The sequence below is a fragment of the Symphalangus syndactylus genome, chromosome 15 (genome assembly GCF_028878055.3).
Source record: "Symphalangus syndactylus isolate Jambi chromosome 15, NHGRI_mSymSyn1-v2.1_pri, whole genome shotgun sequence".
NCBI lineage: Eukaryota > Metazoa > Chordata > Mammalia > Primates > Hylobatidae > Symphalangus > Symphalangus syndactylus.
This window is the reverse complement of record NC_072437.2, coordinates 88617321-88740938: the sequence shown is the minus strand read 5'-3', so window position 1 is coordinate 88740938 and position 123618 is coordinate 88617321. Positions and strand designations below refer to the sequence as shown.

Sequence of the window (123618 nt, the reverse complement as noted above, 5' to 3'; positions counted from 1 at the left end):
TTTGCCTGAACAAGAGCCCCAGTGGCTGACACCCTGACTCTGGAGGTTCACCTTGTTTTAAAGGGTGGTGGGAAGGAGAAAGGGAAGAGGAGGGGAAGGGGGAGGGGGAGGGGGAGAAGGAGGGGGAGGGGGAAGGGGAGGGGGAGGGGGAAGGGAAGGGGGAGGAGGAGGGGAATGGGGAGGGGGAGGGGGAGGGGGAGGGGGGAGGAGGAGGAGGAGGAGGAGGAAAGAGACCCAGGCTCTGCAGTTTATAAATCACCCCGGAACACAGCCGGGCTGTGAAAGGCACTCAGCCAGAAGTTGTGAAAGCAAATAATTTTCATTCCCAGCCCTGGGAATTATGTGAAACAACAGAACAAAAGCTGCATTCCCCAGAGATTTTCTGAAAGTAAAATGAAAGGGAAAACATGAAAATCACCGGAAAGGCAGAGTTAGGAAAGCTAAGGGAAGAAGGCAGAGCACAGCCAAGACACCTTTGGCCGGTTCCTCTCCTGCTTCCAGCTGTAGGTGCAGAATACCTTCTGCAAAGAAGAGTGTTGGAAATGTTCTCAGAGGCCACCCCAGCTAGGAGAAGCGAGACATGAGATGGGGCTATGCATCTGCATTTCGTGATGATAAGAAAATAAGTATTTTTTTTTTACCTAGACATTAAAGAAAATCTTAAGGGCACATAGGAGCTTGTGATCCATTTAAGCTAGTACCTTACTTGTCCCAAGAAGCATTAACTGTCTTAGCAATTCCCAGGAGGGCACAGCCAGGACCTGGCTCGGTCTTCAGCCAATTCCAGGGCCTGGAGACAAAGGGAAAGTGACAAGAGTTGAAGTCCTTGCTCCAATCTTTCTAGACAGCAACTGTGTTTGGTGTCTAGAAATGGACAGGTGTGACGTGCAGTCCAGCAGGAAACAGCAAGCTCAGATTAGACAAAGTGCAGAGTCAAGAGATGGGAGTTCTTGCCCAAGCTTTACCACTTGATACACCAGCTATAAAATGGGGTTAGTGACAGCTGCCCCACTTACCTCATAGTTTTATGTGTGCATGTGTGTGTGTGTGTGAGAATTCAGTGAAATATAAGAGCACAAAGATAATGACAATGCTCACGGTAGTAATAACCACAGATGCTCCTCAACTTATGATGAGGGTTCTGTCCAGATAAACCCATTGTAAGCTGAAAATACAAAAATGCATCAGGTTTATATCCTGATAAAATGTTTATATCCTGAAAAACCTATGGTAAAGTTGAAACTGTAAATCAAACTATCTTAACTCAGATGCTCCTTGACACACGACAGGATTACTGCCCAACAAACCCACTGTAGAGTTGAAAAACTGTTAAATCAAACCATCAGGGGACCATCTGTACTAACATTTATGGAGCCTCAAACATGTGCTGGGCACTGGCCCTGCATGCATGTATGTTACACATTACTTCTGCTCCTGACAGCAACCCTATAAGACCACTATTCCAGTCCTTGCTTGACAGACAAGGAAATGGGAACTCAGGGAGACTTAGTAGCCCAAGATGGCACCACTGGTGAGCAGCCAAAATAGGGAGCCTAAAGTTCAGTTATTACACCATCAAAGCACTGCTTTGGTGGGTAGGAAAGTGTGGTGGTATGGACCTGGGACTGGCTGTGCAACTTTGGCAAAGTTGCTTAACATCTCTGGGACTTGGCATCCTATTTGTAAAATAAGGATAATCAGAGAACCTGCTGCATACGGTTGTCATGAAGATTACATGAAATGTACACAAAACACTTAGAGGCAGGGCCGACACTTTGGTAAAGTGCTAGGCTCTAACACCAGCATCTGGTGGTCTGTCTGATGTCCACCGGCCCCCACGTGTGGCTGTCACTCCAGACAACAGACTTGTTTAGCGCTTCTTAAATCCTAGCATTTTAAAATTTCCTTTAATGCTCCTATTGAGTGACTGATCTCCCTGCTTAAGTGGAGGCAAGGAACGATGATGGAGCTCACGCTCTTGTTACTTTAGTGATACGGTTTCCTTTGAAATCCTTAGCTCTGCTGTGAGTGAGAGAATCCCACACAGAACGAGGAACCATATTATGTGGTAGCACTACCTGGGAGATAAGAGCAAAACAGTTGGTGGGGTGGTGGCTTTCTGTTTCATTTTTAGAAAGAAGAAAAGCCAGAGCCTGTGGTTTTAGTCCCCAGCTGGCAGCTTGCTTTGCTTCCTTGGCCCTGATAGGATATGCCAGCTTAATGTTCAGTTGTACCAACAACTGCCAGGAATTGTGAAGCAGGTGCCCTCATCCTGGGCTGAAAATGAAGAGAATTTTGCTCAATATTTATTAGGAGTAAAATAATAGTTTCCAGCTTTAAATGAATGACTACATCTCCCCGCATTTGGTGTCACCCTGGAAACTATTTTCTTTTGAGTAAACACTGCTGGAGACAAGCTTCAGGTGCCCAGGCAACCTAGCCAGGCTGACGAAGTGCTCCGTGAGCCCCCAGCACTCACTCCCATGGGCACCTTCATTCTCTCTTGGTCTGTTTCTCTGGGTTGGAGGCCTCAAGGCGCCCTGGTACCAAGCTAGGTGTGTGAACACTCACTAAGAGGGCAGATTCGCTTGAAGGAGGCCTGTGCCTCTGCACACATCTGCAAGTGCTAGGCTCTAACACCAGCATCTGGTGGTCTGTCTGATGTCCACCGGCCCCCACGTGTGGCTGTCACTCCAGACAACAGACTTGTTTACGAGCAGTGAATGCTTTGCTCAGCAGGGCAGGCAGAATGACCCCAGACCAAGCCCCTCTCAGCCTCAGAATCTTCAAGGATAGGAGCCCTTCCACACCTACAACCTGTCAGTTTCATTTGACTGCCCCCTTACTCCAGCCGCCTCCACCTCAGCACCTGTCCAGGAGCATGGCAGACCAGGATCCCAGCAGATGGCTGGTCCTGCAGGCTGAGGACTGACAGACTCATTGGCCTGTGGCCCACAGAGACAGGCAGACATTGTCATTAGGAAGAATTGAAAACATTGTTCACTGCCCCTTTCCAGTGGGGCACAGAACTTAATCCCATGGCCTCTACAGCAGCCCGCGCCCCTCCTCCCAGCCTCTACACACCAAGCCTTCCAGGCAACATTGGATCGTGGAGGTGAAGTTCATGGATGTGTGTGGAGGAGCTAACAATGTGTCGGGTGTCCCCTCTGTCTCCCTGTCTTCTCCTTTGTGGACATCTGGAGACAGTTCTTGAACGCTCAGGGCTGGCCAGGGCCTGGAGTCTCTCTCTTCCTGTGGGCTACGAGGACTTGCTTGTTCTTTACAATCACCCGTTCTCCCCCGCCCTTTCCTTTTCACCCTTTCTCTCTTTTCCAACTTCCCTTCAGCTCGAGTTGTGTGTGAGAAAGAAGGCGGCTCACGTGCCCGGCTGAGGAATGAGATCATTTCTCTCCCCATGTAGCGGGCTTGCTGTCTGCTGGTTGGGGTTACTGGGAGAAAGCAGGACAGCTCGCTCTCCACAGAGAGCCATCTGGCTCCAACAGACTCACGCGGATGCTAATCTATTGGTTTCTTTTTCTTTTATTCTTCCATTCTTTCTTTTTGTTTGCTCCCAAGGAACACTTCATCTGCAGCTGTAAATTCAGACCTGGCCCCGTGAAGGCGAGCGTTCATTCGCACACTTATTTATTCCTGCATTATGCCCCCTCGCCCCCTCTCCTCTGGTAGGTGTCAGGAAGCCATTGTTATCATTGGTGGGTCTATGTCATTTTAATGTCAGGGCTATACTTTCAAATGGAAATCAGGCAATTATGCTCCACATGGAGAAATCTGACAGATGCAGAGGTTTTACACCACTGGCCGTGTGGCAGGGACAAAGGCGACCAGGGCTCCCAGGGGACGGTTAAATAAATAGAATATGTTTCAAGAGTGCAGAAAAATTCAAGAATAATTAACTGCCTGATGAGAGTTCATAGATCCTGTGGCTGTTTATCTTCAGAATGTGATAATGATATGTCAACGAACCACTTAACTCATCCTTGTAAAGGCAGCGTTAGAAAACCGATTACAATGTGCATTTACACAGAGGCAGACTGCTCTGTGCATCTGTTTTCCGGTTTCTAAATGCAAAGCTTTGCAGTATTTTAACTTGCTCTGTTTCCCCCTCGCAGGGGTTCTGGTTGGAGAAAGGAGATGGAGGCATGTTCGAAGTCTGATGTCTACCTGATGATGCACTGTCACGTCTACATTCACTGTTAGCTAACCACAGTGGTATCTACAGATACCAATGGTGTGTAATATCAGTGTTATCTAATATCAGTGGTATCCACCTGGGAACTCAAGCTGAAAAACATGGTGACAATATCACTGTGGCTATTGTTGGTCGATGCTTGTTTTGCGTCAAGCACCCAGCTAAGCATTCTCCACATGTGGCCCCTTATAGTCCTGTGAGTGTGACGTACATAGTATTATTATCCTTGTTTCACAGAGGTGAAACTGAGGCATGGGGCTAAGTGGAAGAAGAGGCCTTCAGACCTAGCTCTGCCCAACTCTGACCTTAGCTCTCAGCCACTACACGGAAGCTGATGCCAATTAGAACACAGAAAAAAGGGAGGGCGTTTTCTCTCTCAGGAAAAGTATGTTTTAAACTAAACAAATGATAAAATAAATACAACAGGTTTATGTACGAATCTCCAATGCTTTCTCCGATGAACGAGTGCCATCCTGAAAGTCCATTAGGCCCCTCTGTAGTGAGCAAACATGAATCAAAGCCAGAGGTATCAGGAGACAAAATGTCTACTAATTTGCTAGAGACTAATAAACATCAGTCACACCCACAACACCCTCCATTATAACTTGTTTTACCTTGTCCAAGGGTGAAGACACACGTAAGGAGACTCACAACCTTTCAGAGCATTAGCTTCGTCTTAGGTGAGGAAAAAAAAAATATGCTTATGGAGGAATTAGTTTTCTTTTTTCATCTTTATTGAACACATTGGTTTGAAAACATTAGCATAATAAACTTGCGTTACAAAAACAAAAAGTACTATTAAAGTATCCTTTCCAATAAACACCTTAATTAAAAGGATTCAAATACTAGGGAAAAGCACGAAAGAGACAAAGTCATAGCTCACTCAAGAACGGATCACTCGAGAGCTCAAGGAAACAACAGGAACATCATGCCGTGGGAGGGCTGATGCAAGGTCTGGGATAGTCAGAAAGAACAACTCGTGTTCCACAGAGACCGAACACTAAAGAATGAAGGGAATCAAAACACAGAGAAGAAAATGGGAAAACCAATTCAAGGCCAGCATTAAAAAATCTGAAGAGGATGGGTGCGGTGGCTCACACCTGTAATCCCAGCATTTTGGGAGGCCGAGGCAGGCAGATCACCTGAAGTTGGGAGTTTGAGACCAGCCTGACCAACATGGAGAAACCCCATCTCTACTAAAAATACAAAAAATTAGCTGGGCATGGTGGTGCATGCCTGTAATCCCAGCTACTCGGGAGTCTGAGGCAGGAGAATCACTTGAACCAAGGAGGTGGAGGTTGCGGTGAGCCGAGATCTCATCATTGTACTCCAGCCTGGGTGACAAGGGCAAAACTCCATCTCAAAAAAAAAAAAAAAATCTGAACAACAAAAATCGAGGTCAACAGTCCTCAAAATACATGTCATAGCTGATGTTATTCAATTGGTTAATGTCCATAATCAATTATTTTCACATAATAGCTTTCCACAAATAAATTTGGTTAACATCTTCATGACAAATTTTTTACATATCAAAAAGTATTTTAAATTAAACATTGAACAAAAAGTAAGATTCATTTACAGAGGAATCTTGAATACTTCCCCAGATTCAACAAGTGCTATTTTGAAGTTCAAGATGCACAATTGCAGAGATGATTTATTAATTAAACAGAACCTGAGGTGTCTACTAATTTATCTGTGATTAACGAACATCAGAAACAGACACACAATCATTAGTCAGCTTAACTTCCCAAGTAGAGAAAATCATTTAGAAAGCCATTCAAAAGCTTTTGGCCATCAACTTATTTTAGGAAATAAAATTTTAATAATTTTCTCTGATTAAAATAATCTTGTGATTATGACTTTTTAAAAAATGTTTGTGATTGGCAAAATAAAAATTGATTTTGACCCAGCTCTTCCAAAAAGAAAAAAATGTATATGTACGTGCATGTGTGTGTGTTTACGTGTGTGTGTATTTTAATATTAGCCCACATCTCAGCTGACATATGCACTGTGACAATACAGGTGACTATGTATGCCTATCACCATAATACCTCAGCATCTTAAGAAAAGTAAAGCAAGTGGCTGGCCAGAGAGGGTACAGGTAAATCGGTAGGGTTGCAACAGTATGGGAAGGCTTTCCATTAATAATAAATACAAATCAAACTTCTTCACACCTGATCATGGACAACATGAACTTTGAAAAACCATGTCATTTATTAGAAGGAGACTAAAACAGCACAATGGGCAGACCACATGAAAAACACGTGGAACTTTTCAGACGACACCTTCATACCCCTAAGAAAAATCATTTCAGAGTGAGCCCCAGTTCCTAAGGAAAAAAGAGTCACAGAACTCAGATGGACCAGGTTGGAGAAATGGTAGAAAGCTGCTGATTTAGATTAAAATATTAAGAGTAGTCATATTTAGGAATGAGAATTATGGGTGACTTTATTTTTCTTCTTCATTCTTTTCTGAGTTTTCCAAAGAATAGTGTGATGGCTTTTCAGCCTGATTCTGCAGCTCCTTGGCTTGTGCAAACCATTTCTCGCCTTTGGACCCTGGAGGTCCTTTCTGTGGGAGGGAAACTATCATAGTGCCTACTTCAAAAACTTGTTACAGTGATGAGTGACGTGGCACTGGCAAAGCATATAGTGCGTTGCAAATGTAACTCTGCAATAAATGTTAACTAAGAGAAAAATTCTCTCTGCAGATGAAGTCTGTAAGGGTTCTTACAGAATAAGTAGAAGTCCTAAATCTTACTGATGAAGTCAATATGCCTTCCTAATGCCACATTGCCTAGTCACCTGGTCTAAGCGAGAAGCCCCTCTAATTCTTTCTCTGTGCTTTGTTGTCTTTCAGGATTAAAGTTTCCTGATATATGTATGGAATATTTCTTAGATATATTTCTGGTTATTTTAGCTTTTTTGTTGGTCTTGAAAGTGTAAAATGGTCTTTTCTTCCATGACATCTTCTATCCAGCAGTTGCTTAAATGTATAAATCTTTTGATATTTATATATTAATTTCACATTAAGCTACGTTACTGAATTATAACTTTTATAATCTTTTTCAAATGATTCTCTTGGGTTATTCAATATAAAATCTGCAAATAATGATAATTTTACTTCTTTTCAATTTGTATATGTCTACTTTCTCTCTCTTATCTAACTGTTTAGAACATTCTTATCATACTCCTGACTTTAATGGTAACGCTACTGATATTTCTCCACCAAACATAATGTTGACTTTTATTTTGTATATATTAGGGAAGTACACATCTATTCCTATTTCACTGAATTATTTTGAGATCAATAATGGAAGCTGAATTTTACCAGGAATCTTTTTTTTAATATAGGAAGGGGTTTAATTGACTCACAGTTCCACAGGGCTAGGGAGGCCTCAGGAAACTTACAATCATGACGGAAGGGGAAGCAAACACGTCCTTCTTCACATGGTGACAAGAAGAAGTGCTACTAAGTATCTTTTAAGTCTCTAAGGAGATTAATATCTTATTTCTTTCTTAGATAACTAATATGGTAAGACTTCTTAATATTGAACCATCTTTATATTATGAATAAACCCCACTTTCTCACATTATATTATTCTTTTAATGAATTGTTTGAGTCTATTTGGTAATATTTTATTTAATATTTTTGCATTAATATTTACAAGTAAGCTCGTTTTTTGGAACTGTACAATCACCAGGTTTAAAAAAAATCAGTATTTTGCTCACTTTTTGTCCTGTTTAATAAATCCTTCCTGTATCCATATCAATTTCATTTTGCTTGGTTTTCTTATTTTTAACCTCTAAGCTCTTGTGCTATTATTATTGTCTATCTTCCTTCAAACACATCTTTGTTTCTTTGATGGTTTACTTTTTCCCCCATGCCTACCCTGTAGTGCACCAGCTCAAACAACATCACTTGTCTTTCTGTCACTTCCATGATACTTCCCTCTCTACTTTGTGCCCAAACTTCATAGAGGTAATTGTTTAAGTATTTTATGTTTGTAGTAAAATACTTTTTACTATTTTTATCTGCTCTTTGGCAACACTTTATCTGCCATTTACTTTTTCTGGTCTTTTTTTTTCTTGTTTTATGTTTTGTATCTTTGAAATAACTTGGGTTTGTTCTTTCTGATTTCTCATCTTTGAGGCACAAGAGTTTTCCTTGGGCCAAATATTTACAGGGCCTCATCCCAGCCTAGTAGGAATTTTCTTTATAAACCAGGGTTTTGCATGCAAGTTTTAGTTCTATTTCTCCCTTATCAATAAAGACAGGTAGCTATGGGTTTCTTTTTTTTTTTTAGTATTTGCATTTTATTTTATTTTATTTTATTTATTTATTTATTTATTTTTTTTTACTATTTTAATTTCTTTAATGATAATTGCTCTATTCAAATTCTCTAATTTTTCACTTACTAGTTGCTAGCATTTTTTTTTTTTTTGCTATGGGTTTTTTTTTTTTTAAAAAAAAAGCAACGTCTCTCTTCTTTCCCTCTGCCACCAAGATAGATAGTTCCTGCAAACATGATGTGGATGTGTGATTTTTTTTTTTTAACCCCATCACCTCTTCATTTCACAACTAAATTGGGCCTTGGAGAGTTCTTGCTGTTCTGGTGTGTGTACTGGTTCTTTCTGTCATAAACATGTGACTTTGACTTTATTCCTCACCTCTGCCCTCTCTGTTTACAAATGTATTTTTGCTGACTCAGTCTCATTTCCACAGCCATGAACTCTTCCTTCCTCTTTCTCCTGGAAGCTCCCCTGCTTTTGCAGCCCTTCCACCCATCTATTTGTTGTTCATAGTTTAAAATACCTCCTAGTTTTGCCGAAAATTGATTTTTTGGTTTCCATTTCTTATTTTCCTTTTGCTTTGGATGATTTCAAAGAAGAGATTAGGGGTGGGAGGTGGGGACAGAGGATGAACTTCCCACCTCCATCTTCAAATCAGAAACATTAGTATTTCAAAACTTTAGTGTGAGTAATCTAAAGGGTAAAAGGCAGCTATTTCTGAAAATCTTTTAAAGAAAAACAATATGGGATTCACTTTATAGAGCACATAGACATTGAAGCCTCAAGGTGGATTTAAAGCATTCGGGGTATTTTCTTAGCTTATCACTTGGGAAAGTCAGCTAATCTTTCTAGGCCCCATTTTTCCAATGAAGGGGTTTGACAAGGAGATTCCTAGAGCCTGAAGACAGAGCAGACTAGCCTTGAAGCCTAGTGTTCTCTCCTAGAGAAATATACAGAGTCACGCAAGCCTGTCCTGCCTGAGATTCATGGGCTGGTTACACTCCAGCCACCGCTGCCTCTGTCGCCCTGCCTTCTACCCTAGCTCCATGGCAAATATTTAAAAACCAGACCTTTTCATATGCATCATACTGATTTAGTCTCTGATCATGAATCCAACCAAAATATCTGGATCCCCTCTGCCATCAGTCCATGGTGACCAGATCTGGGCTGTGTTAGGGGTCATTGCATTCAGCCTGTACTCTGGAAATTACACTCCAAACAAGAGGGTATTCATTTACTAAAGCTTTAACAAAATTATTCAGGCAAGCTATCCATTTAAAAAGTAGACTGAGTAGGTATATTTGAAGACCCAAGGAATCTTTATCCAAGATTAATATGAAAAAACAAACCGAAAAAAAAATTGGTGATTTTGTTCACATTAAAAAAAAAATGCTGCATGTTGACCATCTGTCATGGTTTACTAATTAAATCACTGCAACTAATCTTGTATTAATATTTTTTAAAAGTTAAAAATGAGTTTCCTGAAAATGCTCAGAATTTCTGTGGAATTGCTTAGAAATTCTTTTTACTTTTTGAACTTCCTTGGCCTTATAAAAGTGTCAGCAGAGCAAAGTAAGGGCCAGTTTTCTGCAGCCATAACTCCCCTTCTCTTTTACAAGTCTTTATTCCTCGGAAATATGAAGGGTTGTGTTGAAAAGCATTAACTGGGAAAATAAGTGAGCAGCAAAATTATCAGTTTCCATTTAGTGATTAGTTGCCTCTGGTCTGCTTGTTAACAATGGAAAGCCTTTGAAGGCTGATGCCTTTCTTTGCACCTGGGTAAATGAAGTCACCTGACTTTGCCCTCACCTTGCCTGGGCCTGTCCAACCCTAGGGCCCCCAGATAGCTGCTGGCCCTCTAGGCTGTCCCCACTGGCCTGTTAGCCAGCCCTTATGGTTCTAAGAACAACTTATCTTGGAATTTCCACTGCCAGCTTTAGACTCTAGCACCAGGCAGAGAAAAAGTGAAATTATATCCCAAAGAGATTCTTCAAACCCAAAGACCTAAGAATTCCTTGCTGAATTCTCACTGATTCTGATTCTGAAGACAGGGAAGGTGGGACTATGACGTGTTGTCAATTCCTTTCTTTCCCTTGGGCCTTGCCTTGGGCTGCACCTGCCTGAATCCCATTCATTCCAGCTCAGTTCCACCTTCTCCACAGAACCTCCCATCTACACCTGGCAACTCTGTAGCTCCCTTTTTATGGCTGTTTATTCTGTTTGAGAACCTACATTTCCATCCCTTCAAAGCCAAACTCCTCTGTCTGACTTCAAGACATGAATAGCCTTACCTCACACTGCTTCTAGACACAGATCCCATTCCCTGAGCAATCCCCCTGGGTGTTACAAAGGAAAGATAAATCACAGCTCTGCCAATTAACAGCTCTTGCATCTCATGGTCTGCTAGCTTGCCTAGAGAAGGGTTAAAAAAATGGCAAATGGATGGATTTACATTTAGTGGAGGAAGGAGCTTCCCAATACAGGAAATAACATACACCTCCTCATCACTGATGATGAACTGTTAACAAATATTCAAAATAAAGTTAATTCACATCATCTTATATGTAAAGTGACACATGTATTTCTTAGTGGGCAACCGGTGGTGTAGACTACTGGTCATTATTAAAAACCATCTCCTGAACTCTGTTCTGCACCCCAGCCACGTCCTCAGGAGTGACCCAATCCGCCACAGTCCTGATTTGCATAGTTTCGAGTTCCACTTGCTTGTCTTAGTTGCTCCAATCTTCTCATGTGGTTGAGGCAAAAGGTCTTATTTCATCCTCTTATCAGTGTGCCTGCTAATTGGCTGTGAGTTCGAAAACCAGAAACCAGAAATTTTAAGAAGCATTTACAAAATGAGAATTCACTTCGGTGGAAGGATGGACCTTGTGAAATCTGATTGTCAAAGGGGATGTACGGAGGAGGAAGGAAAGGAGAGTGTGGTGTCAGAAGAGGCTTCACAGTAAAATCCCAGTGCCTGGACCACACCTCAGACTGATTATTTGCAGCATCTGTAGGAGTGGGGCCCAGCATCAGTATTTCTTAAAGCTTCCCAGGCGATTCCAATGTGCAGCCAATGTTGAGAAGCTCTTGCTCCCCTGACGCTGAGGCGTCACTCTCTGTGATGGGCTGGCCAACAATCTAAACACACAGTAAAGAGGGCAGAGATGGTGAAGCCAGCAGGACAACATCAGGGCCTGAGAGGAGATGCTGGCTCATCTCTGCCCTGCTGCCACTTCAGATACAGAAAATTCATCTTCATGAGAAAACAATTCTAACGGGCTTTGACCAGGCAAAATTTCTTGAATCATTTTTTATTCTGCCTTTTCCAGAAAGATGTGCCTTCTGTATTTGGGTCATTAGGATATAGTTGATAAATCATAAAATTCCTTAGTTCTTTTGAGAATTTCCACAGGATAGACTTAGTCCTAGTCCTCTGAGGTCATTTTCATTTTCATTAAAATATTATGTATTAAGCAATTCATTAAATGTCAAATACTGAGCAAGATTCTGGGGATACCATAGTGAGTTGAGAGTCCCCAAGACACCCCCATGTTTGAGTATTTGCAATGAAGACTCACAGGAGTTGGCATATAGCCATGTTCACAGCTAGGACTTATGACAGTGGTGTGGTGAGGATACACAGCCAAGCCAGGAAAAAAGACATGGGCAGAGTCTGCAGAAATCCACGTACAGGCTTCCTTCTGCTCTCTCCCTCCCATGTGGGGTCACATGGGGTGCACCTCAGCAATGGAAATGCAGCTCCACACTTGCAACAATTCTGCCTAGGGAAGTCCATTACCGATTCCATGACTAATGTTGTGGCTGGTCACATGGCTTCCTCTGCTTGGCATGTACTAAACTCCCAGACCCCCGGAAAGAAAGTTGCATGTTCAACATAAAGCACATGCTTCTACCCACAGTTTAGGCACGGCCAGCCCCTCTGATCCTATCAGCGTTTCATACCAGTGTAAGGAACCATTTACCACTCAAGCTCCCAAATGCCAGTCAAAGGCCAACCTTGCAAGCAGGCCATTCTAAGCATAGCAATCTCAGGCTTGCCATGTTAACTCTGCACGAGTGGTTAGTTAAATGGTCTCTGCCTTCACGAAGCTCTGTGTAATCCAAGAGATAAACATTAACGTGATTATCAGGCCTACAAACATAAAATTGTCTCTGTGATAGTTCCATGAAGGGGAGGTCAAGGGCACCGTGACAGCTGTGATGGGAAGATCTGACCTGCTCTGGGGGTCAGGGGAGCCTTCCTAAGGCTTCCCTGTGGCTGAGCATGGTAGATCAGATCTGAGGGAAGATCAGGACTTAGGTAACCAGAGGAAGCTGGCAGAGCATTTCAGGTGAGGAGACAGCACAGCTAAAGGCCACATAGCCAGAGTAAGCATGGCATGACTGAGGGTCTGCAGAGGAAGTGTGGCTGCAGACGGAAGGGCTTCAGCTCTGGCATGCAAGGTCTTGCAGGTCATGATGTGGGGCTTCATCCAAAGAGCAATGAAAACTTTAGAGTGGAGCTGGGTATGTGCAAGGGCATGGGAGAGGCAGGGATGATAGTAAAGTTTGTGTTTGAAAGGCATGGAGAGTACACAGAAGGGTTCTAGAGTTGGATGCTGGTACTCCAGGTAGGGAGGACACAGTTGTGCTCTGGGAGATGACAGTGGTTTGAACCAGCAGGAAGGTGATAGGAATGGAGCAAAGTATCTGGCTTGGTGAGATTTTTACAGGATAAACTGAAAGACCATGCATGGGGTGTCAAGGTTACAATAGCGACGGCGGGGTGGGGGGGGGTGTCAAGGATGACTCTAAGATTTGCAGCTTGTTATCAACAGGTAAAGCTAGGAAAAACTCCGTCCGCCATGTTTGGTTTTAAACACTTTCCTTATTTCCTTTTCTTTTTTTCTTTCTTATCGCCTTCCTTCCTTTCCTCTTTTCCTTTCTTTTTCATTTCTTCCCCTTCTTTCCTTCCTTAATTCCTTCCTTCCTTCTTTCCTTCCTTCCCTCCCTTTCCTTTCCTTCCTTCTCTTCCTCCTCTTCCTCCATCCCTCCCTTCCTTCCTCCCTACATCCCTCCCTCCTTTCTTTTTCCTGCCCCTTATTCCTTCTTCTTTTTCAATCAAGGAGAAGATCATGAGTTGAGATAGTCCTTAAGATACTCGAGTGTGACTGTGATGTCAAAGGACCACTAGACATTCAAGCATGGAGCTCAGATGGGAAGTCTGGATGGAGGTCTACATTTGTGGAGTAGTTAAGTCTTGAGACTTTGAAATAATAATGAAAAGGTGGTATTCAGCCTGGATAACCTTTCAGAAAAAATATTTAATACCTTCATAGATAACATTTAATCAAACAGAACTGGGTTTTCCAAAGGCTGGTGATATTAAGTTCTTAACAGCTGTATCGTGGTGGATTGAAATGATGTAAGCATGAACAAGTGAACAAACAAATGTAAAACAACACAAAACCCAAACAATAAACACACACCCAAGGGTTCGTAGATGGATAGAATTCCAGAACAGGATTCACCTGGAAGGCTTTCCTGCCTTAATTTTTAGGTTAAAGCTCGGGTGATATGCAGCTGGAGGGCGTCCGTACCACTAGACTGGCAATCTAGCTAGACTGTTCTACGGTCTGTGCTGTGCTATTTTATTTATGTTAAATATTGTGGATAACACTCTTGCTATAAAGTGACTAAAGAAGGTGTAAGGAAAAGTTCCAAAGGAGTTTTATGAAACAGCAGTTTATTGAGATGCTATATGGGAAAAATAGAGTGGTAAAATATATCTGGGAATACTGAAAACTGAATGCATCTCTAGTTTTACAAGGCACATGAAGATATGTGCTCCAAAATCGGTCAGGAGAGAAGTCTGTCAAATTAGGTATAACCTACTTATTTTGCCACAAAATGCTGTTCTCCTAGGTAATAAGTATCAATATCTAACCTCTTTTAGCAAAAATGATACAAAGAAAAGTGTACCTCAATTTTCTAAAAAGGCCTCAACAATATCAAATTTTTATACTTCCCTTCATTATATTATCAAATCACATAAAAACCGAGGGAGAAATGAAACATTAAGTTAGGATCATACAATTTTACATATTTCTAGAAGTGGCCTAAGTAACTTAAAAACCATTAAAAGTATAGTAGCAATTAATTTATCCCTATAAAGTTCTTTTGAAAAGCCAATTACTAGCATTCAGAAATTGAGTCTCTAAAGTTCTTTCTGTGAAGTTGAGCAATTTGGTTACAATCTGCTAGGGCAAAAAAACAGCAAAAACTGCAGGTCACCAAGTGTGAAACATTCACTGGCTTCTGTGCTCTGCTCATTCAGTAGTATGTTTTTCTCTCTCCCCTTAGTTTTGTAGACAGAAACAGTAATTATCAGTCCTAGTTGTGATATACTCCAGAGCATTTGCAATTATTTCTAGGGCTCCTAGGAAATCTTCAAAGCAAAATTAATTAATTTCAGCATGTGTGTACATGCCCCAAACACACAATTCCAAGCAAATCATATATCTTTGACTGGGTTGGGAAGTCAAGGAATCAGATAGCAGAGACCTGAAACTCTAAAGGTGTGGGGATAGAAGAAGGGCAATTATTTGATTACTGGTAGGATTTGCTATGATCTACTTGAATGCTAAGCAGAAAACGGTGAAACATATATAGTATGGTTCTTCCTCCAAGAAACTTACTAAATGAGACACAAAAATTTTAAAAGAGATTATAATCTGGAGAGGAAAATTATGAGGGACTAATAGTATAAAATAACCAACTGAGTAGTTTTATTTTTGTATTAGCATAATAGTAACATGTTTGTCTAGAAAATTTCTAAAAAAGGGAGACAAGGAGACAAGGAAAAAAAAGAATGAGAGAAAAGAAAGAAAGAGGAGAGAGAGAAAAAGAGATATTATTTATACTTGCAGTACAAATTTGTTTGTTGTTTTTTTTTTTTGAGGCAGAGTCTTGCTCTGTCACCCAGGCTGGAGTGCAGCGGTGTGATCAATAGCTCATTGCAGCCTCGACCTCCCAGACTCAAACCATTCTTCCATCTCAGCCTCCCGAGTACTTGACACTATAAGCACATGCCAGCATGACCAGCTAATTTTTAATTTTTATTTTTTCTAGAGATGGGGGTCTCATCATGTTGCCCGGGCTGGTCTCAAACTCCTAGGCACACGTGATCCTCTCACCTTGGCCTCCCAAAGTGCTAGGATTACAGGCAGGAGCCACCACACACAGCCCAGTAAAAAAGTTTAAAAAATAATTTCAGCCTTCTAATTTAGTTTTTTTCCCAATTACTTACTATTCAAACAGAACCACAGTGCATATTCTTGTAGCTAAATCTTTGCACACATTCATGATTATTTCCTAAGGCTGTATTTCTAACGATGGATATTGCTGAAACAAAGAAAATGCAACACATTCAGGCTTTTCATATTTATTTCCAAGTTAGCCTCCAAAAGTTGTACCATTTTCTATTCTTACCAGCAAGGCCCACTTCCCACCTCCTCTCTAGCTCTGAGCATGGCTGTTTTCTAAAAGTCCTTGACAACTTGATAGGGAAGGAGTATGTCACCTTGTGTGTCAGTGACTCACGCGCTCAGTGGGGGATACACGCGGCATGCTCAGTGCTATCTTAGTGTTTTTTTGCACCGCAGGTGTCTCTATTTGAGACATGGGCCATATGGTCTCTGCCCTCAAGAGAACAGCCTTATGCTTGGTGGCAGTGGGCATGAAGAGGAAAGGGCTAGCTGGGCACGGTGGCTCACACCTGTAATCCCAGCACTTTGGGAGACTGAGGCGGGTAGATCACTTGAGGTCAGGAGTTCGAGACCAGCCTGGCTAACATGGTAAAACCCCGTCTCTACTAAAAATAATTTTAAAAAAAATTAGCCAGGCGTGGTGGTGCGTGCCTGTAATCCCAGCTACTTGGGAGGCTGAGGCAGAAGAATCACTTGAACCTGGAGGCAGAGGCTGCAGTGAGCCAAGATTGCACCACTGCACTCCAATCTGGGCAACAGAGCAAGACTCTGTCTCAAAAAAAAAGAGAAAAGGGCTTATTCAAGTGCTGGAGTTTTCTATTTCCTGATTTGTCTTAATTTTAATTTTCCCATGAGGTATTTCTGAAGGAGAGCTCAATAGGATTGGATTCTTAGATGAAAGGATGAAATGGATTGCATGAGCAGTGACTGTAGGGCTGCACGGGCTGTGAGGAAAAAGATAGAAACTGGAAGTGGGAAACTGGATAACTAAGAAATGGACCTGATTCAGGGTCAAGGATGCAGTCACCCAGGCGAGCCTGAGTAGTGCTGGCAGTGGGGGGTGGGGATCACTTCTGCCTTCTCTTTTTGTGAGAATGTATCACGAATTACTTGTGAAAAGAAAAAACAAACCAATGAAATCTTGTAATGTTAAGTGTTTGAATTTAAAGTGTTGGCACAGAAACTTGGGGCACAGGTAAGAGAGCAGGGTTTCTAGCGACAAACTTGGACATTATCATTATCTAGTGGCTTTAGTTTTTGCAGAGGGAAGATTCACTTTTCCACTACAGAAGGGCAGGAATTTTTAAAGTCCTTTGAGGTTAATAAAAATTTCTACATGTGTAGGGAGTTGTGGAAAAATGGTAGACTACTTCCCAGAACTAGGGTCTAATTATTAATCTTTGTAGTCAGAGATTCGGAAACAAAATTATTTCCTGAAGCAGATTGGGGTCCTGTGTGAATGCGGGAAGATCAGCTGAGCAGCACCCACACATTCCTCTTGCATGTCAAGTGGACAAGCCAGCTCAAATCCACAGACATTTTTGCACAAAACCTCCCACTGCCTGCTAAAACATTCACTACGCACCAGATTCCCCACCAAATCGCTTTTTGGCATCTACTTCCAACCTTCCCTCATCTCCTAGGTCTTTACTCTGAAAAATAAAATAATACACATACTGGACAAATCTTTTAAAAAGGAAGAAATGTTTAATAACTCCTGGAGAGAGAAAATGCCAACGTTTAGGTATATTTATGAATTAGAAGCTTCCAAATTGATATGAAGTAAAGAAGTGTCAGATTTTTAAAGTAAGGGTTGAAACTTGGTTTGCCAAAGCTTTCAGGGTGAAATCAAGACAATCAAGCACTTTAAGTCACCACATCCATACCAAAAACATGCTGGCCTGACCCAAGCTTGAGGTCCTCAGACTGAACAGGTGCACCGCTGGGATGCTTTCAAGTTCCCGGATGGAGCCGCCTAGCTGAGTGCTCCAGGGAGGAATGCCACTGCCCGCATAGACTAGTGGTACTAATCAAAGAAATAAAGCATTTACAGTCAGCGCTTTAAAATACACCTTTTGGCACTTGGCGATTTTCCAAAAAGTGCAGAAGTAAAAGTCCGAGTCCTCTGGGAGTGTCTGAAGTTGCAGGGAAATCCGCCAAGCCTTGCGTGGAGCCACCACTGTCACTTGCCCCTTTTCTGTCTTTGTGCTGCCATCTAGAGAGGAAAGGAAAACATGTGTTGTGTCCTGGTGAGGAGAAACAGTCACCTGAAATCCCAAGCACCATCTGCAGCTCCTAGAACAGAACGCAGGGCTGGCGGGTTTAGTCCTGAGGGCAGCTGAGCATTTTCGCTTCTAAGAGATGACCTCAGACGCAGGAAGGGGTTCCCATCATGGCCAGCCTCCGAGATCTCATTCTAGAATTCATAGCAGGCTCCTCGAGAGCACACCAAGAAGTATGTTTTTCTTTGAATGTTCAAAAGGAGTGAAATATAATGTTGGGGTGGCCCAAACTTATGGGATGGGCACCATCTTATAGGAAAAAAAATAAAATACAAGAAATACATGAAAATAACGTTCTGAAATGAGTAATTCTTAAACCATTTTTCTTTTTTTTTGTAAAGAGGCAGTTCCTTTTATAAAAAGCAGGAAGCCTTATGTAGACTCCAATGTATAAAAAATAGATAAGCATATACTTGTTGCTGATAGAAGTAGTAGCACCTAATGTCCCTGTGAAGAATGTACTGAACAAGTTTAATTACTACAAGTTGATTTTTTATTGAGTGCAAAGTTAAAAATAACTTATTTTGGAGCTATATGTTACAAAAAAAACATGTACATGGAAATCAAATTTCTATGCCAGAATGTGGATGAGAAGGAAGCAAGGCCTTCTCTGACCACCCACTCCCCAGAACTCACTGCCCTGCCTGGTCAGCTTTTTCCATAGGCCCTGGCACTATCTGAGATGTCATCTGTCTACTCGCTCTAGAATGGAAGTTCTTGAGGGCAGGTATTTTTGCCTGCCATGTTGATATCCGCATTTCCTCTATCTAGAACATGTCTAGCACACAGCAGGTGCTCAGTACATGCTCTTAAAGGAACAAATAAATCTAAGTTGATTCCTTAGCTTCTTTTGCTTGTTTATGCAAGAACTAACAACATGTCTAACTTTAATTTTCCAAGTATTCTGATTCAAACACGTGTAAAGTAACAATTATTTTAAAGTCCATGAAGAAGCTCTGATTTCTCTGTAAATTTCATTTGGTGCCATCCCCCATTTCAAATAGTCTTGATTAGCCTGAGACCATCAAAATAACATTTATTAATGAAAGTACAGTAAATGCTAAAACACTGACAGCTGAATTAAAGATTTGACATGCAAATGTAATGTACCAGCTAAGTAGAAGTTTTACTTAAATTCTGGCTTGCCACCATTGAGGATAAATTGACCTGCAGAATTTATTATGAATAAAGCAAGAAGATGCAGCAGAATAAATGTGATTTTTTCCTTTCTTAAAATAAAATTTGCAATTAAAACAGATTATTTAAGTCTAAATGGTCATACAATGGTATGAATAGGAACCTTGGGTAAACAAAAGGAACGAGGCCTAGGCTTGGCATCTGGGCTTGGCCACCTACCATCTGTTATGACCTCACACAGACCAGCAATAAAATAAGGATACCACCTCTTTCTGGTCTACCTTGGAGGGTTGTTGTAAAGATTAATTTATTTTACTTTTTTAAGAGACAGGGTCTTGCTCTGTCACCCAAGCTGAAGTGGAATGTTATAATCATAGCCCACTGTAACCTTGAATTCCTGGCCTCAAGCAATTCTCCCTCCTCAGCCTCCCAAGTAGCTAGAATTACAGGTGTGTGCCACCACACCTGGCTAATTTTTTATTTCATTTTATTTTTTTGTAGAAACAGTCTTGCTATGCTGTCCAGGCTGGACTTAAACTTCTGGCCTCAGCTTCCCAAACTACTGGGATTACAGAAGTGAGTGACTGTGCCCAGCTAAGGTCAATTTAAATACTGATTTAAGTGATTGCTGTGAGAACTGTAAAAATACTATGAAACATAGGGAGGAACCCTTTTGGTCAGTCTAATGGCCCTGAGGAATATATAAACCTCAGGACTGTGTAATCTCCAAGTGTATACCAAGGTGTAAAAATCAAATCATCTTCTGAGTATTCAGATGAGGACAAAGCTCATAAACATTTTCTAAGCACACTTGGAAAACACCATCCCACTTGCTTCTCTAGACCTGGAGCTCTTTGTCTTCCAAGAGATCTGACTATGACATAGCTAACTCCCAAGATTGCCAAATTTTGGATTTGTCCTAGAGAAAGGAGTGTTTGGGAGAAAATATGTAATACAAGGCAGCTAGTCAAGTTAGATCAGCTTTAAGAACAGAGAAAGTCAACTCCTAAACTATGTGAAAAGGTTCTTTCATATCTGGTGAAGAGGTGATGTTCTAGGATGTAACAGAGTCAAAGTTAGAGCCACTGGGGTAAGGGAATTTGATGTGGTGGAGTCTGGATGTGAGAGGTCCCGAATTTAAGTTCTGGCTCAGTTACTCATTAGCTGTGTGATGTTGGGCAAATGAGCTGACCTTCCCTTGTTCAACTGCAAAACAAGAGAAATAATACCCTTTGTGCCATATGGCTCCTGGAAAGATTAAACACATAAATTCATGTCAAAGTTGCTTTAAAAATCACAATGCACTTGCCAGTCTTTGTTATTACTTTCCAACAATTGTGTTCTTTGTATTTCTTTCTATGGCAAAGTGAAATAATCTTTGAAAAATGAAGAAAAGAAATATACATATACACATATCATGGGCACCCCAAAACCCAGTATGAGCATTTTGTTGTATTTTCTTCCCAACTTTCTTCCAGGAAAACACATGAGCTAGTTCATCTAAAGAGTTTAGGGGAGTGCCTAGTGCATGGTAAGCACTGCATGAAAGATAATTCTAAAAGCACTTTCCTCCCAGGTATAAAGGAGACACGGCTCCCCAAGCACCAGCGGCTGGAGGGAAAGACATAAAAAATCTCGATGATGTAGTCCAATTTCATGCTGAGAAGTGACTGGGGGGGCCAGCGATGCCAATGACTTCCTCCATGGCTCACAGAATTAAGGCGGAACTGAGACTACAACCAAGAACAATCCTGCCATGTTGTATTAATTAGTCTGTTTAGTACTGAAACATGGTTGATGTGAAGTCCTTTTTTCACTTTATATTTTTAAAGATTAAGATATCTGCTCACTGTTGTCAGAAGTTTGCATACAATATAAACAACACTGTACATTTAGTAAGTAAACAGGTATACTTTAGGTTCTCACTTAGAGCTTTGTGTCTTGCTAAGGCCCCATATAAGAGAAATATGATTTTGGGAATGGACAGCAGCAAAATATGAAATAGATTCGAACAAACAAAAGACAATTCCTCCTGACATCCAATTTAAGCCTTACAGAGGAGAGTCTCTTTGGCAGTGCAGAACTGAGAAGCACAAACCTTGAAAGATGACAGGGTCTGAGAGTACAAGGAAAATTTAAATTGAAGATAAACTAGACATAAAAAAGAATGTTGGTAACCTGTGATCAGTTTCAGAAAAAAAAAATATGGCTTGATGAAAAAGATGGAGGCTCTTGTCTATGTACCCAAGTGGTTTTGCAGTTTGTGGAAATGTGGTGAAGCTTTCCCAAACTTGGCACATTAATCAAAAAGAAAAATGATGTAAGTAAGAGAAGTAAAGGGCCGAAGGATTCAAGTAGGCTAGCGTATCCTAATGTTTAGTACAAAAGAGTCTAAAAAGGCTCTAGTCTGAAATTCCTTAAAAAAGGACAGGCTATATGGATATAAGGCTGTATCTGTGCCATATGTGGGTATGCATTTATGTTTGTGTGTACTTATGTGTATATATGTTTGTTTATGTGTGTTATGTGTGTATATGAACATTTTATGTATAAATATAAACCCACATGGATTTATTCCTAATATTATTCCCCAAAAAAGCACTTGGTATGTGTAACACCTTTTGTTTTTCACTTTTCAATTATTATTAAGCTCAGTTATGTTGTACATTGCCAGTGAGATCTTCAACTTGGCATCAAAGTGAAATAGGCAAGAAAACAAAATTGCCAGTTTCCCAAATTCCCAAATAATTTGTAGCTAAATCATAACATGAGCTCCTATTCAAGCCTCCGTGAATACAAAGAGTTTATAAAGACCACATATATTCTCAAACTGCAATAATTTAGGTTGTGGGCTTAATATAAATAATCTCTAAATGCTACGTAAAATGACTCCAGTAAATGCAGTTCAATCAACTGACAGAAGAAAATTCACAGCCCTTTATCCAGAGAGATTAAAGACTGTATCTATTTCATTTATTACCAGTAACATTAACACACAAATTTAAGGCCCATACAAGTTTATGAGTGAGTTTATGTATAAGTCCTTGGACTTCAAATACTAATGCATCACAGAAAACTCATTCTCAGAATGACTCTTGAAGTTCAAGGTTTAGCCACAAGGCTGTCAAAGACTCCAACACTGTACTGCCGAACACCTGTCTGGGGTGTCCAGGATGGATTGATGGATTGGTTGGTTGGTTAATTCTCTCATGCAACAAACATCTGTTGAAGGTCTACTGTATGCAACCCCAAGTTAGGTGCTGTGTATGTACAGTCATGTGTTGCTTAATGATGGGATACGTTATGGGAAAAGTGTTGTTAAGCAATTTCGTTGTGTGAACATCACAGAGTGTACTTATACAACTTATACAGACCTATGGTGTAGTCTGCTACACACCTAGGCTATATGGTACAGCCTATTGCTCCTGGGCTACAAACCTGTATAGCATGTTAGTGTACTGAATACTGTAGGCAACTGTAAAACAATAGTAAGTACTTGTATATCTAAACTTATTTAAACATATAAAAGGTAATGCAATGTGCTACAACCTTACGTTATGATGGCTACAACTCATTAGGTGATAGGAATTTTTCAGCTCTGTTATAATCTCATGGGACCACCATCGCATATGCAGTCTGTCATCAACCAAAACATTGCTGTGCTGGGCATGACTATATGTGAAGCAGTCAGGCAAGGTCCTATGCAGAGAGTAAGGCAGGAAAATGGTATGGAGAGTACTGAGTAGGATGTGGGTGGGGGTAGGGCAGGAAGGTCAAGGACTGGGTCTCTGGAAAAGTGATTAAGTGATAATAACAAGATGGAGCCAGTCCTGTGAAGATTCAGAAAAAGGCACATAGAGACAAACCAGTCATACAAAGGCACCAGTGTGGAAACAGCTTGGCATATTCAAGTACCCAAAAGAAACCCAGAAAACAGCTTAGGCACTTTAAAGGTAGATAAAGATCTCGACTTTGCTGGAAAAAACAATCAAGTCTCAATTAGTGAGAATATTGCTGAGATTATTCAACCTGTCTGACTATCACGTACTCATCCTCTACCAATTGCATACTGTGTGCTCGGCACCGTGCAAGACACAAGCCTGAATGGTACAGAGTTCCTGTTGTTAAGAAGCTAACTTTCAACAGGGATAATAATGCAAGTGTTTAAGCAGCTCCTCCTCTCATCTTTTGCCCTTTGGATGGGTGTCACTATTCTGGCTCGTATGGCACTGTATGATTATAATTTTTGTAGGGATTAAATGAGTTATTATATGTAAAGTGCTTAGATCAATGCCAAGCACATAAATGCTATACAGTGTTTGTCAGTATTATTAGTTAGTGTAGTGAAATGATCGTAAGAGAAATAGGATATTAACATAGTTTCACAGTATCTCAAAAATTGAGGGGCATTTATAAAATAACTGGCTAGTATTCTCAAAAGTGTCAAGGTCATTGAAAGACAAAGGAATATTGAGGGACTCTTTTTTTTTTTTTTGAGATGGAGTTTCCTCTTATTGCCCAGGCTGGAGTGCAGTGGTGCGATCTTGGCTCACTGCAACCTCTGCCTCCCAGGTTCAAGTGATTCTCCTGCCTCAGCCTCCCGAGTAGCTGGGATTACAGGCATGCACCACAATGCCTGGATAATTTTTTGTATTTTTAGTAGAGATGGGGTTTCTCCATGTTGGTCAGGCTGATCTCAAACTCCTGACCTCAGGTGATCTGCACGCCTTGGCCTCCCAAAGTGCTGGGATTACAGGCATGAGCCAACACACCCGGCCGGGACTCTTACAAATTAGAAAACACGAAGAGAGGTGGCAGCTAAATGCAATGTAGCATCACAGACTGAATTCTGAAATTGAAAAAGTATTAGTGGAAAGATAAGTGAAAGTACAATAAGGTAAATTTTTCTGGTTTTGATCCTTGTAGTGTGGTTATGTATGCTAATACTGAGGGAAGCTGGGTGAACGTCATATCTAAACTCTACTATTTTTGTGACTTTTCTAGAAAAGTATAAAATTATTTCAAAATAAAGTAAAAGAGAGAGGAGAAAAATAGACCTAGAAGATAGAAAATAATAAAGATAATAGAACTAGCAAATGAGGACATTTAAGTAGCTATTTTAACTATACTGAAGTATTTAAAGAAAAATGAAAGCATAATAAGAAGAGGTACGGGAAGACATAAAGAAGAACCAAATGAAACATCTAGAACTAAAAATTACAATATTTAAGGCCGGACATGGTGGCTCAGGCCTGTAATCCCAGCATTTTGGGAGGCCGAGGTGGGCAGATCACCTGAGGTCCGGAGTTCAAGACCAGCCTGACCAACATGGAGAAACCCCATCTCTACTAAAAATACAAAATTAGCCAGGTTTGGTGGCGCATGACTGTAATGACTGTAATCCCAGCTACTCGGGAGGCTGTGGCAGGAGAATCACTTGAACCCGGGAGGCGGAAGTTGCAGTGAGCTGAGATCATGCCATTGCACTCCAGCCTGGGCAACAAGAGCAAAACTCCATCTCAAAAAAAAAAAAAAAAAAAAAAATTACAATATTTAAAGTAAAAATTAAATAACTAAGGTTAACAGAAGATGAAATGCTATAAATCAAAGTAAACTTGAAGATACACCTAGAAACTGTCTAAAAATGAAACATAAAAAAACAAACAAACAACCAAACAGAAACTCAGTGATAGGACCTGGAGGACAAAACCAAGTGTTCCAGCATACATGAAATTGGAGGCCCAGAAGCTGAGGGGATAGGGAGAAAAGGGAGGAAAGAATGGAAAAAAGTATTTAAAGAAATATTGGTCAGAAATTTTCCATATTTGATGAAAATTAAAAACTCAAAAGTTCAAGGAGCTTAATAAACTCTCAAATGAGATAAACAAAAAGAAAACCACATCAACACATCATAGTCAACTTGCTGAAAACTAGTAATAAAGAAGAAAATCTTAAAAGAAGCCATGAGGAGAAGGCACATTATGTAAAGGAGAAGAAATATAAGAAATATTACAGATGTCTCATTAGAGATTATGCAAACCAGAAGACAATGATTCTTTGAAAGGATCAATGAAATTGATAAACCTTTAGCTATACTAATAGAGAAAGCAAAAAGACACAGATGACCAACATCACGTATGAAAAAGGGAACATCACTACAGATCCACAGACATTAAAAGGATAATAAAAATGTGATGAACAACTTATGCCAATAATTTGACAACCTAGATCAAATGGATACATTTCTTGAAAGATATAAATTACCAAAACTGGCACAAGAAAAAAAAAAAGATAATTAGAATGGCTCTTCATCTATTATAGAAATTGAACTAGTAATTTAAAGGTTTCCCCCAAAGAAAATTCCATGTCCAAATGGCTTCACTGGTGAATTGTGTCCAACATATAAAGAAGGAAGCAACAACACCAACCTTACACAAACTCTTTCAGAAAATAAGTGATGAAAGAATACTTCCCAACTCATTTTATAAGCCCAGTTTTACTCTGACATCAAAATCAGACAAAATCATTACAAGTAAAGAAAACCACAGACCAATATCCCTCATGAACAGAGATACAAAAAAGTACTTAACAAAATATTAGGGAAAAAAAACCCATACTACATATAAAAAGTATAATAGACTGTAACCAAGTAGGGATTATCTCAAGAATGCAAAGTTAAACATTCAAAAATCAATCATTATAATTCACATATTAAAAGACATTCCTTTATTAAAAACTACTTGATCATCTCAGTAGATACAAATTATTTGACAACATCCACATATGATAAATACCTATATATTCAATACCCATATATGATAAAAACTCTTAGTGAACTAGGAATAGAAGGAAACTTTCTGAGCCTGATAAAGGGAATCTTCAAAAAACCACATACATAGATAAATACTGATAGATACATGGATAGATTTAGAAATGTTGATATGAGTATTTAGTGTATATATGTGTGTGTACATGTTGTACACACACACACATTTCCTAGCCTTGGCTCCTAAGCAATGACATACCAATAGCAATGAGCAAACCTACTGCCTAGATCTTGGTTTCTAAATACCATTCTTCACTGAAAGGAACCAGGGTTCTTTGAAAAAAAGGTGGATTCAGGGCTTGCACAGGACAAGAGGCTGAAACTCCAGTCGCAGAAGTAGGAACGTATTAAAAGAATGATAGAAACATAACCAAAAGATACACAAGTCAGCTTGAAGGGTCTCCCACTAGCTCTTCTGAAACAACATGAGTATTAAAATTAATAATAATAATGCAATATAGCCCACTGGATAAAATAAACATCTATAAGTCCATACTGTTAAGAATTCATAAATGAGGGAAGAAGCAAGGAAAAGGGAACGTTCTTCCTTACAGAAGAATGCCAACTGATAAATATAGAAGAAATGAAAGTTAGAAAATCGTCAGATCCTAAAACTAGTGGGCAAACATCTGATAAGAAATAGGACACTTACAAAGTCCCAGAATACTTACCCACAAATTACTTATTAATTACAAAAATAATCAACAATAATTCACAATGAAAAACTTGTAGGCAGCACCTTAACCAAGTGATCAAAGTCAACAACACTGACATTGGGATAGACTGTGATTCCTGCCATGGTGTACTGAGAAAGACATATTACTCCTGGAGGTGCCCTAAGAGTATGACTTGAATTTAATCAAAAAGAAACATTAGAATGAGAAATATTCCAGCAAATATTTACCCTGTACTCCTCAAAAATGTCAAGTAAGATAAAGAATAGATGAGAAATTCTTGCAGATTAAAGAAAACTGTAACAACAACAAAAAGGCTCCAGTGCTAGATAGTTTTACCTCTAAGATTCTTAAACATTTTCCAGCAATAGAATATCATAATGCAAAATGAATCCTTCCAGAACATTGCAAAAAATGGAAAGCTAGCCTAATTCTAACGCTAAAGCCTAACAGCAGCATTGCTTATGAATATGTCTGCAGAATTCCTTAATAAAAGTATAGAAAGTCTAATTGAAAACTATATTTGACAAAGGTTAAGAAAGATAGGATGTATCCATTATGCTATTGATCCTTTATCTACTGCCAGGATGAGTTTATTAGACATTTGGGTACAGTTTGATAGTAGTAAAAACTTTATAGACACCTCAATAGATGCCAAAAAGCTTTCTGATAACAACGGACACCAATTATTAATTTAAACCTTAAGGAATCTAAGTATAAAAGGATGGATATTCTTTATCATATTAGCAACAGCTAGTGTCAGAATTAATGGTAAAGCACATCAATAAAATCACCAATTAGACAAAAGACAGCTATTATTAGTCTTTAATACTGTTCTGGATATTCTAGCCCATGTAATATAATGTAAAATATATAATAAAAGAGGTGTAACTATTAGAAAGAATTGCATGCAATTTTTAAAAACTAAATTACATACTATATTATGTACTAAAACCCAAAATAAATAAAATGGAAAATTTTTCCATTAATAGTTTAGTAAACTGGTTATTTAAAAGATAAATATATAAAAATATACAACTTTACCACAAAATGACCAGTTGGTAGACCTAGCTGGAAAAAGACAGATTTCATTAATAGCAATGAAAATATCTACACATACTCCTACAAAGATATGTGTAGAACCTATTGAAGATGAAGAACCGAATGTTAAAGGTATTCTTAAGATTTGAGTAAATAAAAAGAAATACTATATTCCCAAATAAGAATATTTAAGTTTGTAAAGATGTTTGTTTTCCCAAAGTAAGTTATGCATCTAACAAAATCTCAATAAAAATCCCATTGGAACTTACTCTTAGAACTTGACAAAATAATCCTACAGATTAAATGAAAAACTAAACTGGTGAGAAAATAATTAAATTACAGCTTTACCTCACAGCATATTTAAACATAATTATCCATTCTCTAGATGATTTAAGTAATTAAATATAAAACAAAAGTAGGCCAGGTGTGGTGGCTCACGCCTGCAATCCCAGCACTTTGGGAGGCCAAGGTGGGTGGATCACCTGAGGTTGGGAGTTCAAGACCAGCCTGACCAACATGGAGAAACCCCATCTCTACTAAAAATACAAAATTAGCTGGGTGTGGTGGCACATGCCTGTAATCCCAGCTACTTGGGAGGCTGAGGCAGGAGAATCACTTGAACCCTGAAGGCGGAGGTTGTGATGAGCTGAGATTGAGCCATTGTACTCCAGCCTGGGCAACAAGAGCGAAACTCCATCTAAAAAAAAACCAAAAAAGAACCAAAAATATAACTATTAAAAAATCAGAAGAAAATAAAAGTGTCTGGTTAAATTTCCTGCAAAATGAAATATGTTTCTAATTACAATATCTGTGTAAAGGAAAGTTTACGTATATATGTCTACATAAAAACTAAAAACACCTGCATGTCAAAAATCATAAGCAAAATTAAAGGCAAAGTATAAACCAAGAAAGGAAATTTACACCAAACACAGTAGACATAATTAATGTCCTTAAGTTATAGAATACTTTTAGTCAATAAGAAAAATATTGATACTCTAATAATTTAGCAAAGAATATAAAAGACAATTCTCTATAAGATGACAATTGATTAGTAAGTATGAAAAAATGTTCAAAATCACTACTAATCAGGGAAATATGAATTAAAACCACAATAAAATGTTTTTACACTTATTTCCAAAGGTAACAACCAATGCTAACAAGGTGGCATTGAGCTTTCACACCCACTGTTTGTTAGAGTGCAAGACCCTTATAATAAGCCTAGAGTGCAAAAGCTTATAAGCTTTCCATGAAATAGATTCCCATAAATATATATTTGAAAATCCAATAAGCCCACATCCAAAAATCCATTATAAGGAAACAATAAAATATGTGGACAAATATTTACTTATAATCTGATTCTTCAAAGAGTGAACATTTGTGAATAATCCAAATGTCCAAACAGGATAATGGTTATTAAATAATCAAATATCCAAATAATCAAAAATTATACTATCATTAAAAAAACATATTTATGAAGAACAGTTAGTAGTCTGGGAAAATAGTAACAAAATAATGTTTATAAAATGGTAACTAATGTGATTTTTCACAGAATTAGAAAATAACTATTCTAAAATTCATATGGAACCAAAAAAGAGCTTGGATAGCCAAAGCAATCCTAAGCAAAAAGAACAAAGCCAGAGGTATCACATTACCCAACTGCAAACTATACTACAAGGCCACAGTAATCAAGACAATATAGTACTGATACAAAAACAGACACATAGGCCAAAGGAAGAGAATAGAGAACCGAGAAATAAAGCCACACACCTATAGCTATCTGATCTTCAACAAAGTCAACAAAAATAAGCAATGGGGAAAGGACTCCCTGTTCAATAAATGATGCTGGGATAACTGACCAGCCATATGCAGAGGAATAAAACTGGACTTCTACCCATCACCAAATACAACAATTAACTAAAGATGGATTAAAGAATTAACTGTAAGACCTCAAGCTATAAAAATCCTAGAAGAAAACCTAGGAAATACCCTTCTCAACATCAGCCTTGGCAAACAATTTATGACTAAGTGCTCAAAAGCAATTCCAACAAAAATAAAAATTGACAAGTGGGGGCCTTATTAAACTAAAGAGCTTCTGCACAGCAAAATAAAGTATCAACAGAGTAAACAGACAACCTACAGAGTGAGAGAAACTATGCATCTGACAAAAGACTAACATCCAGAATCTATAAGGAACTTACACAAATCAGTAAGATACAAATAACCCCATTAAAAAGTAGGCAAAAGACATAAACAGACACTTCTCAAAAGAAGACATACAAGTGATCACAAACATATTAAAAAACGCCCATCATCACTAATCATCAGAGCAGAGCAAAGCAAATGAAAACCACAATGAGATACCATCTCCCACCAGTCAGAGCAGGTATTATTTAAAAGTAAAAAAATAACAGATGTTGGCAGGGCTGCAGAGAAAAGGAACACGTTTGGTGAGAATGTAAATTAGTTCAGCCACAATGGAAAGCAGTTTGGAGAGTTCTCAAAGAACTAAAAACAGAACTACCATTCGACCCAGAAATCCCACTACTGGCCACTATTGGCATGTACTCAAAGGAAAATAAATTATTCTACCAAAAAGATACATGCACCTGTATGTTCATCACAGCACTCCTTACAATAGCAAAGATATGGGATCAACCCAGGAGCCCATCAACAGTGGAATGGATAAAGAAAACATGGCATATATACACCATGGAATACTACACAGCTATAAAAGAGAATGAAATCATGTCCTTTGCAGCAAAATGGATGCAGCTGGAGGCCATTATCCTGAGCGAATTAATGCAAAAAAAACAGAAAACCAAATACCACATGTTCTCACTTATAAGTAAGAGCTAAACATCGGGTACAAATGGACTTAAAGATGGCAATAATAGACACTGGGGACTTCAAGGGGAGGGAGAGTGGGACAGCAAGGCTTGAAAAATTACCCCTTGGGTACTACGCTCACTACCTGGGTGACAGGTTCAATTATATCCCAAACCTCAGCATCACACAGTATCCCTCTGTAACAAACCTGCATATGTACCCCCTGAGTCTAAAATAAAAGTTGAAAAAAAAAAAGGTTACAAAGTTACTGTAATTCCTTCCTAAAAATTATTATAAAATATATTATCTCTGGGTAATGAAGAAATGTGAGATTGAAATTCTTACTATTTTCTCTATTTTCTACAAAGAAAATGTACTCATAAAAACAGAAAAGCACCATCAAAAAAATTTACCAAAAAGTGAGCCGATATCGCGCCACTGCACTCCAGCCTGGGCAACAGCGAGACTCCGTCTCAAAAAAAAAAAAAAAAAATTTTTACCAAAACTAAAGCCTTTTTAAAAGTAGTAATTTACCTCACAGTTTTGTAATCCAGTTTCTCTCAGTATATTGAAAATATTACTACTATACCTACTGGATGCAAAGTTGCATTAAAAAACAGTCATACACTAACGTTGTTACACATCAGTTTATTGAGAAAATCATGATGCTATATGTTAATTCTCTTCAAGTGATTACTTTTCATTATGTCAGATGAGACTCCAAAAGGCCATAGCCATGAAGTTACACACTTTCTCATGTTTCATTCAGGAACACAAAAACCAAATGCAAAGAAATGTTTAAGAGAACATGAAATTGGCCACTTCCTTCCCCCCACCAAAGGTAGTCATTAACGGTCAGGAAGGACAAACTGAAACATGTAAAAAGCAAATATTTTTGCTAGATTTTATTTTCAAAGTTTCAAACCTTTCCAATTTTTTTTGTATTTTTTACACCAAAAAAGGTATCAATACTTTTCATTCCACTCTTGTCAACTTTAGCCAAAGCCTTCTGAGCTGCAGTCATTTTGCTATTTTTCTGTTAATGAAAATAAGAGAGAAAAATTGTTATGAATGTAACATTAATCATACATGCAAATCAAAGAAGACTGCATGTCTCAAGTTTCATTAAGGAAGGTAAGCGTCCCCCACTAACATGCTTCATAAGGCAGTGAAAAAGTTCTGATTTCTATTCAGAATTCAGACCTAAGAGACAGAGTATGTTAAAAGAGGCGGAAGACAAAACTGCCGCCTTCTAAGAAGCAGAATGTTCCAACCAATGGTTTACATTGGGGAGGGGGTAGATAATTCTGGAGGGTGCATAAAGCACAATAACACAAACAATGGAACTGACACAGGCCGCAATTGTCAGAGGTAGGAATTACAGCCTTGTATTACCACATGATGAATAATTCACACCAATTTACCATCTGATTTTATTCATTTGCTCCATGGGAAACCAAGGACAACCCTATGATATTCAAAAGATGACTTGTGTTGCAAAGCATCCCAGACCAGCAGGATAGCTGCCTTATTTTTCCTCCAACAAAGCAATACTTTCCAAAAAGCTGACTACAAATAATTCTGCCCTGTACATTTCTATCTCTCTCTGGTCACTGAATTTTTTTCTTCCATGTCTTATATAAAGCACTTGCAGAAGGTAAATAGCAGCTGATTTAACTTTGATGCAGATGCACCACAAATTGTTCAGAAGAAGCATAAATGATGGGAATCAAAAAACAAAAAATCACCTGTCTCCCTGGGAACTGTAAGACAAAGTCATTGACAAAGTATTTTTTAGAGGCACAGTATATGATTCCCACAATTCTGCTTTTCAGATTCTGTCACTTATAATTTAGTAGGCTTATTTTTGACTCAATGGTGCAAAGCAACAGTCTGCTTCAGACTTATCTTGTGCACTTAAGACATTCTCCATGCTGTGGCACTGTGGATACAATAAGTGGCACTCCCACAGAAGGGCGGGGCACAAAGATTTCTCTCAGAGAAACTGACAATGTCCCCGTTGACACAGCATCGAGATAACTAGCTATTTGGGCAGATCTTAAATCGAACTATCCCCAATATCATATGCCCAAATAAATTACATATTGATTCAAGAATAACAGTTCTAAAAAACATTACACTCAAAGGGCAGTTAGTATTTTTAAAATCTAAGTGACAGTTAACTTAAAATCTTGAGATGGGCAAGGCCTTTCTAAGCATAAAAACAATGAAAAAATCATAAAGGGAAACAATTTCTGTACTTAATCCTCAGAAAAATTTAACACTGTTAAAACATGAAATGAAAAGGTTAAAACAAGCTTGTATCCTATATTTCATGAAAAGTGTTAACGGCCTTAATTTAGAATAAGCTCATACAAAGCAACAGAGAAACATTACTATCTCAACATAAAAACAGGCAAGGCACAGGAACCAACAATTTGCAAAAATGCAAATGGGCCATAAGCATTTGGAAAAACAACCTTTCTAGTTAAAGAAATGTAGCCTAATTTGACAGGCAACAATGTTCAAGAATAAAAGCAATACTCAGTGTCGTCAAAAATGCAAGATAAATACTCATTGGCAATAATGTTTGGAAGCACAACTTTCTCCATTTTTGAAAGGCACTTTAGCTATATATATTTCAATTATGAAAGAGTTCATGTTCTCCAAGCTCTTACTCTCAGTACAAAATTGTGTCTAATGAAATGATTGGAGATACAGACTGTAAATAAGAATGTCTATCACTTCAATAAAAACAAAAAATAAAAAAATCAGAAGTAACCTGTATGTCCAAATATAGGGGAATGATTAAATTACATTCCATATGGTGAAACAAACACCCATGACTGAATATCATAAAAACATGAATATTTTTTCAAAGAATGTTTAATGATATGTGAACATTTTCACAATTTAATGCTAAATAAAAAGCGCAGAACTGAGTATTATAATGCCAATGTTAAAGGCCACATAGGTTATTTACTAAGCATGTATAAAACTCAGTAAGGAAGGTTACCAAAATGCCATTTGCCAGGGTGAATGCTGAATGGTGAAATTATTAATAATTTTTATCATCATCATAATTTCTGCTTCTGGGCAGCAGGGTTGACAAAAAATTACCTGTAGAGCTTCCTCCCTCCTTTCCCACCCTATCACTCTATGAATACATAGCAAAATTTAGGCACACTCTCGATAAGTAGTATATTGTTTTTCTCTGACTAATAATAAGTCTTGGTTGCTTAACATTTTCATTGTCATACACTATTCTTAATTATTAAGTCACAGAAATGCAAGTTAATAATTCTTCCTGGTCAAAACTGTAATCACAATCAAGCATGCAACTGTTCCGCATGTATTCATGCACATCACGCACTGAGTATGAACGATACACCACTACAACTGAACCCACATACCTTTTCAGTCTTCAAATCTTTAGTATTAAACTTAGTGTAATCTTCTTTTGCTTCTACAGGCTCATCTGATAACTTTATTTTCTGCAACATTAGAGCAGTGAAGTGGTGTCAAATGTCACCTTGACACAACATCAATCCATTAAAAAAAAAAACCCAACATGTATAATTTAGACCTCTACAGAGGCGAATGGAACAGCAGACCCAGCAAAGGGCTTACGTTTTACAGGCTCCTTTATATTTTGCCAATCATCTAGGGAATCGAGCCACACATCACATCTAAGAAGCAGCCTTGGTGATGGTGGATATGATTGGGTAGGTACATGGCTGAGCCCCTTAGCTGGTCTAGAAAACACAAGCTTCGTAGGTGCCAGGTATGGTGGCCATGAGGGGATTGCTAATTACCAGATGAATGCAAGGCACAGAAGTCAAAATGAGAATAGTCTCTTGAAGGGGGCCAGGTGTCCAGCCAGAATCCCTATTTCATTTACCTCCTGGGCTGGTTTAATGTCCACTTATGAACGAAGGGACAGTATTTATCTTACTTTATCCATGCAAGAACAACCTTGCACAAGCAAGCAGCCAGCAAGAGAGGGAAGCAGAGAGGCTAAATGAATAGCTTAAGGTCACCAAGTAGAGGACTTTGGCCAAGATTTCAATTTTGATACAGTGTTCTTTCCATTAGGCCCAATGCAACTAAGTCAGACCTTTACTTAATATTTTCTCCTTTCACATGAACATTTTACACCAGTGAATGTGAGAATCTTGTCAAGGCCTTAATGATCACAATATAGAAGAAATCATGCCACACATATTATGTAAAAGGTACAATAGCAGGGAAGACAAGTCTTGCTGTTGAACATGGAGAATTGACTGCATGGTGATCACAACCCAGATTTTTATAACTTTCAGGCTGTTTGTGGAGACACCAGGTTGACCAGACCCAACATGGATCTACCCTAGGAAACAGACTTCTTCCCAGCTTCATTCTTCATGCCCCTGCTTTGCTAAACAAAGAACTGGTAGAGTTGGTGCTAAAAGATTCCACAGCCCATGGTGTTTTATCCCATAACCCAAGAGGATAAAACACCATGTCTTAAAATCGTTTGCTGTAAAAAACAGAGGCTCATCCTGGGAATATACCACACACTATAGGAAAACCTTCTCTTGGCCACACAGCAACCTCTAGCAAATGAATCATTAAAAGAAAGACTAATCCATCACAAATGAACCACCTATCAGCACCAAGTGAATGCATATTTGCAACTTTGTTAAGAATATATGTTTCAGCTTGCTGCAGTGACTCATGCCTGTAATCCCAGCACTTTGGGAGGCCAAGGTGGGAGGTCACTTGAGGCCAGGAGTTCGAGATCAGCCTGGCCAACATGGCCAAAACCCCATCTCTAATAAAAATATAAAAATTAGCTGCGCATGGTGGCATGTGCCTGTAGTCCCAGCTACTCGGGAGACTGAGGCATGAGAATTGCTTGAACCTGAGAAGCAGAGACTGCAGTAAGTTGAGATTGTGCCACTGCACTCCAGCCTAGATGACACAGCAAGACTCTTTGTCTCAAAAAAGAAGAAAAGAATACATGTTTCTATTTAAATTAAGACAGCAAAGGGTGTTTAGGTGATGCACATTTTTTACTAGAAAGGTATCTTCAGCTAGGAGGGTGGAACTCACAGCTAATAATGCTGAAGGCCAAAATATTTTCAAAACACAAAAAGCTTGAAGTTATGCGGATGCTTGTGTTCCTTCTCTGTGGGAAAATGTTCCTAACATAGATGTCATTATAAACACTTAGACATTATTCTCTTTTTTTCTTTAGAGACAGGGTTTCACTGTGTTGCCCAGGCTGGAGGGCGGTAGCTATTCATAGTTGCGATCATCATATACTACAGCCTTGAACTCCTGGGCTCAAGCGACCTTCTGCCTTAGCCTCCTGAGTAGCTAAGACTACAAGTGTGTGCCACTGCACTGATGAGGTTCACTTTTCACTGATAATTCAAATAAAAAGTGTTCATTACAAGAACTTAAGATGAAAGGTACTTTTGTATGGACATAAAATGTTTAATTGGAGAAATGACTTGTTCAGGTGTTTTAACAGCTCACAACAAAACAAGATACCAGTTACAAGTGTTTAAAAAAAGAAAATGATTGTGGTAGCCTCTACATATAACTAGTTTTTATGTTATTCCCAGTGCACTGTTGAATATATTGGAAAAAAAGATGATTGAAGCATTTACTAAAATTTTTGTTATTTAAAAGACCAAATCACTATGGATTTGGGAGATTGTTTCAGCAGAAAAGTGGCTCAGAAAGACAGTAACAAAGGCTATGACTAAATGGATACAGTTCTGGAAAGAGAACAAACTGCAGAGTACCACAGGGATTAATGTTAGGCCTTCTTACAAATGATTTGCAAGAAGGAACTCGGGAACATCTCCAAACCCACTGGTTGCATTCAACTCTGCTTGCTGACAGTGACAAATTGAAAAGACTGGAGCGAGTGAGGGTTGGAAGCTGAGTTTCAACAAAGGCAGACATATGATAGTAAAGGAAAATAATATAAAACACATTAAAGATGACAGGCTCCATGCTATCGATTACAACATAGATACAAAGATACCTAACGGCTACTGGAATATATTTCCTGGAAACAGTCAACTATATTACTGTAAAAATCAATCAAATCCTGGATACAGACAGGAAACCTAGCAGAAGATATGTCCTACGCTTGTTTAAACGATGGTACATCATCTAGTATAGTTTGTCATGTGTACACTGGAACCCCAGAAAGACACAGAATAGAAGACCTCGAAAAGCAACTCAAATAATATAGAAGACAAGGCTGGGGTTTAGGAAGAGCAAGATGCCAAAATCAAAATCAGGGCTTGGCAAATGATGGCCCAGGGGCCAAATCCAGCTGGCTGCCTGCTTTTATAAATGAAGTTTTACTGGAACACAGCCATGCTCATTCGTTTATGTATTATCTGTGGCTGTTTTCACAATACAACAGCAGAGTTGAGTAGTTGCAACAGAGTCCATCTGCTTCATGGAGCCTAAAATATTTACTATCTGGCTTTAGAAGAAAAGGTTTGCTGATCCCTGATCTAAATCATAAATGATGAAGTCACAAACAACTTAAATTCTGAAAATTAAAATAAGAAAACAGAAATAAGGAGCAGAGAAGAATAAAGTTATGAAACATATTACCCCAAAAGGTATTCAAGGCTAAAGCTTTCAAGAATAGGTTTAGATCAATTCATGAATGATCTCTAAGTTACTAAGGAAGATAGATATTTGGGAGAAAAAAATCTGCTTAATTTTTGGATGAAGAAAAATAAGAAGCACTCTGAGAACCTACCCTCTTAGTTTCAGCAAGACAACTGTGCCTCTCTAGATCCTCTAGAGCTACTGTCAGAGATTAACTACTGGAATGAAAGAAGCATGGGTCTGGCCTAGAGCAGTCCTTAGATCTTACAGCAACAGACTTCTGCCCAGTGCTATTCTCCAAGAGAGTAAAATGAGCATTTTTTTTTTTTTTTTTGACAACATGCTGAACATAGCCCCAAACAAACACTGCTGTACTTTCAACTTTCTGTCCTTTTCTAAGGACAATGTTTTTGGAGCCACCACCACCTCTATACAGGGAATGACATAAAAAATTATGAGCATGTTAGCTACCTTGAAGGCCAAGAAACGAATGGAAGGGAGAAGGAAAGTTTGTAACATCCGCATTATGTCCATTTTACATTCTCAAGGCATCCGTTACTTTGCTGGCTGAAGAAATGACCTCACTGACAAGCTGGTGCACATGTTTATTTCCCTGTCTTGGAGCAGCGTTTAACTCATCTGAGATCTGGCCTGGGCTGAAGGAACGCTGCAATTTGCAGTCAGGTGTGGTTTATGACTGGCTTCTGCGTTCTCTGGATCTAGGAGCTGAACACACCAGCTGCAGAGAAGCTGTGGGTAGCAGCCTGAGAATGAATGAGGAAAAGATTTTCCACTAACAAAGATTACACGTAAATTCATCAATCATTTCAAATTCAGAAAAAAAGTGATCATCTTTGCTCAAAGGATTCTTTGTGTTATGGAAATCATTTTCTGTTCACCTTTGTGCCAGTGACAATTAGATTTGGCAAAATGAGTTTTAGTTATATATAGAGTATGCTTAGTGATTACTAAATTTAATTAAGTGATCTAACTAATGCAGGAAGATTTAATTTTAACTATATGTCTTTAATATTTTCACAGGGGTACTTTGCTAAAACCAACTCTTCTTGGGTTTTCATGGCACTTTATTTACCATTCAGGTGGAATCTACAAAAATAAAAAATAGTGATGGAGAGCCCAGCGCAATCTTTATTCCACATGGCATCACTCCATGCAAAATGGATTTAGTACGCTTTAAAATATATTAGAACCAACTAAACTCATGTGGTAAGAGTGTAATATTTTTCTAAGTTCCCCAAAGATATCTTCGTCACAGCTTCTTACCTTTGATGGAAGATTTGGCAATGAGGCTGAAGGTTCTGGAAGCCTAAGGAAGTTAAAAATAAGAATCAAAGTCATGGTTTTTCATAGACAGAAAGACAGGGCCAACTTAAGACTTAGTAAGTCCTACTTTTCAACTTACAGCTTTACCTCCATATATCTTCCCGTTCAACCAACTCAGTGTAAAGAATGAAAGTTTTCTCAATAAATGAGTCTTTATTTTGATATGTAAGTCCTTGTTTTGGTGTTGTGTGAACTAAAAAATAAAATTAGAACCCATCTGTTGGAACAGAGTTGCTTTTCTTTAGCCTCTATAAATTTGTGTTTGGGTGTTGGAGTATTTTTTCTTCATAATGAAGATGCTAACATATATTTAAAGGTGAAAATCATTTTAACTGTTCACAAAAAGACACATAAATTTCAACTTTTCTTCCATTAGAAAGCAGTTTAACTGGCATACCTTTCTTCTGAACTCTTCAACCAAAACTTAAAAATGTTAGTGGAAAGAAAGGAATCTATAGAAACAATGGAGTACAAAGACATGAGGTCTCTAACAAGACAAGCAGCATAGAAATCTGGGGATGTATTAAGCAGAAGGATATGATTATCAATTTGAAGCAGGCTTTCAACACACTTTAACTATTATAGAAACCAGTTTCCAATCATTGTTTTTTTAAAGTGCGACCTCTGGAATTTGCTGAAACCAGCAACTATATCTATTAAAAAGTCATTTTATCTTCATGACTCAGAAGATAAAAAGGATTTATAAGGATCAGGAAAAGCTATTAAATCATCACACACCTAAAATCTTAACAACAAAATTAAGTAACGATTTTGCAAAAATCTAGAAAATAAACACTTCTAACACTTCTTTTTCAACTTAAAGTCTAAATGTATAAGCTCTTTATAAAGAAAGGAACATACGTCAAACCATTCTTAAAACCCTTCTTCTGCCCCTCAAAGACACAGATTGTGTTTCATATTACTTTGACTTCCAAGTCTTGGGCATAAAGTCCCTTTAGTGAACATCTAGTGATAATAGTGAAAATGATACAAATATTTTGTAAATTAAAAAAAGGTCTATATTCCATCTACTCTTTCCATCCCTCCTTTCTTCCTCTTAAAACAATCACAAAGAACCAAATTAGTTAAGTATAATTGAGCATAAAATTTTAACATAGTTAATCCTCTAAAATCAGACCAAGCCATAATTCCAATCTTGACATTCACTAGTTCCTGCAATCTGTATTCATCAAATCAGTTCATTCCAATCATCCATTAAAAATCACCCCCAAAGCACAAAGTATATGACATAGCTCAAGAATAATCTTGTATCATAAACAGTGATATGATAAGCCATAAGGAAACCCCACTGCTGGGGAAACCAAGAAGCAAATGGTACTTCATTATGACTGAAGATAATCAATACTTACTTTAAGTATTTAGATAAGTCATCACTTAATTCTTTAGGGATGTAATCAGATATCAGACCATGGGCATAACGAATATAATCCTCTGAAAGAAACAGAAGGAGGAGTGAAAGCAAAAAAAAAAAAAAAAAATAGTAATTATGGTGGTTTTATAGTCAAATTGACCTGAGTTCAAATTCTGACCCTATCTGGATAAAGGGAACTCACTTAAGCTCTAGCTTCAGTTTTCTCATTTGTAAAATGGGGATAGTAATATCTATCTGTCAGACTAGTGGGAAGATATGATGGATGAGATGCGACATGGGATGATACCAAAGATATAAGAAAAAACAAGTATAATACAGTAGACGCTCCCTAAATGACACTAAAAACAAAAACTCAGGGTTGCTTTCTTAGCTGAAACCACTGAATACAAATAAAGTTTAAAAATCAGCTATAACAATATGAAATGGTCATGTCTTTTTTAAAAGGGTAATCTTTTCTAAGCCTGCTTCAATAAAGAATAAATTTAATTATTCAACAGTAATGAGTGTACTCATTTAAGAGAAATAAAATACCATGTCTCTACTACTAGGTATTTGCTTTATAAGAACCCTGAAATATATATATATATATAGTTCTATACATACATATTGTTCTATATATATAGTTCTACACACACACACACACTCCCAAACTAATAAAACACTTAAAAAAAACTTAAACAACTAACTCAGCAGAATTTATCATCATTAATTCTAAAGCATTTGGATTCTCAGTACTAAAATGCAGCTCTGGCAGCAATTAGAAATACAGTTACATAAGAAGACAATAAAATCTGTTTCAAAACTCTGTTCCTGAATTCAGTATTTTATGTAGAATATAAGCAGATAATCAAACTTAATCATAAGATGGGATAACCACGTGGGGATATAAAGCACCAAAAGCAGACCCCAGGTTTGCTGCTGGGATATTCATTCACTTCTTTTTTTCCATTCTCCTCTGCTCTCAAGTCAAAGTAACAATTTGCCTCAGTATTACATAGAAAATGACTGCTGTCTGGGGACCACCTGATGTCAAAAAGTCTTCAGTAAGAGACTTTCATTGTCAACGGAGAACTGAAAGTTATCATTTGACCCTTCTTAAAATTGCTCATGGATCTGGGATAGTCATTATCCAATGAGTCACGACTAGACAAAGAAAACTATTTTAAGAAAGTCAACATATAGTTCATTTGCTTCTTCTGGTACCAAACCAACCTAAATATCTAAAAAAGGAAATAATGTAAAATATGTAAAGCTACTTTATGGTCAGGACACTAAATGGCAATATAGCCAAGCCCAGAACCTTAATATGTAGAGTACCTGTAAAAGCACTAGACTTAGAACAGAAGATCTTGAGGATAAGTTACCTACCTCTCCATTTTAAAAATGAGATGATCTGTCTAAATAACCTCTAACATCCCTTCTCCTATTTTCAAAACAAAATCTATGGTTCCATCCATCCATCCATGGATGCATCTATCCACACACCCATCTATCCATTAATCATCTCAATCCCTCATCTTCTATTGTTAAAGCCAAGTAAAGACACTGACAGCTGGTAACTCAGTATGGCAAAGGTGCTGTCCACCACTCCCAGAATGGCAGTAGCCAACTACCTATACATGCAAGGTAGATTCCTGCAAATCAGATTGCCTGAATTACTATCAATCACAAACAGGCCACTATTCCTAGTTTTTATTTATGTAATGACTAAAGCCATATGTATACCCTGAAGAAGGGAACAATGAATTGGAGTTTAACGTCAGAATAATTTCTGTCTCACCATTTGAGATTGTTAACTGCATTATATAGCTGTTTTTATTCAAGTATACATATAAAAATAAGAGGACTCTACTTGGAAAAGAAAATAGTATACCATTTTTAGATTATAAAAGAATAACCTAAAAGAAAAATTGCCAAGTAAATCAATTTTCATCTAAAAACAAAATATATTGATCCCTGTTATCAGGAAACATGCATCTTGAGAAGAAAATGCAAACAGATGAGCCACTGGAACAGTACAACTATGCCACAGGAACAGTATCACAAAAACGTTACAAGTGTGGGCTTGAGAGATAAGCTCCATAAGTAGCTCAGCTTTGGCATTTACTAGTTGTGAGACTTTGGACAGGGCCTCAAGATGCTCATTATGAAATTTACTGGGAGGGTCGGATGAGATCATGTTTGTATAGTGGCAACTTAGCAAAGGGCCTGGCACACAATACACCCTCAACAAATGATAGCCAGGGTTGTTACTACTATCAGTGTAAAAGAAATATTTGCTGAATAAATAACTTAAGTATCAATGAATGACAGAAGTAACCTATGGTAGAAATATTCTTTGCTTCTGAAATAAGATGCATACCTGCCACAATGTATATGAGGCATTGGTAGGAATATGAGGCTTCTGTGATACTAAGATTTTTAAATCCTAAGATAGGCATTTACACATAAGCCACTTACTCCAGACAAAAATCTTTTCTGATAAAATGCTTTACTTACCTTCCTTGTCAGTGGAAACTTGGTCACCAGAGAAAAATGCAGTTGACTGTACCCGAGAACTGACATTCACATTATTGGTTTTTAATGCTGCCACAGTTTGATTAACCTATGAAGCAACCAAGAGGGGAAAAGCAGGGTATTTTCAACTTAACTTTGGAAATCTATGAATTCATAGGTGGCCTTCAGACCATTTAAGAGATCTGCAAAGAAGTATTTGAGAACCTAGAAGTATCTTCACCAGACACCAGAAGATGAGAAATGGTTGCCCATTTGAAGAAAGGCTGAGTGGCAGCAATATCTCTGGATGATCTCAATACCTGGACTTCCATGGCCTACACAATATGAGAAGGCAACATATTGTGATAACTGAGAGCTGACTCTGGAGTCAGGCTGCTGGGCTTGGCTCTGTAACCACGGCTAGTTACTTAACCTTTCTGTGGCTCTATCTGTGAAATGGGGGAAAAAAATAGCATCCATCTCATAAGACTACTGTGAAAATTAAATGAGGTAATATATATAAATAAAGCCCTTAGAATAGAACCTGGCACAAAATTCATATGTAATAACTTCCTAAATAGAATAATATAAATTTCCCACTTCCTAGGAAATATAATCAGTAAGTATAAACTCCTCTTCGTATTCATGTCATTTTCCTTGGCTAAGAGCAAAAGTAAACATCAAGGATTCTGCTCCGCATTTATTCTCATTCTTCGCCTACATGGAATACTACTACTACTATATCACAAATGAAAAGTGAAATATGGCACTCTAAATCTTTCCACTACTTTGCACATTAGGAGGCTGATTATTCTACTGGACTCATTTCCAGCTTCCCAGGCTTCCAATGAGCCTGGTAACATGGTATGACAAATAAACACAATTTATTTATTATTATTATTATTTTTTATTATACTTTAAGTTCTGGGATACATGCGCAGAACATGCAGGTTTGTTATACAGGTATGCATGTACCATGGTGGTTTGCTGCACCCATCAACCCATCAACTAGGTTTTAAGCCCCACATGTATTAGATATTTGTCCTAATGCTCTCCTTCCCGTTGCCCCTAACCTCCAAAACGGCCCGGTGTGTGACGTTCCCCTCCCTGTGTTCATGTGTTCTCACGGTTCAACTCCCACTTATGAGAGAGAACATGCAGACAAACACGATTTTTCACACAAAAGATGGAAGAGAATCTTAGGAAACAGTGCTACAACTTCTGGTATCCACTGATCTTGCAAAAACTTTATCATTATTTCTATCTGGTTTAGCGAGATTCTTAATCAATGTGAAAGTACATATTATCCTTACACCAGTGGCTTTCAAAGTTTTTTTTTTTAAAATCACAGCCCATAGTAAGAAATATACAGCAACCCACTACTTAAAACACATATAAATACATTTCATAGAGCCATACTTAATACTTGCCCTTCCTCTGCTATCCATCCCATCCCCTCCCATCCCCATCCCCATCCTGTCCCGTCCCGTCCCATCCCATTCCAACCTGTTTCATTCCAAGAGAAATACTGGTTGTTACCTACTAAATTGATTTGAAATTCACTGCCCCAGTCCATCCATTAGGTCAAGATTCTTAGAATCACTAAGATACAGAGTTTGCCTGTAAGATGACCCCTCATCAGCGTCCAGACCCTGAGAGCGGGACATACTTCCTCTAAACCCGAACACTTTTGCCTGGCTGTGTCCCTGGGTCCCTTTGCCTGGCTGTGTGTGAGCATCACCCTTGGAGACACCTGCAGGACTGACAGCGGCCAACAAGTGCCAAGCCTGGTATCCTCTTACTTGGAAGACTCAAATCTACACCAACAAATTATTTCATTCTGTAGTAGGATCAGGGAGAAACGAGAATGCAGGTCGTGAGAAAACATAAAGCTAACTTCAGAGATGCACAAGTTAGGGAGGATTAAAAAGTCAAAGCCTTCTTCTCATACTTGGTATCTCTACACAATTTTCCTCTTTTCACTGAATATACAGGATGGTCTCTGGATTCAGACTTACTGCCTTCTCTGAAAATTTCTTAGAGAACTGAATTTTTTCCTTTACCACAAGGCACTAGAGAGGAACTATACCTTTTTTTCCAGCCACTTTAATGTCTTCTCTTTGCTGTACTTGTAATATTTCTTGTTGTCTATTTCTGGATTACATTAAAAGAAAAAAAAAGACTCAGCACAATGAATTAAAAAGATAAACTCATAAGGTTGTATAATATACAAGTTAACCATTTAAAACATATTTTGTAAGTTTAAATTCTTGAAAAACTTAATTTACAAACCTGAGAACATACTTGAAATGTTTTTTTAAATGTTAGTAGTAATTTGGCTACCTCAGGAGTCATCAACCACTAAATGAGTAAGAATTTAAGAAAACCTTCAAATTATACAAACGACTCTTAGAAAAGGTAATTTTAAAACCTCAGCAAACTAATGTGAAAGGAAAATAAATCTTGGTGATAGGGACAGGAGGCAGGGAAATTCTGGGCAGAAGAGGGCCAGTCCCTAGCAATGGCCCCACCCTCAAGCCAGACTAAATTGTGTATTCAGTGGAAGGCTGATTAAAAGAATGCAACCTTTTGTCTCCTATCTATGTCTAATGTGGAAACCCCCACTTTGAGTTGTTGCTGCCTTACTGCACTAAACCAATGTACATCTTACACATATTGATTGATGTTTCATGTCTCCCTGAAATACATAAAAGCAAACTGTACCCCCAACCACCTTGGGGCACATGTCTCAGGACTTCCTGAGGCTGTATCATGGGTGCATCCTTAACCTTGGTAAAATAAACTTTCTAAATTGACTGAGACCTGTCTCAGATATTTTGTGTTCACATTAGCATACTAAGCTGTCGTAACTATTCTGAATAATTTTAAGCTCACCTCAATGTTTTCAGTGAAACACTTTTTTTCTTAAAATAAAAATGAAAATCCCAATAAAGAAAATTGAAATTAAATGCAGGTATCTATGAAGTTCACTACATACATTCAGGAAAAAAATCTTCTTAACTACTCAGTAGTGGCCTGGTGGGATTGGGGGAGCATTAAAAAAAGATCTATCTTTTAACATATTACCAACATAATCATAGCTGTTTCAGAAGATTTAGATTTATGGTAGGCTCAATCTGGCCCTTTATGGAGATAAAAGTTTCACCTCCTATAAATTACACTTACTCTCCTCACAATCCACCTAGCCTTATATACCATGCCATTAAACCATGATTTCCTCTGCAACCCTTTTCATTCACGGGATTTCCTCTTTCTGTGCAATTAGCAAGGGCAGCACTTCCACTCCAGCCTCCTCTGTCCATGCAGGATCTATCTTTATGACCACTAGTAACCCTTGGGCCTGATGTGAATTCACCACCTCTGAGTTATATAGAATGAGGCTCTTTCTCCCTTCCACCTTGTGATGGGGAATGGAAACTGCCCATTCAGGGTTCATTTTCTGCAGTCTGTTAAATTGTATGGGAGAGAGGTTGGGAGGTCCCTGGCCGTAGTTCCTGTGAAATTCCTCCCTGTTTCAGACTATGGTTGTCAATGCTGCAAGCAAGATGAGGCAGGATGGATTAGGGGCTGGACATCTGCAGCCATCTCCTCAGGACATGTCACTATAGTAACAAAAAAGAGGGACAGATGCAAAAGCATTGTCAGGAGTGTCAGAATTCCAAGGTGCAATGTCTGCTGTTTTGGAGCCAGGACAACCTGGGCAAACAGCCTACTGTAAGCCAAAGCCAATGAGACTGGACTCAATTTCCTTGGAGACCATGTCCCAACCTATGTACAAACCAGGGGAATTTTAAGAGCATACAGCAATCACTAAATAAATATATGATGTTGAATGGCTTTTAGAAGTTATGTTCATTGCCTGAGGAAAAAAAAAAACACTCCAAAAGAAGCTCACTGCTCAAGGTTCTCCTGAAAATCCTACCCTGATCTGGCATCTCACTTCTTTCTTGCCTCTACCTCCAAATTTTCTGAAAAAATTTCTACCATCTGCTGCTGTTTTCCTTCCTGTCTGCCACTCCTTGAGCCCCACCAGGCTTCTCCTCTACCTCTGGGAATTATTCTCTAAGAAGGGGCAGAGAGCACAGACTGAGCCATGCTACCAGGGCTCATGCATACCCCAGCATATGCTTTCTCCTTGGGAAGCCGCCCCATGCTCAAAGCCTGTTTCCCCATGTGTAAAGAGAGGTTTTTTTCTCACTGGGCTATTCTGAGCATGAAATGTGATAATCCATACAAATCCTAGAGCACAACACCTGCCACTTAGCAAATACATAATATTAGCTAAGATACCGTGATGAAAAAGATGATTTGTCAATAAAACATAAGAAACTAGTATTTATTCAGGTCTGTGCTAGGCACATTTTATGCATTTTCTTATTGAATGGTCAGAATGAATCTCAGAATCAATTAAAAAACCATGATTTGACCCCATCTTCGAAGACTGGCTCTGAGTGACATGAAGTAAACTCTCCTAAGTCACTGAGGAAGTAGGCAAGAGCACCCAACTCCCAACCACGCTGACATCAAAGCTGTGGATCTGATGTTCACTTACTTTCCTCAGTACCTCCTAACAACCTCTCCTCCATGGCATATATAAAATTGCTTTCTATTTTTTTATGTCTCTAATGACTTATCTGATTCTCTTCCCAGCTCTGCTTCACCCTCCTCCAAAGTCAACTGTACCCTTTCATCTGGTGTGATCTCATCCTAGATCAACAAGACTAAACAAACTAACTGGGAAGCCCAAAGCCCTGAACTGAGCCTCCATGTGTCTAAAACCCAGTGGTTCATCTTCCTCCCACACCACTCTCCTGGATATCGAGGCCTAAACCTCAGAGCCAGTGCTCACACCGACCTCCCAGCCTCCCAAATAGTTGGAACTACAGGTGCATACCACCACAGCTGGCTAATTTTTTTTTTTTCTTTTTTGAGACAGAGTCTCGCTCTGTCACCCAGGCTGGAGGGCAGTGGCACGATCTTGGCTCACTGCAAGCTCTGCCTCCTGGGTTCATGCCATTCTCCTACTTCAGACTCCCGAGTAGTTGGGACTACAGGTGCCCACCACCACACTTGGCTAATTTTTTTTTGTATTTTTAGTAGAGACGGGGTTTCACCGTGTTAGCCAGGATGGTTTCGATCTCCTGATGTCATGATCCACCTGTGCTGGCCTCCCAAAGTGCTGGGATTACAGGCGTGAGTCACTATGCCTGGCCTACAGCTGCCTAATTTTTAAACTTTCTGTAGAAATGGGGTTTTGCTATGTTGCTCAGGCTGTTCTCGAACTCTTAGCCTCAAGCAATCCTCCTGCCTCAGCCTCCCAAACTGCTAGGATTACAGGCATGAGTCATTGTGCCTGGCCCCCACATTTTCTTGATTATAGTAAGTCTTTAATTCAGTTTGTGTAAGTTCTCCAAATTTATTCTTCTTTTTCAAAATTGTTTTGACTATTATAGGTCCTTTACATCAGGGCTCCCCAATCCCCAAGCCATGGACTGGTATGAATCTGTGGCCTGTGAGGAACTGGGCCACACACCAGGAGTGAGTGTCAGGCAAGCGAGCATTACTGGCTGAGCTCTGCCTCCTGTCAGATCAGTGATGGCATTAGATTCTCATAGGAGTGCGAATCCTATTGTCAACTGCACATGCAAGGGATCTAGGTTGTGTGCTCCTTATGAGAATTGAATGCCTGATGATCTGAGGTGGAACAGTTTCACCCCAAAGCCATCCCCCTCCCCGCCCCATCCATGGAAAAATTGTCTTCCACAAAACCAGTTCCTGCTGCCAAAATTAGGTTGGAGACTGCTGCTTCTGCTGCTTTACATAGTCATATAAATTCTAGAATCAGTTTACCAATACTTACCAAAAAAAGAAAAAAAAATGGAGCTGGCTAAGTATTACACTGAATCTATAGAACAATTTGGGGAAAATAGATACCTTAAAAATATTAAGTCTTCCAACCCATGAACATGGCCTATTTCTCCATTGATTTAATTTTTCTTTATTTTCTCTCAGCAATATTTTGTAATGTTCAGCATATTGGTCTTGCACATATTGTGTTACATTTAGCACTAGAATGCTATTTTTAATGGTAGTATAAATGGTATGTTTTTATTCCATTATCCAATTGTTCAATGACAGTATATAGAAACACAACTAGTATTTGTATATTGAGCTTGTATCCTGAAACTTTGCTTATCAATTCTAGTAACTTCTTTTGTAGATTCTTTTGGATTTTTTCATACATGACAATATTGTCTATGAATAAAGACAGTTGTACTACTGACTTTCCAATCTGTATGCCTTTTTCTTGTCTTATTGCACATGCTAGGACATCCACCACATGGTGAACAGAAGTGGTAAGAGCAGGCATCCTTCTCTTGTATCCCGTCTTGGGGTAAGATTGTGTTCAGTCTTTTACAATGAAGATGATATTAGCCGTTTAAGTTTGCCATAGATGCCCCTGGAAGTTCCCTTTTATTCTTCATTTGCTGATAATTTATATCACGACTGAATTTTATCAAATACCTTTTCTGTGTCTTTTGAGATAACCATACAATTTTGTAACGCATAAATATGGTAAATTACACTAATTGATTTTCTAATGCTCAACCAATTGTGAATTCTTGCAATAGACCCCACTTAGGTTTTATATATTTAAGTTTTAGATATTTGATTTTCCAATATTTTCTTAAGGATTTTTCAGTCTATAATCATAAGGGATAATGGTCTATTTTTTTGGTAATAATTTTGATTTGGTACTGGGGCAATTCCAGTTGCATAAAAATAGTTGGGAAACATTCCTTCCTCATCTATTTCCTGAAAGAGTTTGAGCAAGTGTTATTTCTTTGACTATCATTTCTTCCATAAGGTATAGTAAAATTTATTAGTGAAGATAGCTTGGTCTGGAGGTTTTTTTCTAAGAAGTTTTTAAATTATAAATTTATTTCTAAGTTAACACTTAGATGGCAAGATGATTACTATATCCCAGAAGGCTACACATGGACCCTGTGTATAAATTACTGCTTATTTTTGAAATTTACAAATTTTGAAAAACAAGGTTTAAAATATTCATGAAGGCCACAGACTATCCATAATTATGAAAAATACCATAGCATATTCATCTGTGTCCAAAATTTAATATTTGTGAGAGTCAGTGAGTTTGATAATACATGCATATGCTGGAAAGGTTTTTTTCCCTTATGTGCCTGGTGCCTATAAAACTGATTTCAAACAACTGGAAAGACTGGGTTTACAAAATAAAGATGGAATAAAAGAGAATCCACAGTTAAGTAACATGTTCAGCAATTGGGTAATCGGTTCACAAACGTGAATTTCCCTGATGTATTGTTGAACTGCCTCGAGCACATTTTCACTTCTACTTTCTCAATGTTTTCTATAACTGAGAAACTCATATATGATCACTTTCTTCCCCTGCCTCCTAGGGAAAGAAACTTGGCAATTGTACTTGGGATATTTTAATCAGGTAAGTTTTCCTGGCTCTTCCTGTTAATCACCTCAGACAGTGCACTGCAGCTTGGGATGGCAATATGAAACAAAGGGTTACATTCAAGATAAGGTTCGTGACCCTTCATTAGTCCTTTCCCATGCCATCTCTCCACTGAATGTGCACTTCTTTGGCAAGAAACCTGCTCTGAGCCCCACAACTAGCAAACAGACACATCATTTCCTTCACTAATAAAGTAGGCAGGGCTAAGGTCACTGCCATCATCATTCAAGGTACAAACAACCGTGGCTAGGTTCATTCATCAGGGAGAAGGCAAAAGGGGAAGATTCTCACAGGCCTAGCAGCCTTTACCAGGTCTTTAATGCCATAGATGTTTAAGACAGCATCTGGAGTTTAATATCAAAACAGCCAGCTGGGGAATCTGAGTATTTCAGGCTTTACTCTATCTGCACAAGAGCCTATGGAGAGAATGGAAGTTAAAAAACATCGCTTTCTTCTTTACCTTTATTCCTCATCATGGATAGTAACTGACCACTCTTTAGTAGTCGTCTTTCTTATTTAGAAATCTAGAAATAAATTACAGAGAATGGAAGCAAACACTGATTTATAAATGGACAATAATCCACATTCAAATAAGTAGCCAGTACCCAACACAATCACTAGAATAAGGCCTGAGGGGTCATACAGTGCCTAGAAACTCTAGGAAGCTCCCTGGAGGGAGAAGAATGGACATTTCCTTAAGCTATGGAAGTTTTTTGTCTCCTTCCCTGTCTCTCTTTTTGCCACACAAAGGGAAATTATTAAGAGGAAATATATGAGATTAAAAAAGAAAAATCAAAGTGAGGCGTGGTGGCTCACGCCTGTAATTCCAGCACTTTGGGAGGCTGAGGTGTGAGGATTGCTTGAGCCCAGAAGTTGGAGACCAGGCTGGGCAACATAGTAAGACCTTGTTTCTGCTAAAGATAAAAAAACTTAGTTGGGCATGGTGGTGCATACCTATAGTCCCAGTTACTCTGGAGGCTGAAGTGAGAGGATCACTTGAGCCCAGGAGTTCAAAGATGCAGTGAGCCATGATGGCACCATTGCATTCCAGCCTCCTTGACTACCACCCAACCACCAGATACACTTGGGTCCATCTCTAAATGGCTACTTTCTTCTTGTTCTATCTCCTAAGATCAAGGCCACCATTATCTCCTGTCTGGATCACTGCAACAGCCTCGGTAGACCTGGCTTCTCCAATATACTCTCCACACTGCAGACTTCTATGCTTAAAACTTCACAGACACTCCACTACCATTAAGCAAAGTCCAAACACACACAGGGCCCTTTACCATCTGGACCCATGCCCAGCATTCCCGCCTCATTCCTTACCAACCTACATCCTTCCCCAGAATCCTATACTTTGAACTCCTTGGAACTTCCTGAACCTGATACTTTTCCATACATCTGAGCCTCTGTTACACTGCTTCTCTGACTATCCTTCAGGACTCCATAAAGAGGTCATTTCCCCCAGGAAAGCAACACAACATCTACCCACCTGCACTCCCCACCCAACCCCGCCAGATTAGAAACCTGTCCTGTGCATCCCCAGCAAATTCAGAGTTCACTTCCGTTACACTGTGCAGTCACTGCTCAGGTTGTCATTGACCCCAATCAGACTGGGTGCAAAGTGAAGAAAAGGACAATGTCTTATTCATAAGTATCTAGAGCTTAGCACTAATGTGCAACATATGCTTTTTGGTAGGTGCTCGATAAATGCTTCCATCTATTAAGGTACAGGTTTTACGTAATTTTACAATGAGAAATCTGAGGCAGAAGGCAGCTGAGTGACTTGCCTGATGTCACAGAACTAGTTCAAAGAAGAAGCAAGACTGAAGCCACACCTTGTGATTCCTGCCCTGTGGGACATAGGCACTAGACTGCCATGGTTGTAGTTCCAAAGACTAAACACTCCAAAGCAATAGAGGAACAGTGCTGGCAGTGTTAGCAAATCTGAATGAGTTTTCCCTATGATGGACACAGAAATAAGCCTTACATTCAGTGGGTCTGTAAGCAGCCACGTTCTTAGGCAAGGTCCATCCTTTCTACCAGCCATAAGCCTTTAAGTTATACCATACCTTTTTCCTCTGTCACATGGTGAAGTAACTTCTCAAGTCCAGGAAGTTTCAGCAACAAGATGCAGTTTGGAAACACGTTATCCACCACAACTTGATCAAGGGGCTGAAACTTCCCCTGAAAAAACACTTAGTTAGTTGGAAAGCAAGCATTTCATTCAATAAAGACGTTCAGAAAAAAAGAGAAAAAGACACATTAACTCATGTCTGGGCCTTTAAATTTAGTGCAGAGCCACCTATTCCATCTAAGGAATCCCTACAATGGGACAGGCTCTAGGATGGACCCCAGCTCCCTTCAGGAAGCTCCTGTGAGCACTGGGGTCCCACACAGCACACCATCTACCTTGGGTGTACAGTCCCCAAATGAAACGGGCAACAAAATCAATCTACAAAAGCACTGGAAGCCACAGAAGCTTGCAAAGATGGTGGAGACTGCCTGGGGAAGGTCCAACCCATTCAATTTGAAGAACCAGCTGTGGTCACAGAGCAAGAGTCCTGACTGTCACATTGGAAAAAGCCCAGACCAGGCCCAGACATACATCTGCCTCCCCATCATCACTCTAGGGATGATGAAAGAAGCACCCGCCACAAAAAGAAAATACAAAAGTGAATCTACCCCTGTCAGAGCTGCCTCACAATGCTTCCAAATTTAGACCAGAATAAAAGAAAAGACAGCCAGAGGGAGAAGTCATGGGAAGCTGCAGACGGGCTAAATCAGGCTCAGCCAGAGAAGTTTATATGGCCTGGTTGCCAGTGGGCCAGAAGTGCAGACCATATGGATTCACAACATCATTCTTTGGAATTAGGTCGTTTTTCTTAACTGTACTAGTAGCAAGTAGAGGCAAAGTTTGTCTAAATTAAGGTATTAGCCCCCTGATTTGGGGACACAAGGCTGTACCAGATGTATGGCCTTGCCCATGCCCCACTTCTAGCTTGCTCTACCTCTCGTGTACTGACAACTCCTCCTGAAGACACAAAAACTGCGTCTGATCAATTTCTGCAAATGCAGCTTTCTTGGGTTTTAAGGGTAAAATCTTCTCAATCATTCGAGAGCACGTGATAGCTTGTCATACTTTCTCTTAGGTTAACTAGTGCCATGAACTATCTCAATTTAAATGTTCTTTTTCCTTCAAATAGTAAGAATAATGCAGATTTTTCCCAAGTCTTACTGTCTTTAGATTTCTACCTTAAATCTATAGTCTTCCATGATCAATCAATATGTCAAATATTTGACTACTCTAAAACAATATTTATATGTAATGGACTACCATACAACCATGATATAAAATAATTTCATAATTAACTAGTGTTTCATTCTTATTTTTATTTACCATATATACATTGAAGGAAATGCAATAAGCAACCTGCCTTGACTATAAAGCTAGTAGCAGTGGGATACCTAGAAAAAAAGAGTTATTTTTACTGATGTTAAAATAAAGTTTAAAAGAACAGGTCACATTTCAAATGTGTGTATCAATAATTTTTAACTAAATAGGAAATGATCATGTCTAAAATGTAGAGAAGGAAATACCTAAACATCTCAAATGTTACTTTAAAGGGCATTTTTGGCACTTGGGAAGACGTGTTTGGGAAGTACGACAGTTTAAAATGAAAGCCAAGGCCACCCTGAACAGCATTTCTGCTTCATTCTGCACCTGTCAATGTGAGCTCACCATAGCACCCTGGAGGTGCCCAGAGTGCCAAGATAGGGTTAATCCCCCAGAGTCATGGTCCTAATGGGAGATGGAGAAATGCTATCAAAAGGGGGAGGGGGAGCCTTAAGTGCAGATCAATACATTTGCTGAGGCTGGTTGGTGTCTTTCTGCTCATTAATTTACCCTAGAAAATACCACACAGGTAAGCCACTGAGGTTTACAAATTCCTCCCTGAATATTCCCCAGGGCCTTTCTGGTGGTGATTAGGACCATTTCTGTTCCTTAAAGACACGAGGCTTACCAGCCTCACAGCTTGTGTGCCCTCGTTATACTGGCTATCACAGTAGCTTCCAGATAAAGGGACACATGATTAAACGAAGGGATAAAACTTCACTAATCCATAGTGAAGGGCAGAGGACAGGGAAGGAGGAGGCTAAAAGAGGCTAAGCTGCATCAAGAGAAAACATGCATTGATACTTTGTGACTTTCAGTATTTATAGCAACTTAAATTAATTTACCTACCAAATGGAGGTTTCAGGAATTTGGTCTAAGGATTAAGTAAGAAATTTATAAGTGTTCATACTTTATGCAAACATGAGAGTCCAAAAAAACCAGATTCTTCTAAGCAGTTTGAGTAACACTTACCACTTAAAGTTATTAATTAAGATTTTCCAACTATAGTTGACGGATCCCTGGGTCATGAAGTACCCAAACTCAAAGCTATTTTCCTAATACTGCTAAGATGCTATCTGTATTTTCACTGTGTGGACATCTGCACTGCTGATTCAAATGCAATGGTGGGTAAAACTGCTGGTTCTTTAGCAAGAGTCTGGTGGTGGCACCAGACTGTCCTAGTCATCATTTGGATCCTCACCGCCATTTACATGCAGTTTAAAAAATGCCAGTTTCACTTAAGAATATCCTTGAGCAAGTAGTAAAAGCAATTAATTTTACTTAAATCTTGGCCCTTGAACACAAGTCTTGTAAATTATCTGTGATGAAAGTGAGGTATGGCTAAAGGCCTTTGGCTGCTTAACCAAAGATAAGCTGATTACCAGGAAAAGCATGTTCTCCTGGGGCTGGCTGAGTTGCAAGCAGAACCAGCTGCTTTTTCATGGATACCATTTTTATTTGAAAAACCCACTATGATTATGGTGATTCAGACCCCCGTATTAGGCAGAATATGAACGAAGTGAGCCTGTCATTTCATGGGAAAGATTGACAGTATTTGCAGCCAATAATAAAATTTGAGCTTTCAAGCAAAAATTAGAATTGTAGAAAATTTCTATCTGCCACTACGACAGCTTCTCAATACCTAAAGAGCTTTCTGATGAGATCAGTGGTAATATTAACAAAAGGGAGTGTGTGTGTGTGTGTGTGTGTGTGTGTGTGTAAAATGAGATGTGTCAACATTTGGAAGATATGCATAACTCACCAAATCAATATTTTCCAAATGACCAAAGCATGATGTTACAAAGTCATACACTGGTAAAAAGATCCATTTTAAGTGCAAGATAGATCAATGGATTTTAATGTAACAGAGCATAGAAAGTTAACTGACAAAGTTTCACATTCCACATTGCAACTAAACTTTAAAAAACTACTCGTTGATTTTTTAGGTAGTATTAAAGAAGAATATCCACAGTAATCTAAAAAGGCTGTAACATTATTTCTTTCTTTTCTAACTACAAAGATGTATGAGGCCGCATATTTTTCATATAATCCCACCAAAAAAAATATGGAAACAGATTGAATGCACAATCAGATATAAGAATTCAGTTTCTTCTAGTTAAGCCAAACACTAAAGAGATTTGCAAAAATGTAAACAATGCCACATGCCTCATTAAATTTGGTTGTTTCAATAAAAATGTGTTATTTATGTTAACATGTAATGGCCTTATTATTTTTAATTTTTAAATAAATAATTTTTAAATTTCTCAGTTTTAATTTCTAAGAGTGAGTATTGCCAGAACCCACAGAAACATAAGCTCTTTGGAGCCCTTAATAATTTTAATTGTAAATGTATCCTGAGACCAAAATATTACAGAACTTCTGGCTAAAATTATTACTATTAGTAAGCTGAGTCTTTATTTCTAATCCAAAGGTAAATTTTATCTATCTGGGATTCCTTAAGTCTCAACTAGCACATCGCCATTAATGAGCTTCTATTGGACCTGCTCCAGTTTACCTATTCCACAGTCTGTCACTAAAGAAGAGACTCTTTAAGACATGTGGTCAATTTTTAAATACCTGTTTTGTATTTCAAGTGTAAGGAATACTTAATGATAAAGGAGTGTTAGCTGTCAGGCTTTGTCAAGCAGTAAGGTGCATAGCACAGTGAGTCAGGCAAGTCAGAGGTCACAAGCAAGCCAAGGTCAGACTAGATCAAGAGTAAGGTGCTGCTTCTCTGGCCTGTGCAATAGTGCTCTGTCCTGCACTGGCCCATATGACTCATGTTTTCTCCAGTCACTATATTAGATCTGAAGGTAGAATCCACCTTTGGATCATTAAAAAGAGAGAGAGGAGATCAAACAAAAATAGTTGATTCTGTTTCCTCACTGTGGATGCCCCAAGCTGGAAACTCACCTCCTTATCAGCCTTTATGAGGTAATGGAGAAGCAGAAATAGAGGATCCACAGGTGTGGCAAAATGGAGAAGACCTCCTGCAGATTACAAAAAGGACAAAGGGAATTAAACGTCTTGGAAAGACAATGTGGCTCTTTCACCTTAATCTCAAAGTGAAAAACAGTGTTGAAAAATATATGTGAAATCCGAAATTCAAATCTCTTCTTATACAGGCCTCAGAGTCTATGTGATTCTCTCAAAAGGCAGAATGTGCTCTATGAGATTTTACTCCAAAGAGCTTCAAATCCCTGTGTGGAGAGGAGAACCAAGACCCTGAAATTGATCTTTAACTTTCCATTTCTTCTTTAGAAATCATTTTTAACACAGCCTCCCAACCCCCTGAAAAAAGAGGGGTTAGGAGGAAGCACAGACAGAATGAGAACACGGCAATGTTAGGAAACCTGTATAGTCAGTCTATCTATAAAGCTGCAGTAAAATGTAATTTCCTGTGCTTTTGAGGACAAAGCCATGGGAAAGCAGTGCCATTCTCTCTATACACAGTCCCTTCTGTGGTCTGTGAGCAGAGGGATGTAGGATGCTTTGAATAGCCACTGACTGCCCCCACCCCAGAACATGAGGCAGATCAGTTCTGTTGGCCTACTCTTCCTTTAGTCAGCACTGCCCCCAAATTAAGGGAACACCGCAAGAAACAGAACTTTGGTGCTGGGGGGGGGTGTATGTGTGTATGGGGGTGGGGGAGCAGGTGGGCAGGCAGGTATATGACAAAGCATTTTAAAGAAACTTTGTTATGCTCTAGCCTATGTTAGAAGCCATATCAGTATCCAATTTCAAGGAAATAACATGTTAAGAACACAAAGATCCTCAAAAGAGTTTCTAATCAACACAATATGTGCCCCATGTACAAATCTAACTTCTAACTCAGGATGTGTCACTGTTTTAGGAGACAAATCAGAGTTGCTAGTTTAAAATTTCCTACTGTCTAAGACACACAGGAGATGACTTAACCTTAGTGCTCAAATGATCTTTCCTTTCTCCTTGATTAAACCTGCTCTGATGCCAAGGAAGGCTAAACCAGTGACCAGACTCCAAACCCGGTGACAGACCCACAACCCCAAGTGTGAAGAATGGAAAAGCTGGAGTATGTGTTTAGTTATTGGAAATGCTTACACTAGTCACCTACCTGATTGAACTGATTGATTTATAAACCAAGAATGGTGTTTTTCCTTGAAAACTTTTACTTCAAACAGCTGCTGTAGACACATATTGAACAAGTAAATGGCTCCTTCTCCTGTTAAGACAAATCTTTTATTTGTAAGTTTTCACACACACACACACACACAAACATACATACATACACACACACACACCCCAAAAGACTATCCAGTATCTCTGACGAATGTTCCTAATATGAACATAAACATACACAGGTCTATTCTAAAAAACTGATTCCAAGGAAAGCTTACAGCTATTATACATAGATGGTAGTTTTCCACCTCCATAATCCTCACTGGACTTAAACCAAAAAATTAGAAAGTGCAAGTCATTTATCTTAACTAATACAAAGCCTGTCCTTAAATCCTCCATCAGACCAAGAGGGAATACCCATTCCCAAACTATCAAAACACAACAGTTCAGCCATATGACATGAGCTGGCACGTGGGTCCCTGCCTCTGGGCAGTGTGTGGCTCTCCCCACACAGGGTCTGACAGGGACCAAGCCACAGGCCAACCCTAAGTGAGAAAGACAGACATGCTTGAAGCCATAGGGAGTGAGTAAAGCTTTATTTAACTGAATGAATTTTTTTTCCTTTCCTTTCTTAACCAAAAAAAAAAAAAAAAAGGGAGGAGGCAGAAGAGGGTGAAGACTGTGCACATCTGCATGTTTTATCACTTCAACTAATGAAAAACAATTTTTTTAAACATAGCACAATCTCTGGAGACAAGGATGCTGACTTTAACTCTATCTCCACCATATGCTGGGCACGTGCCCTTGGAGAGAAGTTACATAAACCTTCCTGTGACTGTTTCCACATCCGTAAAATGGGGACAATACTGAACCTCCTCATAGGGTTTTTATAAGAATTAAAAAAAAGAACACATGTAAATTTCCTAAACCAATACTTGGCACATGGTAAGAACTCAGCAAATGTTAGCCTTTACTTTCCCACTGCCAATGTAGCAAATAAAAACATTTGTTCCTCTGTTGTCTATGAGCATTTAGATAAAACAGAAATTTTAAAAGAAGGCTGGCTTTCTTCTGTACCTGTACTTTTCTTAAATGCTTTAGAACCTTTACTGCTACCTAAAACTTCTCTTGAAGAAATATTTCTCACCTCAACTTAGTCTGATATATAACTAAGAATTCTAAATATAGCTGACCAATTACAGTCAATTTCATTTTGAAGAAAAGAACACTGGAGAAAGTCAGGAATGTGTTTCTTCTCTTGTTGCTTCTATTTACATGTCTCTATAACAACAAGGCACTACTCATTGGCCCTCCCATACTTTTACTATTCAGTATTACTGTCACCAGGAGAAACCTCTAATATGGCAAGTATCAGGTGTCTATGCAAAACCTTATAAATTAATGGAAAAACAATTACACACAGAGATAAACACTATCACCCATATTACTCAATATTTAGAATACATTTTAATATTTTTGCCTAAAAAATGTGAAGACAAAACTGAAAATGCACTGAATATAAAGTTAAAATAAAATTTTTTCAATAAAATATGAATCCCTTCAATATACAATGCTTATCATTAAAAAAAAAAGTCCCCTGACAGAGAAAAAAAGTACTACTTTTTGGTCAGAAGAAAATAGGGAAGTATAGCTAAAACTGAAACTAATCAAAATCTTGGCATGTCAAGTAAAAGCCTTCTTTTTTTTTTTTTTAATTCTGGTTGTTTATCTTACTTTATAAGATAAAATGAATATAAATGGAGGCTAATGTTGAATAACTACTCTAAGAAAAGTTGGCTTAAGGAAGCCAAAGAAAATTAATCTGTTTTTAAAGAGAACTCAAACATGCTAGCTTTTGTTTTGCCAGTATTTCTATGAGAATAAATTTTTAAAATGTTTAAGTCAAATGAATTATCTGGGAAGACTAGTAATGTCATCAGCTTGTTTTCTTCTCCTCACGGTGCCATCTTAACTTTAAAAGCTATTCAGAAAGAGCAAGGACACAAAGACATAAAAGTGTATATACTCATTAGCCACAACATTTAAGAACATTCAAGTTATGAGAAGAGAACTTACCTGAACACGGGTTAACCAGTTTTACAAACATTAGCCCATTTTTCATCTTCTTTGAAGCATCTTTTAAATATTCTGAAAATAAACCGTGAATATCTAAAATTAAAACACACAGCTGCTTTGTTGCTCACCTTACTTTACCCTGTTTTCCTTTCTTCTACTTATATGACTTTTCTAAGATTTTTAACTCAATTTATCACTTACAAATGTTGTGATCTCGAGCAAATTACCAATTTCTCTGCAAGCTGCAGTTGAATTTCAGGTAGTTTAAATATATTCCTATGAGGAATGATGAGAAGCAGGCCTAGAATCAGAATGTCTAGAATCAGAAGGCCTGGGTGTTAATCTTGGTTTAGCCACTTGGATAGCTTTGTCACCTTGGGCAAGGGTCTTAATCTCCTGTCTCAAATGTCATTTACAAACTGACAATAATAGTATACTTGTTTTTCAAAGTATCAAATTAGCCAATCTACTGAAAACATTAACGTAATCAGGCAAATAGAAACATGAAATAAATGACAGCTATTATTATTAGTATTATCATTTGTAATTGTTACTATTATGAAGTAAAGCATTGTAAACATATTTACCTGAAACTTATATTTTTTACACAATTATCCTTTGCCTAATTTCCCAGTGGGATATTTGGCTTTTTTTTTTTTTACTACTTTGTGAGGTATCTTTATATACTAAGGACATCAACTATGTTTTTAATCCTGCTCATAATGATTTTTGCCATATAAAAGATATAAAATCTTCATGTAATCATATCGATCTTTTTCATTATGGTTGTATCCTTTGTATCACACTTAGACCTTTTCTTAAGATTATGTGAATTGCCTATATTTTCATTTATTTAGAAATTATATTTTTAATCTATCTGGACTATATCTGGGTATAAGATATCAAGAGGAAATCCAATTTAAATATTTTTTTCGAGGAGTTAACCAGTTGTACCAAAACCATCAAGTTTTTATCACACAGATTAAAACATAAAGACCATGACAATTTTATTGGTAACGCTCTTCATATATTTTGAGTGGCATATTCATAGAACTCTTAAAATGTCCCTATTACCAAAAAGAACAATGGGGCTCTGATTAGTAACGGAGCATAGCAACAATTTACCAAAAGAGCAAAAGAGAAAGAATGAAAGAAGGGAGATTTTACTCTCTTTTATTTTTCTATGGCCCCCACTCCCTTTACTCTACTTCAGATCTTCATAAGCTTAAATAGAGCAGACATATTTTAGAAGTTGGCTTACCCATGAATGGTTAAAATACGACCATTTTTTCTTAAACTAATAGTGACATTAAGTATCTACAGAAAAAAAAATTGAGATTTCTACTTTCCACCAAGATGGAACAACAGGAATTCAATTAACCCTCTGAAACAACAACAACAAAACCCAACAAAACACCAGACAAAACATATGAAACAACTATTCTCAAGGCACTGCACACAAGCCATGCAGGACCGTAGTCCCTGAGAGATGGTAAACAAATGAGATGAGCCCTATGATTGCCCAGCTTACTGCTTTAGAAGAGTTTCCAGGCCACAGTGCAGAAAGGGAGAACCCAGTAAAGCCTAGCTGACTCGCTGAATTGAAGAGATGATGCTAAGAATTCCAGAGACACCAAGGTGGTTAGGGTTCACAGGTCAGCACACAGGAAAGGAGAGGGCTAAAAAGAAACAAGACCCCAGAGATCTGCAGAGGGTCCTACTTAAGTAGGATCAGTGCATGCATGTGATGAAACTACCCAAAAGCCAGGAGAAAACCCATCTAAACAGATTCGAGGGAACAGTACCTCATACTTCCTCAGGGTCTTGAATTGTGCCTATTCCCAGACAGACTGTAAAACCTCACTCATGGAGCTTTAGGCATAGTACTCAAAAGGGTCCTCAGTAGTAGGCAACAGTCAGCCCTAACTATTTGCTGGTCTGGCTGGTCTCACCAAACTAATTATAAAAGCAAGACCTAAAAGTATCCAATTCTTTCAAAGTAACTGTGTCCAAGAATGAAGTTCAAGGATATTTATAGAAATACAAAAATACTCATCACCCAAAAGGACAAAATTTGCAATGTCTGCCATCTAATCAAATACTATGAGGCATTCAAAGAAGCAGAAAAATATGGCCCATAATGAGTAAACAAAATCAATTACTGAAAGAGGGGTATTAATATACAAGATAATAGAATTGATAAGACAATGGCTTTAAAAACAACATTCCTCATGGACAAGTTAGAGACATAGAAGATTGCAAAAAAAAAAAATACCTAAATTGAATTTCTAAAGATGAAAAATACACTGGATAAAATTAATAGCTGAAGAAAAGATTAATGAACTTGAAGACACAGTAATAGAAACTATCTAAAATGGGAACACAGAGAAAAAAACTTGAAGAAAAAAGAGTATTAGTAAACTAAGGGACAACTTTATGCATTTTAATATATGTATAACTGGAGTTTCCAAAAGGAGAAGAGGGAACAAAAAAAAATTTGAAGAAAGTAAGTCTGAAATGTTCCAAATTTAATGAAAACTACAAATCCAAGAAGCTCAATGAACCCAAAGCATAAAAAACAGGAATAAAACTATACATCACAATAATACTTTGAAATCAGTAATAAAAAGAAAATCTTGGCTGGGCATGGTGGTGCATGCCTGTACTCCAGCACTTTGGGAGGCCAAGGTGGACGGACTGCTTGAGCCCAGGAGTTCGAGACAAGCCTGGGCAACGGGGTGAAACCCTGTCTCTACAAAAAATACACGTGTGGTGGCATGTGCCCGTAGTCCCAGCTACTTGGGAGGCTAAGGTGGGAGGATCACTTGAGCCCAGGAGGTTAAAGCTGCAGTAAGCTGTGACTGCACCACTGTACTCCAGCCTGGGTGACAGACTGAGACTCTTTCCCAAAAAAAAACACTTATTGTTCAATTGTCTATATCTCCCTTCAGTTCTGTCAGTTTTTGGTTCATGTAATTTGGGGCTCTGTCATTGGGTGCACATAAGTTTATAATTGTGATATCTTCCCAATAGACTGTTATGTGTCTAGTAATTTTTATCATAAAGTTCATTTCATCTGATACTAGTATTGCCACTCCAGCTCTCCTTCAGTTACTGCTTGTATTGTATATCTTTTCCCATTCATTTATTTTCAACCTATTTTTGTTTTTAAATTTAAGGTGTGTAAGTGTGTCTAGTAGACAGGATATAATTGGGTCAAGAGTTTTCCTCCCTCCATTCTGCCAATTTCTGCCTTTTAATAGAAGTGCTTAGTGCATTTATATTTAATATAATTATGGATAAGGTAGGATAAGGTAGGATTTACATCTGCCATTTCGCTCTGTTTTCTGTATGTCATATTCCTTTGGATTCCTCTATTACTGTCTTATTTTGAGTTAAATAGATGTTTTGTAGGGTACCATTTTTGATACCTTGTTGTTTCTTTTATTTAAAGGGGTTATTTTCTTAGTAGTTATCCTGGGAATTACAATTAGTATCTTAACTCACAATGTAGTTCAGATTAATATTAACTGAGTTTCAAGAGTATTTAATAAGTTTTCTGCACATATTCCTTTTCCTCTCCTCTCCTTTGTGCTACTGTCATACAAATTACATCTTTATATATTATAAGCCTGTTAACACAGTTCATAATTATTGCTTTATGTAGTTATCTATCACCCAAAAGAGTTACAAAAATATATTTGTGCTTTTATGTCTATTTCTGTGTTTATCTTTACTAGTGCTCTTTATTCTTCTTGTGGATTCAAGTTACCATCTAGCACCTTATCCTTTCAATCTGAAGGACTCCCTTCATAATTTTTGTGGGACAGGTCTGCTAGTGACACATTCTTTTTCCCTTTATCTGAGAATGTCTTGGTTCCTTCCCTATTTTTGAAAGATAATTTTGACAGATACAGAATTCTTTGTTGAGACTCTATTTATTTCAGCACCTTAAATGTGTCATCCCACTCACTTCCAGCCACCATGGCTTCTAATGAGAAGTCAGCTGTTAATTTTATGGAGGATCCCTTTTATTTGATGAGTCATTTTTCTTTTACTGCTTTCAGATTCTCTTTGTCTTTTCAGTTTGACTATGACACACACAGGTATGGATCTCCTTGAGTTTATCCTATTTAGAGTTTCCTGCACTCATTAGTTGTGTAGACAAGTATTTTTTAAATCAAATTTGGGAAGTATCTGGCTATTATTTCTTCAAATATTCCTCTTCCACTCTTCTCTTCTCATCTGGGATTCCCATAATGCATATAATAGTAGGCTTGATGGTGTCCTACAGGTCTCTGGGACTAGGTTCAGGTTCAGTTTTCTTTATTCTTTTTCTTTCTGTTCCTCACCCTGGATAATCTCAATTGGCCTGTCTTTGAGTTTTCTAATTCTTTCCTCTGCCAGCTCAAATCTGCTGCTGAGCTCACGAGTGAATTTTTCATTTGTTATTATACTTTTCAAATCCAGACTTTAGATCCTTTTACAATTTCTCTGTCTATTGATACTCTCTATTTGGTGAAACTTCATTGTCATACTTTCCTTTCATTTTTTAGACATGGTGTTCTTTAGTTCTTTGACTATGTTGATAGTAGCTGAATAAAATCTTTGTAGAATAAATCCAACATCTCAGCCCCCTCAGAGACAGTTTCTATTGACTACTTTCCCTATTGTGTATGGGTCATACTGTCTTGTTTGTGTATGTATGTCTCATGCTTTTTGTTAAAAAAAAAAACAAAAACTGAGCACTTCAGATAATAATAAATGTGGCAATTCTGGAAATCAGACTCACCTCTCCCAACTCCCCAGGATTTGTTGTTGCTGTTTTTTGTAGTTATTGCAGTTGTTACTGTTTGTTTGTTTAGTGACTTTTCTGGACTAATTCTGTAAAGTCTGTATTTCTTGTGGTGTGCAGCCACTGATGTCTCTGTTTAGTTAGCTTAGTCGTTAGCTGATGCTGTGATCCAATAAGTGATCCAATCTTTGCTGAAGGGTCCTGTGTGTGTGTGTTGAGGCATACCTTCGACACTTGGGCACTTTAATCTTCTGCCTTAGCTTGTATTTATTGCCTTCTCCAGACCTCATGGTCAGTCAGAGGTGAGACACTGAGGCCCTCTCAGGTCCTTCTGAGCAGGCACATAGCCCTGCATATGTGTGTAGCCTTCTAATCCTCTAGGAATATGTCAAGAGTTTTTTAAAAGCCTCTTATGGACATCTTGTTCCTCATATCTTACCCGTAAGTTTTTGGCCAGGTTTTTATTTGCGCAACTGGTATTGACCCCTCAGAAGCTACAATGTTAAATGATTGTCACTGATTGTTTTTGACAAATACCCTGAAGATAGGGCTCTGTGGGAACAGAGCAAGCTCTGAGCTCCAAGGTAGGTCAAATAACAACTATGCCCTGCAAATGAGACTTTTCCAAGGAGCTGTGAGAAAAGTCAAATAGGGACAACGCTCTGGGAATGGGACTTCTTGAGGATCTTCCATCCAGGCCTATCCTAGCCAATGGTTGAAGGCTGTTGGTTTTTACAAGTACCGTGTTTGCAAGACTGCTGGTTTTCAAGGCTACTGCAGAGCTGAGGAGAGGAAATGGGAGTAGTTCAAGTTACAATTCCACAAACCCTGCTGTTCCTAATAAGATTCAGAAGATTTTCTTGAATAAACACTTCTCAAACTATTGGAAGCCTTTGGCTAATTTCAGGGGTTCTGAAAAAGTTGCTTTTTGCTATCTTTGCTAGTGTTTTCATTGCTTTTACGGGAGGGTGGATTTACCCTCACTGAACTTTGAAGACTTGGTATGAGAAAAAGAGCTCATTTACTATAATATTTCTGATAAATTCCTTAGTCTACACCTGGTATTAGGCACACAAAATTACTTGTAACTATAAATTAACTCAATCAAAGTTAAAGAGTTTCCATTTACTCTGAGAAAATCCTGGGTCATTTCATGGACCAGCTTCTCACCCAACAGGTTTGGAGGCTCCACCCTTTTTCTAATTTCTGCTGTCTTTTACTTGCATCTAGCACAGGTGAAGAATAGCTAAATTAATTAGAGAAGAAAACCCTGCTTTTAGAGTAACGGGAAAGAATTAGAAAAGAGAGAGAGAGTGTGAGGAAGGGTCATGATCTATAAACCTACTTTTAACTTATGTCTATTTCTTCAATGATGTTAGCATAGAAAGAACATTGGACCTAGAGTCAGATGGGTCCATACTCCAATCTCAGCTCCTCTCCTCACTCAGCAGTGTGACTCTGTGCAAGATATTCAACCTCTCTGTGGTTCGTTGTTTCATCTATAAAATGGGTATAATAATAATTATTTTACATGTTTGTTGGATTGAAATGAAATGTATGTGAAAGTGCCTAGAACACATAATAAATCATCAATTAACAATCAGTATCCCTTCCCTCAACTACGTGGAAAAAGTTGAGAACATGTAGGGAATAATAAGATCAAAATATAAAAGTCACGAAATCTAAGCACAGAGTTACATAACGGCTTAACAATTAGTCTTCCAAGAAAATATTAAATTAGAACCAGTGTATCTTGTTTAAAAGCCAGAACACAATGCATTTTATATGTAAAAATCAAGGTAATGTAAAGTACCCAGTAGTGTTTCTGGCACATGAGATATACTCAATAAACATAATTCACTTGTCTAGAAAATTGACTTATGTGAGACATCTTCTTCCAAAACTATGCTTCCAACTCTATGTTTAAAAGAGTAGCTATACACTTTGTCTTTTTTACTCTTTTCTCTCATCTAAGAGATAACATAAGTCATGCTGGCTAAAAATGTATTTTCACAAAAAAAGAAAAACTCAGACAACTGAGAAGCAGCTATCAGTCTTGCTGGCCATTTTAGGTTTAATAATATGTTAAACTTCCCAATTATCTCAAGCTCTGCCCCTCTGGTTCCTTAAAACTAACTGATTCCAGAGTAGTTATCTCATGGTCTCTATATTCTCTGTAAAGATTCAATTGTATGTCCCACTGGTCACCATTAACTCTGGCAGCAAATCTTCCATCTGCTGGGCTTCCACAGGCTGGGCATGGTGGCTCACACTTGTAATCCCAGTACTGTGAAATCAGGCTGAGGCGGGCAGATCACTTGAGGCCAGGAGTTAGAGAGTAGCCTGGCCAACATGGTGAAACCCTGTCTCTACTAAAAATACAAAAACTAGCCGGGTGCGGTGGCACATGCCTGTAATCCCAGCTACTTGGGAGGCTGAGGCATGAGAATCGCTTGATAAGAATTGCTTGAACCCAGGAGGCAGAAGTTACAGTGAGCCGAGATCACGCCACTGCACTCCAGCCTGGGCGACAGAGCGAGACTCTGTCAAAACAAAACAAAACAAAACAAAACAAAACACCCTCAACAAACAAGGAATCTCTGATTGCTACTTTCCTGACATCTCTACTTTAAAGAAAACACACCAGTGACAAAAAGACAATTGTGTCTAATGAATGTAAAATCAAAAATAACAGCTAATATGTATTGGCCATTTACCGTCTACCAGGCACTGTTTAAGTCCTCCATATTGGTCACATAATAGGTGCTATGTTAATTTCCACTTTTTTGGATGAAAAACCTGCCTGAAGGTCAGAGTGCAAGTCAACTATAGAGCCAGGATTTAAACTCAGTCAACTATTATCCAGAGCCAACGTTTTAAACTATAATACTGTAAAGAAACTCTTAATCTGAAGTCCCATACCTCAACTTAAAAAGGACAAACTGCAGCTTAGAAACACAATGATCCTGACATGACTATTCTCCTATGATATAAACATTTAAAACTTTCCCTCTCTTGTCCTGTCCTCCTCATCCTCAAAAACCAGCAGTCATCTAACCAGCTGCAATCCAGCTACTGCAATCCAGCCAGTAGACCACACAGCCACGGGGCAGAAGGAAGAGAAAGGAGGGAGAGCTGTGTATATTCTATACATAGCTGCATATATTTCTCCCCACCACCCCCAGATATCTGTGACATTATAATGCTGAAAAATTAGGTTACACAGCACGTATTAATGCATAGACTTAACCATTCCGTATTTTTCAAAGTTAGCCATAAAGTATTGTACAAGCCAAAATGGTACATGATTTTTCATCTACAGACTATATAGTACAGGTTGTTGTACAGTTGATATGAAGTTATTTATCAGCAGGTTTTTCAAACTTGGCAGCTCTTTCTTATCCCTCTCTTGGTTAAGACAAGTTTTTTCACTGCATTTAAAGTTCAAAGACACAAGACAAGTGATTTTTGCCAATTGTTCTTATGACTTGGAAGCAATGGACATTTGTTCCTGAGCCTCTCTGATTTTTGGCACATAGGAGATAAACTCTGAGAAACATACACCCACTGTTACATGGAGGAGAAAGTACAGACATCAAAGTACCATTTACTTTATTTTTAGATATCATATCAAAGCTATTCAGGTTTCTTAAGAAGATCCAATAGAAAAAAGAAAAAGAGAGATGAGATTATCACTCTCATGTTTATGCAATACGATGTCCTAAATAGGTTCCAGTTCATTTTCTTTAGACTTCAGCCATCAGAATATATTCAGACCCTCCCCCTCCCCCCGCCCTGGCACCCTCCTGCCTGTTTGCCAGATACTTCCTTGGAAACACTTTGGTAGGACACAAATACAATGCATGCAAGACAAATCAGCATAATTTTCAAGTAACTTGCAGCTTCCAGGAACACTAATTTCAGTAATAACTATATGCCTTCCCTTCCCAAAACATTAGCACTGCTGTCAAAGAGATCTGGGTCATTTTCCTGGCTTTGAAGCTCTTTGTTTCTTCAAAGATTACAAGAGGCAAACCATGAAAGCAAGAGAGACATGCACCAGGAAAATTATGTGATTACTGAAGTAATAGGTTCCTCTAAGTGTAACTTTCTTTTCAAGCTTTGGAGAAAAAAATAAAAATTAGAGGCCGGGTGTGGTGGCTCACGCCTGTAATCCCAGCACTTTGGGAGGCCGAGGCGGGCAGATCACGAGGTCAGGAGATCGAGACCATCCTGGTTAACACAGTGAAACCCCATCTCTACTAAAAATACAAAAAGCTAGCTGGGCGTGGTGGCGGGTGCCTGTAGTCCCAGCTACTCAGGAGGCTGAGGCAGGAGAATGGTGTGAACCTGGGAGGCGGAGCTTGCAGTGAGCCGAGATCACGCCACTGCACTCCAGCCTGGGTGACAGAGCGAGACTCCGTCTCTAAATAAATAAATAAATAAATATAAAAATGAGAAACTAGCCTTCAGCAGGACCACAGAAGACAAAATCTCCATTCTTTAGGGTTGTCCCTATCAACAACCATGTTTCTAGGAACAGCCTGCGCAATGGAGAAGAAGCTAGTAAAAAAATTCAGGTTCACAGCCAACTCAGAGCCACAAAGACCAGCAAACATACTGAGATGGAGCATGGATGGAGCATGAACTATGTGGGAAGCAGGAAAAATTCTGGAGTGCTAGAAAAGACAGACCTGATTGGGGTGACTGAGAGCAACCAGGTTTGGTTCCAGGGAAGGACGTATGTCTGGTCCCCAGTCATCAAACTGAGAGCAGTTTGAGACCAGCCTTTCCTGGTCCTCTGGCCTCTCCCACAGTGGTGAGGTATCATTATTCGGTCAGCAGAGTGGCCTCTGGCACATGCAGGAGTCCTGGAAAAGGACTTGAGAGAGCTGACAGTCTCTGCCACTGGATTTCTATTGTATATTGACAGATTATTTGACTTCTCTGAGTCTTGGTTTCCTGATGTGCAAAATGGTGATAATAAAGCTTGCCTTAATTGCTTCCCAAGGTCATCAAGAGGGTCAAATACAATTATATGAAAGTGTTTTGCAAAGTTATAACAGCTAGAAGTTGCAGGCCTAGAAGCTGGGCTTCCTAAAAATTATACAAACTTTGACTAAATGAAGGCAAGTATAAGTTACAACTAGAACCCAATTCTCCATACAACTAAACCTCTGCTATACCTATATACAAGCCAGTCAAACAGACTACCAGCAACTGAGAAACCCCTAATGTTGGCTGTAGGCAAGACAGCTCACGAGTGGCTGAGGTTTCTGGCCAGAGCTCAGAGTCCCACTGGTGAAATGACGTGGTAGCTAGTTCCTCTGCTGTCTATCCTGTACCCTTTCCTTCTTCCAGAAAAGCACTCTTTAGCCTCAAGTGCCCACTTTGTCCTCCTCCTCTCCCACCTTGTGCTTACAGCCTGCCCCTCCCTGGCTACAATAGGTGGTGGAGGGTGGGACTGTATGTGACCACAGCAGGACCAGTCAGAAGGCTGTTTTGAAAGGTTTCAAACTGGAACTAAGAGGAGAGACCCCACCCAGCAGACACCGGGGGATCTGCAGCTTGGGAATCACGTGAAACCAGTTTTCCACTAAATGGATGAAGTCAGTTTGAGAAGAGGAAGTTAACGCTCAGAGAGGCAGAAACCCTGGACTCTTGCTGCTGCAACACCCTAGGGCCAGATGTCCTATGCTCTCCACCACGCCACCACCCCTGCTCCTTCCTGGGAAGATGTGAACCTGCTAAGGAACTCCCAAAGAAGTTCATGTCTAGTTTTGTAACACACAACCCAGGTGCACTGACCCCACATTAAAAAATGGCAATTTCCATACTAAGGCAGACTCACAGGCTATTCAAACCAGTATTCGGTTTCAGGAAAGCAAAGCAAGGGATGTTTGCAGGAGGCTATGGTTGTCCTCAAAAATGTAACCTGCTTTGAATGACTTTTGAAACATCCTAGTTTGCCATTGGGTCCAATATAGCTCTGTAAATGTATCTTTATATATATATATATATCTTACTGGAGAAGAAGCTAGTAAAAAAGTTCAGGTTCACAGCCAACTCAGAGCCACAAAGACCAGCAAACATACTGAGATGGAGCATGGATGGAGCATGAACTACTTGGGAAGCAGGAAAAATTCTGGAGTGCTAGAAAAGACAGACCTGATTGGGGTGACTGAGAGCAACCAGGTTTGGTTCCAGGGAAGGATGTATGTCTGGTCCCCAGTCATCTTTTTGTATTTGTATTTGTATTTTGCATGTATTTGTATTTTCAATCTTTATCCACTTTCAAAGATAACCCATTCCAAATATGTACTGTCTACTGTCTGAAGCAATAAGTAATACACCTCTTCAATGTTCAAAGCCTAAAATACAAATTATCTTTGTCAATTTGGTTCATATCACTGTGTGAGTTTCTGTCCTTATCAAAATTAAGAGGAAAAAAACAGCCCCTACCTCTATTAAATCAACTGAATTTTCTCCAATTTTATGTAGAACAGCACCATATAAACTTTTATGTAACTCCAATCTCCCTGAGTGTTTTAGTGTTACATTAAATAAGTAGTAAGAGTAAACAATGAAATAAAGGCAAAAATAGAAAAATAAGAAAAAAAATTTAAGAACATTGGAATTCATTTTGTAATGTAAACATGAAAAAACTGGAAAGAAATATCTCCAAAATTTTTATTTTGGGTGAGGATGATGGACAAATTATTTTATTCTTTATTTTTTTTTCTTGTATTATTACAATTTCTATACTGGGTAAGTATTATTATTCTAATTACTTAAAGTTATCAAAAAAAAAAAAGAAAACACTGAGAAAAACGTCTAAATGTAGAGTTAACTGGTCAAAAGGTTAAAAGGGCAACGACAATAACAAAAAGCCTTTAAAAACAATCAGGCAAAGGTAGCCGATCACGCAGGAGAGCCTTACCAAATGTTGAGACCTAGGCCCTCGGAGGAGTCAGCCAGCCTCCAGCTTAGTTGTTTCGGGGACAGATAATGAAACAGGGACCAGAACATGCAGCCCCAAATCCCTTACATCCCCTTGCCACGGGGTGGCCCATTCTGCTTTAGCAAACAGTCATCCTTAGACAAGGAAGTCATAAAGGTAGCTCTGAACAAAGGCCTGGAAATCCTACGTGACATGCTCTACTGTTTGGAGGTTGTGATCTGAAGCTGAAGGCTGAGGTGCCCACACTGAGAAGCGAAATGGCCACTCAGGGAAAACACACTTGGACTCTCTCTAGCTCCTGTCATGTATTAGGTGTTCGATACATATTTATATAAAAATGGCACTTAAATGAATAATCATGATGAAATATGTAGGTGGTCAAAGAGGTATCACAAACCTGGGAAGTAACAAGAGGAGAGACCCATGGGAAGGCTTCCTGGTAGAGGTGATACTTGAGCTGGATTTAAAGGATAAGTAGGAATTTGCCAGGTAGATAAAGTGAAGAGCAGGCAGGATTCCAGGCAGACACAAAGTCAACATGGAGAAGCTGAGCTGGAGCAAATGGCTTAGCTTTGTGGAAAATAAAGTTGAACGGAACCTTAAGGAAAGCGTAGAATTTGGATAGAAGTAGAAGGGGAGGAAAAAGCAGAATAAGCAAAGATATTGCAGGAAGAAATGGAATGTGAGACTTTTATTCATTCAGTAAATATTTATTGAAATATCTACTCTGTCCCAGGCCCAGGGCTAAAAGCTTGAGGTGTAAGAAAGCTTATGAGTAACTCAAACCACAGATAACAACCCCATGAGACTGGTACTGTTCTCCCCACTGTGGAGATGACAAAAGTGAGGCTGTATAGTGAGGAGGTAAACCACCCAAGGACACAGGGCTAATAAATAGCATAAATCCAGCTTTTAAGTGTGTGTTACTATAGCCAGATTTTGGAGCACACTGACTGAGTTGTTTGTTTTTTAACATCACAGTTTAAGCTCAAAGGATGTGGGAGAATCCATGCAGTCCCTATTCTGTTATTCAAATAAAAAATCATCAACACTGCTTGCTTTCCTTTTATGAATTTTTTTCTGACCTGGAGGATAAATATGTGGGAGTCATGAGTTCTTACTTATAAATGTCCCAAGTATTTTGGAACAGTTACTAAAGGGACAAGATCAGACTCTGGAAACAGCCTGATTACACCAACTGGCAACTGAAGTCCATCCACTTCAGAACGTGCTCAGATAGATAGCAAGGGGAGCGGATCCAGTGGCCATCTGAGAAAGGTCAGTCGGGTCCCACCAAAACACACTTTGCAAAAACAAAGCCAGACTGAGATTCGTGTGGAAAATGTTAAACATGCTGGAAAACTCTGAGACTCCTACATTGCTGACTGCCTGCAGTAGACTATTCGGTAAGTGACACATCTTCCAAAAAGCTGAGCTTAATTATTCCAAGGTTGTCTAAAATCAGCACTTGAATTGGCCAGGTTCTCTATCATTTGCCAAGTGAAGTTCATCTCTTCTGAAAATAAGGAAGCTTTCGGCCCTCACGTATATTTCTCAACACAAATATATACATACATACATACCGTTTTGACAAAGAATAAAAATCCTGCTTAACTTTTTCTTCTGAGATTAACCATGAGCCATTAGGTAAAGAAGGGAAAAGAGTGTTTTTTAGTGTCACTGAAAAGTCAATTAAATCTATAGTAGTTCTTCCTTTGCCATACACTTTAAACCTTTACTTTTTTTCCTCCCCCAAAACAAGAGGCATTTCTTTGGACTTATAAAAAGCTACAATTATGCCAGTTGGCGGACCAAAAAAAAAAAAATGCTTCAAGACTATAATCAGAAATAACATTAATATAAATTTTCTCTATCATTAAATAAGAAAATTAGTTTTTCCTTTTAAATTTAGTTTATTTTTTAAATCCTTTAATTAGAACTTAGTTCTAATGCATGAATTTATACAATCCTTCCACATCTATTTTTGCATTCCAAATGGAGAGACAGCTCTGGTATAATCATTTGTGATTATCATGATGCCTCACATAAAAAGCTGTTATTGTATTTGAAATGTCTAAGGTAGACAGGGATTCTTATCTCCCAAAAAGCAACCCATCCTCTACCTCCATGAAACTGCTTTCTGCGGAGAAATAAATAATAAGTGCAATCTTTCCTAAAATACTTAACATGTATATTCATGAAATAAAGGGGGATAACTTTATTGCAAAACTTGTCTCTAACTGAAAATTCGAGTTGAGGTCCAGTTTCACCTCAGGACTGTTTAATCAGGGGGCTGATTAAGGAATATTTTAATCAGCCTAAGTGAACCCAAATGAGTTTTGTTTTAATAGGCCTGAAATGATTTTTCTTCTTTTTTTTTTTTTGATACACAATGTTAGGGTTTCCCAATTAACATTTCCTTGGAGATGAACCCAATTAACTGTTCAGCCCCCAAAAGCAATAAATGCAGTCTTCTAAATGCAATGAATCAGGTGACCTCTCACACCTGGGTACATCCCAATTTAGTAGCACTAACAAGAAAAATGGACTTAAGAAAAATATTAAAAATATGATTCAAACATTTACTTTTAGGATAGAAAAAGAGGGATGGAAACTTATACTACTTTCCAAAAAGTAAAGATGTTAATGGCCTCTTATAGATATTAAAACTGCAAACAGGCTAGTATTCCCAGGCCATTTTACAGAAACATTTAAGACCATCCCAAACTAAAAGAAATGCTTGCCTTGCTGAAATGGGAAACGGTTCTGTCTTCACCAGCCTATGAAAACCAACGTCCCAAGTCTGAATATCTCAGAAGTATCTCTTCCAAGTTCCAGATTTGTTTATCTGAGACAGCCAGCTTCTCCAAACAAATTGAAAACTAGAGGCAAAGATACCTAAATCAAACATTTAAATATATCCTTCAAGATATAACACAGTGCTGTGGCAGGCAACTCGATGAACAGCATGAATTAAATCTTGGAAAAAAGTATCGTTGCAAGGTTAGACATCTTTACCCTTGTCTCATGCATAAATCCCTTTAAAGTTCTGTTGGCCTGTGGGTTCATGTGCTCACTTTTCAGTACACAGAGTAAGTTCTTCAGATTCCAAGTTTTCTAAAACCGAATACAGGCCGCCTCCACCAAATACTTTTGAAAAATGTTTAATAATGTTTGTTTTCTTTATTAAGAGCCCAGCTTTACTGGAGTATGGTGCTCCCTCAGCCGAGGGCGTATCGTTTCCAACTCCCGAATGTGTAACTAAGCAGGCTGATTTCTCATCTTCTGGAAAAGACGACAACTACATCTGGGAAGACGAGCCTCACACTCTGCACTTACATGCACTTCCTTGACCATATAAATTCTGGCCCACCACAAAGAGGGCCAAACATGAGGCTTGTCATTCCTATATCCCAATCTAGTTCCCAAAGTCTTTACTGCGGTGGTTCCTGGGGTGGGGGCAGAGGTTTCCGGAGCAGCAGCATCAGCATCTCTTGGGAACTTGTTACCAATGCACATTCTCTGGCCCCAGCCCAGGACCTACTGAACCAGAACCTCTGGGGCTGAGGCCCAACTCCCCAGGTAAATGATGCCCTCAAGTTTGAGAACTACTGTTGCACTGCAGTCGCTATCAAACCTTGTTGTACCCTCAGAGCCTGCAGGTGGCAGTAAAGGCCAGAAGGAAGAATTGCAGGAGCTGGTAGCTCAAGTTTTTAACTGTTAAAGAGTTCCTGCCCGCCTGACCACACAGCTCTTTCTAGCAGTTCCAACAGCTGCTCAGCCTCCCCGAATGCCTTAAAAGGTCACAGTAGATCTCAGCTCTGAACAGAAACTCTTCTCACAACCCAGCAGTAGATATATTAAAACCTACAATTTTCAGGGATACAATCAATATTTAATTCTTTTGAGGGTTTTGTGTTTAATACAAGGACACAAACACACTTTTAAAATGACGATGTCAATACTGATTAAACAGAACAACAAAATAAGAAGCTCAAATTATCATCAGCTATTGTGTATATCTGAAATAACAATAATGCACTTGATTCTGAAAGAATGATTAGAGTTCCTACCCTGAAAATCTAATTGTCTTGATGTGACGAAGTGAGAAGAAAGGATGATTTTTCTAATGAAAAGCATGTATATGGGTAGCCCTTTGCGAGATTCTGTCAAAACCCTGAATTTTGCATTAGCTGTTTTACCACCCAAACGTTTTTACTGAGGATGTGCAGCAATGGGAACTCTCATACACTGCTTGTGGGAATATAAATCAGTATAACCACTTTGGAAAACCATTTAACATTGTCAACTACAGCTCTACACACAAGTACTAGAACCAGCCATTCCACTCCAGGGTATACACCCTAGAGATATGAGTGCCCATGTCTATCAAAAGCCGCCTAAAGGAATGCTCTGAGAAGTGTAACTTGTAATAGTTGCAACTGGAAACAACCCAAATGTCCATCCACAGTACAGGAGATAAATAGTATGGATACTCATACAATTAAACAGAAGCAGCAATGAAAAAACTAACCAACCAACCAAACAACTGCTACAACATGAATGAATTTCACAAACCATGGATGAATCTTTCAGAGTGAAAGAAGCCAGACACAAAGGGGTACACTCTTAACCAAACAGGCAAAACTAATCTCTGGTGACAGAGGTCAGCACAGAGGTTCCTGAGGCTATCTAGGAACAGGCATGAGGCGTTATTGGAAACAGTCTACATCTCGAACTGAGGGATGGTTTCTAGGGTGGTGTATACGTATGAAAAGTTCAGTGAATTGCATACTTAAAATTCGTACATTTTATGTATGTTATTTTTTAGAGGCAAAAAATATTATTGACAGCCTGTCATGTAAACATTTTCAATAACCATCATAAAACTCTAAATTCCTGGGAAAGAATATTGTTATCAGAGTATATTTACAGCAACAAACACTCTGCATTTGCTGAGCTAAACTCAAAATTTAATACACGGAGATGTTCCTTTTTTCCAATGTTATACATATATAAAAAGACCAAAACTTTCTGGCTTGCACTCCCTAGGCCAAATTCCTTTAACTGTGTCATTTAATCGGTCCTTCCTTGTGTGGCACTGGCTGTCCATTTTCCCAAGCCCTCGCATGTCCTGGATGGCCGATCATCATCCACACGGGGGCTGAAAGGCCCGGCTCCAGCACTCCTGTGGTCACTATCCTGCTGAATCGCTTTGAACCACCATTGGCCTAACCGCGACTCCCATCCCGCTTCCCTCCTGCCTCGCCACCGCAGGCCTGTCCCTTTGCGTTCTTGTTAAAACCGCGCACCGTCTAAGGCCGCTTCGAGCCTACTGGATCCCTGGTTCCAACCCAGCAGGATCACAGAAGCAGGGCCAGCTGCCAGGTGGGAGACACCAAGGGCAGAAACCTCCGGGGCCCACAGCGCACCGGTGACCCCGAACCCGCGTGGCTCCCCTCAGGCTGAGTCTGTTCCACCCGCCCACCCAAGCCACCAGGGATCAGGGCCCGGGAAACACGCTCGGTCCTTTTCGGCGCTTCCGGGTTTGAAAACCGCGGCTTGCTATGACGTGTGACCAAGATGCGGGGCCAGCTGTCCCAGAGAGAATCCCATCCCGCGCCAGGCCGGGTAGTGGGAGCCACCAGGGTCGGGGGCGGCGCGCCCGGGGTCGCGGGCCGCTCCGCCAGTTTTTGGGCCGCCCCGCCGCCCGGGCGCGCGTGTTTACCTGGAACCAGGAACACGTGCTGCCGGGCGCCAACCCCGTCCCCGCAGTCCACGCCGGTGGCCATGCCGCCCGCCTCTTCCGGGGCGCCGCAGGCCCAGCGCCGCGGGCCTCAGTCTCCCAGCCCCGCCGAAAATGGCGGGAGAAGGGTCTGTTCCGGGTGGCGCGGCGCGCTGAGGGACCGGCAGCGCCCGGGAGGAGCACTGGGGGCAGAGTTTCGTTTCGTTTCCGAGACCAGCCTGCTGCTCGTGTTACGTTTTTAAATTTAGCGCCAGGCGAGGGGCTCTGAATGCCGGCGCGTGGCCGCAGGCAACGGGAAGGGGCCGCGGCCTCTCCCTCGCAGCTCCGCTTGTGGTAGGTGCTTACAGCGCGCCGCAGGGCGCCGAGTGACGCGGCGCGGGGCGGGGTCGCCGGGGCCCCGCGCTCTGTCGCTGCACCCAGCGGCCCTTCGTGGTCTAGCTAGCGAGCTAGGACTGGGTCTGCGGGGTGTGGGCCCGGACAACGGGTGACGCCCGCCACACCCCCGGGGCCGAGGGACTCACCTGGAGCTTGTCGGTGTTAAGGACTATAGCAGTCACATCGGAATCCGAATGCAACTCTTAGCCATGGTCCTCAATTCTTTGTGAATATATATTGGTCATCAGTTGCATTCTATGTTGCTACTGATGTGAGAATATGTGTGCATTGTGAGTTATAAGGGATGTCCTCAATTTGGACTCCGTCCTCATCACTAAAAGAGGTGCACAGTTTTTGGCTCAGAATATGAATTTGTTGTTTTGGAGAAAGCTGTAATGAGTTAAAAATTTAGACATTTATTTAAAAAGTGATGTTTAAAAAGAGCCATGAAATTTGGGGATTTAAACTTTTAAAAATAACATTTTAATTGAAAAGTGCTGTTTGGTACATGGTTTTTAAGAAGAAAGTACATATTCCTTTCATACTTTAGAGAAAAGCATGGGCCAGGCGCAGTGGCTCAGGCCTGTAATCCCAGCACTTTGGGAGGCCGAGGGGGGCGGATCGCCTGAGGTCAGGAGCTGGAGACCAGCCTGACCAACAAGGTGAAACTCCGTCTCTACTGAAAATACAAAAATTAGCTGGGTGTGGTGGTGCACATCTGTAATCCCACCTACTACGGAGGCCGAGGCACAAGAATCACTTGAACCCAGGAGATGGAGGTTGCAGTGAACCGAGATCCCACCACTGCACTCTGGCCTGGGCTACAGAGCTAGACTCTGTCAAAAAAAAAAAAAAAAAAAAATCCACAAAAACCTAATTTTTTTTTTAAAAGAAAAGCATGATGTCTCTCTTTTATCCCAGATCCCAGGGGTAACTGTTAACATTTCTTCTCTATTCTTGCAGAATTTTTCCTTGCAAAAAACAAGTTAATGTCTTATTTTTGCACAATTGAAAGAATAATATACATAACTCATGCACTTTGCTTTTCAGGTTTAATCTTGAAGATAGGTAAATTTAGCAGCACTAAATTTATCTCGGCCCTCTGAAAAGGTTTTTAACTTAAAACCTGTTTCCCATGGGGTGAGACAAATACAGCTGCAGTTGATTGCAGGACACAGCTGGTGGAGAAGAGGCCTTTCTGGCTGAGGAAAGGCGCCCCTTGGCAGTTTTGGGGCAAGGAGCAGCAGATTGGTACTGCTCTGATCTTCCTTCTCCCCCAAAACGACTGTGGAAGATGCTGTGGTGTATAGCGCAAATCCCCAGGCACACCATCGTCTTACTAACAGCTACAGAAGCACCCATTATTTCCGTAGGATGGGATCCAAAACCCCCAATGAAGGCCTAAAACCACAGATAGTACCAAACGCTATATATACTGTTTTTTCCTTTGCATGTATATCTGTGATAAAGTTTAATTTGTAAATTAGGCCCAGTAGGAGATTAACAACAATAATAATAAAATAGAACAATTCTCACAGTGTGCTAGCATCACTACTCTTGCAGCTACTAAGTGACTCATAAGGAGGGGACCTTCTGCAGTGTGGATCCGCTGGACCAAGGGAGAATTTAGGTCCTTTGCAGGATGAAGCTGGATGGTGCAAGATTTCTTCACACCACTCAGAACACTGCACAATTTAAAACTTACGAATTGTTTCTGGGATTTTCCGTGTAATATTTTTGGACCAAGGTCTACTGGGGGTAACTGACACCTTGTAAAGCGAAACTTCAAATAGGGGGAGCTGCTGTACATGAGAAATGTTACCCATGATTCCCTTGCTCAGACATACCTGTTTCATTTTTCTCTGATCCTTTCCAGCCCTTGGCTGTATTAATGTATATTTTTGTGGTTGTTGTCACAATTTAGACTATTTTGTCTGCTTTTCTCACTTAACATTGTCATAAGCATGTGCCCCTTCATATCGAGAGCTATCATTGTTAATGGAGGCATGATGTTTAACATTGCTGGTGTACCGGGGTTAGTTATCCATTCCCTAGTGTGCAGTATTTAGGTTATTTCAAACTGTTATTATAAATAATGCTACAATGTGTATTGTATATGGGCTATGTATACAGCATTTCGACACAGTGATTGATGTACATATGCAAAGAGATGCTTTGTATCTAAAGAAAAAAATTTAGACGCAGGAAATTATTTTTCGCAGAATACCATGTAGGTAAATTTAAAAGGCACAAAGAACAACACGATGTATTTTACAAGGATACATGTGTATTTAAGGCCATGTCAAGCAGATAAAGAAATGGATGTCTTTACATACATGTGGCCAACAAACATATGAAAAAAAGTTCAACATCACTGATCATTAGAAAAATGCAAATCAAAACCACAATGATGTACCATCTCATGGCAGTCAAAATGGTGGTTATTAAAAAGTCAAGAAATAACAGATGACGCCAGGCACAGTGGCTCACGCCTGTAATCCCAGCACTTTGGGAGGCCGAGGTGGGCGGATCACCCGAGCTCAGGAGTTCGAGACCAGCCTGACCAACATGGAGAAACCCCGTCTCTTCTAAAGATACAAAAAAAATTAGCCAGGCGTGGTGGTGCATGCCTGTAATCCCAACTACTCGGGAGGCTGACGCAGGAGAATTGCTTGAACCTGGGAGGCGGAGGTTGCCGTGAGCTGAGATTGCACCATTGCACTCCAGCCTGGGCAACAAGAGCAAAACTCCGCCTCAAAAAAAAAAAAAAGAAAAGAAAGGAAACAACAGATACTGGCAAGGCTGGGGAGAAATAGGAACTCTTTTACACTGTTGGTGGGAATGTAAATTAATTCAACCATTGTGGAAGACAGTGTGGTGATTCCTCAAAGATTTAGAGCTGGAAATACCATTTGACCCAGCGATCCCATTACTAGGTATATACCTAAAGGAATATAAATCATTTTATTATAAAGATATGTGCATGTGTATGTTCATTGCAGCACTATTCACAATAGCAAAGACATGGAATCAACCCAAATGCCCATCAATGATAGACTGGATAAAGAAAATGTACATATACACCACGGAATACCATGCAGCCATAAAAAGGAATGAGATCATGTCCTTTGCAGAGACATGTATGACGCTGTAAGCCATTATCCTCAGCAAATGAATGCAGACACAGAAAACCAAACACCGCATGTTGTCACTTATAAGTGGGAGCTGAACAATGAGAACACATGGACACAGGGAGGGGAACAACACACACTGGGGCCTGTAAGGGGAGGGTGGTGGGGGAGGAGGTCATTAGAGAAAAGAGCTAATGCATGCTGAATTTAATGCTTAGGTGATTGGGTGATAGGTGAAGCAAACCGCCATGGCACACATTTACCTATGTAACAAACCTGCACATCCTGCACATGTACCTTGGGACTTAAATAAAATAATAAAAAACAAACAAAAAATGGGTTTCTTTAATAAGGAGAGGAATGGGAGAAAGCAATGGGTAAGGAATGAGGAGCAGGAGAAATTAAATGAGAGGCCCAGGCTCATACGGGTAATGGTCGCTATACTCTGTGAATGAGAAAACAATGAACTCTGCCCTTTCTGTAAATAATTTCCTTTATCATTAAAAAAAATTAGGTAAGTACCTTTTTGAAAAGGGTACCATTACTGATAGGCTGACTCCAGATCCCTGTTGTCTTCAAGGTAAAGTCTAAGGTGCTAAGCTTTGAACACATGGCCCTCGAGATCTGGTCGTGGCTGGACTCCCCAGCTACAGTTCCCACCACCTATGTCACTCTCCACTCAGTCCACAGTGTGGCCACAAGGAACTGCCTGTGGTTCTCTTCTCTGTCACATCTAGCACTTGGTGTTGTGTCCCCAATGCTGAGACCATCCTGTTCTCCACAAGCCTCATTCCTTCCCTTCTCCCTTACCCTTACCACAGCCAGGACCCCTCTCATTCATCCATCAGGTCTCACTAAGTGCCCTCTCTTCCTGCCTCCTAATACCCTTCCCAAGAATAAGTGAGATGCCTCCAATTTCACCAGTGAGAGGAACCAGTCAGTTCCTTGAAGGAAGAATAGCATCTAGTAATTCACCACTATATTGTCAAAAAATAACAATGGCTTCACTGAGTACTAACTATGCTGAGCACTGCACTGAGCAGTTATCTCGAATGACCTCTTTCAGCCTTCCAACAGCATTAAGGTTAAGTATTATTGGGTCACCCACATTTTACAAAGGAAGAATGTAGAGTCGAGAGAGATCAAGTACCTGCCTATGATGACATGACTAGCAAGTGGCTGAGCAGGAATTCCAACCCAGGCCTTAGGACTCCAGAGATTGGGCTCTTCACCTTCCTTCCCTCCCTGGTGTCCCCATGCCTGGGACAAAATAATATGGAAACATAGCATGTGCTCAGCAAATATTTTTTGAGTAAATATTTATGCGGATAGCTAGGCAGTCATGGCTTGTGGTATTCCCAATTTTATAAATCAAAACAAATTGGTTACATCCAGTATATCATAAAATAGTCTGTGAATTACTTGCAGTACTGGTCTGTACTAGTTACACTAACGAGACAAGCAGGTGGTTCTTCAAATAAGAAGGGAGCAGCAACTTTAACACCTCTGAGTAGGAAATTTGAGACTCTTCTAAATGTTGGAAACAATACATGTTTGTTTTTTAGTAAAAAGAAAAAAAACTGGGTGGGGCACGGGAGAAGAATTCAGGGCCAAATAACCTTTAGCGATGCTTAGTGGTAATTAGAGCAGAGAGACATTGTATTAGAGGTAGTGGAAGAATATTTTCTCCTCTATAGTATTAAAAATCTATAAGATTGCTTCTTTCGAAACAAAATTAAAATTAAAATCCATGTTTATCCTCATTTTTCTCAGGAGAAAAGGTTGTTCTCTTCTACCAAATTTTCCTGCCATCAAATGCTCATCGAGTGACAATAGAGAGAGCACCATAGTCCTCAAGCATCAGATTGGGAGAAGAGTCTGCTCTCAAGAGCATCAACTATGTAGAAAAGGGACCAGTGAGTATGAGTAGCACTGAATCATTCTTTCTGGGAAGAATATTCCCTTTCTGTTCTCTCATAACCAACCCAACCTAAAATTGAACTGTACTTGGCAGTGTGACAAAAAGGCACACATAAACTTGTGAGATCTGTCAATCATAGGATAAGGATGACTGAAGCTATTGAGGAAGGAAAAAGGGCAGCCCCTGACACCTAGAAGCTGGCCTGGCTCTCACAGGCAAACCCTGTGATTCTCCCATTAGACATGAACCATCTCACAGAAAACCAGCCTCTGACCAGGCTACTTTGAGACCATGATTAAATAAGACCATTCATAACTTTGTCTAAGCACAGGCAAAAGCAAGTCACTGTGCCACCCATGAAGTACCAAACATCCTATCTCTTGGTCAAAATGAGTGCTACTTCTTTACCAATGATAACTTTATTCTCACTATAGTTTCCTCTTCCTATAAGAGTAAGTGAGATCTCCCATTACAGAATTGCTCCACTTTCTAACAGCATCCAATCTGGAGAGAATCCCTGCTGCCTTAGACTCTGCCTCAAATCACTCAATCAAAGCCCAAATCCCATAAGGTCCTTTCTAACACCCTCTTACTGAAACACCCATGATTTCTGTGATGTGTATTCTTCCTTGCTGCAACAGTAATGAACCAAACTTGTTCAACTACAGGTGACTTCCTGGCTTCCTTGGCTGAAGAGTATTGATGCTATGTTTACACATTTCCATATGTGTTTGTGTGTGTATATAGTTATAAGTTGTAAATATATTTATATAAAATCAAGGTAGCTAGAAATTCAGGCAATTCAAGCTCCAAAGTATACTTTTCTGGCTGAAGTATCTGTAGAGATAGACTACCAGAATTAAATAAATCAGATAATCAGATAATTACACATTTTGCTGCCTGGCACCCTAGCAACCATCACACAATTCATATAATTTTAATAACTTGACGTCCTAGTTATTATCACCTAATTTGCTTTTACATATGCTATTAATATTTTCTACAATGCAGTGTGTTTGAGATTTTTTTCCAGCTATGCATTTTTTAACATGATAATAAATGGAGAAACCAAAATTAAAAAAAATTGTTTTTTGAAGCAGGATATAAACTTTTATAGAAAATATGATCACAGGTAAAAAGAATAATAAGAATAAAAGGGTGGTTACTAAAGTCTAACCATAGTTGCACTTGAATCATTTCAACTGTGATATATTTTCTAAAATTTTTAGTATTTTTAATTTGATGGTGGAAATACTATTAATTTCTGGTTTCATTTTACCCTGTTCTTCCTCTTAGGTGCCTAAACAATGATATACTGATTCTCTTTTGGTAAATCTTAATTACTTTTACCAACAGTCTCTACGATTAAGAGGCTTAAGGAGACACATTACTAAAATCAAAGCTGTTCATATCTGCTGCTTTCTCACTATAAAATACTCTTCAAATAGTAATAAGATATTTTATTAATTCATTCTAACAAAACATCTGTAAAACAGGAAATGCAAGTACTAAATATGGTTTGTTGCTTGCCAAAGATTAACAAATTTTTCTGGTAATGTGAGCATTTCACCCAATGTTTTGCTTAAGAGCAAAAATAGGTAATATTGACTGAGTATTTAAAGAGAAAGTGTTGTAACTTCTACAGAATAATGTCAATTTCATGTTGACTTTTGCAATTATATTGATCATGCAAAAGCAACATTTCTGAAAACTTAGTCTTCTTCATTTGTTCACTAAATATCTCTAATTCTTTGATAATGTAATTCAATTAATAAACAGATTATCCTTTAAAAGTGCTTATAATTTCTCTATTTTTAGCATAAACATGCAGCACATTCTAAAAAATACCTTTATCAAAACCTTTAGGCAGAGTAAATGAGTCTTTTGTATTTCTTATTAAGATTATACTAGAGGTGAAGACTGTAACAAAGCAAGCATCCTTTGTTCTGGATTTGGGAAGAAACCAGAGATCTAAAAAGGATTTAATATTGAGTTAAAATGTAAAAGGATTGCTCTGTACTTAAAGACTACAATATTCATTCTGTAGTAATTTCCATAGCAATGGCAGTAATTGATTAAATTGTGACTAAATTGACAAAAAAGTGGCAAGCCTATAATGAAATAGACTCTTTGTCACCTTCTTGTGGATGGGCACTCTCCAGACACATTGCTATCTACTTAAAATGTGGATTAAGATTTAAAAAATTAAGAAGTATGAACAAGCTATGGTGCAACATTTCTGGTTTCAAAGTTAAACACTGAGTTAAAAGGAGCTTTATAGCTGAATTGATGTTCACATTGCTCAGACCATAAGTATAGATTGGGACAAAGAAGGTATAAATTTGGGGATAGAAGAAAAAAATACTTTTTTTGTTTTTTATGTAATCTGAACAGTATTTTAAATAAATAACAGAGGTTAGGACAATGATTAAAAGGAGTGGCCAAATCTTTAGACATCCCTTGCTGAGCTTTCATGCATTTTTTGTTTGTTTGTTTGCTATTTTATGATGTCAATGTATTTGAAGTTGCCTCTGTTTCTTATTTCTAACATCAGATGTGTCTTCCATGAGCAAACATCCAAATGACATTCCTGTGGTAACCATGTACAACTCAGAAGTGACTTTCTACCATTTTTTCCAGAAATGATTTATTTAATAATAATCTAACTCTTGGGAGAAACAGAAGCTACTTTACATATGCTTCATATAACAATGTCCAGATCAAGCTATCATTTTTGGAGTCAGTACACAAAGGTATTGTTGACTTCATTAGGTGCAAGTAGCAGCCTGTCTTTCTGGCTATGTCAGAAATTTTCAGGTGGGAAATAAATGAGATGGCTCAAGTACATAACACTCCTGCCTCAGCAGCAGAGCCAACTCCACAGTTTAGTTTATGTACAACTCAGAAGTGACTTTCTACCATTTTTTCCAGAAATGATTTATTTAATAATAATCTAACTCTTGGGAGAAACAGAAGCTACTTTACATATGCTTCATATAACAATGTCCAGATCAAGCTATCATTATTGGAGTCAGTACACAAAGGTATTGTTGACTTCATTAGGTGCAAGTAGCAGCCTGTCTTTCTGGCTATGTCAGAAATTTTCAGGTGGGAAATAAATGAGATGGCCCAAGTACATAACACTCCTGCCTCAGCAGCAGAGCCAACTCCACAGTTTAGTTTATTCACTAAATGTGGTAACTCCAGTAGGGGCGGGGTAACTGGGCCCATTGCACTGATCCTGTTACTTTTTCTTCCTTAGTTTTATGTTGTAAACCAACTATCCCCAAGATTTATTTTCTGACCTTTTTTTAGTATTTCATTTTCCATGTTGGATAAATAAGTTCAGCAGAAGCACATGTTTTGATGATTTTGCCTAAATTAGTTATATTAAGACTATAAATTGTAAACAGAGACTCCTTTTTTTTTTTGACTTTCAATACACTCTTCTGGATGAATTCCTAGAAGTTAGTAGAGCTGTTGCTCTAATATCTTGTAGAGCCAGATGGGAATGGGCCCTATAAGGAGAAAATGTAAAAAGAATAGCTACTTCAAAGGAGAGTTAGAAGTTTCTCATAAAAGACAGGACGTAACTTAAGAATGCACTAGAATCTCCTGTAAATTTGTATTTGATGCTTGGCCACTCTCTTTTTCTCTCTCATGATCTGGACCAATCTGAATTAGCTCATCAATATTTATTGATACCTACTTTGTGCCAGACACTGTTCTAGTTGCTTGAATTACATCCATAAATAAGACATATTAAAATACCTACCCTCCTGGAGTTTATATCTAGTAGACGGAGACAGACAAACAATACACATAATAAATACATTCTACAGTGTGATAGAAGGTGGCTGGTGCTGTGGAGGAAAGAAATACAGCAGAAAAAGGAGGTCTGTGAGAAAAAAGAGGAGGATCGCTATTTTAAATAACATGGTCATGGTGGGCTTCATAAAGGAGCTAACATTTGAGCAAAGACTTGAAGGAAGAAAAGGAGTTAGGCGTGTGAATACCGGAGCGAAGAGTGTTCCAGGGAGAGGGAACAGCAGTGGAAAGGCACTGCAGCTGCAGCCTGCATGGCACGTTCAAGGACAGCAAAGGAGGCTGTGGACTGAATAAGAGGCAAAGGGTAGTAAGAGGTAAAGCTGGAGAAGTGAGGACCTCACATGCCATTGGCAGGGATGAAATGGGCTCCACCAAAGGGCTGGCCAAGGGGTGGCAAGAAAGCATAAGTGTGTATAAGAGAACAACTTAAATCATTACGCAGCCAAGGGCCAAAGCTAGAACAACTTCAGTTGCAATGAAAACCTGAAAGAAGCCTAGCGTTTCTCAAAATGTTTTTACTGTAATCCACAGTCAGCAATACATTTTATAGGATGACTTTGCAGTCACACAAAAGATACACACATTATTAAAACAAAGGTTTCATAAACCTATACATGTTGTACTCATTGTTTGCTAATATCTTTGGTACTATTCTAAGCTATTAGGTTTCTTTTCTTTATTCAACCCTAATAAAATCTATTAAATTGATTTTATAACCTAGTAATGGCACTTCAAAAAGCATTGCTGTAGGCAATGTGATCATTTTGGCTATACCCTAACTGGGTAACATAATCACATCATTGTCAACTCTGAGCACACTTTGGCTAAAAACCACATTGGGGGCTAATTACTTTAAACAGAGAACCATCATTAGCTCATTAATCAAAATACAATGTATATATAAGATATTCTGCTTTCCTGACAGCTGTCATTGTATAAAAATATTGTGTGGGCTGGGTTACCATGAGGAAATGTAAAACATGTGAAATTTGGGTACATCATTTCTGACAGGCAGCCAATAATTATGGTAGTTGGCTAAAGAGATTTTACTTCAAATAAACAAATGTTTAAGTTTCCATAAACACATAGACATGACCCTAATTAGTAAATTTACTAATAGATTTTTGTTCATTATCTCCAGACCAATCTTTAGATATATTTATTTTTAGAAAACAGGGAAAACTTTACAACTGTGTCCCAAAATATTTTGAGAGTTTCTTAAAATGTTTGAAAGCAGCACGATTTTATGAGTGTATAAGCATTGGTAGTTTTCCAAACTGTTAAATTGCCCTTTCAAAACTCAAAATTCATTTTCAACTAGATTCTGGTTTTAAATATTTTTTTCTGCTGCAGAAAGTTCTTAGATTTATCATAGGATGGGTTCAAGTTTTATAATACAGTCATGTACTGCGTAATGACATTTCATCAACAACAAACTGCATATATGACAGCAGTCCTGAAGAATATAATATTGTATTTTTACTGTACCTTTTCTATGTTTGATATGTTTAGATACACAAAGACCATTGTGTTTCAATTGCCTACAGTATTCAGTATAGTAACATGCTGTACAGGTTTGTAGCCTAGGAGCAATAGGCTACACCATACAGCCTAGGTATGTAGTAGGCTACACTATTTGGGTTTGTGTAAGTACACTCTGTGGTAATCACACAATGGTAAAATCACCTAATGATGCATTTCTCAGAATGTGTCCCTGTTGTTAAGTAACACATTACTGTAGATCCATTAGAGAAATCTTAAGAACATACTAAGTCTTAAGTATAAGAAAGTTCCAGAGTGATACATACACTGTGGTATGATTTACATAAAGAATATGAACACTTAAAAATGGTGCATATTGTATATGGAATTTATGTAGATAGCCCATGACATAAACATGTATATGATATATATGTGTATACGAGATATGTTCATTATATATATTTCTGTGAATATACATATATATTATTTTTAAACTTGCCAGGAAAAAATATGTCCCTGAATAGTCATCACTCTTTGGAAGGGAAAACAGGCAAAGGCATCATTCACCTATATCTATAATATTTCAAATTTTAAAACAAAATATTTAAAGCAAATGTGACAAAATTTGTCTCTACTTTCTGTATGTTTGAAGAAGAGCTTACTTCCTTATAGCCAGTGCTGTAGATGGCCATTTATTTTCAAACAGAGACCAGATATAAAACACAACACCATGTCCTTAACTTGTAAAGAAGATAAGCTGGGAATACATCTTTTTAAAAACAGCTATATGGTGTGGACACGGTTTTCAGCAAAGAAAGCCCTAGTTCCTGTTTTCACTTAGGATTGTGATAAAGGGAAGAGACTTGAGTGGCAGACAGATTTAGATTAGATATTAGAAATAACTTCATATCTCTGCAAGACACCTAAGACTGCCTGGGGATTTTGAGAACAAGAACTTTGCTGAAACAGCTTAGGATCTACCCTACTTGGAACCAGAAGAGATTATCAACATCCTAGCTGTCCTTTTAAATTTGAGATTCTGTCTGCCATTTCTGTAGGCATGAAGATCTTAACTGATCTACTCAGAATCTACAGCAAGGCAGAAAGAATGCAGTGGAAGAGAACAAAAACAAACAAAACTTGGTCCCCAGCCATCAAGAGCCTGTTCTAACATTAGAAGCTAATGGTACTCTAACAGGATAGTGGCAGTGAAGGCCCTGGAGAGGGGAGGAAGGCAAAGAGGGCACCGCTTCACTTGTACTCTAGTTATTTCTATCCATCAATCAGTAAGCTTGTAGAGGAGCTTTCAACTTCCATATGTGCAAGATGCTCTGTAGAATGCATGTAAGAAAGAAAAACATCATTGCTTATTCTTTAACAGCTTACAATCAAATTTGAAAAGATCCACACATGAAATATTAAAAAAAAAACCATAACACAACAATTGGTAGCAGAGTTGTGAAAGCAAGAAAAGGTAAGGACAATCAGTATGGGCTGGACACATCATGAATGAGAAGGCATTTATAAAGAGCCCCATAGGATGAATGGAACTTGAACTGTCATGGAAGAGTTGGTTGAGAGGGCATTTCAGGTATAGGCTAAACATCGGCTAAAACCTGAGGGAGGAATACTCCTGAATACCAGAGCATGTTGTTAAATGGAAGCTTCTGGCTATAGCGCAGATATTTTAGAGAATACAGGAGGTGATGAAGTGAAATAGCTGAATAATTGGTGGTCACAGATTGCTTTTTATTTATTTATTTTTAAATTTTTAATTTTCGTGGATACATAGGTGTATATATTTAGGGGGTATTTTGATACAGGCATGCAATGTGTAATAATCACATCAAGGTAAATGGAGTATCTATCACCTCAAGCATTTATCCTTTGTGCTACAAACAATCCAATCATCCTCTTTCAGTTGTTTTTAAATGTACAATAAAATCATTATTGACTATAGTGATGCTGTTGTGCTGTCAAATATTAGGTTTTATTCATTCTTTCCAACCATTTTTTTTGTACCCATTAACCATCACCACTCCCCGCCACCTCCACCACTACTCTTCACAGCCTCTGGTAGCCATCCTTCTACTCTCTGTCTCCATGAGTTCAATGATTTTAATTTTTAGCTTCCACAAATAAGTGAGAACATGCAAAGTTTGTCTTTCTGTGTCTGGCTTATTTCACTTAACATAATGACCTCTGGTTCCATCCATGTTGTTGCAAATGACAGGATCTCATTCTTGTTTATGGTTGAATAATGCTCCATTGTGTGCATGTACCACATTTTCTTTATCTATTCATCTGTCTATGGACACTTTGGTTGCTTCCAAATCCTGGCTATTGTGAATTGTGTTGCTATAAATATGGGAGTGCAGATATCTCTTTGATATATTGATTTCCTTTCTTTTGGGTCTATACTCAGCAGTGAGATTGCTGGATCATATGGCAGCTTTATTTATAGCTTTTTTGAGGAACCTCCAAGCTGTTCTCCATAGTGGTTGTACTAATTTACATTCTCACCAACAGTGTGTGAGTGTTCCCTTTTCTGCACATCCTCGCCAGCATTTGTTATTGCCTGTGTTTTGGATAAAAGCCACTTTAACTGGGGTGAAATGATATCTCATTGTAGTTTTGATTTGCATTTCTCTAATGATCATGATGTTGAGCACCTTTTCATACACCTGTTTGCCATTTGCATGTCTTCTTTCGAGAAATGTCTATTCAGATCTTTTGTCTATTTTTAAATTGTGTTATTAGATTTTTTTTTCTATAAAGTTGTTTGAGTGCCTTACATTTCCTGGTTATGAATTCCTTGTCAGTTGGGTAGTTTGCAAATATTTCTGTGGGTTTTCTCTTCATTCTGTTGATTATTTTCTTTGCTGTGCAGAAGCTTTTTAACTTGATGTGATCTACAAAATGCTTTAAAAATCAGCCAGAGAATTCTAAATTTGAGGACGGAGAAAAGAAACATCTTTTCTTTCTACTTGTTCTTAAATAGGTCAAGAATATATTGAAAATTACATTTCAAAGACTTCTTTAGCAGCAACGTTCATAATTAAGTATTTCATATGGATTCTGTATAAAATAAAAGTTCATCTTGCTATTTATGCTTTTTTATATTAAAATATAGGGTGTTTTGTTAACTGACTACTTGATTATTTTAGGACACACTTAAGAAGCCTAAGTATAATCAGATAACCTCAATATCAGTAGGACAACTGATGCTGAACCTTAACTTGGAGCTTTAAACTCTTTTCCAAATGGTTTGTCCTTTAGATTTTCACTGCATCTAAGCACTGTGAGCTAGTTATTTCTCAGAAAACACCAGTAACAGTAATAACAGCTAATATGGCAAAAATAAGAAATTCAGATGACTTAACTATAGACTCTTAACAGTTTTATTTCAGATTCCCAATACAGTGTTTATATAATGCTCAAGTGCCATTGAGAAGGGGTGCTGGAAATGAGTTTGCAGCCTCAGTGTACCAGGACAGCAAGTCGAGCACAGAACTGAAGCCTTGGGCTCTGTCCTATCTCTAGGTCTAGTCTATTGCTTTCTTAGTCAAGTCATTTCCCCATTGTAGGTTTATCTAAAAAGAGCACATTAAGCTGAATAAACTAAAAGAAAAAAAACCACAACATTTTTCAGCTCAAACTTTATAAAACTACATTTGCTCATGTTTTGAGAGTTCCAGCATGAGCCTAGCTTGACATTGTGGGGCATAACAGGGCCTATTTTTCAGGTGGGTAGGAAAAGTCTAGTTGCATAATGATAGAATTATCTTGGGAGAATCACCCACTAAAAGAGTTGAGCTCACACCCTTGGGTCAACCACAATGCTCTAGCACTGGAAAAAGAGGACAACATTGCGTTATATTGTTTACTACTTAGAGCTTCTTCTGGCCCAGTCTCTGGGATTAGTAGTTAAATTCTAGGAAAATTTCAGAGACATTGGAGTACAAATTACTCATAAGACCACTTAAATTAATTAAGTAGTTTCACCTACGAGGAATCAAAATACCTGACTCAAGCTTGTGTATGCAATAAGAACATTTATCTACATAACTGGATTTCAAAGGTAGGGCAGCATTAGTTTCATCCTAAGACTGGTTCTCCTTGTGCTTGCAATTTGGCTGCCAGTGGCCATGGGGGATATATACTTCCTGGTTTACAATGTAACATGAAATATGAGTCCTTGTTTTTATTCTGCTTATTTCATCTCGGATTATGGTGCCCATCCCTGTACTAATCTCAGGGGATGGAAGACTGCCATTAGCTTCAACTAATTAGGTTCTATCACCAGTGATCCAGATATGGTCAGTTTCCTCTGAGGTATTTGGAAAATAGGTAGTTTTCTGAAAATTACTTTGGTTCTCTAAAGTACTAATGAATATTTTGCAGAAAATGAAAACCTTCCATGACTCTGACCCACTGGTGTCTGGGCTGGTGGGACAAGAGAGCATCTGCTGTTTGATGAAATAAATTTACGTTGAGGTCATCAGAGCAGGAGGTTGTTGACAAGCACGGATGTCTACAATAGTCTTGTAAGAGCTGAAAGTGTTACTGGCGGTGAATCTGTATAGGTCTGCAGCAACCACAATTCTTGCCTTCTCAGAAGAAAGAATTTGGCTCAGGGGCATAAGGCAGAGTGAGAGACTGAGGCAAGTTTTAGAGCAGTGGTGAAAGTTTATTAAAAAGCTTTAGAGCAGGAATGAAAGGGAGTAAAGTACACTTGGAAGAGGGCCAAGCAGGCAACTTGGGAGATCAAGTGCACAGTTTGACCTTATGACTTTGAGTTTTATATGCTGACATACTTCCAGGGTCTTGGGTCCCTTCTCCCCTGATTCTTCCCTTGGGGTGGGCTGACCACTTGTGTGCTAGTGCTTGGGAGGGGCCGCATGCACAGTGTGTTTACTGGAATTGTACACATGCTTACTTGAAGCGCTCTTCTCTTAACAGTTGATTGCTCCTAGAAGGTCATATACCAGTCAAACTCTGCGATTTTGCCTCTGAGTGTGCATGCTTGAACCCACTGGCCCAACTCCTGAGATCTTATCCAGAAGCTGCTGATCACCAGTTTCAGGTGTTTTCTATCTATTGGGAGGCTGCCTTTCCCTGGCACCTGGGTTTCTCATTCACTGCTGTTGACTTGGGCTGAAATTACATGTTCCATGCAGCTGGAAGGAAGTTGCCTAAGAAAAGCTATCAAACACATGTGAGGATTGGAGACTACAGCAAATGCACAGGTGATGAACCTGCTGGCTGGTTCAAGAAAATTCAAGAAATATATTTGGACAGACCTCTAGAGATTTGGCTAAAATAAAGAAGAGCAGACACTTAAAAAAGTATTTTTTCTTTGATTCGTGGTATAATTTTAAATCATGAATCTAACCCATTTCTTGATAGGTGGGTTTGAACTGCAGAAATTCTAGTTCAACTTTTACCTCTTCTGATGGCATCATTTTAATGTTAATGCATGTTGATATATGTCTCCTTTCTTTAGCAATAGGACTTCCTTGAGCTGATTAGAGTAGCTGGGCCATCTGCAAAAACTCTACCTTAATGCGTCTACTTTAAAACCTTAAAAACCTTAATGCATCTACTTTGCATGTAAACAGGGAGCATGGCTGTGGCCTAACTGAATTTCAATGCCTGTAAGTGTGGTTTCCTGAAAAAGAAAATGAAACCCTTTCTCCATGTCTTTACAGCATGCATGCTTTTTTTTTTTTTTTTAAACTGTGCATCTGAGTCACACTGAACAACTCTCTTTCTACTCCAAAGGGGGAAAATAAGTTAAATTTATGTTTCATGCCTGTAAGGCATTTTAAAGTTAATCGGGCCCTTTGGGCCTAATTTAATTTGTGTAAGATTGCTGTTGATGATTAGAATAGCTATTTAAGATTTTTGTTAACAGTCTGTTACGTGGACCTAATTGAAGCACTCCAAAAGCAGTCTGTTCACTTTCCCCTGTCAAATTCAGGTTACAGAGCCTTCACAGATGTGAGTAGACATCAATACGAAAAGGGGATAGAACACAAATTAAAATCAGAAGTGTACTCAAACTGCCAGTGTTGAGCTTTGGTTAAAAACATCTGTCACATAAAAGCAAACACTCAGAGCCGTTACGTCTTGTAACAGTTGTCTTTACTTTTCATATCTTTGGCATTTTCATCATTTCATGTTAGTGCTGTCTTTGGAATTTTTCATACAAGTGATTGCTTTTTTAACATCACTGATTTCTCTGCATAAACATTTGTAAGACTTTTGTCCCAACACTACAAAAAGAGAGAATACCAAGCAGAGCTGGAATTCGAATGGTCTCATAGAATCTGAAAAATCAGCTGACCAATGCAGAGCACTTTAGCGAAGTGAATGTATTTGACTCATTCTGGCCAATATTAGATCAAATTCTCCCTTTGATTTCTGCTACAAGGTTATTTTTCATCGTTTCAAAATTTACAGCTACCATTCTTATTTTACAGATGTCAGTGACCATAAGAAGCCCAGGTCTCCCTTCGGTACAATCAAGGAGATTTCAGGATGCTCTTGAGTCACTCTCCTGATATTTGTCATAAATCACATCTATTTTTTTCAGAGTTGATTTTATTTCTCTCATTACTTTGTTTCATAGCTTTTACAATTTCATTCCTTTATTCTGTTTTCATTTTCTGTTTTCCAGGCATTGTATTTCAAAACCATGGCCCTTCTATTTCCTCTTTCTTATGGTTTTTCTCTTCCGTGTTCACTTCTGCCTTCCTTAATTTTCTTTCCCTTCCTTTACTCTCATTTCTTTCACAGAGTGAGTGATTTCTGTGAAAACAAGGTAAGGGCTTCAGCTAAGGATGCAACCACCAAAGGCAAGATCAAGAGACAATTGAGCTCCACCTCCCCCAGCGCCATGTTCCCCTGCCCAGGAAACACCACCTGCTTCCTATGTGGCTGGAGGGGTGGGGGCTGTGCACAGCAGTGAAGATGCTAGGAGATTACAGGCAGATATTTTGCAAATAATCTATTTTAAAGTTATTGATTCATATAAGTGGAATATAAGATTTACGTTGATCCTATTCCTTAAATCAGAAATGTCTAATGTTATACTGTTTTATGCAGTGGGTAATTTACATTAAGAAAAAGGATTTTTAAAAAAACACTAATAGGAAAGCTTGTGGATCATCCCACCCCACCCCACTTTCTTTCTGGTCACCCCTGGCTGGTCACCTCAACCTTCAGCTTTCTTATGCTGCCATTTGCACCATGCATGACATTATATCAGCTCTCTCTCTTTGTTCAAAACAAAATCCTTTTTATAGCAAAGTGGAGAAAATTCTCGATGCCATGAATGCTGAGTGAGACTTAAATACAAAGGCCCTGCAGTCACATTTCCCCCCATAATTAATTATGTAATTATAAAGCTTTGTCAAGCCATTGTATTCCCCCTCAAATATATTTTAAAGAATTTTAAAGCTTTTGTTTCTACACCCCTGACAATAATGATAAAACACCCTTACCTCTCCCATTTCCATGTGTCTATCACCTTTTTAATAATACTCTTGACAAAAACATGGGATCACTGATATTAAAGTAGAAAGGTCTTGCAGCTTTTTTTCTAGTTACTTAGATTTGTGGAGCTCTAATTTGATTGTGGGCATCCTTTGTAAGACTTGTTCCACCATCTCCTTTGGAGCTATACCAGCTGTGACTCCTGTTTTAAGAACTATGTTCTCTTCTCTGTTGCAGACCTATGTTATATCTGCCTTAGTGCATGGGCTGCTGGTCAATGCTAATAGTTGGCTCTCAGGGAAAAAAGAAAAACCATCTGTGGCATCTGCCAATTTCTGTGGTGTAAATACTCTGAGCTCTGCCAATTTCAAGCCATCCATTTGACATTGCTGAACCCAAAGTTGGCAAGGGATGTGCACAATTGGCTTTTGCAAGCAAGTAAGAGCTGTCTTGGGGATTATTAAGCTACTCAAGAAGCATCTGCCTACTGGCACCCACTGCTTTTTTAATGTACTCTGGGAGGAGAGGGCATATAAAATAGTATTCTTGGCTTAAGGGGTTTACTGTCTAGTCAGGGAGAAAGAGCCCAAAGCAATGACCGGAGAAAGAGTCCAAAGCAATCACCAGAGAAAGCAGCGTGCAACAGTGATCCGCAAACTCCACTGAAGGGATTCAGAGCAAAGCAAAGAAAGTGTGTTTAAAGGATGCAGAGGCTTTCATGACATGGAGGAAAAGGGAAAAGGCATTCCAGGCAAGGGAAGGCTGGAAGGTTGGAATAGGCATGGAGTGTTCTTAGAAAAGACAAAACAAAATCTCAGACTGTCTGATGACCCAAACGGGACATTTTTGGTACTATGACAGAATATTCACTTCCCTCTTTACCAGGTACTTTCACACGCGTTTCTTTTGATCCTTCCTATAACTGTAGGAGATTGGTAAAATACATTAGGTGTTATTATTATTATTATTATTATTATTATTATAATATTCACTTAGCAAAAAAGTATACTTAGAAAAGTAAGAAAACTAAGGGAAGTTAAGGGCCCTTGTGGACCCCTTTAAGCCAGACTCAGAATGCTCTCTCCCCAGCTTATCGTACCCCAGTGTTATCGCACCGCAGTCTGCTCTGAGGACCCTCATTAGGCAGTCCTCCCATACAGTAGCCTCTCAAACTGCAAGACTTTTCATTGCATGAGCAAGATCCATTTTTCCTTGCAATGAAACTGAAGAACTGCCTCAATAGCTTTAAAAAGAAAAGCAAAGTCTATTTCTCTTCTAATGTCTGTCCTGAAAAGGGCTTTGGGGGCATGGTGCAGTGGAAAAGTCACTGAGCTGGGTATCAGAAGAGCTAGATTCAGGTTTGGGATCTGATTCAGGTTTGGGATGTGATGGAGAGCTGTGTGATATTAGGCAGATGGCTTAACACTTCTGGGTTTCCGGATGTCATACAGAAACTGATGAGTTTACTTGCATGGCCTCAAATGTTCCTTTTATCTATGAAAGGCTGCACTTCTAGATATACTAAAATGCCAATCTAGAACTTTATCATTACATGGGCCTCCAGAGAAGCTGGGGAGCCTAGAGGAGTTGAGTGTGTTGAAGGTTGAAGCACAATTACCTTAAAAAATAATTTAATTGAAGTTCTTGGATATTACTTCCTGAAGATGGCCAAGATGGCTTTTTTTTTTTTTTTTTTTTGCCTGGGCTAGAATGCAGTGACATGAACATGGCTCACTGCAGCCTCAACCTCCCAGCCTCAAGCAGTCTTTCCACCTCAGCCTCCTGAGTAACTAGGACTATAGGCATGTGCCACTGCACCCAGCTAATTTTTTCTTTAATTTTTTTTGTAGAGAGGGGGTCTCCCTATGTTGCCCAGGCTCAAGATGGCCTTCTAATGGAGCCAATATCTATATATTCATTCAACATATTGCAAATAAACTTTGGAAATAAACCAGTTATATGAAATAAAGAAGTAAATAAATTATTAAATAAATGGTCTTACTTTATTCTGTCTCCTCTGCAGGCTTCTGCAAAAGACTTGAGACAGCTCACAATGAAGTACTCTGTATTAGGCAGGGTGATATTGATTGCAAGTGACAGAAACCCAATCAGAAACTCACTGGAGTCATGAGGAACACTTATTGGCTCAGGTAACCTAACCCTTGAATGGGCAGGGATATATCTGGTTTGGGAGCAAATAGTACCAGGTGCTGAAGGTAGCTGTCTCAGACTCTGGTCTGTCTGTCTTTCTGTGTCACATTCTTTCACACCTTGGAGGTTGTGGCCATCTGGCTTATCACTGGTCAAGAAGATGCCTCCTTCATTAGTTCCTTGATTTCAATTTGAAATAATGCTAGTCAAAGACTCTGGCCTTTGGCAAACACCATGGCAATGGTCTGAGAGTGGCAGAAGGCAGAGGTTGAATGCATTACTAAAATGACAAGGTTGGAGTTGGGACAGGTGGGGAGAAGGGTTTATCTAAAAGAAGGTGCTGCTGCTATCAGAAGAGGCAGTGTTTGGGCTGGAGGGACAAAATAAAAGATGTCCACAACAGATACATAAATAGAATCATTAAATAAAGCTGGATGGGATGGAAATGAGCAGGGTTCGTTGTGTAAGAAAACCTAAATTAATTATGGTAGCTTCAGTTTAGCTCTCACATATGTGAAAGTCAAGGTAACACAGAGAAACATATCATTTATAAACAAAAGGAAGCAAACATTTTCCTATGTGTAAACTCTACTGTGATACTTAAATAGGTTTACAGGAGTCATTCAGTGGACACACATCTTCCATAGTGATTTTCAAAAAAGATGCAAACAATTTTTATTCTGTCATATCTTATATCAAAAAATTATATTTAGAGCATAATATTAGCTCATATTTCTTTTAGGTCTTCATGGTGTATTTAGGATGATAAATAAGGTATATCTGGGGAGATAAATCCAGGTATATAGCTTTCAGATGATCAAACCTATTAGCATAACATCCAATTAATGGACTATTAATGATACCACATTTTTATCAATGTGTAAAGGTTATGTTTGCTCCCATTTTGAACTTTTTGTTCAGTGTAGAAGACTGGAATGATCATATTATGTGACACTGTGTTGAAGAGAGTCACTGAGAAAGAGGTAATGTCAAGTAACAGGGAAAGTAAGAAATGACTGGAACACACTGGGACTTTGCCATAAACATAAAAGACAGGCAGTCAGAACAGTAAAGAATTGTACTGAAATTGTTTGAGTACAAACTGTGTGACACTGTGACACTGTGATAGGGAAACCAAATAGTGTATTCATTGGCAATGTCTTTTATGGATACCAGGAGATATTGTTAGTCAGCTGTAGTGCAATTATTGTTGATTGGTGTATTCTTAATTCACTGAATCCTTTGAATTGTGCTACTCCAAGTTCTAGTAAATACTAGAAAGTATTTACTACTCAAGTATTCTAGTAAATACTAGAAAGCATCCAGCATATTCCAAAAGACCAAGAGTCGTTGACTTAGTAGACAATGAAAATTGTTACCTTAATTGAACTAACTTCAAACTGTATGTGCTGTATCTCTGGGGGCAGAGGGGAGAAGAGTGACTCCATCACAGTCAGGTAGTTCCAAATGTATCTGTTGTGCATATTTGACTTGCACATAATTGCCTTTTAAAAGAAATTGTCTTTAACCCAAAACAAAACACCTTGAAAATCAGTCTTAGACTGTTGCTTTTATTTTTCTAATATCTCTTAGTATTCCCAGACTTTCAAAATTGTTCTATTAAGGAAATTCTCAAACATCCAAAAGTAGAAAGACAGTATAATGAACCTCATTTACACAATATTCAAATTCAACAATTTTTAACATTTTTCTTGGTTTTTAACAAATATTTCACATAACTGATCCAAAGGAATTTTTTTACACATAATGTCGCCATAGAATGTTAGGCTCTTTTTATATTAAAAAAACCTGATTATAAATATTTGCACATTTATAAGAGGAGTGTTCAGGAGTTTGACAGGGCACACCTAGAACCACCGGGGTCATGCTCAGGACCCACCAGGTACACCAAAGACCCACCAAGCACAGGTCCAGCCCCAGTTGTCCATCTTGCTTTATCTATTATTCACCGTTTTTGATGTCATATTGTTTTATCCATAATTACGTCAGTAGTATATAAATCTAACAGATGAGCATTTTTAAAAACTACAAACCCACTATTTCATGATCATACCTGACAAAATTAACATTAATTCTATTATTTCACCTATTATGCAGTCCATGTTCAAATGTCCCCGATTTTCTCAAATATATTTTACAGTCCTGTTGAAATCACAGAGTAAATTCCACAAATTGCATGTGGTTGAAATGTCTCTTAGGTATTTTCTAATCTATGAAAGTTCCCACTTCTCCACTTTTAGCCATTTTTTTGTTTGTTGAAGACATTTGTTCCTTTGTCCTGTAGAACTTCCGGCATGCCAGATTTTGCTGATCGCATTCTCATTCAACCCATTAATCTAATAACTTGTTCATTTCTATTTTTCATGAGCTTGCTGCCTGAGTGTGAAGCTTGCTTAGATTCAGATGCATTTATTTTGGCAAATACTCCATAGGAACTATCGTGTGCTTCCGATTGCATTCCATCAGGCGGCACATGAGGTCTCGTGGTCCCATTTTTAGTACTGTTAACATTGATCAAGGGTTAGGTGTTGTCATCTAATCTACCCTTTCACTAGTGTTTTCCTGAGCCTCTGACAGATGCTTCATTGAAAATGAGGTCTGGCGTGCCCATCCAGTGGAAGCATTTTGAGATTTTTATTGATTCTTAAATGTCCTTTCTCATGGAAGCCTTCCATGTCATCCAATTAAAATGGCAACTCCCCCCTCTCTATTGGCTTTCTCTGTTTTTTATCTTCCTCCATAGAATGTATTAGTATTTCAGTCTTCTATAAACACATTACTTATTTCCCCCAACCATTGTGTATGCTCCACAAAGACAAGGATTCTTTTTTTTTTTTAATTAGTAGACTTTATTTTTTAGATCTGTTTTAGTTTTAGAGAAAAATTGAGTAGAAAGTACATAGAGTTTCCTTATATGCCCTTTCCCATCTCACCCTAACCTCCCTAAATTTCCCTTATTATTAATATCTCGCACTAGTGTGGTACATTTGCTACAACTGATGAACCAATCTTTATGCATTATTATTCACATAAGTTTACTCTTTGTTTCGTACAGTCTTACGGGTTTTGACAAATGTATAATGTCGTGTATCCATATTACAGGATCACATAGATAATCCTAAAATATCCCGTAAGCTCCACCTATTCATCCCTCCTCCCTCCATCCCTGAACCACTGGCAACTTCTGATCTTTTCACTGTCTCTATAGTTTTGCCTTTTCTAGAATGTCTTACAGTTGGAATCATACAGCATGTTGTCTTTTCAGACAGGCTTCTTTCACTTAGCAATATGCCTTTAAATTTCCTCCACCTCTTTTTGTGGCTTGACAGCTAATTTCTTTTCTTTACCACATAATATTGTATTGTCTGGATATATCACAATTTAGTTATTCATTCACCTACTGAAGACATCTTGGTTGCCTCTAAGTTTTGGTAGTGATGAATAAAGCTGCTATCAACATTTGTGTGCAGGGTTTTTTGTGGACACACATTTTCAACTCATTTGGATAGACACCAAAGAGTGTAACTGCTGGATTGTGTGGTAAGACTACGCTTAGCTTGTAAGAAACTGCTAGACTGCTTTCCAAAGTGGCTGTACCATTTTGCACTCCTACCAGCAATGAATAAGAGTTCCTGCTGCTCCACATCCTCACCACCTTTAGTGAAGTTTCTGTTTTGATCTTTTGCCCATTTTTAAGTTGCATCGTTTGCTTTCTTAATGCTGTTTTAAGAGTTCTCTGCATATTTTCGATATAAGACCTCTATAAGATGTGTTTTGTAAATATTGTCTTCCACTTTGTGACTTGTTTTTTCATTCTTTTAAGTAGAATTTTTTAAAAATCTGTTTTGTTTTCTGTCTTATCTCAAGTGCCTAGAACAGTGCCTAGTTTATAATAGCTGGTCAATCTAGTGAGTGCTTGCTGAAAGTGGTCTATATGCCTTAGGTACAGCTAAGAACAAAGTTGACACTTGATTGTAATAACTAAAGAGCTGATCCAATTGGAGGACTATTTCACTCTTCACAGAATTAAAGCTTTCATTGATCAACAGCTCTGATTTTATCAAAACATTCATAAAATTGAAAGTCTTTCTTTCAAATTGGAGGTAGTCTTAAAATAATCTAATTTATTTTACAGTTAAGACCCTGAGACCTATTCACAGAATGTCAATCTCTGCTCTCCCAATGACCACTTAAGGCCTAACAAAATGACTCTCAAAGGCCGGTCGCGGTGGCTCACGCTTGTAATCCCAGCACTTTGGGAGGCTGAGGCGGGCGGATCACGAGGTCAGGAGATCGCGACCATGGTGAAACCCCGTCTCTACTAAAAATACAAAAAATTAGCCGGGCGTGGTGGCAGGCACCTGTAGTCCCAGCTACTCGGACAGGGTGAGGCAGGAGAATGGCGTGAACCCGGGAGGCAGAGCTTGCAGTGAGCCGAGATCGCGCCACTGCACTCCAGCCTGGGTGACAGAGCGAGACTCTGTCTCAAAAAAAAAAAAAAAAAAATGACTCTCAAGTTCTTATTTCTCTGAGACATATTCTCTAATATTTTCTTTTAGGGTTAAATAATTAAGTATTCAGACATAGAAAAGTACAAAAATAATAACATATTCCTAACTTCACCGTATCGTAATATTGAACTGATTTTTACGTTTTGTCATGTTTGTTTTGACTCTCTCTCATTCTCTCTCTCCTCCTCCCATCTTTCTTGGAATAAATATTAAAGGAATAACTGAAGCCTCAGATACCTCATCCCTACCTCCGTCTCTACCTCCATTTTCCCTCATTAGTACCCATGATGGTGAAATTGATGTATAATTCCCATGCAAGTGTTTGCAATTTTTAGTGTATTTATATATACATAACTAGCATATTGCTTTTTGTGTGTTTATAAAATGACACAAATATTGTATTAATACTAATCAGATCATTCTGGGTGGTAGACACTGTGGTGTGGCCCACCAGATCTTCAGGACAAGGCACTTGCTCCCTCATTTGGAGATGTAAGCTTAGAATAGCTTCCAGTTGAATCTCTCACCAAGAATTCCCTTTGGCCATAAGCCTTGCCCAAAGTCACACACCCTCCCTACGAGCATCCACTGACCGTTGGCTGGGAGAGGGGATAGGGCATTTATGACATTGGAGTAGGGAAGTATTTATTAAATAAGATTTTAAAATATAAATCACAAAACGAAAATGAACTTGAATATCTTAAAATTTAAAAAATACCTCTGCACAATAAATGAAATTATATAGTAAAAAAGCAAGATACAAACTAGTATATTTGCATAGCACGTACAGTTATTAGTAAACAATTCCTATCCCTTCTTCAATAGGAAGATCTGGCCTTCTTTCCTCAACTCAGGACTTCTCTAAAGGGAGATCCCAGCTCCAGAGCTCCCCACAGGCTTGACGGAAGCCTCTGCTGCAACTGCACTGTGGTTTAACTTCTCCCTCTGCCAGTCTCGCTTTCCTCACTCCTTGCAGGGTTTTGTTTTGTTGTTGTTCTTGTTGTTTTGTTTTGTTGTTGTTGTTGAGACAAGGTCTTTCTCTGTCACCTAGGCTGGAGTGTACTGGTGCAATCTCGACTTACTGCAACCTCCACCTCTCAGGCTCAAGCAATCCTCCCACCCCAACTTCCCAAGTAGCTGGGACCACAAGCGTTTGCCACCATGCAATGGCTAGTTTTAAATTTTTTGTAGAGATGTGGTTGCACAGTGTTGCCAGGCTTATCTCAAACTCCTGGGCTCAAGCTATTCACCCACCTCAGCCTCTTAAGGTGCTGGGATTACAGGCATGAGCCACTGTGCCCAGCTTCTTGCAGGTGTTAATCCTGAAGACACTCCCTAATAAACTTTCTGTATGCTTCTCATGGTCACAGGGTCTGTTTCCTAGGGAATCTGAGCAGTGGCATTCTGCAACTTGCTTTTAACACAGATCATTTTCTAAGGATTTTTCCATGTTGACTTGTATCTAGTACCCTTATTCTAACTGCTACATGGTATTCTATTCTATGGTAAGCCATACTTTATTTATCTAGTCACTCATCAAGTTAGGTTGTTAGTCTTTTTACATACTTACAAAAGTGGTACAATGAATGCCTGTGTCTATTTCCATTTTACACACACTGGAGACATTCCCCAGGATCTGTAACTAGAAGTGGAACAACCTAGATTGTATGTTATGTGTGTTATCATCTTTATTAAGTGATGCTAAATTGTTTGCCAAAGTGATTATAGAAATTTACTCTTTAGTAATGATTTTTAAGAGCTCTTCTTCTCCCACATTCTCACCAATATTCTGTGTTGTGACATTGAAATGTTTTCTTTGCCACGTCAATGAGTGTAAAGTGTCAACTTAATGTTGTTTTAGTTTTAATTTATCTGACAGCTAATGAGATTAACCAATTTTTCACGTTTATTGGTTATTCAAGTTTCTCCTATAAATTGCCTACTCACATTATTTGCTCATTTAAAAAATTAGGTTATTACATTTTCTCATTAATTTGTTGGAATTGTTTATATACTAATAATTGTATGTGCTATGTAATATGCAAATATACTAGTTTGTATCTTGCTTTTTTACTATATGATTTCACTTATTGTGCAGAGGTATGCTTTAAATTTTAAGATATTCAAGTTCATTTTCTTTTTGTGGTTTTAAAATCTTATGTAATAAGTTTTAAAATCTTATGTAATAAGTACTTCCCCACTCCAATGTCATAAAGATATTATTTTCTTTCTTCAGAACTTTTACAATATTGCTTTTTTTTTTTTTTTTTACATTTAGGTCTTTTATCTATCTGAATAGCCCATTTATCCAAGACTACTAATTTCTTTTCTTTTCTTTTTTTTTTTGAGACAGAGTCTTGCTCTGTCACCCAGGTTCGTGTTCAGTGGTGCAATCTGGGCTCACTGCAAACTCCGCCTCCTGGGTTCTAGCAATTCTCCTGCCTCAGCCTCCCAAGTAGCTGTGATTCTAGGCATGCACCACCACACTCAACTAATTTTTGTAATTTTTAGTAGAGACAGGATTTCCCCATATTGGCCAGCCTGGTCTTGAACTCCTGGCCTCAAGTAATCTGCCTGCCTTGGTCTCCCAAAGTGCCGAAATTACAGGTGTGAGCCACCACACTTGGCCAAGACTACTAATTTCTAATGCTGCTTCTGTCATATACCACATGTGTATATATTAAAGTTGTTAAGTTTCTAGACTTGTCTTTGGTGTTCTGAAGTTTCACTATATGTCTAGCTATGATCTTTTTTTGTTCAAGAGTAAAGGCAAAATAGACCTTCAGAGAAATAAAGTCTGGGAAATTGACTAGCTCCTCACTGAAAGAACTACTAAAGGATGTACTTATGGAAGAAGAAAATTACAAAATGAAAGAACTGGGATGCAAGAAGTAATGGTGAGCATGGAGTTTGGCAAGGATTCAAGTAAAACAAAGCAAGGACTGAGTATATAAAATCATAATCATAACAAATTTTGACTATTAGATGTAACAGCCAATCTCTTAACTGGATCATAATAGTCAAGAAAGCGAAGGGCAGAAAAAATGACAAAAAGAATAATTAGAATGTTAATAAGAAGAGTAACAGGATTTTGAAAAATTTGTGCTGGTTGATATCAACTTTCGGCACTTTTCTCTTTTTCTATACTGTTAACATAATTAATGAAAAAATAATTCATACTTCAAAAAATTTAAGAAGTTGCACATATTTTCAGTTTGAAATAGTATAAGCATTTTACAGATGTTATTTTAAGCTTTAAAAGTGAGTAAAATTAATAACCAAATGGTGGAAGCAACCCAAGTATCCATCAATAGATGAATGAATAAACAAAAGGTAGTATGTTTATACAATGGAATATTATTCAGCCTTAGAAAGGAAATTATGACACATGCTACAACATGGGTGAGCCTTAAGGACATATGCTAAGTGAACTAGACCAGTCACAAAAGGGCAAATACTATAGTATCCACTTATAGGAGGTAACTACAGTAATGAAATCATCGAGACAGAAAGTAGAATGGTGGTTGCCAGGAGCAGGGGTAGGGGAAAATGATAGTTATTGTTTAGTAGGTACAGAGTTACAATTTTGCAGGATGAAAAAGTTCTGTAAAAGGATGGTCGTGATTGGTGCACAGCAATGTAAATGTACTAAATGTCACTGAACTGTACACTTAAAAATGGTTAAGGTGGTTCTTTTTTTTGTTATATGTATTTTAACTTTAAAAATAATACTTTTAAAATGGGAGAAAAATTATCCTTGAATCTGTTTTATGTTAGTGAGTGAAAGCATCTCTAAGAAGCGAGTCAATTACTTTGTCAAGGCAGTCCCCAGCCTTTTTGGCACCAGGGACCTGTTTCGCGGAAAACAATTTTTTCATGGATTGGGTGGGGGGTGGCGGTTTTGGGATGAAACTGTTCCATGTCAGATTAGATCATCAGGTATTAGATGGAGAGCACAACCTAGACCCCTCACATGAGCAGTTCACAATAGGGTTCATGCTCCTCTGAGAATTTAATGCTGCCCTTGATCTGACAGGAGGCAGAACTCAGGTGGTAATGTTCACTCACCTGCCACTCACCTCCTGCTGTGCAGTCTGGTTCCTAACAGGCCATGGACCGGTGGTACTAGTCCATAGCCTAAGGGTTTGTGGACCCCTGCTCTAAGACACCAAGCCCACAGCACATCTGGTGGGATCAGACATGACCCTTACCCTTCCTTCCCACACCCCTGTCCCCAGCTTCTCATTTCATGGGCCCTATTCACTGGAGCCAGTTTGCTTAATAACTCTAGAATCTGTGCTTCCTCTCAATTAGCACTCCAAGTTTTGGGTCAGGCCCTCATCATTTCTTACTTTGATCAACACATTAAAATCCTGGCCAGTCTCCCTTTTACCATCTGTCCTCCACTCTGCAAGCTGAATGATCATTCAAAAGCATGAATCTGTTAAAAGGAAATCAAAAGAAGGAAAGAGGAAGAGATAGTGCTTAGCAATGTGAAGTGAGGCAGAATAGTCAAGGAGAAAATGCAGCCTAGAAATACTTATGGATTGGCGTCTTTCAGGAGAAAAGAGTTAGTAAAGTTGTGGAGACGGAGAAGCCAGATAACAAGGAGTGAGAAGAAAGTGAAGAAACTAATATAAAATTGCCTGTTTTCCTGGCATTATCTTCCCCATTTGTTTGCCTGGCAAACATTTAGTCTTTAAAGTCCAATGCAATGTCATCTTCTCTACAAAGTCTTCCTTAGTATCTGCAGGCAAAGTTAAGAGCTTCCCTTAACATACACCAGCGTGCCTTGTTCATGCTTTTACTACGGAATTTATTACATTCCTCTAATTATTTGTTTTCATCATTTTCTGTCATTAGACTGTGAGCCACTGGGGAAATACATTATTTTCTATTTCTCTTTGTACCCCCAGTTCCCAGCATGATGTGAACAACATCTGTGCTGGTTGAATGAATGAATGGTGTTGAAAGCATCTACAGCAGGGGTGTCCAATCTTTTGGCTTCCCTGGGCTACACTGGAAGAAGAATAATTTTCTTGCGTCACACATAAAATACACTAACACTAATGATAGCTGATGAGCTAAAAAAAAAAAAAATTGCAAAAACACCTCATAATGTTTTAAGAAAGTTTATGAATTTGTGTTGGGCCACATCCAAAGCCATCCTGGGCTGCATGCAGCCTGCAGGCCACGGGTTGGACAAGCTTGACTATAGCTTTAAAGTGATCTTAATCTAATCAGTTCTTCCCCACTCAGAAGAAACCTACTACATCAGAGTCTATTGAGAATCTATCTCGCTAATCACCCTCAGGCACAGGGTTATTATGTATTGATATCATACACACTAAAAAATTCCATCATACGGGTCTAGAAATACTTCCATAATACAGTAATATTTTAATAGAGTCATAACACACAGACAGCCACCCATTCTGCCTGTAGCCAGTCATGGATCAATACATTTTGTACATAACCTGTAATTTCTTCTGGAGAGTGTAATTACAACACCAATATGACATTTTATTTTTATTATTATTATTTAGTTAGTTAGTTAGTTATTTTTTGAGACAGAGTCTCACTCTGTCGCCAGGCTGGAGTGCAGTGGCGCGATCTCGGCTCACTGCAACCTCTGCCTCCCGGGTTCAAGTGATTCTTCTGCCTCAGCCTCCTGAGTAGCTGGGACTATGTGTGCCTGCCACCACACCTGGCTAATTTTTGTATTTTTAGTAGAGACGGGGTTTCACCATGTTAGCCAGGATGGTCTAGGGGTTGATAAACTACAGTGCACAGGCCAAATCTGGTCTACTGCCTGATTTTGTAAATAAAGTTTTATTAGAACACAGCCTTGCCCATTTATTTACTTACTGCCTCTGGCTGCTTTCATGCTACAATAGAGTAGTTGCAACAGAAACTATAGTCGCCGCGGTGGCTCACGCTTGTAATCCCAGCACTTTGGGAGGCCGAGGCGGGCGGATCACGAGGTCAGGAGATCGAGACCACGGTGAAACCCCGTCTCTACTAAAAATACAAAAAAATTAGCCGGGCGTGGTGGCGGGCGCCTGTAGTCCCAGCTACTTGGAGAGGCTGAGGCAGGAGAATGGTGGGAACCCGGGAGGTGGAGCTTGCAGTGAGCCGAGATTGCGCCACTGCACTCCAGCCTGGGCGACAGAGCGAGACTCCGTCTCAAAAAAAAAAAAAAAAAGAAAAGAAACTGTAGTCTGCAAAGCCTAAACTATTTACAACCTGGACCTTTAGAGAAAGTTTGCTGACTCTTTTTTTTAATGGATAAACTAAAAGTATGTAAGTAAACATGATTTCATGTCTTATGATATGTCAGGTGAATGGTACAATCCTTTGGTTTAAATTCTTAGTATTATACCTAAAGTATATCTACCATGAAATGCATTTTCCACTTTTCATAGTCTCAGCTGGTTAACCAAAAGAAATGTATTCTATAGCATAATTCAGGATGTTACCATTTTTGCTTTTTAGATCAGCTCTTCACCTACTGTTTTCCTGTCATACACATGGTGTTCTTAAAATTGTAAATGAAAACTCATTTGAACTTACATTAGTAACTTCTGTTAAATTATACTGGATTGCTTATTAAGTAGGCATTATTATCCACATTAAATCTGTCACAGATGAAAAAAATTACACATAAAGAAGACTGCAATCCCCTCGTTAGCTTGAGGCCCCAGGGCATGCTGTAATATACACAGAGGCTCCTGAATACTTGGTTTTCCATGTGGATCTCCGATTTTGCTGAAAGAAGTCTATAAACTGATGTAGTCAGACAGCTCCCCACTGGCTACACATCTCCATAGAACTTAGAAGCATTGTTTATTGCAGCAAAGGTCTGGAATAATTTTCCTTATAATTTAACTCCTGAAATGACTGTTTCAAAAGGTTGACTGTGGTGAACTTGCATATGTGACTGGCACTCACAGCTAAGTCACAATCCTTTAATTTTTCCAGAAGTCCACTAGAAGGTTAGCTCCATGGCACTGTTATCTTGCATCTCTAGGTCCTGAAACAGCCCTTAGTGCATACTAGGTATTCAATAACTTTTTTTTGAATAAATGTTTTATGTAAATTCCATCACAAATATGGAGGATCTTAGGGGGGATTTTTGAAAACCAAAGAAAGTTGAAACTCCTTCACATGGAGTTTGGATGTTGAACTTAGAGGCTTGACTTAGCCATTTTTAAAAAACGAATGTGTGTGTATGTTTATTTAAGGTACCTTAGTGACAGGTACAATCTATAGCCCAAGGACAATGTACAAAACCCAATGAGGGGACAAGCCTCCACTCTTTTGTAAGATGCAGAAAGTTGCAGGAGTCTATCACTCTTACTCTAACCATGAGAACAGGCCAGAAGCACTACAAATGACAGTGTTATTTGTTGTTGCTTTCATTTGCATGTTTCACACTCATCAGAGAACTCAGGAGCCAAAAAAAAAAAAAAAAAAAAAAATCCCTCAAATTAACTACATTTCCAAAAGGATCAAGCTCTTCCTAGAGAGATGAGTCCCACAGCTGCTTTTGTCCCTAGGGACATGTTGGAAGGAGCACAGAAGAGGAAGGGAGAAACCAGCCTATCTTTAAACAAATTTTGGATGATTGTATATGGGTTGGCGTAACAGAGTAGAATCACAAGGTACCCCAGGAATAGAACTAGTCTGTACCCACCCAGCCTCCATTGAGTGGACAGGAGTCGTACACTGAAAGCTGGTGCCAGGGTAGAAGAACTGAGAAATACCCTCCCCAGGTACACCAGGTCTTCCCAAAGTACAAGAAAGTAGCCCACTGAGCACAGGAAGCAAGGCAGGAGAAGCGAAAGGGATTCTCCAAGGCATGTGAAGTTCATCCATTGCAAGGCAGTCCCCATTATACACTGGGGGTAAGGCAGGAAAGCTGAAAGAAATCCCCTCCTAAAAAGCACGGGGCTTTCACCAAATGCAAGGCGGCAGCCTGCAGTAGCCAGAGGCAAAGTAGGAGAACTGAGAGAAATAGATGCTCCCCAAGACCCTTTCAACTCTCCAATCCCCTCAACCCTACCCACCCACCTCACCCCCACACCCACACCCACCCTCCCTACACAAGGTCTTTACTGAGTATATTGTAGCCACCTATTGAATGCTGGAGGAAGAGCTATCTTAAGGCTCTGAGATGTGGAGGTAGAGTTTAGGCAAAGAAAAGGCCCCAGCAACCCAAGAAGTTGGTGGCTGGGCTGTAAGGCATAAAGAGAACTCCCACAGTTTGGAAAGCTGGGGGCTGGGCTATGTGAAGCTTGGAGAACTTTCCAGAGTCTTACTGTCTCTAGGATTCCAAGATACACTGAGAGAAAAGTACTGATCCTACTTTTCAGATGTTAAAACCAGTCATGAACTGAATTCCAATAAGCTTCAACAAAGCTCAGACCCAGCCCAATCACACAGACATCAGATGGGCCCTGTCTCCAATCACAGGGGACTGACAGAACTAGGGCTTTGCCATTTTATAGGCATCAGTATTATTTGCCTCAGTCGCTATCGTTGTTTCTACATGAAATGGTCAGCATACAACAAAACGTGTATATGTATCAGCAGTGTTCGATTATTTTAACAATGTTTATAGATAGATGATAGAGAAATAGTTACCAATACCATGTTCATGGGTGAAAGATTTAATATTATTAAGACATCGGTTGTCTCCAAATTGATGATAGATTCATCGCAGTCCAAATCAAAATCCCAACAGGCTTTTTGTTTGTTTGTTTTTGTAGGAAATGACAAGCTAATTCTAAAGTTCATAGGAATGAAAAGCATCTAAAATAGGCAAATTCATTTTGAAAAAGAACAAAGTTGGAGGACTAAGACGACCTGATTTCAAAGTGCAAGGCTTCAATAATCAAGACAGTTTGATATTGGCACAAAGATAGACAAAGAGATAATGACACAGACATTAGGTCCAGAAGACAGTCCAGTAACAGACTTTCACATATATGGACAACTAATTTTTGACAGTGCCAAGGCAATTCAGTAGAGAAAGGATAGTTTTGCAACAATGGTGCTGGAACATTTACATATCTATATACAAAAAACCCCCAACTTTGATCTGTACCTTGCTTCATATGCAACAATTAACTAACGATGAATCTCATATATAAATGTAAAATGTAAATCTAGGCCGGGCGCGGTGGCTCACGCCTGTAATCCCAGCACTTTAGGAGGCCGAGGCAGTGGATCACGAGGTCAGGAGATGGAGACCATCCTGGCTAACATGGTGAAACCCCATCACTACTAAAAATACAAAAAAAAAAAAAAAATTAGCCAGGCGTGGTGGTGGACACCTGCAGTCCCAGCTACTCGGGAGGCTGAGGCAGGAGAATGGTATGAACCTGGGAGGCGGAGCTTGCAGTGAGCCGAGATGGTGCCACTGCACTCCAGCCTGGGCAACAGAGCGAGACTCCGTCTCAAAAAAAAAAAAAAATGTTAATCTATAAAACTTCCAGACAAAACATAGGAGAACATTTTTGTTACATTGGGTTAGGCAAAAATTTCCGAGATGCAACTACAAAAGCATAGTCCATAAAAAAAAAAAAAGACAAATTGAACTACATCAAAATCTAAAACTTCTGTTCTTGGAGAGACACAAGAGAATGAAATGAGAAGCTGCAAACTGGCAGAAAATATTTCTAAAGCCTATATATGATAAAGAATTTATAGCCCAAATATGTAAAGAACTTTTAAAACTCAATAATAAGAAAAGAAACAACACAATTAAAAATCAGGCAAAAAATCTGAAGAGACACCTTACCAAAGGACATACACAGATAGCAAACAAATACAGGAAGATGTGCTCAACATCATTATTTGTCAGGAAAATGCAAATTAAAACCACAATGAGATAACACTCCACACTTATTAGAATGACTAAAATTAAAAAGATTGACTATATCAGGTGTTGGGAAAATGTGTAGGAAATACACCTCTCATATGCTACTGGTGGGAATGTAAAATTGTCCACATGCTTTGGAAACATTTTTATAGTTTCTTAAAAAGGCAAGCATACACCTACCACCTGACCCATCCATTCTACTCTGTGATGGTTAGTTTTATGTGTTAAGCTGACCAGATCTTGGGTCGTCCAGGTATTTGGCAAGGTATTATTTTGAGTGTGCCTGTGAGGGTGTTTCTGGATGAGAATAATATTTGAATCTGTAGACCGAGTAAAGCAGATTGCTGTCCCCAGTGTGGGTGAGCCCCATTCGATTTGTTGGAGGTCTGAATAGAATTAAAAGCTGAGTAATAAAGAATTCTTTCTCTGCCTAGCTTCAAACGTGGACATGGGTCTTCTCAGATTACAACTTACACCCCTGGCTCTCCTAAGTTTCCAGCTTGGCAATTGCAGATCTTGAACTTAGCCCCAATAATCACACGAGCCAATTCCTTATAGTAAATATTAATATATATGTACATACATACACACATATCTATATGTTTCATATTTATGTACATATGTTTACTGTAAGAAATTAGCCTGCACATGCGCTCATGCATGCGCATGCACACGCGCACACACACACACACCCCACAAGGTCCAATAAGTATTTCCTTTGAGCGTGACCTTTGCGCATTACGTCAGTGTTCATAAAGTTTTGCATTTTGGAGCATTTCAGATTTTGGATTTTCAGACTAGATATACTCAATCTGCATCTCCTATTGCTTCTGTTCCTCTGGAAAGCCTAGACTATTACACACTCCTAGGTGTTTATGCCCCCAAAAATGAAAACATCTGTCTACACAAATACTTATAGACAAACGATCATAGCAGATTTGTTCACAATAGTAAAGAACTAGAAATAACCCAAATGTTTCAGCAAGTAAATGGATAAACAGAATGTGGGTTATCCGGTGTGGCCATACAATTAAATACAATTCAGCAATAAAAAGAAGGGAACAATTTATGTGTGTGTATATATATATTAATATATATTATATAATAATATTATATATATATTATATATATTATATATAAAATATATATATATAAAACCATATGAAGGAATCTCAAAACTATAACGATGAGTAAAAGAAGCTAGATAGAAAAGACTATATATGTATGTACTGTATAATTCCATTTGTATAAATTTCTAGAAAAAATTAATCTATAGTAACAAAAAATTTATTAGAGGAGGGAGCATTGGACTGCAAAAGGGCATGAACACACTTTTGGGGGTAATGGGAGGGTTCTGCTTGGATTATGATGGAGGTTTACTGGAATGTACATCTGCCAAACTCATGAAATTATACACTTAAGATGGATGTAGATTATTGTACTGTATTGTAGGTTATATTTCAATGAAGTCATTTTTACAAAATGGAAATATACTGTTATGCATATGCAAATATGTAACAAATGGTTTGGATGATCACTTCTGTACAAGAACTTCACATTTTCCTTTATATAGTTCCAGATTTTAAAAATGTGCTACAAAGCATATCAATGTATTTCTTGTAAGAACTTAAATATTAAAAAAATCCAGTTTTATAACAAAGATTGGGGAAGTTGACAAAGATTCTCTGATTGGCCAAACTTTAGTCAGTCTCCTGAAACCTCCCCTAGGCCCATCTGGGCACTTCCTTGTAAAATCCAGTTTTAGAAAAGAGCCCTGCTCAGTTGGTTTAGCAAGTGGTCCCATCCTCAATATCTGATCACCCTTGATATCTGATCGGTTCCTCAGCCTATACCATTCCCCTACCCACCTCAGGTGATGTCTGATCACCCTGGCCTGTCTTCAGCAAAAATCACATTAAATTGGGTTAGCCAGAACTCCCCTTACCCGTGATATTTCCTCCTGGTAATTTTCCGTCCACTGACCCCCACCCTGCTGCTTGGCTATAAATTCCCACTTGCCCATGCCATATTTGGAATTGAGCACAGTCTCTCTGTCTCACTGCAAGACTCTGTTGCCATGGTTCCTGTACCTTCACAATGCTCCTGAATAAAGTCTGCCTTACTGTGCTTTAACAAGTATCATCAAATAATTTTTTCTTTAACAAAGTATGGAAACCTTTAAGAAAAATTACAGATTACTCATAATCTCATCACTCAGGAAGAGCCTTCTTAACATGTTTACTTAACTTAAATTAGTTACGTGTGTATGTGCTTGGGAACATGACTGTACAGATGCACATAAAATTGAGATCATTCTGTATGTAATTTTTGTATCATGATTTTTATTGAAGATTATAGAATGAGCATTTCCAAATGTCTTTACTTATTGTTTGAAAACATGATTTTTATGGGAGCATATGGAATATAGTTTCCACTATATGAAAACACCATAATTTACTTAACTGATTCCTTATGGTTAGATATGTAGATTATTTTGAAAATTATAAACAATGCCCCAATAAATATACATATATGTTAATCTTTTTATGCATCCCTATTTGTTTTCTCAAAATAGATTTCTAGAGGTAGAATTTTTGGATCTAAAGCAATAGAGACACTCTTCATTTTTCACAGTTCTGATATCATTGAGTTTCTGAAAAACATGGCATCATGCAAAGAAAGAGCTGCCTGCATGTAAAGGCTATTGATGCCTATGACCATATTGCTCTTCCAAAAATAGTGCCAGTTTACATTTCCACCAGCAATCTATGCTATACCCCAGCCAAATCTGGCTAATGCCACTTTTAAAAGTCTTTGATAATTTGAGAGGTAAAAACATGGCATTTAATTCTTAATTTATTTTTCTTTATTATTAGAATGGTTTAACTTCTGTCATATTTATTGGTCATTTGTATTTCTCCCTTTGTAAACTGTACCCTGCTTTAAATCTTGAAGCAAAATCCTCTGCAAAGGCAAAATGGAATTTTCAAGCTTTCTAGCTCTATAACAATTCCTCTACTCTCTCTCTCTGTAAAACTTTTAAATCTTTAGAATCACTAACATAAAATATTTAAAACTTATCTAGGATAATATCAGGAAGTACAGAAGCAGTGAATAAATGATCCATAGTAGACAAATGCTGCTGGAAGAGAAAAAGTGAAACAGAAATTTAAACCTATCTTCCCTTAGCTTAATTCAAAGCTTTCAACCCCATAAAGTTTGAGTGGGCTCAGTATTCTCAATAAAACCATACCTTAGATACACAATTTTCCATTTCCTGCAAAAAGAAGCTATAGTTTGTTTCAAACTGTAGTTGTTGGAAATACAAATGTTTCAGGTTCAATGTATATTTATAATATGTAACTCTCTACAATCAATGTCATAAAGACTTGTTTATTTATATTCATTTATGTATTTATTTTTACTTTTTTTTTTTTTTTTTTTGAGATGGAGTCTAGCTCTGTTGCCCGGCTGGAGTGCAGTGGCACAATCTTGGCTCATGGTAACCTCGCCTCCCAGGTTCAAGCGATTCTCCTGTCTCAGCCTCCCAAGTAGCTGGGATTACAGGCACACACTACCACACCCAGCTAATTTTTGTATTTTTAGTGGAGGTGGGGTTTCACCATGTTGGCCAGGATGGTCTCGAACTCCTGACCTCAGGTGATCTGCCCGCCTTGGCCTCCCAAACTGCTGGGATTACAGGCATGAGCCACCGCGCCTGGCCAGAAGACGTGTTTGAAAGGATGAAGTTTATCATTAAAAGGACTATGTCTGGTCTGAAGCACATCTGTTAAGATAGGACAGAGAATGTCAAACCCAAATGGTCTTTCAGTTTGAGGGCTCAGCAAGGGCCGGGGGCATAGTAGGCACTCAACAATTAAGTGCATCAACTAGAGTAAAGGATGTCTAAGTATATACTATTCCTACATTCTTAGGATTTTTGTTTTCATTTTTTAATGAGGTGATTTACAGACTACATAATTCACAGGAGTTACGTATTCAGTCTAATAAGTTTCAACAATTATTTACTGCTATAAATACCGATATTATCTCTGTGGCTCTGAATAAAGTCTTCCTCACCATGCTTTCCCAGATATCATTGAACACTTTTTTCTTTTTACCACCAAAACCAAAATATGCTTTCATCACCTCAGAAAGTTCCTTTGTGTCCCTTTTCAATTAATTACCTACCTCCTAAACCCAGAGGCAACTGAGTTTCTGATTTCTGTCACCATGTAGTTAGGTTTTATTGTTTATTGACTTAAATAAACTGAATCAGCAGTATGTATTTTTGTGTGTGGGGGGGATTATTTTGCTGAATATGATATTTTAAAGTTTCATCTCTGTTGCTCTGGGTATCATTCCTTTTTACCACTGAGTTGTATTTAACTGTATGGATATCCTACAATTTGCTTACCCATTCTCCTAATGATGGATATCAGGTTATTTTCCGTTTGAGGCCATTATGGACAAGGCTGCCATGAACATTGCTGCATGTTTTTTTATGGACCTAAGTTTTTGTTTTTCTTAGGTAAATTCCTATGAGTGAAGTTGCTGAGTTATGGTGGGAATGTATATTTACCTTTATAAAAAATTGCCAAGCACTTCTCCACACTGGTTTTATCATTCTAAACTCTCACTAGCACTGCATGAAAGTTTGAGTTTCTCTTCATCCATGTCAACATTTATTGTCAGTCTTTTTTATTTTAGCCATTCTTGTGGGTGTATTGTGGTGTCTCATATGTGTGTGTGTGTGTGTGTGTGTGTTTTAATGAAGATATAAAGTTTAATGAGTTTTTGACAACTGTATAAAACCAGGTTAATCACCATGTAAAACAATATACAGAGCATTTCGATTATCTCAGAAATTTCCTTCTTTTACTTAGTTTTCTTCTTTGGGAGGCAACTGCTTTCTAACTTCTATCATCATAGAGTTTTATCTCTTCTAGTAATTTAAATAAGTGGAAAAATACAGTGCGTTAGTTACCTATTTTTGCATAACCAATTGCCACAATGGCTTAAAACAACAGCCATTTATTTTCTTTTCATATTTATTTATTTATTTATTTATTTATTTATTTATTTATTTATTTTTGAGACGGAGTCTCGTTCTGTCACCCAGGCTGGAGAGCAGTGGCATGATCTCGGCTCACTGCAACCTCTGCCTCCCGGGTTCATGCCATTCTCCTGCCTCAGCCTCCCGAGTAGCTGGGATTACAGGCACCCGCCACCACGCATGGCTAATTTTTTGTATTTTTAGTAGAGACGGGGTTTCACCGTGTTAGCCAGGATGGTCTCGATCTCCTGACCTCATGATCCACCCGCCTCGGCCTCCCAAAGTGCTGGGATTACAGGCGTGATCCTCCGCGCCCGGCCAACAACAGCCATTTATTATCTTACATTTTCATAGGTCAGAAATCCAGCAGAGCATGGCTGAATTCTCTGTTCAGGGTTTCACGAGGCCAAAATGAAGGTGCTGGCTGAGCTAAGAATCTCATCTGGTTTTCTTTCAAGCACTGATTGTCAACAGAATTCCTTTTCTTCTCATCCTTTCCACTCGGACCCCTCTTTCCTCAAGCTAGTCTGAGTTCTTCTCAAGCTCTGAATTCCTCTGCCTTCCCCTTCGGTCTCTGCTTTTAAGATTTCCTGTGATTAATTGGTTCTACTAGGAAAATCCTGAATAATCTCCCTATCTTAAGGTCAACTGATGAGTAAGCATAATTACACCCACAGAGTCCCTTTTGCCACATAATGTAACATATTCATGAGTATAACAGCATAATGAAGGTCATAGGAGCCCAAATTTTGAAACCTACAGTAAATACTCTTTTTTGTTGTTCATTTGCTGCAATCAGATTAATATCTGATTGCAAGATTCAAGCATATTTTTGCAGTTACCAGTAGTAAAAAAAAAAAAAGTTTCGAGAAGTATTCTATTACGTGAATATATGATAGTTTGTTTAATCATTCTCTTTGTGGATTGATAGGTGTTTTTCCAATTTTTGACTTTTGTAAATAAGAATGCTAGGAATATTCTTTTGCAAGTTCTTTGTTAACATATGTTTGCATTTCTCTTGGGGAGTACCTAGAAATGTAATTGTTGAGTCATAAGGGATATATATGTTTAATTTTATAAGAAACTCCCAAACATTTCTCTAAATTGCTTTCACCATTTTTTTACACACCCACCAGCAATGTATAAGACTTTCAACTACTCATATTCTCTCTACATTTGTTGTCAGTTTTTTCATTTTTTAAAATCATTCTAGTTGCTGTAAAATTATATCACATTGTGGTTTTAATTTGCATTTTCCAGATGACAAATGAAATTCACCTACCATTCCTGTGCTTGTTGGCTGTTCATATGTCTTCTTTTGTCAAGTTTTTTGCCCATTTAAAAAATGATATTTTAAAATTATTAATTTGTATATATCATAAATACTTCATCAGATATGTACTGTAGATATGTTCTGCAGTTTGTGACTTGCCTATTCATTTTCTCAATGATGGCTCTTGAATAACAAAATAATAATAATTATGATAATTTTCATAAAGTCCAATTTTCAATATTTTTGTTAGTATGATTAGTGTTTTTGTAGTTCTAAGAATACTTACCCATCTTCCTAGAAGCTGTATATAGGTTATAGATTATTTACTTTTAAGGCTATGATACATCTCATATTAATTTCTTTGCTACAGAATGACATAGGGGTTGAAGTTGCCTTGATTATGGCATATAAAAAGTCTTGATATCAACTTTGCCCTTCTTCAAAGCCGTTTTGGAAGTTATAGGTCATGTGCATTTCCATATGAGTTTTATTGCCCACTTGTCAATTATGCAAGAAAAGCCTGCTGACATTTTGAATAAGGTTGTGTCAAATCCATTTATTCATTTAGGAAAAAATTGACATCTTGACAATATTTGATGCCTTTGATCAATGAACACAGCATATCTCTCCATCGATTTGGGGCTTCTTTAATTTCTTTCAGCAATGTTTTGTCATTTTCAGTGTACAGGTCTTGCACATCTTTTGTCAAATTTATCCCTAATTATTTCTTGCTTTTTGGTGTATTGTAAATGACACTTCTTTTACAGTTTCAATTTCTAATTGTTTGTTGCCAATATAGTAAAAAAAAATTGATTTTGGGTATTGACTTCTATCTTGTGAACATGCTGTACTTATTTATTAGTCCTAGTGATTTTTTTTTTGTAGATTTTCATTCAATTTTCTACATAAATGGTCATGTTGTATGCAAATATAGTTTCACATCTTCCTTTCCAATCTGTATACCTTTTATTTATTTTTCTTGACTTATTACACTGATTAGAATCTCCTAGAATAACGTTGAATAGAAGTGATGATAGTGGACATCCTTGCCTTGTTTCCAACCTTAGGGGAAAAAGCAATCTTTACCATTAGTATGGTGTAGCTATAAGTTTTTCATAAAGGCACTTTGTCCACCTGAGAAAGTTTCTTTCTATTCCTAATTTCCAGCAAGTTTTTTTGTCTTTGTTTTTATCAGAAATAGGTGTAAGATTTTGTCAGATGCCTTTTCTGTATTTACTGATATGATGATAGTTTGTTTTAGACCACTAATATAGTGTATTTCATTGAAACACTGTTCATTTTTCTTCAGCGTTTTTTCTGCTTGTTTTGGCTTGGGTGGGTTCTATTTATCCACTTCCCCCCTACAATTTCCAATCTGTCATTAAGCCCATCAGTTAAATTTAAGTTTCAGCTTTTGTAGTTTTTACGTCTACAAATTCTATTTTTTAGAGTGTTCATTTTTATGTAGAGATACCCTATTCTATTATTCACTGATACCATATTTTCCTTTAGAACTTTAAATCTCTTTGTAATTGCTGTTTGTAGACTTCGTTTGCTAATTCCAACATCTGAACCAGCTTGGAGTCAAATTCTGTGGACTGCCTTTATTTTCTTAGTATGGTCACGCTTTTCTGTTTCTGTGCATGTTTAGTATTTTTTGTTTAGAGACTGGACATTGTATTTAATACATTGTGGTAACTGGATTTTGCAATGTTCTTCTGAGGATGATAGGTTTTTATTCTTTGAGACAGTTGATGTGTGTGAATTCCAGCTGCTAACTTTCCTCTTTCACATGCACTCCTGAGATTGTGCTCAGATCTCAGGGTTCTCCTTTGCTGCTCTCTGGACTTGCCACTGCGTTATTTGTCAGTCAGTAACGTCTTTGGGCATAGATGGGGCTCATCCTCTCAGTGGTTTCTTTGTTTCTAGCCATCCCCCTAGTTTCCAGCTGCTCTGCTGTTCTTTATTCTTTATTGTGTTCTTTATTTTTCAGGGCCATAATGATTCACCTTCCTGCAGCCCAAGTTGTTGCATGGTTGGGAATATGCTTACAGAAAGAAAAGAAAAGAAAAGGAAAGGGAAGGGAGAAGGGACAGAGGGAAGGAAGGAAGGAGGAAAGGAAGGAGGGAGAAAGAAAAAGAAAGAAGGAAAGGAAGGAGGGAGAAAGAAAAAAAGAAGGAAAGAAAGAAAGAAGGAAAGAAAAAGAAAGAAGCAGGAAGGAAGAAAGGAAAAGAAAAGAGAAGAGAAGAAAAAAAGGAAAAGAAAAAGGAAAAGAAAAGAAAAAAGAAAAGAAAAGAAGAGGCAGCGAAGCCATAGATCTGGCCTCATGTAATTTTGTCTTTCAGGACCAGACTTCTTTCTGCATGCTTATTTGGTGGACCACTAGGGTCTCCTCCATGCCTTTGGAGTTTGGCTGTTAGTCAGGGATTTGAGCAGAGTTTATGTTCAGAACTTGTGTTTCACTTTTTCCCTTACTCTTTCCCTGCCAGCATTGTCCCTTTAAATTTCCAGCTGCTTTTCCATCCCTCAACTCTTATCTCTGGCACCTTTAACTAATAAAGATGTGGTTTTCTTCCACAATTTTCTGTAGCTGTAGACACAGGGATTGGGCCATGCCCTTGGGCCAGAAAGCCACAAACTCATTTTGCCCCTTCTAATTGCAGGTTTTTGTACTTAAACTCTCCTGCAACTTCAGTCAGATCCAGTTTTAAGACAGATTCACTGTCTTAAAATATTTTTATTTTACCCAGTTTTTATAAATGTTGCTTGAAGGGTGGGTTCACGTGACCCACTCTGTTTACTCCTCTACTATCACCAGCAGTAGCAATTGGTAACTATCTTCTTGTACAACTTAAAAAATATAATTGAAATCATTGTATACAAGTTCTGTGACTTTTAAAAAATACATTATGTCTAGACTATTTTTCCATATCAGTATGGTAAGTCCTCACTTAACATCATGGATAGATTCTTAGAAACTGCCGGTGACTTTAAGGAAACCAATGTGTAATGAAACTAATTTTACCAGAGGCTGATTGATATAAATAAGAGTTAAGTTTCTATGGCATATTTCTGGTCACAAAACCCACCAAACTTCTAAATAAAGACCAAAACACTTTCAGTATTAAAATTTGAAATAAAGGTAAACAATATGTACATTTAAGAAAGATTAATAAAAGCAAGCTAATTACATTATTTACCTGCTTATTCCATTTTACGGTCCAGACTGGCTGGAGCCTCTCCAGGTAGCGCAGGGTCAAGGCAGGAACCAGCCCTGGACAGGACACAATCCCACTGCAGGATGCTCTCTCATACACCCACACTCACCCAGACCAGGACACTTCAGACACGCCAATTCACCCAATGCGCAGCTCTTTGGGAGGTGAGAGGAAACTGGAGTACCCAGAGAAAACCCATGCAGACATGGGGAGAATGTGCAAACTCCACATGGTCAGTGGTCCCAGCCAGGAAGTGATTTCTTTTTTTCTCATCAGCATGTTAACAAAACAATGTTGAACAAAATGACATTATTTGAGGACCTGCTGTACTTAGATTGTTCTTTTTAATGGTTTCAGTGTATTTCTTAGTATGATATACTCTAAATTATTTATTCATCCCTCTAATTATGTAGATGAGGCTAAAGAAAATGAGCTTAACAAAATAAATTATCAAATGACCAAGGCTTAAACCAATTAATAGTTTGGCATTCACATAATATAAAGCTGACTCTTGAGCAACATGAGTTTGAACTGCATAGGTTCACTTATGTGCGGAGTTTTCTTTCTTTTCTTTTTCTTTTTCTTATTTATTTATTATTATTATTTTTTTGAAGTCTCACTCTGCCGCTCAGGCTGGAGTGCAGTGGTGTGATCTTGGCTCACGTCAGCCTCTGCCTCCCATATTCAAGCGATTCTCCTGACTCAGCCTTCTGAGTAGCTGGGATTATAGGCGCCTGCCACCACGTCCAGCTAATTTTTGTATTTTTAGTAGAAATGGGGTTTCACCATGTTGGCCAGGCTGGTCTCGAACTCCTGACCTCAAATGATCGGCCCGCCTCAGCCTCCCAAAGTGTTGGGATTACAAGCGTGAGCCACTGCACCCGGCCATGTGTGGATTTTTCAACCAAACCTGGATCAAAAATACAGTATTCCCAAGTATATAAAGAGGGCTGGCTTTTCCTATTCTTGGATTCTGCAGGGCCCCTGCAGGACTTGAGTATCCTTGGATTTTGGCATACGCGGACGTTCTGGAACCAAGCCCCTAATGATACAGAGGGACAACTGTACTGACAACAAATACACACAGCATGCCTAGATATACCCATGCCTGTATTTGTATATGAAATACAGGCTTGTTGTCAAAAGGATGGGCTTTTTGTACCCAAATCAATTGCTTCTCAACGGATCCTCTTGTCTTTCTGTTTCCTAGGGCTGCTGCTGTGCCATGAGGAGTAAGGGAGATGGCTCACAGCTGGTCTCTACACATGTTAGCTATTTGCCTTATTACACTCACAGGGCAGCTTAGAGTACAGTAAGTTTCTCTATTCTACATCATTTCTTTGCCACATACACCTATGTCTTTTTCTTCTTTTAGCAATGACTATTACTTTTCTCTGATACCTCTTTAAGCTATATAATGCCCAACATTCTATCTTAAGCAAAATACTTAGCCACACCACATCTTTAAAACCGCAAAGACCTATTAAAATTTTAAACTGTAACTAAAATTTTGTAACTAAACACACCTCATATCCCTACAGATTCAACATGCAATAAAATCAACATCCCTGAAGCTGAAATTTGTGCCATATGCCCGCGATGCTTTCAAAGTTCCTGGGGCTGTTAAAAGGCCCTGCAGCTGTTGTTTTCATTAGCACCTGAAGTGCATAGGAGGTGCTCTGACAGTATTTGTCAATCATCATCTACTGCCTCAAAATGATGCCAAACACAAACTTTCCCACAAAGGAGATTGTGTCAAAGTTAATTCTTCAACAGTAGCTCTTAATGCACCAAAGAAAATTTACTTGTATTTGGCTTATCTTCTTTTGAATGTTATGAGTGATATATAATTTGATAAAAAAAATTGCTTCTCCCTATTCTACTTTTTGTTTTTTTGAGGGGAGGTTTTATTATTATTATTGTTGTGAAAAAACACATAACATAAAATTTAACATCTTAACCTTTTTTTTTTTTTTTGAGATGGAGTCTCACTGTGTTGCCCAGGCTGGAGTGCAGTGGCGCCATCTCTGCTCACTGCAACCTCTGCCTCCTGGGTTCAAGTGATTCTCCTGTCTCAGTCTCCCAAGTAGCTGGGATTACAGGCGTGCGCCACCCTGCCCAGCTAATTTTTGTATTTTTAGTAGAGATGGAGTTTTGCCATGTTGGCCAGGCTGGTCTTGAACTCCTGATCTCAAATGATCTGCCTGCCTCAGCCTCCCAAAGTGCTGGGATTACAGGCATA

The 123618-nt window shown here is 38.7% G+C and overlaps 1 protein-coding gene and 1 long non-coding RNA gene across 6 annotated transcripts; one reads left to right on the top strand and one right to left on the bottom strand.

The window, feature by feature from the left end:
* Nucleotides 1–17460: 17460 nt before the first annotated feature.
* Nucleotides 17461–78234, bottom strand: RNASEH2B (ribonuclease H2 subunit B). Of its 5 annotated transcripts, none has more exons than XM_055244130.2 (11): nt 77006–78234; nt 59522–59593; nt 57441–57548; nt 56261–56337; nt 52023–52137; nt 44509–44573; nt 42423–42528; nt 39901–39982; nt 38471–38513; nt 33973–34053; nt 31188–31595 (listed from the first exon to the last, which is right to left on the bottom strand). In XM_055244130.2, exons 1-11 carry the CDS (start codon nt 77067–77069, stop codon nt 31479–31481), a joined length of 930 nt encoding a protein of 309 aa, XP_055100105.2. In that variant the 5' UTR covers nt 77070–78234; the 3' UTR covers nt 31188–31478. The 5 variants fall into 5 exon arrangements, with proteins under 5 accessions (XP_063475271.1, XP_055100105.2, XP_063475268.1 ...); XM_063619198.1 differs by lacking the exon at nt 77006–78234 and adding an exon at nt 74022–74143; XM_055244131.2 differs by lacking the exon at nt 77006–78234 and adding an exon at nt 65662–65791.
* On the top strand, nt 77245–105024 carry LOC134732662 (uncharacterized). The gene is made up of 4 exons (XR_010116059.1): nt 77245–77356; nt 82303–82445; nt 97284–97410; nt 104706–105024. It is a non-coding gene; the product is annotated as an uncharacterized lncRNA (long non-coding RNA).
* The last annotated feature ends 18594 nt before the right edge of the window (nt 105025–123618 follow it).

Excerpts from the sequence above, each read along its gene's own strand:
- RNASEH2B (XM_055244130.2), bottom strand. The coding sequence starts at position 77,069 with ATGGCCACCGGCGTGGACTGCGGGGACGGGGTTGGCGCCCGGCAGCAC. Across the intron at positions 42,529-44,508 it reads TAAAGTGGCTGGAAAAAAAG|GTTAATCAAACTGTGGCAGC; the intron begins GTATAGTTCCTC and ends GTTGCTTCATAG. Across the intron at positions 39,983-42,422 it reads AGTTTCCACTGACAAGGAAG|AGGATTATATTCGTTATGCC; the intron begins GTAAGTAAAGCA and ends TGTTTCTTTCAG.